This window comes from Cupressus sempervirens, chromosome 4 (assembly GCF_028749045.1).
Source record: "Cupressus sempervirens isolate cs-2001-9-10 chromosome 4, ASM2874904v1, whole genome shotgun sequence".
Taxonomy (NCBI): Eukaryota; Viridiplantae; Streptophyta; class Pinopsida; order Cupressales; family Cupressaceae; genus Cupressus; species Cupressus sempervirens.
In genome coordinates this window covers 294,508,765-294,652,943 of record NC_143121.1, presented here as the reverse complement: position 1 = coordinate 294,652,943, position 144,179 = coordinate 294,508,765, and the positions used below count along the sequence as shown (strand labels likewise).

Below are 144,179 nucleotides of genomic sequence, written 5' to 3'. Positions count from 1 at the left end.
TGAGTGGGCAATTGAGCATTTAATGCAATGGAAATAGGGTATATTATCGTGAGTTTAATCATTTATCTTCATCATGAATGAGAAACAAAGAAAAGAAAGAGAGCAGAGCAACTTCTTTGCAGAGAATCTAGTGCTCCAAGTAGATTCCAACCTCTTGCAATGCATTGTCATTGATCTTGAGGTATTTTTGTATGTGCCAAGCTATGCAGTTTCTTATTTCTTTGTAAAGGAAACCTTAGTTTGCACAAATGGCTTTGAGTTCTATGAAAACCAATAACAAAGAGTCATTGGAGGTCCAACTAGTATGAAATGAGGTTAGAAAGCTTGATTTCTATCCCATCTTTGAAGTTTCATATAAGAAGGATCCCACCAGAGCTCTTTCCACATACCCTCGAAAGTTGTTATGGTTCAGGACATAAGGAGATGCTATAAATGTAAGATAGGAGCCATAGGAGATATGGAAATAAGGGAAGCCTATGAGAAGTTGTGTGTTGATGGAGTTTTGAAGGATGAATATAAAATTGTTGAGAAGAAGGGTTTAACATGAGCTTTGAGTATTCCCACCATATTTAAGACAGAACAGATTAGACTTGTGTTAATTAGAATTCATGATGGTAGTCAGTGGTTAGAAGATGTCCCCATAAAGATCACAAATGGAATCATTCATAGGGTAACTAGATATCCTACCCTAGATTGGTACAAGACCTTGAGAAGTGAGTCCAAGGAGGTTATTGAGAAAACCATAGGTGCCAAGTGGAATAAAAGAGGAATGACAATCGACACCATTCAAGATCCTCTCATTGAATTTGTTGTTAGAGTTATTGACCATAAATTATATCAATCCAATAGACTCAACAGTGTGCCTTGTATTGCAATAGATGTAGGCTACAAATTGGTGAAAAAGGATCATACTTATGATCTTGCAAAGTTGCAACTACAACGAATTAATGAAAACTTAGCAGCTATGAGAAGGACAAAGGGTGCCCAATGCAAATTTGGTGCAAATTTGGTTTGTATATTCTTCTATGTTCAGAATGAATTTCCTTCTTTTGGCAAAGTTGCATGGAGAAATGATAGAACTATCATAGCCCAAATTAATGAATATATAGAGCAAATGGGAGACAATTTTGACACACTAATGACAAGTTATTTTGAAGATTTCAAGAAATCAATGAAGCAAAGACTCAGGATTCAAGTTTCTTTAGTGGAGAAACATGTAAATGATGTTTTATTTCTTATAGATATTAACTATACCTATGTACAAGCCATCATACCAAGAGTGAGATGGTTGAGGCCTCTTGGTTATGAGATCAACATAGATGAAGCATCTACAACAATAATTGCATTATTGGCAGAAGAGAAAGACATGAGTGCCCCACACTTTGGCACTTATGATGTGGTAAGGTCAAAGGTGGATATGGAGTTGAAGACTACCTCCACACCCAATAAAAATGATAAATTGGTTAAAAAGCTAAAGGAAAAAATTGGTGAAGGCATAGTAGAAAGGGATTAAGAAGATGAAGAAGCAGGAGGAGATGAAGAGGAGCAAGAGCAAGGACCACCTGCATTAACCCAAGGCATGGGTGAAGATTTTCAAGAAGAGGGAAGTGTAGAGAAGGATGTACCCAAGGTTGAACCCAAGAAAAGGAAAGCAAAGAAGCAACCAATTGCATGGCCTAAGGCACACAAAACTGGGACAAAACCTAGCCCAGTAAAGCCAATTACAAGGGCAACAACTAAAGCAGAGAAGGAACAAGAAAAGAAGAAGATCATAGAGAAAGGTGGGCCTACAGAGAAAAAGAAAAGAAATTTTATTGCACCACAAGATTCAGAGGAAGAAGAAACAAAATTTGATGAAGAACAATTTAGAATGGTAAGACACTCCACTTCATCCAAATTAGAAAGCATTTGTAATGATATTAGAGATAATGCAGATTTGTTTGGTCATAAGACAATAAAGTTCAATAAGTTGTCTATAGAACAACAAAACACAATTGAGGAGTCCATCTACACTATGATGGAAAAGTTCAAGACTACTCCACTTGAACTTGATGACTCAATACCCAAGGAGCTAAGCACATTAATTGAGAATAAGTGGCATTATTGCCTCAAAGTGGAAAAGGAAACAAGAGAGTCAACTTTGGCTCGTGTAATGCCAGACCTTAAAAAAGGTCAAATTAGTAAGCCAAGCAAAAAATATGAAAGCAAATTTGTCCCTAAATACTGAGCCTTCAGTATCTTGAAGAACCAAATTGGAGATGTTGTCAAAAAGTCAACACAAATATGGAAGGTAATATATGGATTGACTACAAGAAAGGAGGGAGAAGAGGACCCTTTTGAAGGGAGAAATGAAGAAGAAGATATTGATGAAAGTGAAAAAGAGGAAGATGTGGAGAAAGATTCCCAAGAAGGTGAATAGGCAATAGATAAGGAGTAGCAACAAGAACAAAGTGTCAAAAACACCCAATTGCCACCACCCAGCCCTCCACATATTGCAACTACACCTGCAAAATCTATAAAAAATAAAGGATGTTCATAACAAATCTTGTCAGAACATCAATCCACTCACTATAAAGGATCTCAAGAAGATTCTTCACCAAATGACATTGCAATCACAGTTGTGCACCAGCCTAGTTTTGGTGATTGTAGACAAATTGCAGAAGGCAGTAGCTAAAATTACCAAGGAAAAGGTGAACCCACAAGAACCACCTTCACAACTTCCTACAGCTACTAGTACTCAACCTAAAGAGTAAGAAATCAAAGATACAACTGCTAAGGTTGACACTTCAGTAAGTACACCTACAGGGGAGACAACAAAAGAGAAAACTAGACAAAGAGATACCTTTGTATCTACAGCCCAAACACAAGGTGCATTGCCTAAGGTAACTGTCATTGATCAAGGAAGAAAAGAATAGGACAAGGAAGGGGAGAGCCCTAAGGAGAAGTAGCAGCAGGAAATTCAAACATTGGCCAACTTCCCTAGAATAGGAACTCCTACTGAAACTTCACAACAGTCGAGCTCTGTAGTACCATTTTAGATATCTATACTAGGCTTGAGTTCTACCAAGGTTGCAAGGGCACTTCACTATAGAGACCTTACTCTTGATGAAGAGATAGTCATTCCCAGGTATGACTTTGACACCATGACCATTGCTCAAATGACTGAAGTGCAAGAGGCACTTGAAAGGAAGAAGAAGTAAGAGGTACTTAGGAGTGAGTACAAATAGAGGTAAGCATTAGTAGAAATTAAGGATATATTTCTAGATGCTTTCAATTTATAGGTACCTAATGAAAAAAGGCCCATAATGGAGCAACTATCCAATATATTGGACCAGGTACAAAGTGAAGACCAAGAGACTAATGTAAAACTAATGGTATGGTCTGAAAAGAAATTTCAAGGGAAAGTAAACAAGAAAATTGAAAATGAAATAGCCCTATCACAAGTTGAACTAGCCAAGAAAATTGAAAAGGTCAAACAGGTACTTGAGAATATATTCTCATTGTACAAAAAGTTGTGTGACTTCTCATATTTCACACAAGAGATCAGCAAGAGGATAATGAGCTTGGAGAGGAATCTAAATATTTCAAGCATGTAGCTACCAAAGGATCCAGCTCCAAGTGAGAAGCATTTTTCTCAAACGCTTTGTACTCAGAAGGAATTGGCTAAACTGACAACAAAAGAGAGCACCATTAAAGCCAAATTGCTATAGCTTCAATCTTCCATCACCGCACACTTGGAAATCCTCCATAAGGAAAAAGCCTATGCAGAAAATGTTCTAAAGAAAGACCCTAATTTTTCTACTTTAGATGGTCTTGTTCATCTTCTTGTAGAGACTACCATCCAGCACAAAGCTCTTGAAATTGCTTTGAGTAATTGGGATGCTTCTCTTAGGATGATTATGGAGGTAAATAGTACATTTTTGGCAAAAAATATGTTATTAACGCTTAGAACCCTTTGACATAAGTTTCAAAAAGGGGGAGATACAAAGAATGGGGGAGATGAGATAAAGGGGGAGATATAATGATATATACGATATATCAGCATTCAACATGAGACATATTTAGTACAAAATTTTGGTTACCAAGATAGAATAGATAATGGCACAATCAACTCAGGGGGAGTTACAATAATTTTGTGGTATATATTGTTTCTTTAAAAGTTTTGATCAAGTTTTTTTTTAACCTCTATATATATACTGAGCAAATTAGTGAATGTACTCATAAGGTCAGATAAAGAATGTTGAGTTAAGTTTTTTTGATACTCATGTCAAAGGGGGAGATTGTTAGTCTTAGAATGGTTTTGACATTTGAGTTCCAACACACTTAACCACTCTCTACATCAAATCCGAGCACACTATGCATGCCGAGCCACAACATGTGTCAAGTCAGGAAATCCAACAGGTGCAAACTGATCTTCAGGTGTCGAGCAACCTTCAGGTAGCAAGTGAAGATCAAGTGCCAAGTGACTTCAGGTGCCGAGTATGATACAAGAGCCGAGTGATATTTAAGTGCTAAGTTACAGACGATGCCAAGCAAAATAGAAACACTACAGGAGCCGAGTAAGATAGTTTTTTTATATGTGCCAAGCATCATCAATTAGTAAGTGCTGAGTAACACAGAATGCACATATGAGTTTGTAACTTCACTAATTCATATGTAAACTATTTTTGTGACCAACATTGAAGGATCTAGAAGGATCAAACAGATAAGATTGAATCTTTTATTTCTCCTATGCAAACCACATGCATCCAATTAGAAAAATGAAGAAGGCATGCAACCAATAACAAAAGTGCAAGGAATGAGCAAGAAATAGAGATTCAATATGGATCGTAGATCCACACCTAACCCTAAGTCTTTGAATGTCTTTATGAGAAAGACAAAATCTCATTGTATAATGAAAGGAGTATGAGGAAAACTATAGTGGATTTCATAATGAAAAGTAAAAAGACTTAGAGGAAGAGAGCAACAATTAGACATTCACTTGATCAAAACAAAGCAAGGGATATGAATAGATATCAGATTTTAGAGACTCAAGATCAGAGAGAGAGCAGATCAAGTGCTTGTATTCAGAAATCAAGGATTGTAAGCTATCAGGTTTATTATACCTAATACTCTTTCGCCATTTTATTAGAAAGGAAACCCTATGTTGATAGGTTAGCTTAACAACTATTTTGTAGAGCCTTTAAAAGGTGATTAAATCCTTTAACAGGGTAACACTTCATGTAAAGTGTTTGTAAATCCTTTAACCAGGTCACTATTGACAAAGTGCAAAGCCCTTAACAGGGTAGGATTTTAATAGGGTAGACCATCAGAAGTGGTTAAACATTATTGCTACAGTGATATTGTGGGTATCATCCCCACCACAGTTTTACCTTCTTATTCCTGGAGGGTTTCTGGGTTACCAAAATCTCAAGTGTTATGTGGTGATGCAAGTTTGTTTCTCATGATTGCTTAATGTTTATATGCATGCATGTTCATTTCAGTTATATGTTATTAAGGGATTAAAAGTGGATAAAAGGACAATACTTCTAATTCACCCCCCCCCCCCCCCCCCTTGCCCCTCTTAGAAGAACTCTTCCAATTAAGACATTTCAAAAACTATAACATTATAATTCATAGCATGCTAAATTTATAATATATTTAATCAAGAATTTAAACTACAGCTTACTAGTGTAGGCTCCTTAGGATATAGTGGTTGTATCATCAAAGATACAAAACTCTGTCATCCAACCTTGTGTGCACTAGGAGTTTCCTATGAGATACAAAATAGTAGTTGTTAATATCGCAAAAATTAGTTTTAAATTTATTTATGAAGATAGGGAAAATAAAAAATAAATGATACTTATACATATAATGGGGCTCTTAGTGTGATAGAAATGCTTGAGCATCTAAGATGAGGAATCTGCATTGGCTCATTGCTAGTAGCCACACCCTAGAAAATAAAGAAAGTAATTAAACTTCGTTACCACAAACATTTTACAAGAATGCATCGATATATAATCAAATAGAAACCACCTAATTACCTTTCCTATGTCAATTTGTCCTGGCTCATTTCCTGCACTTTGTCCCTTAGTGACAGGTGGTACCTGCAAGATAAAAGAAAGATTAGAAACCATATATGCTAAAATATCAAATATAAAAAATAATGAGAACACAATATAATGTACTGTAGATGTCTCAAAGCCAAATGAAATAGCCAAGAGAGTGGCATCATCAACTTGTCTTAGTTCCTCCTTAGTCATCAACTAAACATGAATGAAGATCACATACATGTATAAGTCAGTATGGCTAAAAAATTAAAATTACTCTATTAAAAAAATTAACTTTAAATTGCATATGTCATAACAAAAAAATGTATACACGTACCAACACAGAAGGATTCCATGCCTCTGAATGCCCCTCCTCTCTCACATCAGGGTCTGTAGCCTCTACACGTGTGTGTAGTGTTTCCTCGTGTAATACTAACTGATACTTAGGAAGATCACCTATAGGACCCAGAGAAATATTCTTGAATCTAATGCAAGTATGAGGCACACAAATGTGTGATAAGCTAGCTAATGATGAACTTTCACTAGCATCATCAACACGTGGAGGCAGGACTGACCTAGCCTAAGATATCAATAGGCTACTCAGTCTATGGATGGCTCTAATGGTCTGAGAGCTAGCCTTTGCAATAATATCAAGATGTTGCACTGGAGGAGGGGGGGAGACATTAGTAGGGGGGCCAAAAGTGCTAGCTTTCTTCTACTGAGAAGAGGGTCTACCTGATGAGCTCCTAGTCCTACACCCATGTTGGGCTTCATGCTCCAATAGTTCACTTTGAGTTTCAACACAAATTTTGAATACAATTTTCTAAGGAAATAAAATGGCACCTCTAAATTTCTATGTGGAGGGATGTCAAAAACCATCCACCAATGATCCCAAAAGTTTGCACATATGACATGATTTGCACTTCAGTTAATTTATAGTTTGGGCTTTTTGTGATTGATTGGTAAACTAGTTTTTGGGTTTGCAAAAAGGGCAACCAAATCATCTCTACTTATATTAAGGGTCACAACCTCATCATAGTCCAACCCATCATCAAAAATCTCATGCATAATATTGTTTTAAATTAGATGTTTTGGCTTATTGTTTAATTTGTTCAATATCGATCATTCAATTTTATTTAGATTAACTACTTAATGATTTTAGTGGTAAACTATGTTTAGCATCCACATTAAATTTATTTATTTATTAATATTTATGTGTAGAGTCAAGATTTAATTAAGATTAGGGTTACAATTACATATCATTTTTGAGTTAGTTAGTGTTAATGTTTGAGAAAATAATATATTTAAAGTTTACTGTTTAATTTTGATTGTGTTTACGATTGAGTTTCACTTTTTTTAAGCTTTAGATTTAGGGAATAATTATTATCAATATAATAATGTTCTCTGATATGAAGGTAATTGTGGTCTAGTTGTATAAGTTTAGTGTGTAGCTATTACACTCATATTTACCTTTCCCATTTTATGCATTTTAGTTTTGTCAATTTGAAGTCAAATGTGAACTATCGACACTACTCGAGTCAAGTTCAAGTCAAACTTGTCAAAAGGTTTTAAAAGGTAAAACTTCTTTTTTTTAAGAAAATCTAGCAGTTAGGTGACCAATTTTTTAAGTTGAATTTGAAGTTGATCTTGATATAATATTCAACTTCAACTTCAATTTTGACTTTCCATTTTTTGACAAGTTTTACCTTGTTTTCTTTATAGGGTTTTCTAAATATTTAGGCACATAGTTATAGAAAGTCATACACATGCCATAATTGGATGTTGAAGCATGATAATAGTGATATATAGAAGGCATGTGTCAAATTATCAGTCCTTATTAGAAGGAATGTGATGGCCAACTGACGTCACTCAAGTGTGAGATCTTGTCCCAATTTGGTGGGAGCAATTAACTAAAAAGACTTAAATGTCTTCTCAAATAAATCTTCACATAGGCATGTTAATGATTTTACATTTAAAAATTAGTTCATGATACTTCTTAGAACTTTCACCTTAAGTACTCATTTTGCTAGTAATTTTCTTAACTTTCTATTATGGAATCTAGAGCACCAAGCTGGTAAGGACAGAGCATGAGTAATTCAGCATTGTAAAATCTGTGAATACAAAGTAGGTTTCCTTGTTCATTTCCATTTTGTATTTCTTTTTAAAGAATATCAATCATTATTTTTAGTGGGTCATTCATCCTTCCCAAAAAAACATCACCCTATTTCAGCCTAAGATCCCAAAACCTCAAAAAGCTTGTTTATTGAGCTCCCTACCAAAAATTTGAGATACATTCCTAGTAAATGTAAACCTAACTGAGCTAGTATAAAGAACCGAAAATTCCCTAAGTGGAACCATAGCTTAGAATCTTGTCAATAGTGAGTTGTTAGAAGCTATGGCTTTTTCGTCCACTATGGAATGTCTTGAATTAATAATAGAATGTGCTAATCACTATCATCCTTAGAGTAGGTGCACAAAGAAAGTTTCAGGAGAAGTCTTGGCAATAATTGGTGGGGTAACTATCATGTCACCTTTAAAAGTTCCTCACAAAGAGACTTATGAGCCTTAGACTTTTGAAGAAGTAGAACATTTGTATAGAAAGAATAAGAATAATTACAACTCTATGGTGGTGCAAAATTGGTTGGTAAAGCCAACCTTAGGAGGATCAAGGTTGTCCAAGCCATTGACTATTGAGAATTTTATAAAGAAATTTTTGATATAGTATTCCTCTTAAATAAAGTAAAGGAAATGAGCATGCTTTCCACTGGGAGGACTAGATGTACCTCTTCATCTAGAATATTGTAGGACTACAAAAATTTATTGATTGGGATGAATTGATATGAGAGGAGTTGCATAAAGGGTTTCTGGATTTAACTACCGTCACCCCCTTCTTCATGTCATCTTTCCTTATTTACATTTTAGTTGTTTTGAAAGAGTGGGAATGCCTTCCTCATGAATCATGGATAGAGGATATAATGATATATCAATAATATAAACACTTGTAGGATACAAAGCCTTCTCAAGAATTCAGGAGGATCAATGATATATTTCTAGGAAGGTTAGTATTTTGAACTTCAGGGAAAAGAGAATTATAGACTTTCAAAGGAATTCATGCAAGAAATTGAAACCTATGGTTTCTATTATATCCATTTTCCTAGTTTTACCTATCTTAAAATTTGTTCTTTTGATGATGAGCCCCTCAAGCTACCTTGTTATTGTTTAGACAATGTTGTTCTATTGGAGATATCCAAGCAACTGATCATTGTTGAAAATTGGTAAATGAAAGCACTAGGAAAATGTCTATGATACTCTTTCCTATATAACTGGGTCATTAAAGATGCCCATACCTCAAACATGGTATGAAGGTAAAGTTAGCAATTTCTAATCTTTATCTCAAACCTTATGCCAACTGCTTTGATGAATCGGAGGTCAAAAAAGGTTGTGGTCAATAATGACATTAAGTAAAGTGAAAATCTTCAAAATCAACCTAGACATTGGTGGAGTGAAAGATGATGAATGAGAGGAGGTAGTAGACCCTTGGTATATTGAACAAATTGAATAGTTTTCAGTTACTAAATTAGATTGGAGCAAGAGAGAAGAAGATGATTTGCATTCCAAAGTAGTAAATGTGCTCAAAAGAATAAAGGAATCGTTGAAAAAGAAGAAAGACCATGGAACTATTGTCAAATCATCAAAGGAATGTTCAAGGTGTAAACAAAAGAAATCCCCTCAAATGCTAATTGTTTCCCATAACCATGGTGTAAATGATTCTATTGTAGGTACATAGGAAGTTGAAGCTAAAGTACTCTTTTCCAAAGTTCAAGTTTAGCCTAAGGTGGAAGCTATCAGAAGAAGAACTCATTTGAGAACCATAAAGAAAAAGGATTGACATATCCCTAAAGGAGGAAAATTCTTGATAGAGTTGGACTCCCTTGAAGCTGAACCGAAAATAGAGAAAATTACTAATAACTATATTTCAAGCATGGTAGAAAGTTAGAAAATGTTAGTTGGAGATGGGAGTGTCCCCATGGTTTCCCTCACCCTTACCAATACTTGCATCATGCCTAAAAAGAATCCCATAGCACCAAAATGGATGGAGATCTCAATTGTAAAGAAGTGAAGCATAGTGCCATTATCCTTTCCCATTAATGACCTAGTGATAAAATGCCTAAGGAAATCTTCTAAAGCCAAAAAGGAAAAAATTGAATCTAGGCCTGATTTTGATAAAGACATAGGGCACCGGTCAGTTGAGATGATCAAACCACCTCAAGACAAAGTTGAAGATAAGATAACTACTTTGGAGTACCAAGTATCAATGACGGACCTTGGAAAGTGTGGCAGGGCAGTTGATATGAAGATATTCAAAGTCTCCAACAAGAAAATTATTGACTGAGTCTAGAAGGATGCCAAAGACAAACATGATATGAAAGAAACAATGAAGAGTATGACCCAATACATTAATGTTATCCTACATCTAGAATTGTTGAAGCCACTCAATGAAGTGTCTGCCATCATTGATGTTATTTTTCTAGTTAAACAAAAAAAATTGGAGAAAAGGAGTTATAAAAAAAATTGAATGATGGATTCATTTTGTCCAAGATGAGACAGTAAAGATGATAAATCTCTTGAATGAAGCCCGAAAGAAACTACCAACATGATTAGAAAGATAGAATCAAATGCTGATATTCATGAAAAATAAAAGGCTATCTAGGCAAGAGAAGTTCTATAGATGAATGAAGTGTAGGAAAAAATTTCCTTGTAGAATGACTAGTGACAAGGTTAGATAACAAAACCCTCTATGTGATAAAATATTACATTGAATAGAGGAATGAAGGTATCATACAAGGGTGTGAGGCCTCACCCCGACCCATCCTAGCACCGATGATACATTGTTATTTTGATACTCATGCTGACATGTCAGAACATTATTGGATACACTGAACATTGTTATGCTATTTTGCGATGTATAATGCTTACTTCAGTTATTTGATTTTTTCATTTAATTCTTATAAATATGTATAATGATGAAGAAAAAAATGTATGCAACACTAACACATTTGGTTATGCAAGTCAGAAGGTTAGAAATATGAGTAGAATTAGATAAACAACTATTTATTGAGAAATGGATGCTTTAATTTATATAATTCCTCTAATATGTAATTCACATTATGCATGTGGTTTTGGACCTACTGATGTGTGCAATGAGTGTGTAGGAAAATTAGCCGAGAAAACTCAATGGAAGAAACGGAGCTAAATTTCTTGTTAATTTTGTGCTAATCATATATTGTAATTCTTTAAAGCTTGTAATTTGATCTTACTATTCTCCTAACCTTTAATTGTTCCAAATAAGCCTTTAAAGGCTTAGAAACATTAAATTTAAGTATCCCTATGGGTAAGGGTATGGGTAGGGGTACTTTCCAACCCTTTAGCCTCCTAGGTTGACTCTTAGGGTCTCTTAAAAACCCTATTATAGGCTGATTTCGAAAATGGGTTGCCCTTTACTTGGGTTAGTAAAACCAACCTCCATTTTGAGTTACTTGAATCCTAGTGGGGTTAAGGACCATATTTCGAGGCCTATTTGGGGGAACTTTAATTTTAGTCACCCAATCCTCTAGTTTTTGAGGAAGCCTTGAAGATTGAAGAAAGAAAAAGGGAAGCTCTTTTCAAACCACCATTGCCATAACTCTTTTATGAAGCTATGAGTCCTTCACTCCATGAATGGTTCTTTGTGTGTGTGTTCATGTTTTGAATCTTGTTGAATCATGTTGGAGACATTGTGTAGATATGCATTCCTTGCTTGTGTGTTGAGGGTGGTATTGGGAGGGATTTTATCTTGTTTTCTTTGATGTTATTATTATGCCTTCTTGGTGTGTTGATTGATTTTGAGAGATTTTCATGGGGATGTATTTGGAAACACTCACCCTTGGATAGGGAAGAAGTGTCCATGCTTGGGGAAAGGGCATTAGTTGGACCTCAATAGTGTAGAGTCTCCTCTCATGGAGAGAGAGGAGGGGAAAAAAAGGTAGGGTGTATGGGCCCCTACTTGTCATCCCATACCTTGTTGTTATTGAGAATTCTTGAATATGGTAAAGAATGAAAATCCTTGTGGATGTAGCCCTGAAAGGGCCTTGAGAAAGAATGGAAATTCTTGAAGTTTTAAGCTCCGAAAGGGCTAAGTGAAGGTATGGTGATTGACTTATCCTATTGAGAAAATCCACCTTTCCCCTATATTGGTTCATTTTTGGACCTATTGTGCAACCGGGTGGGAATGTATGTTCATTTTTCTTATCTCCTTGTGATGTTATCTCCATGTTGTTTCTTGTATTTTCCATGTTTACTCTTGATGCAATGAAGTCAGTTGATAAAAGTTCTATTGTGGAATCCTTGAAGAAATCTCCTTGAATTGTAAAATTATTTAAATTGTAATTGAATTTGATGTAGTGGCAAAGACATCGAGTTTTCTTACTGGTTCTTTCCTGATGGAGCCTTGAACCAGGATGAATAATAGAGAAAGAAATTGATCATGATCTCCCCCTTGTATTGATCTTAAGTGGTTTCAAATTTTGCATATGTTGTGATAAAATAGATTGATAGATATTGACACTAAATTATAAATCTCCAAGTTCCAATTTTGTTAATACAATGCAAATTGAGATATTGATGTTGCAATATATGGTTAAGTAATTAGATGAATTAGAAATCCTACTTTGCCATCACAAAGTTAACACCTTGATTGCTAAGTTCCATTTGAATATAATCAATTGAACTAGAAACCATGTATTTCTTGAATTTAGAAAGGAAGGAAGATTCACCTTGTGGCATAATGAACAATTAAGACATAATTTAGCAGATGTAAAACAAGTTATATTCCTTGCACTCTTGAGAATAAAATGAATTTATGGTAAAGAAAACATTATGCCATTTCTTAGGGCAAATTGGTTTCTAATAAAATGTGCACCTCCAGGCTTAAAAGACCTCTCTGGAAAATGTAATGGAAAACAATTTAATTCCCTCTTAGGCCACAGAGAATATTCCCTATTTTATTCCTTTGGTTGCAACTAAAATCTAATGTTAAACTTTTAAAAAGGATTATAAAATGCATTTATAATTAAGATATCATATGGGCATCTTGTGACACCTCTCACCAATAAAACTTTATGCATTCACTACCTCCTTATAGCTATCCTAAAACTAATCACTAGACTTGATTGCTATTAACCCTTGTGACCCTAGACTTCTATGTCTATACAAACATAAATTTGTGAGGAAAGGCTAGACGTATCTCTCAAGGAAAATGCAAATAATTCTAATTCTCCTCATAGCCAGTGAATTCTTGTCAACCTCCTTGCCTTGACCATGAGATATGGCATTTTGAATGATAAAGACATTAATGGTGTGCAGTTATTATTCCAAACTCTTTCCTTCCCCCCTCTACCATCCATAGCGTACTTCCTTGGAGAGAGTGTACTTGGGCTGCAAAATTCAGTCATGGGACAGCGTGTCACTTCCTTGGTGGACGTCCAAGTCAAGTGGGTGGGGCAGCCTTCAACCCAAGCAAAGGTTTAATGATTTATTTGCTGACACCACCTTCCTTGTTGGGATCTCCAACATTCCCTAAGGTGGACGGTTTTGGGCAGCGCTCCAACTCCCTTGGTAGCGTGCCAAGCGTGCTTGGGTAGCGTGTTTCTCACATGGGAGAATGGGGAAAGTGGATGGGATAGTCCACTTGTCCCCTTTGCCAAGTGTAAGTTAGGGGATTGTTAGTTTGGTTATTGTTTTAGTAGGATTAGATGTTAGGCTAGTTTTAGAATAAATTCATTTACATTAAAATGTTGGCTACCTTATTTTAGTTTAGTTTGTTTGTCATATAAATTTTTAGTCTTAAAAATTGGTTGAATTTTATCATGAACATTTATTCATGGATTAATATTAGTTAGTATTGTTATTAGTTTTCTTTATTTATATAAATCATCCCATTAGATTAGTAGTTAGTAATATTGTTTTGTTGTTAGCTTGGTGTTAGCCATGTTTCTTTTAGTTAGTATGTTAGCAATTGCTTATCTGTAGTTTTATTATTATAAGTTTTAATTTTAAAGTAGTTGTTGTTTTAGTTCATTTATTATTTAATTTTAGCTTAAGTTGTGTTAAATTTAAGTATTAGTTGAGCAGTATTATGTTACTTTGAAATTTAATTCAGTTTGGTCATATCTTTAGTTTAGTACTAGATTATGTTAGTTTAAATTTTAATTTAGGTCAATTTATTTTGGTAGTAATTAAATTAGTCATGGTCGTCCTAATTAATGTCTATGTTTAGCTAGTTTTAGAGGTTTGTCTAATTCAAAATTTGGATTAGCTTCGATTACTAGGTAAGTGATTAAATGTTAGAATATTGAATTAGTTTCCAGTAAAAAGGTATCTTCCTGAAATTGAATATTGTAATTTGATTTCTCATTCATTAGATCTATTCTATTCCAAGCTTTATATATCGATGTTAATATGAACTTAAATTCAAAATCATTCAAACAAAGTTTAGATTAAAATATACATTTATTGAATTCATTCTTGTCATCAATTATTATGATAAACAATAAATTAATCAAGTAGGTGGTTATGAGTAAGTTGGAGAAAAATTCAGACTAGTTTAGACTTTGGATTAAATTTTTTTTTTTAAAAAGTAATCTGAATGAAGTTGAAAGTAGTAATTCATGACATTAAGCCTAGGGAAATGGATTAAGATGTAGCGACAACCTAGTTATACATCTAGCAGTGAGAGCCTATTTAATTAGAGCATCCTTAAGGTCGTAACAATTAATCACAATTAGTTCCATTATAGTTAAACCCTAAAACTTTTGACCACATTGTCTTGCTTAATCTTGGTTAATCATGTGAACATTTGTTGACCCCATCATCTTATTGTTAAAAAAAAAAAATTGTTGTGTGTGTTTTCGCCCTTACTTTTGGGCATGACAAAGGGATTTCAAAAATCAAAGATCTGATTAATGGGCTTGATGTCATTGATGACATAATCCAAGGGTGACTTAAAATGATTCCATAAACAATGGGCTAAAGAGGGAAAAGATCTAATTTCTCCAATTGAAGAGATTTTTAGAGACATGCAAAAGAAGTTCTTGGAGTAAAAGAAAAGAAGATGCCAACAAGGCAGAATTTCACCAACATAGCTCACATGGAAACCATGCTAATAATTAACAAGAAACATCTAGAAATGCACAAAGAAAAGATTGGTGAAATTTTTAAGGGAAAGGATGTCTTGAAATAGAGGATTGCATATTTGGGTCTACCCCATCAATCAATTATCTCTACCTTCAAAACTGCATACAAGCGCTAGAAATCAGGAAAAATTTTCATTGCTAGTGTAGAGAAATCTTAGAATCCTATGACACATGGTACCACCTAGCTAGAAATGATTTCCATATTTTAATTTCTTTACCTTATCATCCTTTAATAGGCAGCATAGTTAAGTAACGAAAAACTATTAACTCCAAGTGGGGTAATTTATGGACACAATTTATGTAGCCTTAAAAAGGATATAAATATAATAACTAACTACTAGAAAAGGTTGACTCCTAATAGATACAAGACAAAACTCTTTTTTATTAGTATATATGCTTTGAATTCTATGTAAGATTTTTGAGATAAGAAATATAAAATTCTACTAGTTTTATGATTAGAGCTTTTTCAGATAGATATTGTTGTCTATTCATACCATGATTTATTTTCTTGTGGAAATGAGTTACATTTTAAAGTGCTCTTCAATTATTGTAGATGAAATCTTATTTTGAAATAAGAAGAAATTGAGGGAAGAAAGTTAAAGTCATAGTAAGATTTCAATTTAATAAATAATCATGTGGATGATTGTTGTTGTTAAATTTTAATGGTTTTTCAAACTGCACATTATCTTCATATTAATGAATGGACTATTATAACATTTTAAGTATTTTTTGGTAAATATAGTCATGGGAAGGTATTTCCTAATAAAGAGAAATTAACCAATATCTTTCATATGGTAGTTGTACATATTAATATTTTAAAGTAATATTAAGTAGAGAAGCCCATATTATTTCATGGGACCTCAAATAGTTGGTGGTAATCTAGTATTTTCTCTATGAAGTTTAACTCACTTATGTCAATGAAAAATTGTTCTCTCTCTCTCTCTCTCTCTCTCTCTCTCTCTCTCTCTCCCTCTCAGGTACTTTGGTAATATTGTACCAATTAAATAATTTTCTTTTATTGTTCACGTCTACTATTTGAAGAATGGTCATTATTGTTTGTGTTTTCCTTTTCCTTGTATTAAGCTACTTAATTTGAACCTATCATGGATGTTGTATCTAATTTTTGGTAAAAAAATTTGTTCTTTGAAATTATAACTCTTAAATGCCTAACTCAAAACAATATCTGATCACAAATAGTTGGAAATCCACTTGTGGATGAATTGGCTTCTCATTGAATTGGTAGGTACAACTCCCTAAAATGGATTTGCAATGAATTATGTTTTATTCCTAAATTACTTTAGGGGTGTGTTCTTAACCTGAGAATAGAAAAGATATAACCAAGCTAGACCTAAATAGAATCTAACTCAGGTGAATAGAAGTTTCTAAATACCAAAAAAGGTTTATGTATTCACACATCTTATGAATTCATAAAACTTATCTAAATAATATCTAATACTAAACTAAGTGAATTTGAATTTGAATTGTGATTAATAAATTGAAAATGCTAAAGGGGTTTCTCTTTGAATGAACAATAACAACACCTATTAGATTCATTCATTGCTTCAAAACAGGGGAGGTAAAACTTTTTTTTTCCCTCATTCTGACTCAAACAAAAGAGAAAACATAAATTAAATATAACAACAATTGGAACAAAAAAATGATTGACATAAAATACTATTCAATTGTCTCTGCAACAAAAAGTACTTCACACCAAAAATTTGTCGACCTTTCATTAATCTTTCAATTTCATACATATAGATTTTTGAGATGACCATTACAATGGAAGTTTAATTTGTTCATCTTCTGAAAATGGCAAATGACAAGATGCTAGTTTGTCATTTAACAAAATTACAAAAGAAAACAAAAATTGGGTATAATATGAATCATTTGGACTTCTTCCCCTTTTATGTTTTCACCCTATATGCCTTAGCAACAACTATTATTGGAATTAGCTCTTCATGCCTAGGTACGTGGACATTGGTATACCTTAAGAGCCATTTAGAATGTTCTCTAGCCAATTCCTTCATATCATTGGACTGATTTGGTAGTTCCTCTCTAGCCATATGTATACATCCACTAAGTGCCTGTAGTTTAGTGATCCTACCTTGACTATGGAAGTTTACATCTGACAAACTATCCAGGAATCTAGAAAAATTCTCCTTCATGACATTGACTCCAATAAGTGCTTTTCCTTGGTCACTAGTTTGAGAGTCTATATGTAATCCCCTCATAAGTTTAAATCCTCTGTCCTATGTCTTCTTCACCTTTTCCTCTATTTCTCTGAGCCCTTTTTTCTATAGACTAGATCATCTCAATTTTAAATTACATGCTTTGAATCCACTCGAATAGAGGCTCATCTCCCTTTCGTAAGATTTTAGCTTCCACCACTTCTTTGGCCTTCATTTTGATGATCATCTTCAACAGCAATATGTAATCTTCACATTCCACCCTTTCTCTAGCTAGAGTATTCCTATTTGATATAATGTTATCTATTTCTATTTCCAATCTTAAGATAATATTACTAATCTACTCCACAATTGTGACTCCTTCTAATTTTAGCTTCTCGATCCATTCTTTACCAATTTGGCCATAATGCCTATCCTTTTAGAGCTAGGAAATGAGGGTTTGCACTTTAGCTGTAGTAGGAGTCAAGGTCATAGACACACTAGAAATAGTTGCTACCATAATGACTAGTTTCCTGATAAATTTTTTCAATTCTTCTATCTTAGCTTTAATCCTGATCTTTGATAACTTAAGACTTTCTAATTGTCCTTCTATTACTTCATTACTTGACCTCAACAAGCCAACTTTTGTGTCATGTATGGCCTCTCCAAGATCAATTAAATGCAGAGTGAAATTGTCAAGCGTCATGTCCTCGATTCTCTCTCCTTTTTTTGGCTTGGCTATTTCCTTTGTGAAGTGCCCTATTTCCAAATCTTGCCCAAGTATCGACAAAGTATTTTGCTTCTTAACTTTTGTAAATGCAGTCCCAAAATGAACTACGAGAGATATAGTATCTTTTGTGGAAACACTTTCATCGTTTCTCTTTCTCTTCCTTTCCAAAGTATCTTCCAACTAGAAATCTATTCCTATAACTTTGGAAGCCATTCCAAGTGATTCAATATTGAACATCTTTTTCTTAACTGGAATTATTGTTATAGCAGTTGAAGAGAATGGATTTTTCAAATATTTAGAGATGAATCTGGAAGAAGTTTGGCCCTTCTCCACTTCTAAAGTTTTCTTCACGGCCTCATCCAACTTAGTAGACATGTTTTTGCTACTCTTTCCATCCCCTATGTCTACTATCTATATAGGGGAACCACTTGGCCTCAGAAGTGAAGCCCTTACTGATGGAACAAAGCTATGATGAGGAGATGCAATTGGAGTGGTATAAGAGGAAGAAACTAGGGTAGTGTGAGGAGATGGAATAGGAGTAGTATGAGGGGATGGGACTAGAGTAGAGGCACTATCCTTTGGCTCTTCTGACTTCTTTTCTTCTATACCAGCTTGGGTTACTATGACTAGGAGAGATACATTGTGATAGGTCTTAGCTATAGGGACATTCTTATTCAGAGGTTGATCACCTCCTCCTGAAGCTTGAGCTGGCCCTTGAGTGGAAGCTATGGTCAAACCTTGTGTAGCACTCAAAGATGAAGCAGGCATTGCAACTACTGGAGAAGCTTGGGTGGCTATAGTTTTACTCTAGCTCTACTTGGTTATCCACTTAACCCATTTTCCCATTCTCTTGGTGATCCTAGCCATCATGATATCAAGATTCTCTTCTACATCTACATATGGCTCTGAACTGATGGGCATCCCCCTTATCTTAGTCAAATAGCTATTTCTATACATATTTTGACCATCATCCTCTAATCTTTCAACATTGAGATCTATACCATATGTCTTTACTTCGTCCACCATGAGTCTAGAGAAAGCACAATCTTAGCTCTCCAACTCATCCTTACAATCTACCCAATAATCTTCTATAGTGGTGACATGCTTGATCACACTCGTAATTTGTAACACCTCTTCTACATATCTATTTGAATTGAACATAGGTCTGACGACCTCATATTCCTCCAACTTTTACTGAGCTTCAAATGCTTTGAGCATGTTTTTAGTGTTAGAATGAGACTCAAAATTGTAAGCTCCAAACTTCAAAGGGAATTCATGTCCTTTCTTCTTCAAGCTTGCACTCAACACATTCACCTAGATCGCTTGCCTCATGATCCCTATAAGCACAATCAAATCACTTGGGTATCTGGGCAACTTTAGAGGAAATCTATTGAAAGCTTCAAGACGCAAATAAGAAAAAGATGAGAACCAAATAAAATAGCTACCAAATTGACTGATGGCCACCTTTGCTTTTAGGCTGAACCTCCTCTTTGGGCATCCTTGGAGTTCCCTGCAAATCCTCATTGTAAATGAGTCAATAACTCTAACATATTCTGCATAGCTATTCTATAATTGGAAGCATGGATAAAATTCATAACTTTTCACATCATCAGGGAAGTTCTCTATTGTAGGAAGCCCTGGCCACAATTGTAGAGAAGCTAACATATAAATTAGGAAAGAAGACGTGTAGAAGGTATTGTAAAACTTTGTGGCACTAAGGGCTCTGGATAGATGCTCACTTACCTCATATGCCCAGTCAACATAATGTGTATCTAAATAGATGATTTTTACTAAAAAGAAATATTATTCAAAAAAATTGAGTGCTTCTACCTCACCTTTCAATCAATGTAAGAGAACAAGAATGTCTATAATCTTAAGCTTGAGATCGATGCTGAATAGAGTCTTAGGAACCTTACTTTTAGCTCTTTGTGGCTTTGGGAACTAGGACCTCATAATTTCCTTTTACCACATGATTTTTTTCAAAGAGAACTTGGACATGGCTCCTCCTATTGTCAACCTAGAAAATTCATCTTGCTCTGGAACCCAAAGGAAATTTACTATAGTTTTCTTGTTAATCAAAATTAAAACTATATGGTTAGGCAACAAAATTTTTTTTTTGTGTGGGTTGTAGTGATTTATACATTCAACAATAAGCTTGGGAGCTTGAACTACCACTGGAAATCCAACTGCTTCCACTAGCCCGCTTCCTCAAAGTTTCTTTGTTATAGGGTGAATTGGTTCCATCCTCAACATCCTTTGAAAATCTTGCATGTTGAAGAAATGGAGTGAGGTGTTTGTAACATTTTGGAATGTTGACTTAATTCCATTTAGCCCATCAAAACAAGTGAATCTAGTTGCTATTTTATCTGAGATAGAGATGAATTGAAACCTTCAAGTAGGAAGTAGCACAGAGTAGAATTTTGCACAAATATGAGCTTTGAAAATGCTATGCAATTCAACAGCATAACTATTCAATAAAGAAAGCGGTAGTTTGAAAATCTGTTATGTTTCTCTCTATATAGAAATCCTAATTCACCCGTTGATCTTCAAGATCTGCACCACACAAGTGAATTAAATGATAAAACCATTTGATTAGTAATTGTGAGGGTTTCTAATGGATTATTTCATGTCCATTCACTATTTCCATTGGCCCAATGGTAAATTTCTTGTATTACATACTTACTTTTCTATTTTTCATGAAGTTCCAGATAATTAAGAATGGAGTACTCTGTAAGGAAATATCTGCTCAGCTAGATTCTGCTGAAGATACCTATCCAAATATAATTAACTTGTTTCCATTACCATTTTCAAGTATCTTGTGATAAATTTATGAGTCTAACATGCTTGCAGAATTAATTTTTCAATAGATGCAAAAAATTGCCTTCCAAGGTTGGAAACCCATTGAGGAGAAAGCAACTTCTATTTTTCCACCCTTACCTTTATTTTAACTTTACCCTTTAAGTCAATGTGCCTCTAAGCCTCAAAAAGTCTCAAAAGGGATGTGAAAGTGAAAAAGAAATCCACTTACTTTCTTTTCTCTCTCACAAATGCCTTTATCAAAAAGCTGACTTCATGAGTTGAAAGCCCACCGTGGAGAAGTTACTTCAGAGTTTTTACTAAATGTGATTTTGATCATTATAATGAATCCTGAGTGACTCCCATGGTGGAACACTGTAATGTAGGGATGATCTATCCATAAAACAACTCATTTCCTTCTTTCTTTAGCCTGTAAACCTCATTTGTTGATTTGTGTCAAAAATTGCCTTCATAGGTCAAAAATCCGCCGAGGACAAGGCAATGTTGGATTCTCTACAAGCTTCATTTTATTTATGTGAAAACTATGATAAGTCACGGACAAGTTCATCCTTGGAAATTACTTTGTGAAAATCATTATAAGACACAAGAATCTCCATCGAATTAGGTTCTAGACTACATACAAACTCATGACAACAAGGAAAACCCACCTGGTTATGTAATGTGAGAGAAAAGAAAAGGTGAAAAACCCGATGGAGAAACTTTTCACTTGAGGGGAAAGAACTAGACTTGGACATACCTAGACCAAACTAAGAGACAAGATCATTTTCCACTATGGAAAATGGGTATAGGATGAAAGGTGGGGCAATAGCTGGCTTTGACTAGGGACTTGGGTTGACCATACCCAAGAAAGGAACTCAAAATCTCTGGTTTCGCAAAGAAGATTAAAGGTGGCAAGAAAACAAAATACAATCGAGGCAAAGAACAAGAACACAAAAGCAAAGAAAAAAGACTAACTAAGAAACACAAAAGAAGCTAAACCTAACTATAATACAATATAGGGGTTACCTATTCTCAATTTGTAGTTTGATAAAGCTTCAGATCTTAACTATTATAGGTCAGGGGTAGCACTTCGCCATCTTCATACGCCAACTTGAATGAATTAACTTCAAATTCCTAATGAATTTTGAATGGGCCTTTCCATAAACTGTCAAACTTCTTATGCATACCTTTCAAAGCGCTTCACTTATCCTAGAGTAGCACATTATCTCCTACCATAAATTTATGTGGTCTTGCTTTCTTATCAAATATTTCCTTTACTTACATCTGGTGCTGTGTGATGTGATATACAATTTCTTCTCTTTCCTCTTCAAGTTTTCTTAGGTATAGAATTCTCTTCTCTAGACCATCTTTATAAACATCATCTTCAATCACTATTATGTGTTTATTCATGGATAATTCCACAGGTAAGCAAAGATTAGCCTTAGTCCCATAAACCAATTCAAAAGGAGGTATGCCAATTTCGCTTTTAGGTGTCACTCTATCTACCCAAAACACTTCATGAATCTTTTTGTGCCAAGTCTTTTGATTCTTTGAAACCAATTTCTTAATGATATTCATTAAATTATTGTTACTAAACTCAGCTTGACCATTTCCTTGAGGGAAATAATTGGATGAATGATCGAAGGTGATCCCATACTCAAAGAAAAAATTGGTAATCTCAATTGAAGAGAAGTAAGTTGCATTTTCCATCACTAATTTAATAGGAATGTTGAACCTAACCAATATGTTCTCCTTTATGAATTCACATACCACCTCGAAAGTAGTTTTCCTAGTAGCTTTAGCTTCTACCCACTTAGTGAAGTAGTCAGTTACAATTATCACGTACTGGTGACCTACACTAGATGCTAGACTAATTAGACCAATAAAACCAAGAGCCCATTGTTGAAAAGTTCCTTCAATGATGACAGGTCTCAACGATAGAGCAACTAATTGAGGACACCCAGAGAACATCTTGCACTTCTCACAATTTTCTACCCAGGCATAGGCATCTTTAAACATTCCAGACCATTAATAGCACTACCTTAGCATTTCAAAACTTGTGGCTGAAGATGAGAAATGTCCTCTGCAAGCTTCATCATGAAATGTTCTCCACAACTTTTCTTGTTGTTGTTTTTCTATGCACCTAAGGAAACCGCCATCAATGGCTTTTTTGAGTTATTTACCATCCCAAATTACATACTTAGCTGCTTTCAGTTTAAGATCTCTTCTTTTTTTTGCAGTTAGGCCTTCTAGACATTCAACATATGTTAGTGGATAAGAAATATTCTCAAACCATGAATCATAGAGACCTAAAGCTAACACCAACTACTTCTCCCCCGATTCTTCTGATTCTTTAGTGATCTTGTTTTCTACAATTGCTTTGCATAGAGTGTTTCCCCTTATTAGCTTGGTATGCTTGATTTCTATATCATACTCCTATATTTTTGCTACCCATGCTCCTTTGATATTACAACCTAGATCCTGCTATGTCAGCACACTCTTTATTGCTACATCCAGTACAAAGACTATAGAATGTGGATGCAAGATATAGAATCAAATTTTTTTGACTGCCTTAACCACCACAAAAGTGTGCTTTTCAATCTATGAATATTTCAGTTCATGATTCTTCAAATGTATGTTCATGAAAGCTATTGGAGCTTGTACCCCTTCATCATTTTCTTGCATAAGTATTGCCGATAGAGTATGTTTAGGAGCGTAACAATAAATGAAAAATCTCATTTATATTTTGGATGACATAAAACTAGGGCATTAGAAATAACAATCTTTATATCCTGAAAGGCCCACTTTCCCACCTCATTCCATTTAAAATTTGAATTCTCTTTCATCATATCCACTATATGCTTAGTGGTTTTTGTGAAATCAGGCACAAACCTTCTGAGAAAATTCACTTGCCCAAAGAAAGATTTAACTCCTATTTTATTTGAAGGTAGTCTTAATCTTTAAATGGCTTCCACCCATTTAGGGTCAATTCTAATGCCTTCCTGGGACACTATTTGACCTAGGAGTTTTCCTTCTATCACATAGAAAACTGATTTCTTGGGATTGAGAGAGATCCCATTCTCTCAATAGCTTTGCAAAAATTTTCTCAAATCTTCCATATGATCTTTCTTCTTTTTTGAGAATACGGTGAAATCATCCAAGTATATAACTATGATTTGGTCCTTCAGATCAACATATGTCTTGCTCATACATCTTTGGAATGTAGCACCAACATTCATAATCCCAAAGGGCAATATATGATACACAAATGTACACCAAGGAGTGGTGAATGTTGTCTTATGCTGATCCTTCTCTTCTACTTTGACCTGATTGTAACCTGAGAACCTATTGAGCATAGACATCATTTTAGATCTTGCCACCATTTGTAGTAAGTAATCCATATTAGGAAGAGCAATGTTATCCTTTAGAGATGCTTAGTTCAAGCTGTGTAAATAAACACAGATTCTTATGTCTCCGTTCTTCTTTCTAATGAGTACTATGTTGGCCATGGAGGTATAATGATGAATGGGATAAATGATCCTCACCTTTAACATTTTTTCTACCTCCCAGAAAATAGCATCTATGACCTTAGGATTATAATTCCTTTTTTTTTTCCAGAAAGGGACTGCATCAGGCTTAAGTGAAATTTGATGTTTTACCTTCCCATCCCTATAGCTTTTTCTATCCTCATAACTCTAGGCAAAACATCTCTATATTCTATGGATAAATTTATTGCAGCTTCTTTCTCTTCAGCAAAACATCATTTCCCAATATTAATCATTCTAGGATTATGAATATCTCCAATGTTTACTACCTCATATTCACCCATGGTAGGCCCCTTTTCTTCCCTCTTTTGCTTTATGTAAGAATTATGTCTATTACATAGTTTTTCCAAAGCCACAAAATACAGGGGAATAATATTGCCTTTCGAATGAACTTCTCCATTTTTATTTTTTTCCTTATTGACATCAGAGTTTTCATGACTGCTTCTACCAAATTCATGTTCAAAACTAGATTTATCATTTTCTAGGAACAACTGCATACTCTTATCATCATTGAAGACTTGCCAGGATTCTATGTAGTCTAGAACAACGGATCGATACATAATTTCAATCTGATACTTTTTATCTTTGAAGTTTGGATGAGAAAGTAATAGGGAGGTAGAGACTACAAGGGAATCAGCCTTAGTGTTCATCTCCCTCAGAACTGCTTCAATAGAAAAGGCATCTATGCCTTCTATTTCATCCCAAACTCTATTTCTATAATTGCTCAACTCGTGATTTTTCAAATAATATTGTCCTTTTATTTGTTTCACAATGATCTCTACATCACCTCGAGCTTTCAGGATCTGTATCCCTCTTTCTTTTGTTGTTATTATCCCTAATAAGAAGGCCTCATAATTTGTAGAATTATTCATATTCCCAAATTCTAATTTGAAGCCCATGGGTTCAGGTTCTCCTTCTGGGGATATGAACACTACACTTGCTCCGGATCCTAAAGAGGTGCAACTTCCATCAAATTCAAGTGTCCATATACCTGATCCATCTTTATTTTCATTGGAAACTCTTCCACTTTGATTTTCATCTCTCTGTTCACCCAAAGCCTCTTCAGCAAACAACATGTAGTTGCCAAATTCGAACTCTTGATATAGGATTTGAGCCTTAGGATCATCTAATTTCAAGACTATAAACTTTTCCTTTTCTTCAATTTCTAATTTGACTTTCTTATTCTAAATAGGTATCACTGCCTGAGACCAGTCTAGCTTTATTTCTCCTCCTAAGTCTCGACAGAAACTTCTACTTAAAAGAAGTTCATTTCTCACTAGAATATCAACTACTAGAATGGTCAATAAGAGTTTCTTTTCTGGATGTGAAGCTAAGGCTACTTAAGTGTCTTTAATCTATGTGAGCAAGGGAACTTGTTTAGCATCCATAGATGAGACCCAAGGCTTTGGCTATAGAATAAGGCATAATGTTATCTAATGCACCAGAATCTATTATACAATTGCTGAGTTTACATCCATTGATATACAATGAGATATAAAAAGGATCCAGCTTTTTCCCTAGAGATGTTGCTAAAATGGTAGAATCTTCTTGATTAAATAGACTAGATGTCAATATGTCATCTTCTTTTTCAACAGTCACACTATGATTCAAATCTGATGTGTTTCCTTTACACCGGTCTACCAGTTTCTTTAGCTTAGAAGAGTGTGACTTCAAATAATCTATAGGGGAAATTTGAATTTTTGATTCTTCATAGAATTTAATGAAATCAAAGGGTGTTTTTTCCTTACCTATTTGTGAAGTATATGCTCCTTGATCAATATGTACATTACTTGTCGAAGGATTTGAGTCATTTTTGTGAGCATGACTAGATGATTGATTCTTCAACCTTTGGCCCAAGGTAAGCACTATGTATGAAGTTCCATCGATGGTTGCATAACATTCACTTTTTCGTTCAAAATTTTATTTATATTCTAAAATTAAATTATTAGAGTTGCCATTTGAATAGGAATCAGGTTTTGAACAAGGAGTTGTAGTGTTCAATTAATTAGTAGATAACAACTACATCATACGGGTAGTCTCTAGAAAACTCTCACTATCATGATCTGTTGTCAAATAAAAGATGCACATATTTCCCTTCTTCAATGTTTCTTCCATTTACAACCTAGGTTGTGAGCTTGTGAGTTGCGGGAATCTACCTTCCTTGTTCCTTCCTTGTGAGTTTTGATAATTTTGTTGATAGGAATTATTGAATCTAGGTAATTGCTTCTTTACTACTACTAGGTCATTTGACAATTTCTAAATCATCTCTTTAGATGATATGGTATTACTAGAACTTCCTTTAGTTTGAAGTTCTCATTTCCATTTTCCTATATAAATCAAATCATTCTCAGAGTCGATCACTTTCTTTTGTGCATCATCTAGATCCGTGAGATGTGCTCTCCTTAAATCATAATTGATATTTGGAGGCATCACACTAATAAATAAAGTTTTCAAATTACCAAATGTGGGTCTATCGATTGTTGGAATTCTGCTGATAATCTTATTGAACTTAGCAACAAAATCTCTCATACCCATAGTGGGTTACTTTTTAATTGAAGTCAACTGTGTTAACAAAGCATGTCCATCTTCTGTAGTTTTGAACCTTGTCTCAAAGGTTGTTCTCAATGTATCCCAATCAGTTATTGAGCAATCAACTAGATGATAAAACTAGTCTACTAAACTATTTGTGAGGGTCTCTATGAACAACCTTACAACAAAATCTTCATGTCCAACCCCTAAGATATGAGTGGTTGTGATGAAAGTTTTAATGTGTTCATCTATAGTAACTTTCCTATCACTTGATAATTTAGGGAAATTCTTCCTTGAACCAGTCAGGAGTGGATGATAATCATTTAATGCTAATGGCCATGTTGCTGTAGCCCATGGAGCAACCATGATTTTCTTGGCAATATATGGTGGGAAATTAACAAGTAGAGGAGCAATAACTCTATGTAAAGCCAATACCTAACAGGTAGAATGTGATGTGTTGGTGTCTTGATTCCTAATAGGGGAAGGCGGCCTGCTCTAGCTTTTATTTCCACTTTTCTGCTTTGAGATGTCTAAGATAGGAAAACCAAACTCAATAAGCTTATCAAAGATAGGGTGTTGCCCACCTAGTTCCTTGGTACTTCTGAGGCACCTAATTTGTTCTAGGATGCTAGATTAGGTTTATCTATAAGCTTCTTGTCTCAATTTTCTTTCTGCTCTTTAGATGTTTCTCCTTTGAATAGCTCTCTAAGGCTTAAAATCTTCTTTCTTCTTCCTCCAATACTTGGCTAGCATTCTTGTAATGTTTAGCATTACTCCTATGTGTCCAAACAAATGTGTTGAGGGATGAAATTATGTCCTCTTGGTCATCTTGAAAACCAAGATTAGATTGGACCACTCAAATAATGTTTCCATGAGGTAGTACCATTTTTCCTCATGATATAGACTCTTTAGTTAAGCAATTGTTTGTATCCCCAGCAGAGTTGCAAAAAATCTATTGGTAAATAGATTTGTTCTTTCAAATTATAACTCTTAAATTCCCAACTCGAAACAATATCTGACCACAAAGAGTTGGAAAGTCACTTGTGGATGAATTGGCAAGTACAACTCCCTAAAATGGAATTTTAATGGATTATTTTTTCTTCCTAAATTACTTTGGGGTGTGTTCTTAACTTTAGAATAGAAAAGGTATAACTAAGCTAGACCTAAATAGAATCTAACTTAGGAAAATAGAAGTTTCTGAATACCAAAATGGTTTTATGTATTCACACATCTTATGAATTCATAAAATTTATATAAATAATAGCTAATACTAAACCAAGCGAATTTGAATCTAAATTGTGATTAATAAATTGAAAAGTTGAAGGGATTTCTCTTCGAATGAACAATAACAACATGTATTACATTCATTCATTGCTTCAAAATAGGGGAGGTCAAACTCTATTTTTTCCTCGTTTTGACTCAAACAAAAGAGAAAATGTATACTAAATATAACATCAACTGGAATAGAAAATGATTGACATAAAATACCATTCAATTGTCTCTACAACAAAATGTACTTCACACCGAAAAATTGTCGATGTTTCATTAATCTTTTAATTTCATACATATAGAGTTTTGAGATGACTGTTACATTGGAATCTTAATCGATTCATCTTCTGATAATGACAAATGGCAAGATGCCTATTTGTCGTATTACAAAATTATAAAAGAAAAAAAAAAGTGGGCATAATATGAATCATTTAGACTTCTTCTCCATTTCTATTTTTTCCCTATATGCCTTAGTAGCAACTATTATTAGAATTAGCTCTTCATGCCTAGGTACATGGATAATGCTATACATTAAGAGCCATTTAGAATGCTCTCTAGCCAATTACTTCATAGCATTGGACTGATTTGGCAATTCCTCTCTTGCCATAGTTATACATCCACTGAGTGCATGTAGTTTAGTGATCTTGGCTTGACTATGGAAGTTTATATCTAACAAAATATCCAGGAATCTAAAAAATTTCTCCTTCGTGACATTGACTCCAATAAGTGCTTTTCCTTGGCCACTAGTTTGACAGTCTGTATGTAATCCCCTCATAAGTTCCAATCCTTTGTCCTGTGTCTTCTTCACCTTTTCCTTTGTTTCTCTAAGCCCTTTTTCTGTAGACTAGATCATATCAATTTTAAATTGCATGCTTTGAAACCACTCAAACACAAGTCATCTCCCTTTGCTAAGATTTTAGGTTCTACCACTTCATTGGCCTTCATTTGGATGATCATCTTCAAGAGGGAGATGCAATCTTTGCATTTCACCCTTTCTCAAGCTAGAGTATTGCTATTTGATATAATTTTATCTATTTCTATTTCCAATCTTAAGATAACATTACCAATCTACCACAATTCTGACTCCTTCCAATTTGAGTTTCTCGATCCATTCTTTACCAATCTGGCCATAATGCTATCTTCTTAGAGCTAGGAAATAAGGGCTTGGACTTCAACTACAGTCAGAATTTGGGTCATAGATACACTAGATATAGTTGCTAGTAGAGTAAGTAGTTGCTTGATGAATTTGTTCAATTCTTCTATCTTGGCTTTCATCCTGATCTTTGATAACTTAAGACTTTCTAATTGTCCTTCTATTACTTCATTACTTGTCCCCCACAAGCCAACTTTTGTGTCATTTCTGGCCTCTCCAAGATAGATTGAATGCAGAGTGAAATCATCAGGCATCATGTCCTTGATCCTCCCTCCTTTGTTTGGCTTGGCTATTTCCATTGTCAAGTGCCCTATTTCTAGATCTTGCCCAAGTATTGACAAAGTCTTTTGCTTCTTAAATTTTATTAATTCAGTCCTAGAATGAATAACAAGAGATATAATATCATTTATGGAAACACTTTTATCCTTTCTCTTTCTCTTCCTTTCCAAAGTATCTTCCAACCAGGAATCTATTCCTATCATTTTGGAAGCTATTCTAAGTGACTCAATACTAGTCATATTTTCCTTAACTGGAGTTATTGTTATGGCAGTTGAAGAGAATGATTTTTCAAATCTTTAGAGATGAATCTAGAAGAAGTCTAGCCCTTCTCCACTTCTAAAGTTTTCTTCACTACCTCATTTGACTTAGTAGACTCATTGCTACTACTCTTTCCATCCCCTAAGTCTACTATCTGTATAGGGGAACCACTTGGCCTCAAAAGCAAAGCACTTACTGATGGAATAGGGCTATGATGAGGAGATGGAATTAGAGTGGTATGAGGGGAATGAACTGGGGTAGTGTGAGGAGATGGAATTGGACTAACATGAGGGGATGGAATTGGAGTGGAGGCGCTATCCTTTGGCTCTTCCATCTCCTTTTCTTTAGTACTAGCTTAGGTTCCTATGAGCAGGTAAGAACCATCATGACAAGTCTTAGCTATAGGACATTATTGTCTAGAGGTTGATCACCTCCTCTTGAAGGTTAAGCTAGCCCTTGAGGGGAAGCTATGATCACACTTGGTGTAGCTCTCTGAGATGAAGTAGGAATTTTGGTTGCTGGAGAAGCTTGGGTGGCTCCACTTTTACTCTGGCTCTTCTTGGTTGTCCACTCAACCCATTTTCCCATTCTCTTGATGATCCTAGCCATCATGATATCAAGATTCTCTTCCACATCTACATATGGCTTGGAACTGATGGGAATTCCTGTTAACTTAGTCAAATAGGTATTGCTATACATATTTTGACCATCATCCTTTAATCCTTCAACATTGAGATTGATACCATATGTCTTTGCTTGTTCCACCATGAGTCTGTGAAAGCATGATCTCGACTCTCTAACTCATCCTTGCAATCTACCCAATAATCTTCTAGAGTGGTGGCATGCTTGATCACACTCCAAGTTTGTAACACCTCTCTTGTGTATCCATTTGGATCAAACATAGGTCTCACGACCTCATTTTCCTCCAACTTGTACTTAAGTTTGAATGCTTTGAGCATGTTTTAGCATTAGAATGAGGCTCACAACTGTAAGCTCCAACCTTCAAAGGGAATTCATATGCTTTCTTCTTCAAGCTTGCACTTAGCACATTCACTTGGATCACTTGCCTCATGATCTCTATCAGCACAATCAGATCACTTGCGTATCTGGGCAACTTGAGAGGAAATCCATTGAAAGCTGCAAGACGCAAATACAAAAAGAATGAGAACTGAATAAAATAGCTACTAAACTAACTGATGGCCACCATTGCTTCTAGGTTGAACCTCCTCTCTGGGCATCTTTGGAGTTCCCCATCTTTGGAGTTCCCAGAAAATCCTCATTTTAAATGAGTCATTAACTCTGACATATTCTGCATAGCACTTATGTAATTACAAGCATGGATAAAATTCATAACTTTTCACGTCATCAAGGAAGTTCTATATTCTACAAAGGGCTAGTCATAATTGTAGAAAAGCTAACATATAAATCTAGAAAGTAGATGTGTAGAAGGTATTGTAAAACTTTATGGCACTGAGGGCTCTGGAAAGATGCTCACTTACCTCATATGCCCAATCAACATAATGTGTATTTGAACAGATGATTTGTACAAAAAAGAAATATTGTTCAAAAAAATTAAGTGCTTCTACCTCACCTTTCAATCAATGTAAAAGAACCAGAATGTCTATGATCTCAGGCTTGAGATCAGTGCTAAATAGAGTCTTAGGAACCTTACTTTTAGCTCCCCGTGGCTTTTGAAACCAGGACCTCATAATTTCATTTCACCACACCATTTTCTTCAAAGAGAACTCGAACATGGCTCCTTCTAATGTCAACTCAAAAAATTATTTTTTCTTTGGAACCCGGAGGTAATTTACTACAGCTTGCCTATCAATCAAGATTGAAACTGTATGGTCAGGAAATAGAATTTTTCTGGTGCTCGAGTTGTAGTGATTTATACATTCGACAATCAGCTTGGGAGCTTGAACTACCACTAGAAATCTAACTACTTCCACTAGCCTACTTCCTCAGAGTTTCTCTATTATAGGGTGAATTGGCTCCGTCCTCAATGTCCTTTGAATATCTTGCATGTCAAAGAAATTAAGCGAGGTGTTTGTAACATTCAGCCCATTGAATCTAGCAAATCTAGTTGCCATTTTATCTGAGATAGAGATGAATTGAAACCTTAAAATTGGAAGTAGCACAGAGAGTAGAATTTTGCACAAATCTAAGCTTTGGAAATTCTATAAAATTCAATAACATACCAATTCAATAAAGAAAGTAGCAATTCAAAAATTTGTTATGTTTCTCTCTCTATATAGAAATCCTAATTGACCTGTTGATCTTCAAGATCCGTGTTGCATGAGTGAATTAACAGATAAATCTATTAGATTAGTAGATGTGGGGGTTTCTAATGGGTTTTTCCATGTCTTTTCACTATTTCTGTTGGCCAAATAGTAACTTCCTTTTATTACATACATTTTCATTTTTCACACAGTTTCAGAGATTTAAAATGGAGTACTCCATAAGGAAATATTTGCTTAGCTAGATTCTGCTCAAGATACCTTTCCGAATATGATTAACTTGTTTCCATTACCATTTTAAAGTATCTTGTGATAATTTTATGAGCCCAACATGCTTGCAAAATTGATTTTTCAATAGATGTGGAAAATTTCCTTCTAGGGTTGGAAACTTGCCAAGGAGAAAGCAACTTCTGTTTTTACACCCTTGCCTTTATTTTCAATTTACCCTTTAAGTCAATGAGCCTCTAAGCTTCAAAAAATCTCAAAAGGGATACAAAAGTGAAAAAGAGATCCACTTATTTGCTTTTCTCTCTCATAAATGCCTTTACCAAAAAATTGACTTCATGGGTTGAAAGCCCGCTGTGGAGAAGTTACTTAAGAGTTTTCTGCTAAATGTGATTTTGAGCACTATAATGAATCCTGAGTGACTCCCAAGGTGGAATACTATAATTTAGGGATGGTTTATCCATAAAACAACTCATTTCCTTCTTTTTTTAGCCTATAAACCTCATTTGTTGATCTCTAGGGAAAATTGCCTTCATGAGTCAAAAATCCATCAAGGAGAAGGCAATATTGTATTCTCCACAAGCCTCATTTTCTCTATGTGAAAACTATGATAAGCTATGAACAAGTTAATCCTTGGAAATAACTTTGTGAAAATCATTATAAGACACAAGAATCTCCATTGAATTAGGTTCTAGACTACCCACAAACTCACAACACCAACGAAAACCCACTTGGTTATGTAATGCGGGAGAAAAGAAAAGGTGAAAAACCCAATGGAGAAACTTTTCACTTGAGGGGAAAGAACTATACTTGGACATACCCAGACCAAACTAAGACACAAGATCATTTTCTAGTTTACAAAATGGGTACAGGATGAAAAATGGGACAACACTAATCTTGTAGAAAGTAATTTTATCATGTTTGGAGGTTATACTTCTCTTTGTTTGAGGCATGCTTGTTTCAAGGTAGCTCAAGTAACATGCTAGTTTGGCTCCAACAAGGTTTTTTTTAGCATCATGGTATTTCACACACTTGAGAACCTCATCTTCAATCAAATGTAGACCTATATATTTCCTTGAAGAATTTTATTTTTCTATTTTCAAGTTTGTTGAATTCTCCTTTGGGGCAGGATTTTTAGTTTGTAATAATTTACTTAACAGGATAACTTATGTTCTTGCTAGCTATATAATTAGAGATATATGACGAGGGAAAGTAGAATGAATCTAGATAGAAGGAAATATTAGGTTTTGGCTCTATATGGTTGAGCTCTTACTCTAACTTATTTCTATTTGAGTGTATATGATCACAACTAGTTACACATTTAGGCTTGACATGTGGAATGCATATTGTCTCATAATTCTTGCATTGATATATTTGCAATTTCTTGTTGCTTATTGACTTGGTTACTTCCGTGTGTAACTCTTAGTAAGGGTATTTGGGAGGTAAATTCTAAACTCCTTCCTTATGTTAGGCGGTATCAGAGTTAAGGTTTCTTTCTTTGAATATTTTTGGATCATGTAGAACCTAGATGAAGATTGGTTTTAGGGTGGTAGACTTGCTTTATGACTGATAATTTGTAGAGGGTTACAATCTTTGTAGGATTTTTTTTTCCAAATGGTTCTAGGTAGACAAAATGTAGACAATGCTATTATAGACATGTTAAGAGAGATTATAGTTAGAATTGAAAATTTTGAAATGGCCTAAAGAAGAGGAGTACATGTTGAATATCTTAGTAATAAAGAAGAAGAAACAAAGCCAAAACCTAAACCTAAGGAGGATCAAGATGTGGTGAGACTTCTGAAAGCTTCAAATGAAGAAAATTCAAGACATTCTTTTGAAAATTTTACTTAGAGTGGAAGATATATTATAGATGACTTGTTGGATTCGATTGCTAATATTGAGAAATATTATAATTATGAAAGTATTCCTAATGATAAGAAGGTGAGGATAATAGTTAAAAAGTTGAAAGGGCATGCATCTCTTTGGTGGGAGCATTGGAAAATGATAAATAGAGAAGAGGAAAATAAAAGTTGAGACTTGGGTAAAGATGGTTCAAAAGTTAAATGATAAATTCCTTCCTATTGATTATCAATTTATTTTGTTAAGAATAATTCAAAATTGAAGGCATAAAGAAATGACTGTAAAAGATTATACTAAATAATTCTATAAGTTGGGCATGAGATCTAGACATATCAATGATGAATTTAGGAAGGTTTCTAGATACATTAGTGGTTTAAGGACTTCTGTATGTGATGAAATCATTTTATACACATGGAAATTTTGGAAGAAGCTTATTTTTATACCTTGAAGGATAAAGAAAAATTGGCTAAGAAATAAGAGCACGTATAAAGAGGAGGACGTCAAAGATTTTAGTGAAGTAGAGGGAGATATTACAAAGAGAGTAGTGGATCTAATAGCATATCTAATGATAAAGTAAAATCTCAATGAAAATAAGATAGTGAAAGAAGAAGAAGAGGTAATTATACAAGTTACTCTTAGAATAAGTATTGGAAATAGAGAAGATGAATATTGGTTTAAAGGAATTTCTTTTAAGCATGGCGGAGAACAACATATAAATTTTGAATATACATTTTCTAGTAAGAAAGCACGAAGTAGTAGCATGAATGCTTTGATTCAAGAAGAAGCTATTGATATAGCTAATGAACCTGAGAAAGGAGAGAGCTTTAGAATGAGAAGAACTCTCTGGAATGAGCAGTTGAATAATTAACTCATTTTGAGGAAAAAGTGTCTTTAAGAATATCTTATAAATATATTATTAATAAATACATGTTTTTTCAATTTTTAAATATATTATTATAAATAATTATGTTGAAAAGTGTCATGTAGCCAATGGAGGGTTTTGTGCTTATGTATTTGAATTATTTTTGGGGGCTAATTCTTGTTTGTACATGAGGTGATGTTTCAACTCTATGTCATATTCTTGGATTCTTTAATGCATTTGATATTAAATTTTTGTAAAAGATAGAAACAAGTTATCAACTTTAGTTTAATAAGAAACATAAGCATAAATTAAAAAAAACTTGACCAAATACCTTGTTTATGGACCACCATGCTTGCAAATGCTGAAAATCTTACTATATTTTCAAAGCTTGATCATGTTTGTTCTTTAAACTTCCTCCAATCTATATTCTCTACAGTTTTTTGACATCAAGATACCCTTGGACATAGAGAAAAACAACTACATATAGTTGTCAAAACCCTAATCAAGTTTTAACAAAGTTATTGAATTACATAGCCTAGTCGGGTTATTATTATATTAATTTGGCTGGGCTTTGATACCAAGCCCAGCCACTTCTTTTAATTTGAAATAGCCTAATCAAGTTATTGAAGTTTTTTTTAAAAGGACATCCACAAAATTGTACACCATTGTTATGAACCCAAATTAACATTTTAATAATATAATATACACTTCAAATATACATGTATATATTATTTTCAAACTTTTCCAATCCCTTATATAATATATTAATAAGTCAAGGATGTATATGGTTATGAATTAATGTTACCTATATAAAATAATTATAATTGTTAAACAAATAAAAATATAAACATAAAATTAAATGAACTACATTATCTAAATTAAATAAATTGTCCAATAAATATACCAATACTATACAAACATCTAAAAAGGTTTATATTTAAACAATTAATTGAAAGGGGGTCAAAAGGTGGACCTAGCACATTTAAAACCTTGTGAAGGGACATAACCTCTCTAACCCACTCATATCAATGAGTTGGGATGATGCCATGTAAGGGGGTAGCAAACAGTTTTGATCAAATATATTATACTTTACAATCATATTTAAAGAGGGAAAAAAATTGGTTAACATAGGTATAAGCCTAGACACGACAATCAAGAAAACAATGAGGGGTTAAATTGATGAAGCACTATTCAAGTCAACTGTTGGATTAATAAGGAGGAAGAGATCATATAAAATGCCAATTAAAATAAAGGAGAATTAGAAATCCATCTAAACTCTCAATAAAGAAAGAAAGCAATAAAGCCAAAACTATAGGGGTTACATCATAAGAAGTACATGATAATCAAATAAACGTTTTAATAACTAGGGTAGTTATCCTTGTTATTTAAATGGTTTATAGTTTTCTCTCCACACAATTATATAAATACATGTAAATATATTTGTGTAGAAAAAATTAGGAAAGAAGTTTAAATATTAGAATATTAGTTTTAATTCAAAGATGTTATTTTAATTTAATGATGTGCTTTTATAATCTTGGCATTATCAAATGTAAAGGATTAATTGATGTGGGGAAAGATAATAATATTATTTTATGGATCAAAGTAATTAATCCATTGTGTCAATGTGGAGATTGTGCTAATCTCTATATGAATGGCTATGTGCTGGTGTAGAGTTTAAGGTCATCTCTCTATGAATGGTTAGATAGAATCTCATAGTGCTAGTAAAGGAAGTGAGATCCTTGTATGAATGGATATTGTGATAGTGTAAGAGATGTGTAAAAATGTATGAATGGCTACATGAATAATAAATAGAACCTCATAATGCCAGTGCAACAGGGAGATCCTTGTATGAATGACTATTGTGCCAGTGTTAGAGATGATTAACCATGTATGAATGGCTACATGAGTAATAAATGGAACCTCATAATGTCATTCCAAGACTAAGATCTTGATATGAATGAATATTGTGTCACTAGGAGAGATGAGTAACCTTATATGAAAGGCTAGAGGAAAAAATGGACAATGACTAGAATATTCTAATGATGTCAACATATGCATATGTGAATCATAACAAGTTCACTCTAGAGAAGAAAGTTGAATAACAAAGGGTTAAGAAACCTGATCCAGAGATGTCTATAAGATTAGGGTTGGATTAGAGGGTAAAATAGTGTGATCATAGGTTCTTATTATGATTTTAACTATTGTTTTGCAGGTAATACTTTTCCCAAGCTGACCTTAGTAGTGGGGACATTATAACCATCTTGGTGCACACTATTAGAGAGAAATGTTAATTTAATTTCATTAATTAAAATACCTTTTCTTCCTTCTTAAGATTTTACTTTATGCACTTGGGTATGTGCACAATCATGGTTAACCAAACTATGCTCTTAAGTGGCAATAAAAAATTAGCAAATCCGGGTTATGTCAACTTGACGTGCAATTTTCTAATTGTTATAAACTCTATATCAAAAAAGTTGAGACAAAAGAATCTCTAGTAAATTTAATTTAGTTTATAAACTACTAGGCCTTATCTCAGAAAAAATAAAAATTGATTGGTGAAATTTTTGAATTTTAATGCAAACGTAAAAAAAAATTAGCACAAAAATAAGAAATAGATGTATGTCTGACCATCTTAATCAAAATCAAATGATAATATTTTTAAATAATATTCCAAATAGAATAATTACACTCATGCTTGGATGTCACACATATTTTTGGGTATTTTTATTCTAAATAAATAATTGATTATTAACTTTCTAATTTAGTATTTTTAGAATAATATTAATTCTCATGTCTAACCACCTTAACTAATTCAAAATTCTGCAAAATTTAATTTTTCTTTTTTCCCCCTTATAGTAGAAGAATTCTAGAATGTGATCCATCTTTTGGATTTCAAAATTTTTGTACCATTTGAAAGTTATACTTGTTTTTCAAGTAATCTATCAATCAACACTATATATGTAACCTCATTAGAAAATAGATAATAATTATTGACTAAACTTATAATTTGAAAACTTTACATTTATGGAAAGCTAAGAACATTATTAAGAAACCCTTTTCATTTCATCAAATTTTAGTGAATAAAAAGTCGTCAGCTACATGTTTGAAGTTAAAAATACACAAGAATAGGCCAAAAACAAATTTTTGGGATGTTTTTAAAGTTGACCATATAGGGCTGGTATCAAAAGATATATTAGTCCTTATAAAGGTATTAATTTTTTTTGTTTAGTGTCAGGATGGGTGGGAAAAAAGTTGAAAAGGATTTTGAAATGCTTTGAGGCATTTCAAAACTACATATTTTTCAGATCAGCACTTTTTGACACACCATACTCCTGCACATACCCACTTATGCATTGTCATTTAATAATTAATTAGTAATTATTAAATAGCATTTATCTTTTATCTTACCCCTTTTGGGTTTCAGTCTCCTACTATAATGATAGATCGTTTGTAATTATCTTGTATATTTTCATTTTTGAGAATACCATTTTCATATTTTTAGAGAAAACCCTTCCATCTTCTTGTCTTTTTCTTCTCATAGCTTTTTACATGCAGGTATTCATCTGGATTTGCAGATTTGTATTGTGCACTACTCAAATCCTTCATGGTTTCAGAGTCAGATCTATTGTAGCTTGTTTAGTATTTGGAGAAAAAGGAGAAAGAGGCTTTGATAGAACAAATCTAACATTTTTTGGGCATTTTTCTTTGATTTTTTGAGGTGTGATGTCGGCAATTCAGAAAAAATAATTACATAGGTGATTTTCAAACAACGATATGATCTCACTCATACATACTCTTTTTTTGAAGCAAGTATTTTTGTTTTGGGGTAGAATTTCATGATCTACACATTACTACAGGTTTTTTGTGATCTTTGTTTTTGAATTTTTCTAAAAATTGTAAATCCCAATTTTTACAACTTCAAATGTTTTTTTCAAGCTCATATGGACACATATTTAGGTGTAATTTTTTTAAGTCCATGATTTATTGTCTACTTTCAGATCTAGTATCACCTTGAAATAATAATAATATTGTTTATGTTATTTACTTATGTAAAGTAGAACTACATTAAAAATAATTCAACAAGTTCTAAAAAAATGATTGAGACCTCTTCTTGTCTAGAACTTATGACCCATCATAATAAGCACAAATGGAAGAGCTTGATAACATGACTTCTCTAGTCAAAAGTATTGTGATATTGTTTAGATGTAGTGCAACCAATTTTACAAAGGCCTTTTGAGGTCATGTAGTACAGGAACAAGATGGATGAGGCAATATGATTGATTACTTTATAGGTCTTCGATAATCTACAATTTCATCTTGATGGGTGTAATACCCCTCTAGCTATGTGGGCCAAATTTGAAGGCTTGTTTGATATAGTGAATGATTTTAGAGCACTTTAGATTGAGGCAGAGCTTACCTCACTTATACTAGAATATTTTCCATCCATTAAGGACTTCTTGATGAAATTCAAGAAATAGATTGAGGTAGGGCTTACCTCACTTATACTAAATTATTTTCCATCCATCAAGGACTTCTTGATGAAATTCAGGACGCTAAGATCTTTATTGCAAGGTTGTGGAAAAATAAAGTTTGACACTGAGTGTATCTACCTTATTCTTTCCAAGTTTCACGAAAACTTTTAGATTTTTTCTTCTACCTTCTATTCCATCAAATATGCTTTGGGTAATAGATTTACCATGCCATCCATTGAGCTTTTTTGTGATTGGTTGACTCGAGAGAAAGCTAAGCTCTCTTAGTCAAGGATTTTCTCATAGGCTCATAGAGTCATGCATAGGTAGCACAACCATCTTTAGGGACAAAGGAAAAGACTTAGAAATCTCATTTTATAGAGTGTTAGATTGATTCTAGCACTCACAGTTCATCAAGCCTACCTCCTTCTAAAGAGGGTAAATCAAAGCTAGAAATACCAAAATGTGCTTATTGTAATAAGCCTAACCAAGATGAGTCACATTGCTATGAGAAGAAGTTAGATTGCTATGCTAAAGAGGTTTCAAATTTGGTGAGTCTCCTTCAAAAGACCAACATTGATATTCCTTTTACTTCTCACAAAGCTTTTTCATCATCATCATTTCAGTCTAACGATAAAGATATAGGAAATGGTCATGCACTATGTGTAACTACTATTCCTCATTCTTCTAGATGGTTATTGGATTTAGGAGCTTCACATCATATGCCATCTTCTTAGGATTTGTTCTCTTCTCTTGAGGCTTCTCCTACTCCACACATTTTAATGGGGAACAACACTATTATCACTATATATGGGAAAGGTTCTATTGACATTGATGATGGTACATTTCATGGTGTACTTTGTGTTCCATCTTTTTCCTCTAACCTTCTCTCTATTTATTAAATTACATATAGTAGGAAAGGGAAGACAATTGAGCTTGCATAGGATTCAATGCACATTAGAGATAGTGAGACATGGAATATTATTGCTATATTACTCTTTAGCATTGTCTACTATTGTAGCTCTAGTCATCGAGTCCCCTATTGTAGTTGTTGAGGAAATATCAAAGGAAACACATCTCCTCTCAAATGACAAATTTAGCACACCTATTATTCCACCTCCATTGGAGATTCCATTTCAGGAATCTCATGCTTTCTCGTTTGAGCATCAACTAGGACTTTCAGTTGTACCTTCTATACATGGATTTTATCATCCTTGTCCACTACCTTTGTTTCCTTCAGTTTTAAGCCACATTAGTATATTAATCAACACAAGAGTTCTTCCATTTTGAGGGGGCTATGGAGTCTCAAGCTTCTATCATGAAGCCTTTCATTGTACTTATGGTCTTGACTGATTCTCTCGAAATGTTTCATTTGTGCATTCTTTTCTATCTCTTTTTGTAGAAGAGATTTTCCCACTAAGTTTTCTCTATTTCTCTATTTCATAGAGATTTGATTGTGATTGGTTAGCCATTGTATTGTATGTTCCTTTCTTTTTTTGCATTATTTGTAGTTGTATTGTTCATCTTAAGGGGGGTGGGGTGTTAGAGAAAAAAGTTAATTTAATTTCATTAATTAAATTACCTTTTCTCCCTTCTTAAGATTTCACTTTATCCACTTATGAATTCTCATTTAATAATTAATTAGCAATTATTAAATAGCTTTTAACTTTTAGGTTACCCTTTTTAGGTTTTGATCTCGTACTATAAGGATAGATCATTTGTAATTATCTTGTATCTTTTCATTTATGAGAATACAATTTGCATATTTTCAGAGAAAACCCTTGCCCCTTCTTGTCTTTTTCTTCTCTGTGGTAGGTTTTTACATGTAGGTATTCATCAAGCTTTGCGGATTTGTATTGTGTATTTCTCAAATCCTTCACACACACACACACACACACACACACACACACATGGGGAAAACCCTTATGGGTAAAAAACTCCCTAGGCTCCAAAAAATAAACCTAATGTGTTATTAAATGAGTTAAAATACATTTTGAATCTATAAGCCTTCACATGGAAATTTACATCTTGTTTCGCTTGGAGAATATCAAACAACACAACACTATGTAATGAACTCCACTCTTTTTCACTACTATGTAATCAACAAAGTCACCAACATATATAGAGCTCAACATAATAGGTTGGTGTCCATGGTTTCCAAGACTATATTCAACACATAAGAGGTATGTTTTTTCACAATACAAGAAACTTGTTAACTCTATGATGTGGCACTCATAGAAACTTCCAAGGAAACATCACCTATCTCATCCATAATAGTCATCTTCCAAATACAATGAAATTATAACATAGAAATTATCATGACTAAGATTAGGTATTTTTCTTAATTACACCACTTGTTCAAAGTAACTCCACCATAAACACATGTTGCTAAAACATAACTTCAGTGCACAAAATAAAATGTTAATCAAGAGTCCTTAGACAATATAATTTTTTTAAAACCAATTCCCACACCAAATGGAAATATATAAAAATATATTCCCATAACTTAGCATCCTCCAAGTGGATGCTGACTTCCTAAAAAATATGTGATCTCATCCCATGTCATGTAGTACACCACCTTACCATTAGGTCCAACAAAGTGACTTACAATTTAGGAAAATGATATCTTAAATAAGTCAATAAATTATATACATAGGCAAGCTAGGTCTCTAAGGTATAAACACCTTAATCGTAACAAATATTTCTATATCACAAACCAATACCCAACCGAATGGATGAGGAAACACATCAACCTTTGTCTTTTTTCCATTCTTTTGATACATCCTCTTACGAGGTCCCTAATCTTTTCCATCAATAAATATTCCATTGTCAATGTAGTCCACACAATGATACCTCAAATCCATAGCTATTTTTACCTCTCAATGTTAAGTTAATCATAGCTTTAATTATTTTCTTCCCAAAAATACCAATTCCTTCATTGATAGCTTTCCTTACATGAGCTCCAAAGAGTTGATGGTCCTTGTATTTGATTAAAATTGTGATTACAATCCCTCTATTTTTGTATTCTTGTTATAGTCACATAAGATCCCACATGAAAATTGTAGTCTTTGATTCTTTTCCACCTACCACAAGGTAAAGGACCAACAGGTCATGTTTTCCTTGCTCATTTATCACTTTTCATGCCCCCAACTTCAATTTTTTAATAAAAAATTTATGTCCCAACCAATGCTAATGGAAAGGTACATAGATAAAAAAGAATTTTTGTAAATGAAAAGAAAACTTTTGTTAAAGATAAAAAACAAGTACCACAAAATATCAGTTCCATAAACATAGAGAAGTGTAACAAGGTTATATTGGAGATACATGTATTGAAAATAAATTAATGTATGTTAAAGGTTTAGGTGAAGAATATGTCGAGGAATAATTAACAAGTGTCATATAATAGCTTAGTACTTTCCTTTAGTTTTTATATAAATTTAGTTTCAAATTAGTAAATTTATTATAGTATGTTAAATATTTTAAGTAATAAAAATATTATAAAATTATAGTTTTCTATAATGATATTAAATATAAATTAAATTTATATTTTATTTATAATTATAATTATTGGTATACATGTTCTACTGAAAAAATTATAGTATAAAAAATATAATATTAAAATCTAAAAATCTAAACCAAGGTACATATATTCAAAAAATGAATTCATCCATTCAAATCTTAGAAAATTATTATTTTTATATCTAAAGTTAAAAGTATTCCATCTATTATATGCAACTATTAGTTTGATAAGAAATTTTAAAACTAATTAATTCTAAAACTAAAAATTTTAATTACTGCTTAAAGCATAAAATTCAAAATGTATCATAATAGTACATAGCCTACCACATAATAATAGAATGTCCAAAAGAAAGTGAAACTAAAATATAACAAATTGAATTGTTTTGGTATAGTTTTTATAATTAGTACGATATAAACTTTAAACATAGTGAATTTCCTGAATAAAGAGATTCATGGATGGACAACTATGTACTCATAACTTTATTTCAAAATAATTTATTTGTCATATATTTTGTTTCATATAATTATATAGAATTTTAAATCTTCTAATTGTATATAGTAATATGTTCAAATGTTTATAAAATTCCATATCTAGAAAATATTCATGGAACAAGTTCTTCTAATTGTTGTCACTTTTTTTTTTTTTCTCTCTATGGGTATAATAAATAAAATTTTGGGATAGATTGTATACTCCATCAAAGATAATGGATATATGTTTCTAGGAACTATTCATCTTTTTTAGTAAAAGAAAAATGATTGTATGATGAAGAAGTTTGCATGTGAAATTTCGTATATGATGAGTTCTTATTGAATATTAAATTTTACGTAGCAAGATGTAGAAATGAGTTTGTGAGTTGATTATTTCAATTGGAAGAAAGTAGCAGTCATTAGATTATTCAACAAAAAACATAAAAATAATTAAATAGAAGAAATAATTAGTTTAAGAAATATATCAAAAGTATTACCTTCTACAGTAGATCATGACCTTTCCATTCAACTATTAACATGCAGTTAACCATCCAACTTTAGTACATAAAAGTATTAATATGTCCAAAAAATAAGATAGAGAAGATGGTCTACAACAAATTAGTGTTATCAAGCATCTATGTTCAAGTGAAAGAAATAATGACTCTTCTACACGATGTCTACTAATGAAGAGATACCATAAAACATACCATAAAAGACAAACTTCTTGTTAAAGCTTCATCTTCCAACAATTATTGTTAGTTAAACCATATTAAATCATCATTTTTTATTAAAATAGTTGATCTTTGATTTGATTATCAACATATTAAAATTTGAGATGATGATGAATAAAATATTATGTTCAAATTCATTCTGACCACTGTAAATTTTTTTTAACAATACCTATTATTTTCTCAAGTGCCCCAAAAATATTTTAATGTTCACTGAAATTTTGATTTAGCTTGTTCATAGAAAGCTTTGATGCAATATTTTCATAGGAGATCTCAATATATATAGAAATTATTGGAAAACATATTTGTTTCACGTAAAGTAGATTTTTCTCATTCTTAAATAACATTGACTTTATGGTATATCATCTAAACTTATGTTTAGAGTAAAAGAAAAAATACTTAAATTAAATTGTATGGAATGATGGATTCAAGATGAACCTTACAAATACCTAAGATTCAAGAAAACCTATCAAATTTCATAGGATTATAGATTCCAATCATTGATTTATAAATAGTAAGATGGGCCTTTGTAGTGAATTGTTGAATAAGAATTCAATAAAATAACTAGCAGCATTATAAAGGAAGCCATATTTGTAACTCTTATTTTATCTACCCCAAAGATTTGGAAGCCATGCATTGTAGAATATGGTTTGGGATTTTCTGCAAGAAGGAATTCTTGCACTATTTGAGATGCTCCTACTAAAATTTTAAAAAAATTATTTTCATTCCATTTTATTATTTAAAATGATTTGTTTTTATTCAAGGATGGTGTTAGGTATCGAAGACATTCTCACTCTACATCTCATGTCTGGTTAATTCAAAATGATGGTACTATTGACAAGACGTAATCAATTTGCTGGAAATAGTAGGGAAACAAAGGGCATTGTCAAATTTGCTCCCTATTGTGGTCATCGGGATCAAAAAATTGTTACTAGGTTCATTGTTGAGAATATCAAAACATTTTTCAAGAAGAGTTGATCGAAATAGTCCCTTCATTCTAAGTACCTTAACCATTTGGATTTTTCCCAGTAAACATTTCTCTTGCAGAATCAACTCCAGTTCAAAGCTCATGCAAAAGATAAACATGTTCAAACTCAAATTATTTCAGCTTAATTTACATCTAATATTAATTAGGTTACATGTTTTTTCTCATTTTACTCAAATTATTATAGCTAACGATAAAAGATCTTGACCTTGTTTTTAAAAATTGAATAAGTAAGTCTTAAGCCAAATGTGCTCAATTTCAATTGTATTTCACCATGTCATGAGTTCGAAAGCTTTGAAGAGTGGGAAAAGTTGTTCATAACAATGTAAGTAAATATGTCCTCCATTCACTAGCTATTTATGTAAGTAATGATATTGTATGCATTTAACATAAATGAGGATTGATTGTCTGAGCAAGAATTTGTGTATTTCAAATGTAAGGGTATGAAAGATGCGCATCAATTCCTTGATAAAATGGTTGTGTGAAAGATGTGGTCTCATGGACTGTACGAGTGCGAGGATATACAAGTAATAAATAATGGAAATATATTGAGAATGCTATTAAGTTTTATTAGAAAATATCTTTTGGGAATCAAGGTTTTGGATGGAATGCAATGGTTATAGAGAATGTCTAATTTTGAAAAAGTTAGACATTTGCTTGTGTTTTTAAAGTATATTGTGTCAGGTTGGGCAAGCGCACAAAGAGTATATTGTGTAAGTTTTGACATGTAGGCCACTATGTGTTACTGATTTAGGAGATAGGGAAGGAAGTTTATATGTGTTAGGTTTATTACATTAATTAGGTTAGTTTTTGTGTTTAGATTAGATAAATAAAGTCAGTTCAATATATAGTTGTGGGAAGTTATTCCCATAAGTGGTTGTTGTAAGGGGAAATAAAACTATATAGAGATGCTTAGACATCAGTGTACTATTCAGTATCAATTCAATATTATTCATATCATTCCAGCAATTTGGTATGATTTCAATATCATTGTTAGTTTCAATTCTATGCGTATCCGAATGATCTGAATCAATAGTTTCGGCATTATATTTTTGCTCTTTTAATTTATATTTTCCAGTTTCACATTCTTTGGGCCTGTTACAGTGGTATCAGAGTGGGTTTGATCAATGGGAAGAAGAGTGCAAATGGATTTTGGATAAAAAGGACCCTAACTTCTTTGGATTTATTGAAGAGAGGTTTGAAATATATTATGCAGATATTAAAATGTTATATTTTCATGAATATGGTGTGATCGTTCTTCTTCTCAGTTTTTCAATTACATTATTTATTCTACAATATTGTTTTCTAAAAAATGGATAAATTATCTACAATTCCTAAATTTGAAGGGCTTGAGTTTCACACATGGCAAATCAAGATACAATTACTTTGATTGAAAAAGATTTATGGGATTTTGTTAATGGAACTGTTCAGAAACCCCAAGATTCAAATGAAATAACAAAGTGGACAGCCAAAGATCATAGAGCCTCTGCATTGACTGGACTTGGTCTATCAGATGCATATTTGCACCATATTGATCTTTCAAAGACTTCGAACGAAATATGGGATGGGCTTAACATCTTGTTTGGTTCACAGGCTTCTAGTGCAAAAATGTCTATAAAAAAAAAGTTGTTTAGGTTGAAGATGAATGAAGGTGATAACATTGTTCAACATATAAGTACTTTTCATTCACTTCTTAATCAACTTCCAGGTGTGAACTCTAAAATTGATGATGATGATGCCAAAGAAATCCTACTTAGTAGCATGCCTTCAAGCTTTGATCATATTGTTTTCACTTTGAACAAAATGAATCCTAGCCTAGAAACTATAATTTCTTCTTTAATTGATGAAGGGAATAGAGCTCATAAGAGTCATAATTTTACTGAGGATTGTGTTTTATTTGCTAGAAAGAAATCTAGTGTTCCTAGCAGAAGAGAAATAAAATGTTTTTATTGTCAGAAAAGTGGACATGTACAAATGAATTGTTTTCAGTGGGCCAAAGATCTTATTGATGGGAAGTTGAAGAAAAATACAGCCTTTGTTGCAGTTGGAGGTGAGACAAAGATTTCACAATACATTCAAATACTAATAATTGTGACCTGAAATTGATACAAGATTTGTGCATTAAAGAATTTCAAATAAGTAAATAGGAGGCTGGAGGAAATGGAGGTTGGAGGATTTTTATCATCTCAAGCTTTCTTCTTGCTTAGAGATGATTACTACATGAGAAGCAACTATTTGTGTCCCTATAAAGTTGGGGCTTGGCCAATTCCTCCCTAAAGATAAGAGGGGAATTGATAGATTTGTGTCCCTGGAGAAAAGAGGGGGCTTGGCTACGTGATTGTCCTTCTACTGAGTGAGGAAGGGCAGGATTTCAAGAATGGCGTTTGAGACACTTAGAGGAGATGTCGACTTTCAGAGGAAAGACGTTTAGACATATTCATGGTGATTGTTTCTACGGCACTTGAGGAGGCGTTAGACACACTTGAAGGAGATGTGGACTTTTGGAGGAAAGGCGTCTCATGTGCAACACCAAAGGAGGCATCAAGCACACTCCATGGAGATGTGAAAATGTGGAGGAACTATGTCTCATTGTGTAAAAGAGGTAGAAACAATGTTTTTATGAGGCCAACTTTAGGATTTGCAATCTGAAGTTGGGATATGAGGGCAACTTCAAGATTAGGATTTGAAATCTAAAGTTGCGAAGAAAGATTGGTGAAGGAGCTCAACTTCAGGATTAGGCTTTGCAATCTGAAGTTGCAAATTACTTTCAAAGATTTGTGAAGGAGCTTCATCACAGTTTATCATCTTGGTGAAGGCTTTTCAATTTTGTTGGATTAATGTAATAAGGGGGGGGAATTTTGGACTTATTACATTAATTAGGTTAGGAATGTTGGACTTATTACATTAATTAGGTTAGCAAGAATGATTGTTGAATTAATGTAATGAGGGGGGAATGTTAGGTTTATTACATTAATTAGGTTAGTTTTTGTGTTTAGATTAGATAAATAAAGTCAGTTCAATATATAGTTGTGGGAAGTTATTCCCGTAAGTGGTTCCTATAAGGGGAAATAAAACTATATAAAGATGCTCAGACATCAGTGTACTATTCAATATCGATTCAATATTATTCATATCAATATTCATATCATTCCAGCAATTCAGTATGATTTCAATATCATTGTTAGTTTCAATTCTATGTGTATCCGAATGATCTGAATCAATAGTTTCAGCATTATATTTTTGCTCTTTTAATTTATATTTTCCAGTTTCACATTCTGTGGGCCTGTTACAATATGGTGTAGGAGATAGTTGATGTTTAAGAACCTTCAAGTGCAGTGGTTGTTATTCAACCAATTTTTTTATATCTATGATTGCTTCTCACACAATTTTTGTAAGGCAATGAAAGCACGTGCATCATTTTAATAATACAAAGATATCAACTTGTATAATTGTGTACATGTGCTTGAATCTAATATTCCACCTTGCTTTACAATCAATAATTTTAAATTTGTAGAATAAATTAATTTACATAATATTTCTAGCTATGTAATTAATCATATAAAATGTCTTTGAAATATTCATTAGCAATTGGTAAGTAAAATAAAGAATGTAGCCAATTACTAAAAATGATTTTCTGAAGAACTAAGATGTAGATGAAGACCAATTCTCAGAACTTCTGTTGTTCGCTCCACTTGTACTCTCAAGTAAAGGTAAAATATTTATTGGCAAATGAAATGTATTTGGAGTACCAAGAAAAGAACTTGTTACTTTTTCTAGTCTTCCAACTACCTCTATCATACTTGGGCGGTGTTGTGGTAGCTCCCTTGTACAGACCAACCCAACTTGCATAAATTGTGTGAGACATGTTATTACCATGGGTTCATTTGATTCATTGACATCTTTGAGTAGTTCATTGTCTATCACTTCTTTGATTTTTTTTGGAAAATGCATGCTTGACCATTTTGATAGATTAAGACCTTCGTTGTCAATAAACATGGCATGTGTTGGTCTCCTCCTTGTCAATAATTCGAAAAGTAAAATTCCATAACTGTATACATCTCCTTTTGTTGAAAATTTTCCATTTACTCCATACTCTGTAGTAAAATATTATTAATTTTAATTCTTAATTTACATATGAAATACTAACATAAAATAAAAACAATCAAAGATAATCTAATATGAAAAATTGTGTACCTAGTGCAAAGTGACCAATACTCTAGAGTATACTATTACTATTTCTAATTTTTAATTTATAGATGAATAATAATATAAAATAAAAGCATAATCAAAGGTAATGTGATATGAAAAATTTTGTACCTGGTGCAAAGTAGCCAATAGATCCCTTTAGTGCATTTGTAGAAGTCAAGGAATTTGTTGAATTCTCAAATAAGAGTTTTGTAATACCGAAGTCTGCTACATGTGGAGTCATATCCTTGTCTAACAGCACATTACTAGGCTTTAGGTCACAATGAATGACTTTCACAAAGCAATGATGATGTAGATATTCCATTCCTTGGGCTATCTCCTTTGCTATTTTTAATCGATCAGCCAAATTCAATTTGCATTCAGCTCCTTCCTCCGGATATAACCATCTTTCCAAACTTCCATTTGACATAAATGGAAGAACCAATGCTTTAAAATCAAGGTTAGAACAAGATGAAATGATTTTGATCACATTACGATGTCGGACTCTTTTTAGCACATTACATTCCCTTTCAAAACTTTGAAGAGCATTTTCATCATTTAGATTGAGAACTTTAACAGCAATAGGTCTACTGTCATTGAGAATTCCTCTATAAACAGCTCCAAAGCTGCCAACTCCTACAATATTGGTTTGGCTAAACCTACTAGTTGCATCTTCAAGTTCTTCATATGAAATCCTTTCAGGCCCAATGTTGAGATTTGGCATATTTTGATTTGTACGCCTCTTATAGAAAATTAGAAGCAATACAAAAGACACAATGATGATTCCAATAGCAATCGCAACTGCTATTATCACCTTCTTATTGAGAAAGAGCTTCTTTTGTTTGGAATGAGAGCAAGGTTGTAATTCAATCCAACTACCACAGAGGCCAGGATTTCCAGAAATTGCTGACTGATGAGTTCTTGCAAAAACTCCTCTCTTTGGAACTTCCCCTGTCAAGTTGTTTGAAGAAAGATTGATATATTGAAGTGTTTTCATTTCTTGGAAGCCAACTGGGATTGCCCCTGATAATTTGTTGTTTGACAGATCAATAGCTTCAACATTTTTCAGAATTGTGAGTGATGTTGGTATTGGGCCATCAAAAGAATTCATTGAAAGATTCAAATGCTGCAAGTTTGTGCAACTTGATAGTGCAGCTGGAATATTTCCTGAGAAGTAGTTGAGAGACGCATCTATACCTTGGACCATTACCATTTTAGTCATTACCAAAATAGAACCTTGTAAAAAATTGCTGGAAATATTGAAATAAAATTGGAGATTTGTAAGACCTGACCATTCAAGAGGTATATTTCCCTCTAGTCTATTATGTGCCAAGTCTACCAACTCCAAAGTGATACATCTCCCCAGACTTGCAGGAAGTTTCCCAGATATTTTATTGTGATGAAGATAAAGCCGTCTCAGCTGTGGAAGATTACCAAGACTTTCTGGAATTTGGCCTGAAATCATGTTTTCACTTAATGACAATAGCCCAAGTTGTTTTGCATGACCAAAGCTTTGTAGAATTCTTCCATCTAAATTATTTTCGCCCAAATATAATATTTGAAGATTGGGAAGGTGACTGAGTGCTAATGGAATGGAGCCATTAAACTTATTATCAGATAAATCTAATGTTAGCATCTTTGTGAGGTTTCCAATGCCACTTGGTATGTTTCCCTCAATTTGATTAGAGTCCAACATAAAATAAAGCAGATGGCTCGATAACTGACTAATAGAAGAGGGCAAAATGCCAGTAAGATAATTCCGTGACAATTCTAGATCCTCTAGAGAGGAACAATTAGATAAGGCTGTTAGAAAAGTCAAGCCACTACTTCCGCTCACAAGATGATTATCCCATAAAAAAAGCAGTCGAAGATGGAGCAATTTGCCCAACTCAAAGGGAATGTGGCCAGATAATTGGTTCCTATTTAGTTGCAACTCTTGGAGAAGAGTACAGTTGGAAATGGAATCAGGAATCACTCCTGTCAAGTTGTTATTGTCCAGATAAAGCACCGTGAGCTGAGTAAGCATACCAAGTTCAACAGGAATATCACCATGAAGCTCATTTCTCCCCAAGTCCAACTCAAGTAACGATGGCAGGTTTCCTAGGGTACGCGGTATTGAGCCTGTTAGCTGATTATTTCCTAAATAGAGGAACTCCAAGTGCGGAAGAAGGCCAAGCCGGGAAGGTATGCTTCCACTGAGAAGGTTAAAGGATAGCATGAGACTTTCCAAAGAATGGCAGTTAGCCAGAGTGGAGGGAATGGAGCCTTCCAATTTATTCACAGACAATCTAAGTATTCTGAGGCGAAAAAGCTTCCCCAGTTGAGGAGGAATTTGGCCATAAAAACTATTATACCCGAGTGCAAGTACACTGAGAAAAGAGAGATTGCCAAGGAAAGGGGAGATGGGGCCAAGTAAAGACATACCAGTGAGATTCAAGGAGGCCACAAGGTGATGACGAGAAGAACAGATAACGCCAGTCCAGTTGCAGAGGGAGTGATGAGGAGACCAATCATGCAAAGCATTGTTAATGGAGTCGGGAGAGAGTGACTGCTTAAAAGAGAGAAGAGCTTGCTGATCAGAATAATAAGAAGGCAAAGAAACAGTATGGGAGGGCAGTGCAGAGAGAAAGAGGAGGAGGACGGGACAAACTGATATCATCTTCATTTTCTCACTGAGAAGAAAACAAGAGTGAAATATAAAGCATTCCAAGCCTCTGCGCTCTCTGCAGGCTCTCTGAAATGTGATTAAACAGCCATCTGGAATGACTTTGTTGGAAAGTCCACGCATCTAAATGAGTGGGTAAAAGAAACGATAATTATTAAAATATCAAGTGCGATAAATATGAAAATATTCTTTAAAAAAATCAAGTGTGGTTTAAGAGGAAAGTAAGAACAAGTGACAATGCCACTTGCGTGCATTTATCAAAGTATTTGTCGTAGCGTGTAAGGTTTGTCATGTGCAGTGGTAAAAAGCGATTTGTTTTCTAGATGATATAAAAATATCAACGACCTCCTTATCAAAGTTTGCCATGTGCAATTTGTTTTCTTCACCGACCACTCGGTTTCTTCACAAAGTCAAGAGGCTCTTGTTTTTGCCGGCCACTCGCGCAACAAAGTCTACTGCGGTCAATTATGAGTGAGGAAATAATTTATGGGACACATGTTGGCGTGCTCGGTGGGAGGAAAGAAATAATTTATAGGACTTTTGCGTGTGATAGTTAAGTTTGATAGAGAAAAAGGGGTAAAAGATAAAATGGGAAAAAATGGGAAGTTAATTTGCTTCTTATCTATCATCATGAGGTAATTTGTTTTGAATCTGTTTAATTTTAAAAATTATTATATAATATAATTGATAGAGAAAAATGGATAAAAGATAAAATGAGAAAAAATAAATTTAATTGACTTCCATCTTATGTATCATGAGTTAATTTGTTTTGAACCCAATTGAATTGTTTTGTTTAATTTTTAAAATTATTATATTATATAATTGATAAAATAAATAACAAATAACTAAATTGAATTATTTATTAAAATATTATTGAAACAAAAATAACTAAAATAGTGTTCTTGACTTAAGCTTTATATAATAGCAAGATTCAAAATTTGAAATGTTAGTAAAACTAGAGTTGCACATTTTTTTATGATTTGATGGGGATGAAAAACTAACATAATTAATAATGAGGTTTTGATCATAGGAGCAAACTTCAATATGACATAAAATATAATAGTTTAAATTTAGAAAATCAAAATAAAGAAGATTAAATTTTTGAAAATACATGAGTGAAAGTGAAATCTCAAATTAATAGTGTGGAAGAACATTAGCAAGTAAGATTAACCCAACAAATTGTTTTTTGTTTTTAATGAGGTCATCCACAAACAAGTTTTACGTATGCGATATGGGCCCACGCATGCATGAAACCTCTTCAGATAAGAACCAAGGACTAAGGAGCATCCACGCTAGCAAATTCGCCTGGGGCATGATCCCAGCCTCATCCCTCATGATGTCTTCGGACCTTGCACTCAGCAAGACTTAATGCCTGGTGGGCTCTTTGTGAACCATTCAACTTCACCAGTAGACCAAGGGCCTATTAACCAACAAACATATTTCAATCTCATGTGAAAATTATTTCAAAAAATATTTGTAGCAATTTTTTTTTAGATTGAAAATAGTATGAATATTTTAAGAAAAACTTATTATTGAAAAATAGTATATTATTGATAAGCTAAAATTTTCATATGAGAATTATCAGCTACTCTTTTTTGAAGATGATCTATATATGTATACATATGTGAATGATGTCGGGCTTGGGTTATTCTTGTAGCCTATTCATCTCCCTACACACACATGAATTTGACACATTTAAACCCAACATATCGATATAAGTATTGTACATAGTTGGATATTATTCAATTAATTATACAAGCATTCATACAATAACCTTAGAATAATCATATCCACCTAAATCAAACAATTTGTCCTCTTAGGATTATCTTTGTGGCCATGAACTCAACCATATAGATGTAGAGTTGACCACCACCATAACTATATTTAAATTTTAAAACTAATCAAGTCAACTCTATTATGTGTTTTTCCCTTAAGCTGATTAAGTACACATTTTTAAAAATGTGATGATGTGTTAGTATTTATGACATTTATTTCACTTTTATCATCCAAAGATCTTACCCTCTATATTTTATTCACATAATTTTACATTAAATCACTTTGATTGGTATTAAGATTTCAATACAATTGTAAATACTTGTATCCTTTAAATATTAAGAAAGAGGTAAGAAAGTGAATATAAGTTAGGAAAATAATAAAGAGAAACTCCATATTGAGTAGGTTCAAATATAGTTACAAAAAAAAAAATCCAAAACCTAAACTTAGACTTGAAAATTTGATATCAAATATGTTGATCTAATTTTTCACAATGCATAAATTATGGAAAAATTTAGTGAAAAATCATCTCAGTCTTTGTGTCTTGCAAATTAGGGTTTTGTTCCTTGTATTTTTCAAACCCTTAGATTTCTCTAGTTCATAGCCCGGTCTCTGTGTTGTTGAAATTTTATCAGTTTCTCAAAAAATTTCATCAGAGCAATCAATTGAAAAACCCTAGTGCCTTTTGAATTTTACCTTAGCCTTGAAAACCCTTGAAAATATTTTTTTAATTTTAAATGTGCTCTTAAGGTATATTACTTTTACCCCAAGGAAGGGCTTGCGCAAGCATGAATTCATTACAATTTTGTTTAAACCTTATGAGGCCATGCTTGGCTTGCAAATTTCTTAATCATTCTATTAAGAAATGCCTCTGATAATACAAAGTTTTTATAATTGTTGATCTTGTTCAGATCAATGCATATTGCATTCCCGCAATTTTGAGATGCAATTTTTTAAAATAATGCAGGCATGCGACTTGTTGACACGTAGCCCTTGCCTTTTTAAAATTTCAGTGAACCATAAAAGGAGTCATAAGCTGTCAGAAACTTTTGTAGGATCGTCAGTACTTTTAGTGCATGTTCTAGATTTCTTGTGATGTCATTGGTTGAGTTACTAGCAAAGATATGCCTTTTACACCGAGAAGTGTCAACCATTGATTTCATTTAAATCAAGGGCTAGCACTTTCCCACAAGAAGGAGATGCTCGTGAATTAAATAATGCGGGAAAGTGAAAATGGGACAAGTGGCACAGTCTAACAATGTGGGCCTATTATCCCCAAGGATGATAATGAGATGTCTTCCATGGCAAGTGTCAGATGAGTTGGAATGGATGGAGATACTTTATTCATCACTGCAACCAATGTGGTATTTAAAATGCCTGATTCTATAACCATTGATCTATCAAGATCAAAGGCCAGTACATGCCCACATTTTGAAGTTGCATGAGAGATAAATAATGCGAGCAAGAAATTTTTGGACATGTGGCAAGGTGGGGTCGAGAAAATTTAACTGTATGCTGCAATGTGCCACACTATAAAGTGATCGCTGACATGTACTGCCAGATGTGCCACTAAAGAAGTTTGTTTGCGAAATGGAAGTGAAGCCTCATCAGCCATAGATCTTTCAAAGATCGAGGGTTAGTGCAATCCCACATTATGAAGCTACTAGTCAAATAAGGAATGCAAGTATGCACCTTTGTGATGCATGTCATAGTGGGGCCAAATTATGAAAGAACGCTGAGTTACGCCATGTGGTCTGCCACTTGTGCTTAGTTAGAAGTACTTACATGATGGGCGCGAAAACCTCATAAATTAATGTAGTAGTCAAGGGGGTCAGAGCACAGGGGTTGAGCAGGGTCATTTCCATGGTCCAAATGGATGATTGACCATAAAGTGCAAAAATTGTTCACACCATTGATCCTATTTTGATAAAAAAAGGACGCTTTCCCACATAAACAACTTGAGTGAAGTTTAAACAAAGCGAGAAATCGCCATGCAGACATGTGTCCATGGTAATGTCACTTTTCTCATCTTGTAAGGTTTATAGATTTCCAACATTACCACCGTGGATCTTTCGAAGATCGATGACTTACGCAAGCCCGCAATTTGAAGATGCTCATCAAATAAGAAAATTAGGAATGCGTCTGCTTGACACGTGGAAAAGATGATGACAAGAACCTACCCACTCAGAAGAAGATATGGGACTCGCTGGCGTGAAATGTTGTCAGAAGGCTCAAACTCATATGAAGGCTTCCTATTGGTCAGTATAGCTGACTAGACTTTGTTCAAATATGAATTGATCTGATTGTTGATCTTGTCTTGATCAACGAGTTGCGCTCCCACACAGTTCTATGTTGCAAGAAATTTAAGAAATGCGAGCAAGCGGTATTGTGACACGTAGCCTTATTTTTAGAGCCATAAAGCTGGTTGCCTTTTAAATCAAAGCCGTCCAATCTGGTGAAAATCTATGGATGGGATTCAAATTTGGTTACAATTTGGGGGTAATAGTTACTAAGAGTTAATATGGTTAATATTTCATTCATGTGATTTCAATGTATGAAAAGAACTCACGGTCTCACCATTAATGAATCACCAAAGTGTAGAAAGAACATCAAGGCATACAAAAGTTAAGAGATAGGGCACAAAAATTTTATTTAGCAATCTAGTAAAATTGCAGAGGAAATCACACAGTATAGAAGTGCAAATTCTAGTGGGTAAGTACACTATGACTCTTTAAAAATTCAAGTATCTAATGTTGTAAAATTTCTAGGGTTTTCTTCAAAATGCCTCCTTGAAAAGAGTTCACCGAACAAACGAATTATTCGAAATGTTCTATGCACGATGATTTTCTTGAACAATTCCCCTTATTGGTACATGAAATAATTAAGGGGAGGGAACTCATTCCGAAACACGTGAGAGTAGCTGTAGCAGAGGGTTTTTATGATAGATCAAATTGGGTAAGAGATGCCCAGGTTTCCATGGGGGGTTTGGAGTTGTTTAAGAAATGGTTTTCAGAGAAAAACCTAGACACTCCTATGAGCAATGTATGGGAGTTTGAAATTGGTAAATTCAGAGTCCCTACAATTTTCTTTGATAGTGATTTGTTGATGGATTTCGCCAAAAAGTATGATCCGATTATAGGGTGGGTAAAGAACCATGTTGGAGTGAATCTTTTTAGGGTTTGCCCTGAATTAATTAGTGAGGTTTTCAACCTCAATCCTAACCATGCAGTACATGAAACTATTGACATGGATAACCTTCAAGAAAGGTATGATGCACAAAGGATTTACCTAAGAACAAGGCCACTGCAAGAGCATGCTGCAAAAATTGGCACTTTGCCTGTGATTACAACCAGTACCCTAGAGCCATTGCTAAGAAGGAATTTCAACCTTAGAGCTCAAGCATTATATTTTTCTCTTTGCAAAATTTTTGGGATGGATGAAGCTGATCAAATCCCAAGCTCTATTGTCCTTATCATGGCTCAAACTCTTCAATTTGGGATGAACACTATTATGGATTTTGCTACATTTCTTGTGAAAGAAATTCATAATGGTCTAGTAGGGATAGCATAGGGAAAAGTGGATAAACCATTATGTTGGTATTCATTGCTTATGCATGTATCCTTGTACAAGGGATTCACCTTTTTCTCCAAGGGTATGGAGCTAGAAACAACCAAGGATGGAGAGAGGAATCCAGTGTAGTTGTGGAGTGTAGATATGACTTCAGAAGCTACAGATGCCAGTTATGTGAGATTTGATAGATACTTTTCATCAAAGCTTAGGTTTCGTTTGAAAGGGGACAGCCCCAAAATTCCACAAGCATTGCTAGAATTGGTTAGTCATAATTGGGGAGATATAATCCCTTACAATGTCTCAATAGTAATAAGAGTATATGGCTTTTTGGGAAAGCCTCATTTTCTACCTTTCCATGTGCCCTTGAAGATAGGGATAGCTGAGCTCCTACGGGAGATAGGCACTATAGATGAGAGGGAATTGTCTAAGAAGGGTACCTTCTTTCCAATTGTTACTGTATTGCACGATTTTGTTTTTGTCAAGAAAGGGTGGAAGCACCTGAATTTTTTTTTAGATAGATATTACATGGTAGAATCTCATGCCATATTTATTGATCCTGAAGGATTCTATGACCTCTTAAGAGAAAGGGTGAAAGCTTCTCGCATGGTACAACAAGTTTATTATCTAGAGGATTTAATCAACAATGTTTTCACTTTGCAAGAATAGGAACTGAGGAAAGAAAAATGGATAGTATTTAGTAAGACTTTAGAATTCATTAATGCTTTTGACCCCTAGTATGACCCATTGAAAGATAAGAAATATTGGGGAGCTAAAATGCAAGCATCTATGAATAATTTTTCTATAATAATCCAAACCATGAATGAGAAGAAAGCCATATATGTTGAGACATATCCAGACAAGGCTGCAAAGGTACAAAGAAGGATAAGCAGTAGAAATGTGGTGCCTCCTGGCAAGTATACTTTGCGGAGAAGGGAAGGTTATGTAATGGTTCAAAGTGTGCAACAGGAACCCCTTCATCAGAGGCCAAGGTCAGGAAGTCCATCTGCAGCCAGCTCTCCAAAAAGGTAAAAATTAGAGTAGGGGTCTTCTTCTTCTCAAAAAGAACAATACTCCCCAATCCAGTCCCCAATCCGGATAGATGATGAAGCATCTCTAAAGGAACAGCTTAGACAAATTGGTGGAGAAGGGGATGTAATTGTTACATCCATAGATTTGGAGATTGGAGAACCATAAGAACCTCCTACACCTTCCTTAGACTTAAACATTGCTAAATACCAAGGTAAGGAAATTGATTCGATAGTTGCCCAAGCCTTTGAAAGGTTTATTAATGATAAGAGTTTTGTAAAATCTAGGGATTTTGCTCAATTTTTGTGGAGATTAAACATGGGAAATTTTGAGAAAACCTGTGAGAAGGTCAAGGCTGAGCAACCAGACAAACTTGATTTAGATATTAAGGAAGAGCTGAAATCTAAAATTTTGAATGATTTTTCTCAATTTACTCTTGAAGCTGGGAGGCAAATAGTTAGATAGTCAGGAGTCCTCCTTCTTCCGAAATGGGATATAGCAAATTCCATTATTTTTTATTCAGTAAGGAAACAAAGGGATGTTCAACTAAGGATTGCTAAAGAAATACTACAGGCTCATAGAGGAGTCAAATTTAGTGATGACCACCAAGCCCTTTTTATATGGTCCATGGAAAAAAGGGACAATACCAAAATGCATGAGATTCCCACTACAGAGCATACTGGTGCATTGACAGTGTTCAGGGCTGGTGAGATAGGTAGTAAACAAATAATTGGGATGGCATCGGAGATGCTAAAATTTGGTAGCATGGTGTCTGGCCAAGAGGAAGATACATTTTCCCAACTCAATGGTAGGTTTGAAGAAGTGTTGAAATTATATGAGGAGAGAGGTATGCAAATACAATCATTAGAAAATAAAGTAACTCAAATGGAGAAGATTCTTGGGAAAAGAAAATTAGGAGAGACTAGTAAACCCAAGATTGCATATGCCCCACGGCCACCTATTGAGCCTTTTAAAAGAATGCCAATTATTGAGATACCTGATACTCCAGAAAGGCCTCAGTTTTATACTGCAAAGGATTTTGAAGAGGAGAAAAAGAAGTTATATGCAATGCATGTAGAACTTAATAATCAATATGAAGAAAAAATTAGGCAAGGTATCATGTATTTAATAGACAAGATTGAATGGGCCACATTTTTTTATCAATTAGCAAGGATTTCAGCTATTAGGGATGAATTGAAGCAAAATGACTCTATATTATGACCCATTGTACAGAAGTGGACAGAGAGAAATTTTGATATTATTGCTATGTGTATATCTGTTATTCAGCTAACATATCATCAGATAGAAGAAATTTTTGATTTACTAAATAAGTTGCAAGGTTTTGATGATAAGAAAGATTCTTTCTATAGAAGATTAACTATTTGTTTTTCCAAGTATTTTGTGGAAAATTTTGATTTATTCCATTGTGCTCTAAAAAAAATTGATAAAATTAAGGAAAAGGAAGGATGGAAGAGGGAGCTAGATGAAGTCTTTTGTGAAAGAATAAATAAGGTTATAAATGAAATGAGCCATTTGTTATGGGAAATGACAAATGAGGCATTGGTAAAAGTACGATTATTCTATAATATCATCAAAAAAGATTTTATTGATATAGAGGCAAATACAAATTCTTTAGTAACTGTACAAATAGAAGTTCTAAATTTTGATTGGCCGCAGGACACTACCTACAATAAGTGGAAGGAAGAGTTTATGTCTATAGAATAGATAGAAGGAGATGATGAGGTGGAGGATGATGATAAAGAAGAGCATACAAAAGTAGAAGCCACCTCTACCACTGATGATAAAGACAAAGAGGATCCTCAGGCCACCTATCCTTAGGAACCAGAATGCTAAAGAAATCCGATCTTAATATTTTTGTCTTTCCAAAGGGAATAATAGAAACAGACCCACAAAGGAATGTTCGATGTACCAGTCTTTTTTTTATTCACAGTTTTGTCTTGTTGTGATAGGTGTATGTAAAACTTTTTGAAGGACACCTATCAATCACATTTGCCCTTTGCTTGTTGCAATTGGTGCCTATATAAATGAGTTTTCAAGGCAATGTGATGGTTGAAAACTTGTAGAATTTTTGTATTTCTCAAGAAAAGTACATTCAATCAGTCCAATAGTATGCAAGTGTTTTGAGTTTTCTTCCAATTGTACTCTCTGATAATATATTGAAATGACAGGAAAAAAAATCTATTATGGGCTTTCAATTGATTTCTATTGGTCATTGTATTATTCATCTAAAAGATAATACAAAGGGGTATTTACACTATATTTGTGTCATCAATTTATGTCTCCTTTTTATGGGTTTGTCTATTTTGAAGTCATTTTAAACAAGGTTTAACTTGGCTAAATGCAATCTGGATGGGTTGTATGCTGATATCACTGTTTCTTTTAATTCAAGGAATTATAGAAATGCTTCAATGAATTAGTAGGGTTTATGATTTTATAGAAAGGATACTTCATAAGAACGGAAATGGGTGATTACAATTGATTAATTCATTTACAAGTTATTTGAATTAGATCTCCTGCCAATAGTCAATTCTCTGGCCAATGGATAAGGCACTGATCTCATAAGTCAGAAGTAAGCAAGGGTGAATTCTGCTGCTACATATCAAATCATTTTAAAAAAATCAGAACTATTTTATTGCATTTTGTTTAAGGTCACAAATGTTGATTACCACTCATTTGCATATAGTTTTCTGAGTCTTAGATAGCCACTAATTCATGGAATGCTTGTAAACTATAGGAGATTTATAACCAGATCTGCTTATAGGGGATGCATATAGACTTGAGAAACTTTTAGAGGAAATTGATAAACTGTGTATGTGCCTAAGGGTAAAAGATGAGAATTAGAACGAAACTAAGATAATTTCATACCACAGTTTGCATTTGAATCATCCCTAGGTATACCTACCTTGGTTTAGCAGAGCCTAAAGAGTAGGAAACCACCGTTTGGTTTTTTTGAAGTTGGGTCAAAGCGGTTTATTCATGTAATTGCTACTAGGAATTGTCTAATCCTTAGATTGTGCGAGTCATTTCACTGTGATATTGAGCATTTTGTTGCTCAGAAGTTTCAAACACCAACAAAATAAAGTCTACATTCAGTAGGTAAAGTGTGTTAGATATGCTTTCCACAAATGACTAGTCATGAGTTTACATTTATCTATATAATTAGGGTTAGACTATGGGTTTACACAATTCTTAGTATGATGGTTAAGGATACAAAGGTTTATATTAGGGTTAGTATTTAAGGTTATAGTTTAGCAATTAGGAATATATATTACAATTAAGAGTTGGGGTTAGGGTTTAACATCTAATGTTTAGCAATATGGGTTGGAATAGGGTTTGGGTATGGGTTTACATCATTGTTAGAATTATGTTTAAGGTTAGGATTTGTATTAGGGTTAGCACTTAGGATAATGACACAGCGTTAGGATTATGATTTTTAAAATTATACTTTATCACTTGGTATTAATAATAACAATCATCTTAATTTTATCCTTAATTTGAGTACATTATAATCATAATTTAAAAATTATATTTTCTATCATACATATTTGAAAAAAGTAATATTTACTAACTAAAGTTAAGTTTTTACTTTGAAACATAGGACATCATTTTAGTTTTAATTTTTTTTTCAAATGTAAATTTCACACAAAAATTACTATTCTTATTTTTTTACATGCAATTCCAAAAGTTTCTATAAATTAAACATAATTCTATTTTAAAAAATACTTAAAATTAGTTATTACCTTTCTAAAATTAATTTAAAAACTTAATTTTTTATTTAAAAAAATATTTATAATTTTAACTAAGTTCTATATGAATTGTTGAAAAATATTTTTCTAATAAATTCAAAATTGAAATCTTGATCGCAATAGAATATTTCTATATTTTAACTATAAAATATATTTATTAATTTATTTTATTTAAAGAAGTTACCAATGAGCTTATAATAAATTTTAAAACTACAATATGTATTCAATAAAATCTATCTATATTGTTAATAGTATTTAGGAAAAATTACTTATCAAGTTTTTTTTAAAGAAACATTGTTATTCTATTATTTTATTTTTTTCAAATTCTAGAATAAGTTAAGTTGTATTCTTTTAATTTTAAAATGAAACATAAATTAGTTTTCAAATAAATATATGTTTTAATTTATAATTGAGAAATAAAAAATATTTTTTTAATTTTTCTATTAAACATAGATTAATGAAAAATAAATCCATTTTCTCTATTCAACATCGATAAACGTGTTGTCATTGCAAGTTGTATAATTTTTTTAATTAACAATATAACTTTTGTTACAAAATGTATTTTTCATTTCAAGAATTGTTTTATATTTTTCTTCATTTATTTCTTTTTTTTTAACAATATATTGGTAAAACTTTTGATAAGTAGCCCAATAAAATCATTTCTATTTTAAAAACTTGTATTGAAAGTTTTAAATTTCATATAGCTAATAATGTCAATTTGTATAGTAAAATTTTCCCATATTTTCTTTGAAGAACCTATTTAACATTGAAAATAATTATTAAATAAAATATAAATACCTATAGGATTTTAAAATACATTAACATAGAATTCAAAAAGATATCAATACCTATGATTTCTTCATTACAATATGGAAATCATTATATCTCAACTATGTCAACTCATACAAATAGGAGAAAAATTACCACATTTCAAAGATAAATATGAAGATAATGTATTAGAAAATCAAGATAAAATTGAGAATAACAAACAACAGTTACAAAATTTGAATCAATCAACTAAAGTTTGAGATTTCTACTTTGAAGAAGAGTTTGTTCTTATAAACAAAGTGTAAACAAAATCCTTCAAATGTGGAGGTAGAAAATAGAAACTATAGTTTGAGTTAGAAATTAGAGAATAATATCATTTGAATTATAAATATAGAGGATATATAGAAACATTTATAAAGTGGACAACAAAAGATAAGATTTCCTATCAAAAAATATAAAATCCAAGATGGGCTGACAATTTTTTGGTGAAAATTTATAAAATTTGGGAGCAAAGTTCCCACATATAAGCCTATCGCCTTAATTATTACAATGATATTATCATAAAATAATATTGTAGAGTTTAAATAACATATTATTATGTTTACACTCTCTAGTTTGGAGGCTTCTTTTTTATGATTGGCTCTACTTGTTTCTTTTGGTGGATTGATCTTTTGAAGTCTCTCAGGCTTGTGTTGCTCCTATTTTCCATTTTCTTTGTGTTGTCTTTTTTGCTCTTTGGTGTATTTGGTGAATGTTAGGTTTTTTTTTTTTTCAATTGCTGCTTCTAGGGTGTTTTCTTGCTTGGTAGTTATTTTGGGCATGGATGTTTTCTATGGTTAAAGGATTTTTATTCAATAACTTCTATCAACTTAGTTCCCTTTTCCTTAGATGTCTAGATGCTCTAGTTTGGAGGTTTGTTTCTAGGCATTGTATGTTGACGCATTTTATGTTGGTCCTATGTAAATATATTGTTATATATCTAAGGATTATTTTTATTTATCACTTATTTAGGTTTTCTTGTGGTTTTTAACCTTTCTCTATCCTCTCTAGAGCTATTATGTGTTTGGATTTCTCTTTGGTTGTGGAGTGTGCATATTATGGTTATCATTTGATGGTCATTTTCCTTGTTCTTTTTTTTGTCTTCTATTCCCACCTCATAATTTTGGAAAGTTTTCATATTTTGGCTTGAACTCAACTATTTCTTGTTGGCTTGCATAGTCAATTTTTGATGCTCCACTTATACTTGTTAGTTGAGTCTCTTTGGACTTTATATATTATGCTATGAGTCTCTTCATCCTTTCCTTTTCTTCATCAATATTTTTTGTGTAATATCATTCCTTCCATTCTGTTGATAAGTTTTGAGTACGATCTTTTAGTGTAGAAGAGGAGAAATAGTAGTGTTATGTGGTTGATTTTGTGTAGTCCCAAGTTCAATCATCTCTTACTAGTTCTAGATTTCTTATTTTTGTTGATATGGTCTATGTCATAGTTTTTTTTATATTTTGTTGAGTTAAACTTGGTAAAGGGTTGTTTTGATGTATTTCCTTTAGTTAAGACTAGCTAAAGTAAAAATAATTTATGTGTACATGATGTTTTAAAAAAATTTGTAGCATGGGTTGGTCTTCTCTTTGTCAAATACATCCTTCTATGAGAAAGCATTATTTTGTTTTTTATTCCAAACACTATTCTTTATAGTTTTTTTGTCACTTGGACTATGATACTCCAATTCTTTGAAGGGTAAAGGAAATGTTTTTATACTCTCACCTTGTCTATGGGGATTTCACTACTTTCCCCTACTAAATAGGGTAAAAGTACATATCTATGTCATAGTAGAAGAAATCTAAATCTTTTTTGGTCAAATTTCATTTCTCCATCAAAACTCAACTTTCTTCAAAAACTAAAACTTCCCTATTACTGATATCTAAGTCAAGATAATCATCATAGAAATCTCATAGTGTTTTTACTAGTTATAACATGTTACAATTTAAAAACATTACAAGTAGGTATTTTGACATTTGAGAAGAATAGTAAATCATATAAAAAGTTGAAATTTAATTTTATCACTAAAGTAGAGAGCCCTATTCAAGAATAGGTAATTTTATTTTTAAAAGGTGTATATTTGATAGGGAAGTTTTAACAAGACAAAAAAACTATTTATTTCTCATAAGTTTGACTTTGAGTTCTTAGACAAGAAAAGATATACATTGAAAACCAATAATTCTTTTTTCTACACTAGTTATTGTACCATCATAAAATGAATGCATTTACCTTTTAAGACCTTTTAGCTCCATTCTCATAATAGCCCTCTTTTGACCATGGATATGTCTATGCTCGATGTCCTTTTCGCTCGTCATCATTCATCTTTCTAGCTTATCTCTCTAGTACCTACCCCTGCTTTGTATGACACCTAGGACTGGACCTCGAGAACTAGGTCAAATCAAGTTGACCTAGGTCAACCTAGTTCTCCTAGCTTGACCTAGTCCCCGAGTTCTAGATGTCAGGGCTTGAAAGGTCTCAAGGGTTGAATTAGTTTTTGACCATTATCCAATTGACCTATATTTCTTTTCTACCTTTAGCCTCATATATAAGGATACTTGGAGTATTCATTTTTATAATAAAAAATTCATCTTATTCATTCATACATTCATGCTTTCAAGCTCTTTCTCTGTAGTCAAGATTTATGCCCATTTGTCCTCAAAGAGTTAAAGTATTCAAGACTTGCAAGAATTTAAGCAAGGTGATTGCTATCTAGCATTGATGAATCCTTTGTGAGAATTATTTCTACAAGATCTAGCTTATTTTTGGCCATCAAGGGAGGATGTCTACATTGAAGAATTCATCATCTCCTTCTTTAAAGAAATTTTATATCCATCGCACCATTATGGGATTATGGTAGATCCATAACAAAGAGTGGAGATACCCTAAAAATCCTAGTTCAAGATTTAGAAAACATTTATATACAAACAAACAAGGTCAATACTAACATTTATCGTGTTTTTTGGTCATTTACATTTAAATTTCTTAGTTGTGACTGATTTCTAAAGCTAGGGCTTGACCAAGGAAATGTTGGAATATTCAAATGGGAAGAGTACTTATGAGAGGAGGGGTGAATCAAAAGTAACCAGTTCTTATCCTTTTAAACCCTTATTAACACATGACTAAAATCAATGTACATGCATGTAAACATGTAAGAAAACATGAAATGAAAGAATGCATAAAAACATAACACTTGAATTAATAACCTAGGAACCTTCCATGAACAAAAAGGTAAAACTAGGGTGGGGATGACACCCACAAAAATCACTGCAGTAATCAATGTTCAACCACTTTTGATGGTCTACCCTATGAAAGGCTTGCCCTGTTAAAGGTTGTACACTGTCTCAATAGTGACCTGGTTAGAGGATATACACACACTTACATGAAGTGTCACCCTATTAAAGGATTTACAATAGGTTGTTAAACCCACCTAATACATAGGATTTTCAATCACCTTCTCCAAAGGTTCTCCTACCTAGCTATTAAGCTAACATATCAATGTAGGATTTCAACATCTAATACAATTGTGAGAAAGTATTAGAACATTCGACCTGATTAAATGGAATCTCAAATTGCTGGGTTCAGGTACTAGATCCGTTCTTCTCATTCTGATCCTTGCTTGATCTGATCTCAGTATGTGCTCCTTGTCCCTTGTACTGTTATGATCAACTTGATATGAAATTGTTGCTCTATTCCTCTAAGTCTTTTCTTCTTCACACTAAAATTTCACTATAATCTCCCCATACACTATTCTCTTCCACACATGCAATGGGTTCTCGACCTCCTTTTAAGGAATGCGAAGACTCAAGGTTAGGTATGGATCTACGATCCATATTAAATCTCCAATTCCTGCTCATACCTTGCATTTTTCTTATTGGTTGCATGCCTTCTCCATTTTTGTGGTTTTCTGCAAGTTGATTTCATAGGTAATTTCAAGGATTTGATCTTATCTTCTTATCCTTTTGTGAGTCATGCAAAAACTATTTTACATCTTAGTTTGTGATGGCACAAACTCTTATGCTGATCTTGAGTTACTCAACACTCATTACATTACTGATACTTGGCATGAACTAATTCTTGGATTACTTGGCATCTATTACTTTTCTGGTTTGCTCGGCACCTGTTAAACATTGTATTGCTTGGAACATGTATGTTTTATATTTCTTGGCATCCAAACATTTCCTAGATTAGTTAGCACATGAACATTTCCTGGATCACTTGGCAGATACTACGTTCTGACTTGCTTAGCACCAATTGTGGCTCAGCATACATTGTGTACTTGGCTTATATAGTGAAAATGGTTAAGTGTGTTGACAGTTAATTGTCAAGACTATTCTTTTGACCAACAATCTCCAAATTTGACATGAGTGTCAAAAACACTTGGCTAAGCATTTATGAACTTAACCTTATTGAGCACATTCTTTAACTGCTCAGTGTACATGCAAAAATTTAAAAATATTGTGAGTAACAATATACGTTATGACTCCCCCTGAGTTAATTATGCCTTGTCCATTCTTGAGACTAAAATTTTGTGCTAATGTGCCTGATTCTCTCTGTCTTTTGTCCTATTTCAACATTTGAAGCCCGTGTGTTGTATCTGATCTGTGTGAAGTTCAAAAGTTTTGCATCTCCCCCTTTTCCTTTATTACTAGTCTACGCCCCCACCCCCCCCCACCCCTTTTTGACTATTTACAAACTTTCCACTTCATTCTCAAAATGAATGAAAGAATGGAATAAAAAATGGCTCAAAATTTGGTATTCTCCCATAGTATCTGCATATATACACATCTCCCCTTATACATATATCTCCCCCTTTTTGACACTGATGTCAAAGGGTTCTATGGAGTAATACCATGCTTAGCCAAAAATGTGCTATTTACCTCCAAGGGTATTTGCAGAGCTGCATCCCAATTTGCTATTGCAAATGTCCAATGACTTATGCTGGATGGCATGCTCTGCTACTAGATGTACAAGTTCATCTGACGTAGAAAGATTTGAATCTTTCTTAAGGACTGTTTCTACATACATTTTCTCCTTATGGAGTACCTCCAAGTGAGGGGTTATAGAGGATTGGATTTGCATCAACTTTTCTTTTGTATTTTCCTCCTCTACTATTAATATAACTAATTCTCTGTGTATGAAGCGTTTGAGAAAAATGCTTCTCACTCTAAGCTAGATTAGTTGGGAGTTGTGGATTAGTTGGGAGTTGCATACTAGAAATCTTTAGATTTCTCTCCAAGCTCAGTATCCTCTAGCTAATCTCCTATGTGAAGTTGGAAAAATCACACAACATGTTGTACAAAGAATATATTCTCAAGTACAATCTTTATTCTATCCAATTTCTTAGCGAGCTCAACTTAAGATAGTGCTATATCACCCAATATTTTCTCATTTACCTTTCCTTAGAACTTCCTTTCTGACCATTCCATTAATTTTGCATTTGTATCTTGGTCTTCATTTGTCACCTAGTCAACTATGTTAGATAGTTGCTCTATTATTGGCCTTGACTCATCAGGTGTCTGCAAGCTGAAGGCATCCATAAAGATGTCCTTTATCTCATTCAGTGCTTGCCTATATTTATATTCTTTTCTCAATACCTCTTGTCTTCTTCTTCTATCCAGTGCACTCTGTATTTCATTAATCTTCTCCTCAGTGAGAGTGTTGGATTCATAGTAAGGTATTGTGATTTCCTCATCAAGCTTAGGAATTTCCTATTGAAGTTTCCTAGCTACTTTTGTTGAGCTCGAGCCTGGTGTTCTAACTTGTAATGCTAGCATTTTAGTGCTCAGCTTCTGCATAGTTTGAGTGGGAGTGCCTATTTTGGGTAGTTGAACCAAAGTTTGTATGGTAGTCTACTCCTCATCTCTGTCTCTTCCTTCTCTTCATCTTGTTTCTCCTTTTCACTATCAATGGCTAGGGTGTGCTTGTTGGCTATTCTATTTTTCCAATTCCTACCTATGTTGTTGCACTTAGCACTTGAAGTGCATCTGTTATCATTTTTGGTGGAGATGGAGGTGGAAGCAATAGGAGTCTAGTAGTTTGAGTATTCAAAGGTGGTTTTTGTGTTTGCACCTTGACTTCTTTAGATTTAACTACTAACTTTTGTAACTCATCAATGCTGACCAGTATTGGGCTTCAACATAATCTGGCTACTTGTGTTGATTGGTCAAGGATCTTTGTGAGATCCTCTGTAGTCAATGGATTGATGTTTTGACAAGAGGTGTCAATAACATCCTTTATTTTGATAATCTTTGCAGGTGTGATGGTGGCATGAGGAGGGCTAGGAGGTGGCAGTTGTGTATCTTGCACAGTTTTCTCTTGTTGTTCACCTATACCCTTTTCCTCTTTCTCATCTTTATTCTTCTCTTCATCTTTCTTTTCTTCTTCCACTTTCTTCTCTTCCTCAGCGTTCTTCTCCTCTTCCTTCTTATCTTCCTCCTTCTTCCCTATTTCTTTCATTTCCTTTTCGATGGCACTTGCTTCTGCCTTGTATTCCTCATCAAAAATATCATCAATTTTCTTATAAATTATTTTCCACAACTCTGTGGATTTGTTCACAACATTTTTAATTTTATTCGATAAAATACTAAATGCCCTATGCTTTGGAGTAAATCTATTATTGTGCCTCTTGACTGCATTAGTTATTTGACCCTTAGTCGAATTAGGAAACAATCTAGCTAAAGTAGATTCCCTTATTTCCTTTTCCATTTGTAGATAGAAATGCCATTTATCTTCAATGATTTTATACAACTCCTTGGGCATTGTGCCATATAGCTCTAGAGGTGTGTGATTGTACTTGGCCATCATAGCATGCACAGATTCCTCTATTTTATTTTGCTCTTCCTTAGTGATCTTATTAAAATATAAATTCTTTAAATCTTTCAAGTCATCATTTCTAATCTTTGTACACAATTTATCCATCATAGACTTGGGTGGACTACTTACCACTTTGAACTGACTATTATCATTTGTTTATGTCTTTTCTTCATCTGAGTTAGGTTGAGCTACATATTTTCTTCTCTTCCTTGGCTCCTCATCAGTCTTGTTGGTAGTTTTCATCCTCTTGTCTGCTTCTTCTCTGGCCTTTTGTGTTGTAGCTCTAGTAGTAGGCTTCTTTGGTGTAGGTTTTGTCACTTTCTTTTCTTTGGGTTAAGGAGCAGATGGAGTTTTAGCCTTTCTTTTTGTGACCTTGGTTCTAATAGGTGCTTCCTTGACTTCTTCTTGCTCTGCACCTTCTTCCGTGTCCTCAATTAGACTTTGTGTCAATTTTAGAGGCCCTTGCTTTGGCTCGTCTTCTTCATTTTCACTGTCATCTTCTTCTTCTCCTACTTCTTGTTCTTCAGTAGGACCTTTTGCTCCAACTCCAAATCTTTTCTTGATTTTCTTGGTCAATTGGTCCTTCTTTTTCACTATTGCAGTTGTCTTAAGGTCTATCACCACCCTTGATTTGACAATGTCATAAGTTCCAAAATGTTTTACAGCCTTGTCAATCTCCTCTACAAGTAGAGCTATTATTGCTGCTGAGGCTTGATGAACATCAAGTTCATATCCCAATGGCCTAAGCCATCTCACTCTAGGTATGACTGCTTGTATATAAGTGTAATCAATATCCACTAGAAAGAAAATTTCCTTTACATGCTGCTCAACCAGTGAGACTGGTATCCTTATCCTCTATCTCATGGACTTCTTAAAGTTTTCAAAATAGCTAGTCATTTGGGCGTCAGAATTCTCACCCATCTACTCAATGAATCCATTGATTTTCTGAACAATGGTCTCATTCTGATCCCATTTCACCTTGCCTACTAAAGGGAATTCTTTCATAATATAGAAAAACATACAAACCAAAACTAAACCAAAGTTGCATTGAGCTCCCTTAGACTTCCTTATAGCTCCCAGATTCTCATTGATCTAGTGTAATGTGAGCTTTGCAAGATCATATGTATCATCTTTCTTTACCAATTTATAGGCTATGTCTACTGCAATACATGGTAGACTATTTAGTTTTCTTGATTGGTACAAGTTGTAGGATATGACTCTCATAGCAAAATCTAGTAGGGGTTTTATAATTGTATCTATTGTCATTCCCCTATTATTCCATTTTGCACCTATATTCTTCTCTATGGCTTTCGTTTTGTCACTTCTCAAGGTCTTCGGTCGATCTAGGGTTGGAATACCAATAACCCTATGGATAGTTTTCTTTGTAAACTTCACTGGCCCTATCTCTAACCAAAAAGCTCCATCATGGATTCTACTCAACATTATGTGTATCGATTCCGTTTTGAAAATAGTAGGGAAAACTAGGGCTTTGGTTAGACCCTTCTTCTCAACTATGGAGAATTCATCTTAAAGTTTTCCATTATCACACTGTTTATCAAATGCATTGAAAATTTCTAAATCTCCTATAGCTCCAACTTTGTAGTTATAACACTTTTGAACATCTTGGACCATAACAACTTTATTAGGTATTATAGATAGGGCACCAGCAGGATCATTCTTATAGGTGACTTCAAGAATGGGCCTAAACTCATGCTATTTGATTTCATTATTGACAAGTTGAATTTCATGAATTTCCTGCTCCTTAGTGATTTTTGATCTAGTTGCCATTGTTTACTGAACTAGGGTTTAAAATTAAATAAACTTTCAAGTTCTACATAGCTCGACACTTGAATGAAATACTTGTGAATCAATAAAATTAAGTTGAATCACTATTGGAATTGCTGCAAATCACTGTTTGATTGCTATAGAACCACCTCTTCGCTCTGGTCAACTTTTCTTTTTGTTTGAATGATTCAAAAATGAATGATTTTTGAATTTATTAGGTTAAAAAACCTAGCATTTGTTGCATTTGTGATTACAACTGTACACTTAACTTCCAAAGATTTTATCAGCTCAGCTTCTATTGAAGTTCATCTACTAAGTAGCCACTAACATCTCTTACTCGGCATTGACTAGACTATTCAACTCGACATATACTGGAGTTTCACTTGGCAACCAAAGGTAGCTCAACATCATCTTCTAACTTTTAACTTGACATCTTGGGCTGATGAATGATACATCTTTATATGTATCAGCCCCATGTATCTATCTTGTGCTTAATTGGATGAGGTGTGATCACTTGACCTCTTAGATGAAGTGATCTCTCCATTTGATATGCTGCACTCACCTTTCTTCTTCCATGTCTTGTTCATTTGTCCTCTTATTTGTTCAACATCAATATTCTCTTTTCCTTTGTTGACTTCATCTTTTCCTTTGTTGACTTTAGTCTTTGGTGCTTTTGACTTTGTAGGACAATTTTTGTTGATATGACTAGTCTTCAAACAACTAAAAAATGTAGTTTTTTTAAGCCACCGGCTGTAACTTCACTTGAAATGTGTCCTTATGAAATTTTTAGGAATGTGTCCATAATCTTGACAATAGTGGCAGTGATATGTGGTATTGTAATTGCAATTGTAGCGATGTGCATGATTTATTCCTCTTGTAGGCTAATTAGGTGTCCACATAGGCTTTGATTTGCATTCAAATGGTCTATGTCCATATTTTTTGCAGTTGTAGCAGTGACCCTCAAATCTTGGTGTCTTCATGATCTTGATTCTATAGTCTTGTGTTGAATGTCCTTGCTTTTTGCACTTGTGACAAAAATTTGCATTTGTAGGCTTATCATACCGATGACTATTCTTGCTTCTACACACATTAGAGGTATGTCCCTTTTTACTACAGAAATGAAAAGTAGGTTTAGTGTTCCTACCTTTATTGCTTCTTTCTTCTACAATCTTGGATGATTCTCGTTGTTCAGTGCTGATGCAGCCAAATCTTGAAGTATCATTACTAGCCCTCGGCGATTTCAACAATTTCTCAAAGTACTAATGGCCTCATTAGGTTTTTTGTAACTTTATACTATTTATTTTTCTCTTTTTAAATCATTTTGCAATTTTTCATTGTACATCTTCAAGATGGAGATTTCAATGTCCTTCATGCTTACCTCATGATGAGCATTCATCATCTGGCTTAAGGTGTCCAATTGCATGTTTGAAATCTTTTCAAATTCAATTATCTTCTCTTCCAGCCTATTGGTGAGATTTCTCTTGTCATCTTCTATCATGGCCTTCTCTTCAATAGCTCTTTTCTTTTGTCCAGTCACTTCACAAAGCATTATGGCTTGTGATTCTTGTTCAAGCTTGAGCAATCTGATTTCTTTAGCTTGTGCTCTATTAATTCTGCTATTGTTGCATCAAATTCCTTAGAATCTCCATTGGAAAACACTTGTGTGGTGTCAATATCCTTGTAATGTATGCCATTTTTAGCTATGGCTATCTAATTCCTTCTTTTCAAGGATTTTATCAGTTCCTCCCTAGCTTCCTATACTTTGTGTAGAGATAATTGCACATCAATCACCTGATTATCAATGATCTTCCCAAGTTTGAAGACTTCCATCTTCTAACCTTTTTCTTCAAGCTGTTAGGCTTCTCCTTGTGAGAACCAGTGCTCTAATACCAATTGTCAGAATATTCAAATGGGAAGAGTACTTCTAAGGGGGGGGTGAAGTAGAAGTAACCAATTCTTATCCTTTTAAACCCTTATTAACACATGACTGAAAGTAATGTACATGCATGTAAACATATAAGAAAACATGAAATGAAAGCATGCATCAACACATAACACCAGAATTGATAACCCAAAAACCCTCCATGAATAAGAAGGTAAACCTAGGGTGGGGATGAAACCCACAAAAATCACTACAACAATCAATGTTCAACCACTTCTAATGGTCTACCCTGTGAAAGGCCTACCCTGTTAAAGGCTTTATACTATGTCAACAGTGACCTTGTTAGAGTATTTTCAAACACTTACATGAAGTGTCACCCTATTAAAGGATTTACAATAGGTTGTTAAACCCACCTAATACATAGGATTTTCAATCACCTTCTCCAAAGGTTCTCGTACCTAGCTATTAAGCTAACCTATCAATATAGGATTTTAGCATCTAATACAATTGTGAGAAAGTATTAGAAAATTTGACCTGATTGAATGCAATCTCAAATTGTTGGGTTCAAGTACTATATCTACTCTTCTCATTCTAATCCCATCTTGATCTGACCTCTGTATGTGCTCCTTGTCCCTTGTACTATTCTTATCAACTTGATATAAAATTGCTGCTCTATTCCTCTAAGTCTTTCCTTCTTCAAATGGAAATTTTTTTATAATCTCCCCATACACTATTCTCTTGCACACATGCAATGGGTTTTTGACTTCCTTTTAAGGAATGCAAAGACTTAGGGTTAGGTATGGATCTACGATCCATATTAAATATCAAATTCCTGCTCATATCTTACATTTTTCTTATTGGTTGCATGCATTCTCCATTTTTTTGATTTGCTACATGTTGATTTCATAGGTAATTGCAAGGGTTCTGTCTTATTTTCTGATCCTTTCGTGAGTCATGCAAAAACTATTTTACATCTTAGTTTGTGATGGCACAAACTCTTATGTTGATACTGAGTTACTCGACACTCATTACATTACTGATGCTTTGCATGAACTAATTCCTGGATTGGTCAGCATCTATTACTTTCCTTTTTTTCTCAGCACATGTTAAACACTGTATTTGTCGGCACATGTATGTTCTATATTGCTCTGCATCTGAACATTTTTGGATTAGTTGGCACATGACCATTTCCTTGATTACTCGACACATGAACATTTCTTGGATCACTCAGCACATACTACATTCTAACTTTCTTAGCACCAACTGTGGCTCGACATACACTATGTACTTGGCTTATATAGTGAAAATGGTTAAGTGTGGTTACACTCAATTGTCAAGACTATTCTCTTGACCAATAGGAAAGCCCTCATCAAACCCCAACCCCAAAACTTTCTTTTATGTGTTGATTTGTAGGTTGGTAGTGAAAAGGATCAAGGATCTGGAACCTCCTATTCACAAGAATTATAGAGCCACCAATTGAATATCATTGGCCTACGTTAATATGGTTGCAGGGTATTTTTCCAAGTTGACCTAGTCCTCTAGTCTTAGATTCTGGAGAGATTTCAAGGTTTTCTTCTCTTTTCCTTTCATTTTGAGATCCAAAGATAGGTATTCAAATATAGTTCATATGTGCACAATTTGAAGTGAAATTATGTCTTCCTCCACGAAATTTTAGGTAAGTCATTTATATTTTATTTCCATTCATATCTTTACCCTAGATTTGCATCTTAATTGGGTTGATTGGCTTTACATATCATATAGATTTTATTATCTAGACAATTGCTTCAATTTCATTATCCTATTAAGGACCTAAGAGAATGTATTCCTTTGTATTGTATTCCTCTCTATAATTTGAATTTAGTATTAGCACACTTCTTTCTTTGGGTCTTAGCTAATATAATTTGGGTTGGAAGTGAAAGCATACTTGGAAATTTCCCTCTTTTCCTCACACACATACTTGAATGACTTAGTGTCCCTATAAAGTCGAAGTCTACATCTTATTAAAGCACTTCCATTTTACCACTAAACATTTTGGTGAACCCAACTTGTGCCCCTTTATTTTTGGTGCTAGATCATTTTATCTTAGGTGTTTACCTTATTTTTGTTGAACCCAACTTGTGCCCCTTTATTTTTGGTGCTAGATTATTTTATCTTAGGTGTTTACCTTATTTTTGTTGAATCCTTCTTTTCCCTATATTCTAGACTTAGATTTGGCTATCTTATATGTGGTTAGATCTCTCTTTTATTCTTTTTATTATATTTTCATGGTTAGATCTCATTAGGGTTTCCTTTTGTTATCTCTCCTTTTAAGAGCTTAATTACATGAAGTCCAACCTATAGTGTTCCTATTAGGTGAATTCTTAGACTCATGGGATCCTTTAATAATGATTCCTCTTTTCTTCCTAGGATTCATTATGACACTCACATCTTTACTCATTATCTTAACCCTATAATGGAGCATAACTCTTCTCACTCATTCCATGATCATGATGCTATAGGAGCTCCTCCTTCCCAAGTCAACAACTTTTTTAATGAATTTGATAAGTTGGAATCTTGTCTTTGCCAAGAAAATCAAAATCTTCATAGTGTTTCTACTATTGAAGCTCTTAAGAAGTTATTAATAGTGCTGACAATAATATTTATATCTTGCATGGTATATATCACCTTATTAATACTCATGCTAAGTCTTTGATGAAATGTTCTCAAGAGCTAGGATATTCTCCTCCTTCAGAAACCATTGGACCTTCTATCCCAATTTATACCACTCTTTCTAGCATACTTACATATGCTCTATATCTTATGACTACTTTTACTCGAGTGTCCACTCCATTAAGTGTTGATCTTCCTAGTCTTTCACTTCTAGTGAGTGTTCGTCCTAATTATATTCCTTCATCATTACCTTCGTATAATGTGGTTTATTTTATGCATTCAAACCCTTTTCTCATTCATTTCCATCCTCTACCATAATCGTTACATATTCCTTCTGGTTCTTATAATTTTCTTAATCCATCTATCATACGTATGGCTACTATTCTTTCTTCTAATCTTACTATTAGTACAAATTAATTCAAACTCTCTCAGATTTACAACAAAAAATTTCTCAAGTCACTCAATCTATGTACAATATTCCTACATATGATGTTGCTAATCCACTTTCCTTGGATATCATTCATGTTGTTAACACACCATATGTTGTTAATTGATTAATTGTGTATTGTCTTTGATGTTACACAAAATGTCATATCACTCCCAATAAGTTTATGTGAGCTCACTGGGGTGATGAAGATAGTTTCCTATGTCTATCGAGCATTCCAAAGTTTGCCAAGTTTAGAAGATTGTGTCTACCAAGTTCACTTGATCATCAAAGGAAAGTTTGCAGATATTAAGAGTTAACCGAGCTCACCTGGCTAATAAAGAAAATGTTGGATGGAACCAGTGTTAACTGAGATCACTTGATTACCAAAGGAACTTTGCTAATATGTAGTGTTAACCATTCTCACTTGGTAAAACTAGGAAATGTTGGAATAATGATACATTTGTCATTAGTTACAACACTTATTTGATTCTGAATACTTATCGAGTTCATCACTTAGTTTACAGTTCATACCGAGCATTCGTTGGTTACCAAGTATGTTCAGCAGTGTTTACCAAGTCAGGAAGGTAAACGAAGGTTTTAGTGTTTATCGAGTTGGGAAGGTAAATGAAGGTTTTAGTGTTTACCGAGTCAGAAAGGTAAATGAAGGATTTAGTGTTTACCGAGTCAGGAAGGTAAATGAAGGTTTTAGTAATAACCAAGACAGAAAGGTAAAAGAAGTATTCAGTGCTTACCAAGTGAATTGAAAGAGTTAGTTTCTACCGAGAGACACAATGTTTACCGAGTCACCAGTGGTTACCAAGTTCCAAGCCACTCAAAGTGATTAGTATGGACCGAGCCCCTACCTCTACCGAGTGCATGATGATGCAATGTAATGTAGTGGATGCCGAGTGTTAGAAGGTCACCGAGTGAGTTTGAGGAACTTGAGTTTTCTACTATCTGGCCGACTCAGTAATGTTTTGTTCACTTGTGTTTGGTAGACCTTGTTGTTGTAAATATTGGAATGGTATATATGTAATGTATTGTGCCATTTGCAATATAGATATATTGAAGAAGATTAAAAATCAAGCAAGAGAAAAGTAAGAATGTAATTGAGCGAATTGAAAGAGAATCAGCAACAGAGTATTCAACAAGGTTATCAAGGAGCAGCAAAGATATATCCATCACATCAAGTGATCAGTACATAAGATCTAATCAGCAAACCGGTTGCAAGCAGATCCACTGCTTCATCCTAACAGGTGAATCAGTTTGTTAAATCCTTTAACAGGGTAGACTTAACCCTCTTTTGTAAATCTCCTAACAGAGTGCATACTTCATTGTATGTTTGTAAATCCTCTAACAAGGTGGATCTAGCAGTTCTACTTTCTCTTAACAGGGCAGATCACCAGAAGTGATCATTGTAAGCCTTAACCGGCCAACTTTATACTACAGTATTGAAGTTTTGTGGGAATCATCCCCACCCCAGTTTTACTTTCTAATTGGAAGGTTTCTGGGTCACCAAATCTATGTGTTCATTGTTATGAATGTTTATCTTTTCATGCATACAATAAAATAGATGAATGAATGGTGAATTTTTTACTATGCTGAATTGGTTTAAAAGTTTTAAAGGTTACTGATTCACCCCTCCCCTCTCAGTAACATTGTTAGTCCTGAATATTTTCAACAATTGGTTTCAAAGCTTTGTAGTTCTTAGGACAGAGCTTGACAGCTTGAGCAAAGATCAAGGACAATGGAGATATTCAGACTTGACAAAACTATTGAGAATGAGAAGCTAGATTTGGAGATGGCCATGGTTCAACTCAAAGAAGCAAAGGAACATCTTTCTCAATCCCTAAAAAGAAGAAAGGAACTTGCAAGACAAATAAATGACCTTTTTTATGTTGAAGAAAGGATTGAAGATTTTTTACCATCAAGTAATTCAGAAGAAGCTGACAAAGCAATCAAAGAACTTTTAGAGAAGAATGGATCTCTGCAAGAAGAGGTAAGAAATCTTAAAAGAGAGCAAGAAATACAGCCAATTAGGCTATGTGAAATTTTGGAACAAAGAAACAAAGCACAAGAAGAATTGGAAGATAGAAGTCATGAAACTCAAAATCAATCCCTTGAACATGAAGATCTAGTAGATCAACTGTCCAATGCAAATGAAGATATCAGGATTCTTAGAGCATAAAATGAAAGTCCACAAAATGACTTAAGAACTGAGAGACAAACCAATGAAAGCTTGGAAAATGATCTAAAAACTGAAAAACAAGTCAATGAAACGATGATGAAATCTCAAGCAGACATGAATCAATTAAATCAGCAAAATGAGCAGAATCTTTATAAGCAAAAAGGTAAAGCTGGTCTTGGATACAAGGAAGAAGGTGAATCTTCTAAACAAGGTACTCAAAGGAATCAAAGACCCACTTGTAATCATTGTGGCAAGATAGGTCATACATCTAACAAATGTTGGAGTAATGGTAAAGGTAAATTCAATGGCAAATGTTTCAATTGCAATCAGCATGGTCACAAAGCCAATGAATGCAAGAAGAAACCAAAGTTTGAAGGCAAGTGTTACAAATGCAAGAAACAAGGACATAAGGCATCTGAATGTAGATCAAAATCACTCAATCCAACGTAACAAATTGTCAAAGCAATATTTGGTTGGGATTACAATACTTGGTGTAGATGTCACTATTGTGGAGAATATGGACACATAGGAACAAACTGTAGAAGGCATCACCTAAGGAAGAAAGATACAACCATAAGATGTTATACTTGTACTGAACTTGGTCATATAGCCAAGAATTGCATGAATATAGGAAAGGTTGAAGATGAAAAGAAAACTAGAGCTGATAATATTCGAAAGCAAATGAAACAACAGTGGATTCCTAAGTCTACCGAGCAAGAAAATTCAAATGATGGAAATGTCACTCTAGAAATGGGTGACTCCACCATTTCTAATTAGACTTATCAAGAAGGATAAGGGATTGCATCTTCAAGCCATATCCTAGGTAGTTCCAGAAAGAAGAAGTGGAAATGATAAATTAGTATTGCAGATACAAGTCATAATTCACAGTATTCTTTCTACCAAGTAAGGTTGGTTTTCAGACTTTACCGAGCTTGGTCGTGAAAATAAGAAAGGTTTTGTGTGTTCACTGAGCTGCAAGGTTTATCGAGTAAGTCAGTGACTATTTATAAAACCCTAATTCTCATCTACCTTCTTACTTGAGCATTAATGACAAGATTTTGATCAAAAAGGTAGAATTAGATCTCATTTTTCACCGCAAATTCAGAGTTCACAAAGAAAATATATTTTCAAGTGCATCCAAGCGAGTTCAAGTGATTTGAAGCAATTGTCCAACAAAGAAATTGTTTTATGAAATTGTTCTCTCACCAAGTAGCAATGGCATCCGCAAGCACCAGTGGCAGCAAGGTGAAGAGAGGTTCTGAAATGCTTATGAAGGGAGTCGAATGGAAGGCACCCAATTTCAAAATTGTTCCTACCATCACTGAATCACTCGACCCACATGGAGCTCAATCGCAGATCCCTCCAAAGGTACTTCTTATCAATGATATTCGTACTCATTTCAAGTGTACTGTGCAAGAAATAGGGACACTAGATATGGATAGTACCCTAGCCAAGTTATGCGTGGATGGAACCCTAAAACCTGAGTTTAAACATTTGGAAACCAAAGGCTTAACCCATATCCCACATCTACCAAGGAGTTTCCAAGTAAAATGGGTAAGGTATATCTTAAGCCATGTGCATAATGGACAATTGTGGTTAGAGCAACCCATCCTCATAAAAAAGAAGATGATGCACAAGATCACGGGCTTACCAATGTTGACCAAAGCTAAAACCACCAAAACTCTTGGTCGAGATGACCTCAAGAAATTAACCCAAGCTGAATGGGATGGCAGAGGTTTAAAGCTCAACAATGTTTCAGATATAAAACTGAAATTTGGTATTTGTGTTATTGCATACAAACTGTATAGTTCCAATAGGCTGAATAGTGTACCCTGTGAGGCTGTAGATTTGGCATATAAGATTGTAAAGAAAAATATGGAGTTTGACCTAGCTGATGTTCTATTAAAACAATTCAATAAAAACATGGATAGCATAAGGACTGCAAAGACAAACCCTTGTAAATTTGGTTCTTTGCTAGTTTGTTTATTTTTCTATGTACAAAAATTCTTTCCATCTAAGGGTGCAGTTGTATGGAGGAAAGATACTCCAATTTTGTATCAAATAAATGAATTCATAGCAGAAATGGGTATGGATTTTTACAAAGTAATGGATAATTATTTTGAAGATTTCAAGGAAAGGATGAAAAACAGGTTCAGAATACTTCCAAATCTTGTTGAAGATTACAAAGATGATGTATGCTTCATGGTTGACTGTGACAATGTATATATTCAAGCAGTCAGACCCCGAGTTGCATGGGTAAAACCTCTTCCTTATGAGGTAAATATTGATGATGCCAAAGATATCATTGAGGCACTGGTAAATGAACCAGTGGATCCCAAGTTGCCTGCATTTAGAACCTATGAAGAGGCTAAGGTTAGAATAGAGCTTGAAATCAAGCTTCCTCAAGAAATCTCTAAAGGCAAGAGAAAGATAGAAAAGCTAAAAGTTAATACTGGACCTCTCATGATAACTGAAGAGAGAGGAGAAAATAAAAAAGAGGAGGAAGCCGAGTCTGAAAAAGAAGAAGAGCCTCAACGAAAGAAAGGTAAGGTGACTATCACCAAACCTACAAAGCAAACCACTGTAGTATTCTCCAGGAGAACAAGACAGGGAAAGAAGGAACCTGTACTTGTTAAGCCTCCACTTACCTTTGAAGCAAGGTTAAAGCAATTAGATGAAGGAGGTAGCTTCACAAACTTCAAAGCATTAAGATTTGAAACCAGAACAGAATAGGAGAAAATGCAGATTGAGGAACTGGTACTGAACAAAATGGGTAAATGGAAATACTCCCCGGACCAGATAGCCTCTCAGATCTCCAAAGAGCTATTGGAAAGATTGCAACCAAGATGGGAAGCTGCAACCAAGACTGTCAAAGACATTTATGAGCAGACCCTAAGGAATCTCCTGCCAAATCTCTCTAATGCTGAAGTGAAGAAATCACTGAAAGACCACGAAGGTAACATGATGACTAGATTCCACACATGTTTGATACTTGTCAAAGACATTGAGCATGTAGTAAATGATGCAACAAACATGTGGAAAAATATCTATCATCTACACAAACCCAGTGATGATACTATTGAAATCACGGACAATGACAGTAGTGATGATAATAATGATGATGATGATGGTGATGATATTGAAGATATTCCAGAAGACCTGCAATCGATAATGTTAGAAATTGAGGAAGAAGCTGAAAGAGAAATGAAGGAAGAAGAAGCTGAAAGAGAAATGGAGGAAGAAGTAGATTCTACTAGTGAGATTGCGAGATCAATGGCCTCATCAATTGATCAATCTCCACCTGTCTTCTCTCAGCTCTAGGTTTCTGCAATGCAAGTGCCAAGCACTGCATCTACCAAGCTGACGGTCACTTCTTCAGTTACTGAGCTTCCAAGCACATCATCAGCCACCGAGTCATCCACTACAGTAGCTACTTCACTGAGTATATCTCTTCCACCTGCAGCTTGTACAGTAAGTCTTTTTAGTTTCTTACCAATTTTGTCTTCCTCAGCCACATTGGCCCCAATTTTTTCTCCAGTCAGTTCTCCAACTGTAAATATACCAGTATGTACATCATTTTTGAGTAGTACATCATTTTTGGGAAGTATATCGAGTTTTGATATAGCCAACACTTCTCTTAGTTTACCTTTAGTTGGTCCCATTCTAGTTTTGACAGCCAGTCCAACATCATCAACTATTGTTTCAATTTCAAAGGGCAAAGGTGCAGTCACTGCAGAAAAAACCAAAGAGATACATGTTTTCCAGTAAGGCAGTAGATGAAGAAATAGAGCTGGATAAGGACATTGTCATTCCTAAGATAGATCTAGATACTGTAATAGTTGATGAAATGAGAATGATCAGTCAGCTATTAGATCAGAAAGCTAGACAAATGCAGCTAAGGAATGAAAGAGACAGAGAATTCAATATAATTGAGAGTGCTAAAAACATAATAAATGAGGCTATAGGTGTTGATGTGGATTCATCTCAACACATTTTGTTACAACTAGAAGAAGTGGTGAATAAATTCAATGAGGATATCTCAGGACAAGAAAAGTTAATAGAAAAAGTAGAAAGGAAATTTGACAATAAGGTGCTTGAGCACATTGCTCAGCACTTAGCCATAAAACAGGTTGAATTAACCTCAATTTTGTCTGGCATTGAAAATTCTTTTAATAATGTAACCTCACTTTTTGTGAAACTTTGTGATGTTACCGAGTATACAAAGGGAATAAAAGAAAAGTTAAATAAAATTGATGTGGATATGAAGGTCAGTGCCCAAATGCTACAATCTGACCACAATGCAAGTTCTTCCCATCATCTGAGAATCAAATTTTTGTCAGAGAAACAGGCAGAATTGCTGAGAGAGGAAGCAAGGATCAGGTCTACTCTAATTGACATCCAGAATATGATCTTTCCTGTCATGAACACAATGCAGAAGCACATTTCATATTCAAAAACATTGATCCATGACAATAATTTCTCTGTTGTAGACCATGTGATTGAACTTTCTGCAGAAGTTCAAGTAGCTCTCTCCACATGTAAAATCCTACAAGAAAATTGGGATAAAACTCTACAACTAATTCTTCAGGTACATTCTGAGTTTATCACACATTTTGGTGTCTCCATGTAAATACATTCTTTATTCTTTGGCATTATTGTTAAAAAGGGGGAGAAAGCAATATATAGAGGAAAATAAAAAAATCAGACAAAAAAGGGGAGAAGATAATAAAGTAATAAAGAATAAAGTCATATAACTCATGTAAAAACCTTTTTATATTGCATGGGGGAGTTATATGTAAGGTAGCCCATGCATATTCAGCACACAACATAGCAGAATCAAATCAGATCTTGTATATAAATTTTGGCTCATAAGTGTTTTTGTCACTAATGCCAAAGGGGGAGATTGTTGAAATAATGATACATTTGTCATTAGTTACAACACTTATTTGATTCTGAATACTTACCAAGTTCATCACTCAGTTTACAGTTCATACCGAGCATTTGTTGGTTACCAAGTATGTTCAGCAGTGTTTACCGAGTCAGGAACGTAAAAGAAGGTTTTAGTGTTTACCGAGTCAGTAAGGTAAATGAAGGTTTTAGTGTTTACTGAGTTAGAAAGGTAAATGAAGGATTTAGTGTTTACTGAGTCAGGAAGGTAAATGAAGGTTTTAGTAATTACCAAGAGAGAAAGGTAAAAGAAGTATTCAGTGCTTACCAAGTGAATTGAAAGAGTTAGTTTCTACCGAGAGACACAATGTTTACTGAGTCACCAGTGGTTACCAAGTTCCAAGCCACTCAGAGTGATTAGTATGGACATAGACCCTACCTCTACTGAGTGCATGAAAATGCCGTGTAATGTAGTGGATGCCGAGTGTCAGAAGGTCACTGAGTGAGTTTGAGGAACCTAAGTTTTCTACTATCTGGCTGACTCAGTAATGTTTTGTTCACTTGTGTTTGGCCGACCTTGTTGTTGTAAATATTGGAATGGTATATATGTAATGTATTGTGCCATTTGCAATATAGATATATTGAAGAAGAGTAACAATCAAGCAAGAGAAAAGTAAGAATGTAATTGAGCGAATTGAAAGAGAATCAGCAGCAGAGTATTCAGCAAGGTTATCAAGGAGCAACAAAGATATATCCATCACATCAAGTGATCAGTACATAAGATCTAATCAGAAAACCAGTTGCAAGCAGATCCACTACTTCATCCTAACAGGTGAATCAGTTTGTTAAATCCTTTAACAGGGTAGACTTACTCGTCCTTTGTAAATCTCCTAACAGAGTGCATGCTTCATTGTATGTTTGTAAATCCTCTAACAAGGTGGATCCAGCAGTCCTACTTGCTCCTAATAGGGCAGATCAGCAGAAGTGATCATTGGAAGCCTTAACCAGCCAACTTTATACTACAGTATTGAAGTTTTGTGGGCATCATCCCCACCCCAATTTTACTTTCTAATTGGAAGGTTTCTGGGTCAACAAATCTGTGTGTTCAATGTTATGAATGTTTATCTTTTCATGCATACAGTAAAATAGATGAATGAATGGTGAATTTGTTATTATGTTGAATTGGTTTAAAAGTTTTAAAGGTTACTGATTCACCCCTCCCCTCTCAGTAACATTTTTAGTCCTGAATATTTTCAATAGGAAAATCATTTCTTAGTTAGGGTCTATGGAGCAGGGTTGGCTAACAAAGGATTTTCTCATTTTGGCATATTGAGTTCAATTGATTTAATTGTTGGTTCTAGCTGACTGTGGAGATAAATATTAAGTATTCTAAGTTGTATTCAAGCTGACTTGAGAATGTGTAAGGTATAAATATAAGTTCAAGTTGAGAATTGAATGTGTGGAATACAATATAAGATTTGATGATGCTTAGAGGAAGTGATTTAAAAGGATAAGAAAAATATATTTGTTGAGCTATTGGGATACATTCAATCAAGAAGGATCAAGTATACAAGCCATAATTGAGATTTTTAATCAGCAATTTAGTCACATAAAAAATCAGGTCATCTCATTATTAGTTTCTAATCATTGTGACAGTGATCTAAATCTCTTAACCTAGTTGGCTTAACAACTATTTATAAATCCTCTAACAAGGTGGCATTTCTAGATTGAAGTGTCTAAAGACCTCAAACAAGGACACTCCTAGCAAGGTTATTAAATCCTCTAATAGGATCAAACCTAGAAATGTTTTTTTTAACCTTTAAATGGGTTGGGTCCTAATAGGGCTCACTTCAGAAGAGTGAAAATTAGTAACTAGTTGTAAATGGTTTTTTTCCCAAATTAGGTTTCGAGGTTAAATATTCATGCCACTTGTGTTCACCCTATATATTTTATATGTATGAAACTAAGTTAAACTTAAAGTTAATCACATTAAGATTAGTATAGTCAATTATTTTTGAATTACAACATTTGCTAGTGTAAACCAACTGCATGTGTGTTTGTCGAGTTACAATAGAATATAGTTTAATTAGAGTTTTGATTTGTATTGAAATCTAAGGGATCTAGGATTTATTCTTGTAGTAATTGATTCACCTGTCACTATAAGTTTCTCCACTTATATTTCCAACAAATGGTATAAGAGCATTTGGTGCTTGCAGAAAAGGTTTCAAGGACCTAAGAAAAATATTAGGATATCTTGTAGAAGGGAGATCCCAATGCTAAATAAAGATAACTTCAAGGCATGCCAAGAACTCATGAGGCTACACTTGCCAACAATTGGATATTTAGAGCTAAAGTATCTAGACACCAAATACAAGGTTGCTACTAGAACTATGACCTTTGAAGAAATTGTAGAGAAGAAGATTCATAATATCATGATGATCGATATTTCTTCATCTCTCAACTATGCTGAATTTGATGAGGTCAAAGATTGTGGAACTGTTTATGAAATGTGGATAAAGCTAAAAGACATCTATGAAGGAGATGAAAATGTAAGGAGAGCCAAAGCTGAAAGTCTTAGAGGATAGTTTGATCATATGAAAATAAGAGAGGATGAAAATGTTGTAAAATACGTTGAAAGAATCAAAGCCAATATGAGTGCTATCAAAGCCTCCGGAGGAACAATTGAAGATGTAATAGTGGTAAGCAAGGTAGTCAGGACCCTTCTTCCTATCTATTCAATAATAGTGCCTTATATTCAAGAGATAATATGTGATCCAAATAACAATATAACTTTGGATGGTCTAGTTGGAAGATTGACAACATTTGAACTAGATAACTTTGACAATTATACTCCTAGCTCTAGAAATATTGAGTCTGCATTTGAAGCAAATGTATCACTCAAGAAGAAAGCTACAATATCTAAAAGCAATCAATTATAAAGTGAAGAGGAAGACATTTCTGATTGTGATCTTGAAGCCATTGAATTATTTCTTGCAAGAAGGTATCCCAAAGGCAAAGGGAAGTATAAAAGTAAGATTCCTTTAATCTATTTCTCTAGTGAAGAAGTTGGACACATTGCTACAAGGTGCCTAAACAAAGAAGACAAAGATGAAAAGAAGCACAACAAGTACAAAGGCAAGAAGGATTTCAAGAATTTCAAAAAGTACAAGGAAAAAGGTAAGAAATCTTGTTTCATAGCTTAAGATTTAGATGGTAGTGTGTTGGAATACTTTAGAATAACTTGGGGGGGGGGGGGGGGGGGCATGAATCAGTAATCCAAGGTCCACATGTATAAATAAAACTTTTCTCAGCTTACTGAACCCATAGAACATTTATATACATGTATGTACCACTTAAAACTTGTAGGTTAGTGTCTAATCAACTTGCAAAAATGTAAAGAATGAAACATAATAGATTCATCAACACACTTGACACAATGGTTTTTGCAAAAACCCAATTTAGGAAAAACCACTAGTAACATGCTACTCTTTTCACTCTTTTGAAGTGATGCCCTGTGAAAGGCCAACCCTATTAAAGGTTACAATACACACTATTAAATGTGACCCTATTTAATGTTTTCAATCACGCTATTAGGAGTGAGCCTTGTTAGAGGAATTTAGACCATTCACTTGGAATGTCACCTAGTTAAAGGATTTAAAAATGACTATTAGGTCGACCATAATTGAAAGGATTTACCCTAAACTAATACAATTGTTAGAGAGTAATAGTAAGGCTTGATCTGATATAACTGACAACTTCATTTATAGATTATAGATCATTATTGAGTCCTCAATTCTTCATGGGCTTCGTACATTACAATTATGATAGCTTGCTCATCCTTCAAGAATTCATACCCTTGAGCCTTCCTACTTAGCATGTCAATACAGTCTCCTCTTAGGTCACTTGATGAAGTAGAGTCCTTGACATCTTGTCTTCCTTGGTTCTCGCACATGACTCTCTTGCTTCATGACTAGCCATTCCTATAAATGGGAAATTAAGATATTTTGCTACTCATTTTCCATCATCCAATTTAGCATTAGGATAGATTAGGTAGGATACAATGTATCTACCCCACATTCCATCTCTCTTCTAGAAACTTCTCCTAGAATCCACTTTGAATTCACCTAAAAATGGTTTACCTTGAATTCAATGCCACCAACTCATCATCCTTATCTACCACCTCATTCACAAATTTCAATAAAGAAAACTTGTTAGCTCAGATTCATCAAATCTAGGATCTTTCAAATAATACAACATCTAGGCATTATCAACCTTTTGATGCTTGACACTTACTATGTTTCTTGGCATCTATTGTGAAATTACTCGGCATCAACTAAAGTTTACTAGTGCTTAGCATCAACTAAACTTTACTAGGCATACACTAGAAAGAACTTTTACTCGACTCCAACTAATTTTCTACTTGGCTTGCATTGATTTCTCTTGGCACCTACAATCCACTCAGTCAAGCTTAGTAGAAAAACTTTGTGTAACTTCTTCTTCTAAACTTTATTAGTGTAACTAATCTTTGTAACCTTAAGTAGATTATTAATGCATCATGTCATCACTATCTTAATTGATCCTTGTACTTCATTACATAATCATAACTCAACGTTTCCTCTAGGTGCTATTGTTACATATTTTGATCAAATCCTCTTCATCATTCAAATAAGTAATAGTACTTTAATCTTATAAGTGGTTGTCTTACTAGTAAATAATAGGTTTGACATCAGTGACAAAATAATGATTGAAGCATCCTTGTATGTTCTCAACAATCTTCCTTTACAATCTTCCTCTTTGATTATTTCTTCAATCTATTTTCAATAATCTCCCTCTTTGACATTGATGGCAACCCAAACTAATCAACCAAATCAACCAAATGGTAAACACCTTGTTCAACCAAACTAACTAGGTTTAAATAGTAAGAGAATACCAATACCAAAAAAAGAAAATAATTTCTTGTATTTAAATCTCTCCCTCTATTAGCAGCTTCCATCTTTTGAATAAGTTACAAAAATTCTTTCTTATAACTCCCTCTGATTATGATGTATCTCCCTCTTACTAGGTAGATGTCAGGATTTCTCCCTCTTTCTTGAATTTCTCTAATTCCTTCATTTCTCTTGTGTTCTCCTCTGATCTATAATATCAATAATTATCTCCTTCTAAGATTAGTAACACTCTCCATCTTTTTGACATAAATCTCTTGATATCTCCCTCTCATGAAAATTGGTTTAATTATTTCTTCCTATGATGATGATTAGTTAATAACTCTTTCTCCCTCTTTGATAACAATGCTGAAGAAATATGCCGAAAAATTGTCATCTTAAATATGCAGACATAGGCTTTTTTATTTTCATCAATTTTTCCATCTGTCACTTTGCTTCTGATTGTTTTGAAATTTTAGTTCTTTGATTGCTTTAGGTAGTTCCTAAAGTAAGATCCTCTACATCAATTTGTAACATATGGCAATTAGCTTGTTTGATCTAGGGCACTCCTTCTGTTACTTAGTTAGCCTTTGATAGGGGTATCACCCCTAGTTTACCCCTTAGATACTCATAAACATCCTTAGGTAATGCTTTTGTTAACATGTCAACAATTTTTTCTTTTGTGTTAACATATTCCATCTTCATCTCTTTATCTTGAACTAATTCTCTCAAGTAAATTGATTGCAATGTGCTTAGTCTTTGTGTGCATCATTGGATTCTTTGATATATTAATAGCACTTGTATTATCACAATAAGTATCACTAGTTCTGTGATTTCTTCCTTCATTCCTTTGAGTAGTTGCTTGATCCATACAATGTTTGTGTAGTTTTCAACAACAAAAAGATATTTAGCTTTAGTAGTAGATTGTGAGGTGCAATTTTTTTTCTTGCTAGTCCATGCAAGTAGTCTTTTTCCTTCAAAAAATGCTCCACTACTAGTGCTCTTTCTATCATCAATGTTTCTAGCCCAATCAACATCAGTGTAGGCTCTCAATTCAAATTTCTCATTCTTGTAGTGTAGACCAAACTCTTCTATTTTTTTTTACATATCTCATTATTCTCTTTATATCCATTAAATGATTCACAGAGAATCTTACAACTAGCCCTACAGATAATGCAATATCAAGCCCACTATGTACTACATATTGCAACTTGCCAATCATAGACCTGTACAATGTTTGGTTCACCTCAGCCAAATCATCATTCTTTGACAACTTTTTTCCTATCACCATAGTTGTACTTATAGGTTTGGAATCCTCCAATTCAAAAGTTTTCAATATTTCCTTGCCATACTTTGACTAAGTGATGTATATACCATATTTCATCTGATATACTTGCAAACCCACAAAGAACTTGATCTCTCGAAACATAGACATTTCAAATTCTAACTTCATATAATTTGCAAAATCTTTACATAAAGCATCTTGACCTCTAAATATGATATCATCAACAAAAATTTTAGATAACAAAATACCTTTTCCTTTCTCTATCTTTATGTATAAATTGTTGTTATCATTAGTCTACTCAAGTCCAATCTTCACAAGATACTTATGAAGTCTCTCTCATACCATGCTCTTGGTGCTTGTTTCAAACCATATCGAGCCTTATGTAGTCTACATACCATGTTCTTACTATTAATATCAACAAATCCTTATGGCTATTCTATCTAAACTTCTTGCTCTAATATGCCATTTAGAAATGCAGATTTAACATCCATTTGATAGACTTTTAATCCTCTATATGTAGGATAAGCAAGTAGAGTTCTTACTCCTTCCAATATAGAAACAGGGGAAAATTTCTATCCATAGTCAATTCCTTCTTCTTGTGAATATCCCTTGTAGACTAATCTTGCTTTGTTCCTTGTTACTTTACCTTTTTCATCTAGCTTGTTTTTGAATACTAGCTTGGTTTGTCTTTCAGCATTAGAATCATTGTGTGCATCTCTGTTAGGTAGTTTAGCATCTCTTTTGTGTATACTAATCTTAGAATTAGAATGTTCATTGACTTCATTCTGTAACTTGGGGTTCATGGAGTGTGACTTGACAGTCACCAAAACTTTTTGTTGGTTTGTAGTTTGATTTGCAACATCTTCTTTAGCAGGCATACCTTTATAAAATTATACAAATAATTTGTATTCTTCTAGTTATTTCATAGGTTCACCCTCATTTTTTTTTGTATATTCATCAAAATTTACATTTGTGCTTTCCACAACTTTTTTAGTGTTAGTATTCAACACTTAGAAGCTTTACTTCTTGTGAAGTAGCCTAGGAATATAGCTTCTTCACTTTTTGCATCTAGCTTGCTATTCCTAAAATCTTTAAGAATGTAAAATTTGCTTCCCAATATCTTAAAATATTTCACATTGGATGGGTATCAATACCATAATTCAAAAGGTGTTGAATGAGTACCTTTCTTGACTTGTACATGGTTCAAAGTATAGATAGTTGTACTTATAGCTTCTCTCCAGTATTTCAAAGCAACATTTTTCTCCATAATGAGTGTTCTAGCACAGTCCATTATAGACCTATTACTTCTTTCAACAATTCCATTTTGTGGAGGTTTTCTGGGTACAAATGTCTATCTTTCAAATTCATTTGATGCGAATTCTCCTCCTGTATCAGATCTTAAACACTTCAGACTTTTACCTATTTCATTTTCAACTCTTGCCAAGTACAACTTAAATATTTTAAAAGCATTAAATTTCTTTTTTAAAAACATAGTAGTCATCATTCTAGAATAAACATCAAAAAATAACATAATGTACTTATCTCCTTTGTAGTTTTGCACATCAATTGATCCACACAAGTTAGTATGAACAATTTCTAGTATTTCTTTAGAGGTGTAAGTTTTTCTATTAAAACTTGACTTTGTCATTTTTCCTAACTGACATTGTTTACATATTATATTGTCAAGTTTTCTCAACTTAGGAAAACCTCTAACTTACATCATGTTACTAGTACTAACCAAGTTATCAAAGTTAAAATGACATAATCTCTTCTGCCATAGCCATACATCATCAAATTTTACAACAAGACAAGTAGCATCCTCTATGTCAAGATAGAATAGATTACTCCTAGTTTGATCACCCTTTCCAATCAATTTCCCATTAGTGTCATATATCTTAGAAAACTTATTTTCAAACTCAACCTTACATCCCAAGCTATTCAGTTGTGACATAGTCAACAAGTTATAGTTAAGTCCTTCAACATAGTAACCATTGTCACATAAAATCTTATCTGTGACTTTGATAAAGCCTTTTTCTTTTATCAAGCATGGTCCATCATTACCACATTTTAAACTATTTCCTTCATAATAATTTAAGGTAATGAACTTACTTTTGTCTCTAGTCATATGGTGTGAGCGTCCACTATAAATGATCCATCTATCATTCTTTTTTACACAAGTCACAAGTGCAGTTGCCTCATCATTATCATATTTTTCCTTCATTGCAACATACACCGCTTCATCATCATGTTCATCAAAATCATTCTTTGTTTCCTCTTTATCAATGTAATAGGACTTCTTGCCTTTTTCATTGTAATCCTTGCTATCTTCATCTCTTCTATTTTTGTATTTGTCACCACCTTTGTAGTTCTTCTTCTCTAGACATCTAGCAATAATATGACCAACATCATTACAATTGGAAAAAATGATAGATAACTTACCTTTGAACTTGCCTTTACCTTTGTGGAATTTTCTTGTCAATAGTGCTTCAAGTTGTTCAACATCCTCCTCATCTATATCACTATCATTGGACACATGCTTCTTTTTTCTTTTTCTTCTTCTCATTAGGTTCCTTCAATGACACTTTAGCTTGAAAAGTAGATTCAATATTTTTAGGTTTGTAATTATCAAAATTAGACAACTCAAAAGTAGTGAGTCTACCTACCAGACCTTCAAGTGATAGATCATTCACTTGAATACATCTAAATTCTTGAATTGTAGAAACTCTAATAGCATATATAGGTAATACTATCCATAAAAATTTACTAAATATAGTATCATCATCTATTTTACCAGTAGCTCCTCTTATTGCATTAACAAATTTGTTTATTCTTGCAACATATTGAGCAATATTTTCACCTTCTTCCATTCTCATATCATCAAACTTACCTCTGAGACTTTTAGCTTTAGCTCTTTGAACATTTATATCACCTCCATAGATAGTAGTTAGGGCATCCCACATTTTCTTTGAATTCTCAAGATCTTTGATATCATCAAATTCAACATAACTTAGGGCAGAGGCAATCTCCAAAATTGCCTGGTTGTGTTCTTTCTTCTTTTTCATATCTTCAACAGTTGGAACTATAGTAGGATCAACATGCTCAATGGTAATGGTCTTTTTCGTGTGATCTCCAAGTCTTCCAAGGTGTAGCTTTGTCAAACTTTGTCATGTAGGAAAGTTGTCTCTGTTAAGCTTAGGTACTTCTCTTTTTAAAATCCTAATCTTTGTGCTTCTAGTACCTTCAAACTAGTCCTTTGAAGCATATGGCTTTGATACCAATTATTGGAATACTTTAGAATAACTTGTGGGGGGGGGGGGGTTGGGATTGAATTAGTTATCCAAGGTCTAGATGTATAAATAAAACTTTTCTCAACTTAGTGAACAAATAAAAAAATAATGTACTCATGCATGCATCTATAAGATTATGCAATCACTTAAAACATGTAGGTTACTATCTAATCAAATTGTAGAAATTTAAAGCATGAAACATAACAGATTCATCAACAAAGTTTACAAAATAATTTATGTCAAAACCCAATTTGGGAAAAGCCACCAATAACATGCTACTCTTTTCACTCTTTTGAAGTGATGCCCTGTGAAAGGCCAACCCTATTAAAGGTTATAATACACACTATTAAATGTGACCCTATTAAAGGATTTTAATCACCCTATTAGGAGTGAGCCTTGTTAGAAGACTTTAGACCATTTACTTGGGACATGACCTAGTTAAAGGATTTACAAATGATTGTTAGGTTAACCTTAATCTAAAGGATTTACCCTAGACTAATACAATTGTTAGAGACTAATGTCATGGCTTGATCTGATACAAATTCCAACTTCATTTGTAGACTAAAAATCACTATTTAGTCCCCAATTTTATTTGGCCTTCATACATTGTAGTTCTGGCAGTTTGTTCACCCTTCAAGCATTCATATCCTTAAGCCTTCTTTCTTAGCATGCCAATGCAGTCTCCTCTTAGCTGATGAAGCAGAGACCTTGACTTCTTGTCTTCCTTAGGTTTTTGCACATGACTCTCTTGCTTCATGACCATCCATTTCTATAAATAGGAAATTAAGATATTTTACCCCTCATTTTCCATTGTCCAATTTTGGGTTAGGATAGATTAGGTAGGATACAATGTATCTACCCCATATTCCATCTCCTTTTTAGAAACTTCTCCTAGAATCCTCTTTGAATTCACCTAAAATTAGTTTACCTTGAATTTTGTGCCACCAACTCATCATCCTTATCTTCCACCTAGTTCACAAATTTCAAGAAAATAAACTTTTTGACTCAGTTTCATCAAATCCATGATCTTTCAAATAATGAGGTAGCTTGGCATTATGAACCTTATGATGCTTAGCACATACTATGTTGCTCGACATCCACTCTAAAATTACTCAGCATGAACTGAACTTTACTTGGCATCCACTTCTCTACTCCACATGCACTAGAATGAAATTTTACTTGGCTCCAACTAATTTTTTGCTCGACTTGCACTAATTTTTCTCGGCATCTACTATCCACTCGATCAAGCTTGGTAGGAAAACTTTTTGTAACTTGTTCTTATAAACTTTCTTAGTGTAACCAACCTTTGTAACCTTAAATAGATTACTAATGTATCATGTCATGATTGTCTTAACTGATTCTTGTAGTTAATTGCATAATCATAACTCGACCTTTCCTCTAGGTGTTGTTGTTACATCTTTTTATCAAATCCTCTTCATCAATCAAATAAGTGATAGTACTTAAATCTTATAAGCAGTTGTCTTACCAACAAATAGCAAGTTTGACATTAGTGACAAAACAATGATTGAAGCATCCTTATATGTTCTCAACAATTTTTGTTTACAATTTACCTCTTTGATTGACTTCTTCAATCTATTTTCAAGATAGTGAAGATGATGAAATGGTTTATATTGCTATAAAAGATAAATCTGATGATGAAAGAGATAAAATGGCACTTATCTCTTATATTAGAAAAAATGATGCATGGATTATTGGTAGTGGTTGCTCACATCATATGATTAGTGATAAAATAAAATTTGAATACATGGAACATTATGATGGTGGTAGTATGAGATTTGAAAATAATGAACCTTGTTACATAAAGGGAAAATGCTGTATGTCACTAACCAATGAACTTAGATGTAACAATGCTTATTGGGTTGAAGGACTAAATCATAATCTACTGAATGTGACATAGTCAAATATTATTGGATTCAAGGTTGAATTCATGAATGGGAAGGCCAAGTTGCTGGATGGAAAAGGTAATTTGGTTGGGTCTAGAAAAAAAACAAAATGTAACCTATTCTACCTAGATCTCATTAAGTGTTCATGTTTTGTTAATCAAGTGGAACAAAGATTCATGGTATAAAGGTTGTTCCATGTGAACTTTGATAATCTCAACAAGATAAGAAAAAATAGAAGAGTAAGAGGTATTCCTAGTCTACGGAAACTTGGTAAGGGTTTATGAAAAAATTGTCAAATTGGTAAGATGCGAAAGACAAGTTTCAAAAGAAAAGACTATCTTTTAGAAGAAGGCTTGGAGCAAGTACATATGGACTTATGTAGACCTATTGGAATGCAGAGCTATAATAGAGATTAGTATTTTATTCTATTTGTTGATTATTATTCTAGAATGATGACTGTAATGTATCTAAAACTAAAATTTGAAGCTTTTCAAAAGTTTAAGTGGTATTTGACAAGAGTAGTGAAATAAACTAGAAAGAAGCTGAAATGTTTAAGATCAGATATAGGAGGTGAGTTCATTTCCAATGAGTTCAATGAATTCTACATTGAAAAAGGAATTAAGAGACAATTAGTAGCCCCTAATAAACCTCAGTAGAATGATTTAGATAAAAGAAGGAATAGATCCATCATGGATTGTGCAAGAACCTTAATGATAGAAAAGAGTGTTGCAATCAAATACTAGAGGGAAGAAATTAGTACTGCAGTGCATACTTTGAACAAAGTATAGCTGAAGAAAGAATCAAATCAAACTCCTAATGAAATTTGGTGTGGCTACAAACCTAATGTAAATTACTTGAAAGTATTTGGTAGCAAATGTTATATCTTGAAGGAATCTAGGAAAGGTGAATTTGATGTCAAAGGTGATGAAGTCATATTCCTAAGATACTCCCACAAAAATAAAGCATACAAGTGTTTGAATCTGACTACTTATAAGATCATACAAAGTGCACATGTGAGAATTTATGAATATGCAGAAAAGAGTGAAGAGAAAAGCAACAAAGAACTTGAGGATTACAGAAGGTTTGTTTCCTATGAACTTAATACATAGCCAAATCTATTTGGAAGTAAGGATTCCTCACCTCTTGAGTCCCCAAAATATTTGAAAGCTACCAAGTTGCAACCAGTGTAACCTGAGTCATATTCTAAAGGACCCCAATCATAGTCAGGTGCTACCGAGCTAGTACTAGAACAAACCAAGTCAAATAAACCCAAGTCACACATAATGAGACCTAAGATAGATATATAAGATCATGAAGAGGTTATTGGAACATGTTATAAATCCAAATTACCTATGTTAGCAAGATATGTTAGAAGACACCATGCACTTAATTAGATCATTGGAAACAAGTCAAATGGAAAAATGACAAGAAACAAATTGAAAGATACATGTTTTCTTGCTGAATTTGAACTTAGAAATGTTAAAGATGCTTTGGATAATGAAAGTTGGATTGAAGCAATGAATGAAGAAATAGAATAGATAGAGAAAAATAAGACTTGGACTTATTCCTAGACCCAAGGATAAAAATGTAATTAGCACAAAGTGGATATTCAGAAATAAGCTTAATGAAGATGGAAAAGTTTCAAGAAAAACAAGGTTAGTTTGTAAAGGTTAATATAAAGAAGAAGGTATTGATTATGGTGAAACTCTTTCTCCTATTTAAATATTAGAAGGTTTTATAACTTTACTAGCATATGCAACACACAAAGGATTTAAAGTTTATAAAATGGATGTAAAATCTGCATTCTTGAATGAAATTACCTAGAAAAGGAGAGATGTTCTACAAATTATAGAAAGCATTGTATGGTCTCAAGCAAGCTCCCAGAGATTGGTATGAAAGACTTCATAACTACTTGATAAAAATTGGTTTCAAAGAACAAATGATAAAATTAGTTTGTATATCAAGGAAGGACCAGACAAAAAGATTGTGTTGGCAGAAATATTTGTGGATGACACTTTGTTTACATGAAATGATGACTTATGCAAAGCATTTTTCGAAGAGATGAGTAAAGAATTCGAGATGTCCATGTTTGGAGGGATAAAGAAATTTTTTGGATTATAGATCTTGTAGAAGAAATATGGCATCTATATTACTCAATCTAAATATATCAAGTAGATACTAAAGAAGTTTGGAATGGAAGATTGAAAACCTGTCAGATTGAGATACTAGACATAAGATTTCCAAAATTGATGATTCCAAAGAGGTAGATCAAACCACATATAGATCAATGACTAGAAAATTATAGTATGTAGTGGACACAAGGTCTGATATTACAGTAGTAGTTAGTATGGTGAGAAGATTCTCAACAAATCCCAAAGAAAATCACATGATGGAAATCAAGAGAATAATGATATATCTAAAAAGTACTAAAAACTATATATTATGGTACAAAAAAGGAGGCAAATTGGATTTGAAAGCATTCATAAATGCTAATTGGGCAGGAAGTGTTGATGATAGAAAGAGCACAAGTGGTGGAGCATTCTTTCTTGGTAAAAGACTAGTATCTTGGACATCAAGAAGTAGAATTCTATTTCTCAATCTGTAGCAGAAGGAGAATATGTGGTAGCAACAATTAATTGTTCCAATGTTGTTTGGTTCAACCGACTGTCACCAGGTATTAAGATAGAGATCAAGGATCTAGTGGGTATCTTTTGTGCTAACACCAATGCTAATAATATATCCAAGAATCCTATGATACATACCAAAACCAAGCACATTGCTATAAACTATTATTTTTTAAGAGAATTGGTGTAAGATAAAGAGGTAAGATTGGAATATGGTAATACTAAAGAGCATATTGTAGATATATTCACTAAGCCATTACCTAAGGATGCATTTTTTTATCAAAGAGGTAAGTTAGGGGTCATCCCCCTATCTAAAGGTCACTAAATGTAGTTTAGTGATGCATCAACTAAAGAATGTTAATGTTAGTGTAGTTTTTTTAGTTTCTAGTGCGTTATTTATTTTTCTCCATATTGCTAGGGTTTTTGTAAACTTTTAATAATCTTTCTTAGGTTAATAAAGCATGTCTTATTTAGTAAGTGGTTACGAGGTGTCACCTTCCTACATGTGAGCATCCTTTAGATATCTTAAGAAGATACTTTACTATCTTTAGTCTGATAGATGGTTTATCCTCATTAGTTAGTGTTGCCACCTCCTCCCTCTTCCTATTCTATATAAGCATGCTACCTAGCTTGTATTTGTAATCGATTGTTTTTGCATCCTCTTAATGCTATTTTGCTTCTAGCATTTGCATTACTCTCTTGGAGACTAACTCTATGTTGCTATTTTGATTTTGTATCATTTTCATTCATAGTTTAGATATCTATTCTTTGCTCTAGTTTTTTAGGTTATTAATCTTTTCAGATTCTAACATTGTATTAGAACTTTTCTATGTGCAAGAGTAGATTTTAGTTTCCTTATTTGAGAGATTGGTTTGGGTTGGGGGGGGGGGGCGGGGGTAAATAAATTTTATTGTAATTATTTGAAAAATGAAGTAATCTCTTCTCTTGCATCTTCGGATCATCTTGAGAATTAGAAAAGTTTGACAGAAATGTTTTGAACCTCTAGGGTTTCAATCTCAAATCTAACAACCAACTTGCATATTTTTAGTTTTCAATCAATATTACAAGTTCTAGCATGCCATTGATTGACTTAGGTAGTTGATTCAACCTTTGCATGTCATCTTTTCGTAGCTGGGGTAATGTCTTGATTGTTGGGACCATTTTTTGTTGTTAAAGGTGTCTGATTTACACTATAGCTACATCTTTTGTACATCACCAACAAAAATGGTTTCTGGGTTTTATTCCCAACACCTAAAATCCATCTGGGTATCTTTTATTTTTTGCATGCAAACTGTATATTTTGCAGAGTTGAACACTGAAAGCTATAGTTGTGCCCCTCTTTGTTGGCAATTATAGATTTGAATGCAGTTTTCAAATGCCTTGTTCTTGCTGATACATAGTCTAGTTTTGATGATTTTTATTATGATTGTAGCAATTTTTTTGGTGTTCTATCCACTAGTGCAGTAGTTTTTTAATTTTCATTCACAATTTTTTTAGAAATTGTAGATTCTCTATAGTGACTTTATATAGTTCTTGTTTTGAAAACTTTGGAGGATCATACATTTCTCATACAACCTCATATCAAAGATATTCTTTTTTTGAAAGTGCATGATTTTTTGAGTAGATCACAGTGGTGCTATTTTTTTCCTTGAGTATTGTGCTCAAGTTTCACTTTTAGCATATGCTCTTTGTGAGGGTTTGTAATGCATTGAAATCAAGACCACTAATTATTCCTTGCTAGTGGTAGTTATAAACACACTAAAATAAAGTGCCATATCATATTTCTTTGTTGAGGGTTCTTTGACTAAGAGGGGGGTTGGGGGGGGGGTGCGGGGGCATTGTCATGGCTGGATTCTCTTCTTTTCAGCATTTCTTCATCATGGATCAAACAAATGTGCCCATCCTAACTCCATACAGTTACTTTGAGTGGAAATCATAGATGACAATTCACTTAAGGAAAGCTAGATTAAATAGGATAACTATGGGACTTGAAACTAAACCTGATAAAGATGAAGATAAGCCCAAGTGGTTTAACAAATGTAATTAGGCATGTGGAACATTGTGTTGTTCTATTTCTCCTGACTTTCTTTTTCACATTGAGTCTTTGGATACACTAAGTGAAATATGGAAAAAGCTAGAAACACTATTTGCCGCACAAGATTCAATGAGGGGTCGTACGTAAAAAAATGAACTAATTAGTTTAAGTCTAGGCAATTTCAACACAACCCAAGATTTCTTCACTAAATTGAAATCACTAAACTTGCAGTTAAAACAATGTGAAATTGAAAAGAATGATGAACAACTAATTCTTATTATTCTTTCTAAGCTAAGTTCAATTTTTTTTTGTGTTTTTCTCTACCTTCTATGCTACTAAGGATGCACTTGGTACGCAATTCACCATGTCATCTTTAGATGATTTTGCTATCAATCTCACTCGAGAACAAGACAAGCTAATCCAAATGGCCACTCTAAAGTCCTCTAAGTCACATGCCTTGGCTACCAACCAAGGCACAAAGGAACAAAAAGGAAAAAGTAGTAATGTAACAATACTAAGCATAAGAAACAATAGAATAGCAAGGAGAAGAAGGATCAAATACTAGTTGCTTCAAAAGCAAATATTCATACCCCATCTTTCAAGGGCGATAAGCCTAAGAAAGAAAAGGTGCAATGTGCCTATTTTAAAAGACCCGGACATGATGAACATAAATTCTTGAAGAAACAAATTAATCACTTGACACACATTCTTGAGAAGAATAATATTAGTGTTCCTAAGTCTATCAAACAAAGTTCAAATGAAGGATCTAACAAGGAAAAAGAAAATAAGGGGAAATGAAAATGCAAGGCCCTTTTTGTTGTTGCTTCCTCACCATCCACTTGGGTTCTTGATTTGGGTGCTTCCCACCACATGTCTTCATCTAAGGAAGAACTTGCATCCTTGGGGCCATGTACTATGCCTTCTATTTTGATGGTTTATGATACTCCTATTGAGGTGTGTAGGAGAGCGTCTATTGATGTGGGGGATGGCACTATTCATGATGTTCTTTGTGTACCCTCATTATCAACTAATCTCCTATCCGTATACTAGATCACTCACATAGGTTTAGGCAAGCGGGTTGAGTTCATTCCTGATTCAATGAAGATACATGAGTTGCAAAGTGATTCTATAGTTGTACTTGGGAGAGTAGATCATCAATCACAACTCTATGTATTCTCTCACATTGTTCCTGATCCTCCTTTCACTATTTTACTCACTCACTCTAATGATGTGAGTAAATTATGGCATGAGTAGTTTGGCCATCTTAACTTCTGCTACTCACGTCAGCTTAACCAATAGAGCATGGTCACAGGGTTGCGTTTAGTTTAGTTCTCAAGTAGTGTTTTCCAAGGTTGCATTCTTGGTAAGAATCCCAAGGAAAAGTTTGACAAAAGTAACACATGGAGAGCTTCACAGATACTAGAGTTAGTTCATAGTAATTTGGCTAGTCCATTTCAACATCCTTCTTTCAATAGGGTTCGATATGTCCTCACATTCATCGATGACTTTTCTCGATATAGTTGGGTATACTTTCTCAAATAGATGTTAGAGGTATTTGATCATTTTCAAGACTTCAAAACTTTTGTAGAGAACAAATCTAGGAAAGACATCAAAGTTTTGTGCATAGAAAATGGTGATGAATATGTCAACCATCAGTTTGAAATATTTTGCACTTCAAAGGGGATTCATTTGTAGCATTCACTTCCATACAATCCTTAGCAGAATGATGTTACAGAATGGAAGAATAAATCCTTGAAGGAAATGGCAAATTGTATGATTCACTCTAGATCTCTTGCACCATAGTATTGGGCAAAGGCCATTAGTTGTGCTTGTTATATCCAAAAAAATGTTCCTCACAGAGCCTTGAAGGGAGTTACTCCTTTTGAAGCTTGGAGCAGTCAAAAGCCATTAGTTAAGAACTTTCAAGTTTCTAGCTCTCTGGCATGGGCCCACATTCCTACAGAGAAAAATAAGGCCTTTGATCTATATAGTAGACCTTGCATATTTGTAGGTTATCTTGATGGTGTGAAGGTTTATCAGTTGCTCCACCCAACTACACATGAGTTGTTCATTGAGAGGAGTGTTTAGTTTGAGGAGGGATCTTCATGCTCCCTTTCTATCACTTCTCCAACTCCTTCTACTTTGACATTGGAGTCACTTGGAATACATGACAGATCTTCTGATGAGCTAGATTCACCTAAGTAGTCTTCTAACACCACTTCCTATGTAGAGAGTGATTCAGAGGACTCACCTCCTTCCTCTCATAGTCATCATTCATAGGTTGATAATTCTCCTCCAGATTCTCCATCTTATGGTCCACTTTGGGCAAGACAAACCTTGTAGTCTATAGGTGATTGGGTTGGGGATCCATTAGACACTAGGCAGACTTGTTCACAACTCCAAGATGCTCCACATGTCTTCATTGCTACCGCCTTAGATCCATAGTCCTTTCATGCGGCTTTTGGTATTCTTGAGTGGGATACAACTATATAGGAAAAGTATAGTTCCTTGATGAGGAACCACACTTGGGATCTCTTCCCTCTTCCTAAGGGAAGAAAACTTGTTTGATGTTAGTGGATCTATCAAAAAAAAATTGTAGGAGATGGGTCAATTAACAAACACAAGGATCACTTGGTCGCCAAAGGATTCTCCTAGGTTCTTGGGATTGACTAGTCTAACTCTTTTGTACTAGTTTCCCAAATGAATTCCATTTGACTTGTTCTTACCATTACTCTAGCTAATCGAGTAGGAAGTACATCAGAAGGCTATGAAGTGTGCTTTTCATCATGGTGACCTTCATGAGGAGATCTACATGGAGCAACCATAGCCCGACTCCTTCAAGATTATTCACTTGTGTACCATCTTTGAAAGTCTCTCTATGGCTTGAAATAGGCTTCTTGGGCCTAATATGCCAAGGTGGATTCCTTCCTTCTATCAATTGGGTTCACTCAGTGCTATTCTGATCCTAATGTCTACATTTTGCAACAAGGTGATTCGCTCCTATTTTTGGTTTTGTATGTTGATGACTTGCTGATTATAGGTAGTTCGTCACCCACCATTAAAGCTGTCAAAGTTTCCCTTCAGGATAGTTTCTTGATGACTAATTTGGGTTTGTTACATTACTTTCTCCGAATTGAGATCTTTCAGTCTCCTTCTGGGATCACCATTACATAGTCCAAGTATGCTCTAGATTAACTCTTAAGGTTTCACATGGCTGATTGTAAGCCTGCTCCAACTCCCTTCCTTTCTGAAATCAAAATTGAGGCTTAGTGTTCTTCTCCACTTGTTCACGGTACCTTGTATTACCAACTTGTTGGGAGTCTCATTTATCTAAATCATACAAGACCTAACATATCATATGTTGTGGCATGGTCTCTTGATTCATGTAGGAGCCTCATGAGTTGCATTGGAAAGTAGTGAAGTTGATCCTTCATTACATTCAGGGTTCTCACAATTATGGGATTCACTATGTAATAGGTATTGAGCTTGATTTAGTGGGCTACACAAATTTAGATTGGGCAGCTGATTCTCAAGATCACAAGTCTACTTTAGGTTATAGCTTCTTATTTGGTTTAGGTCCTATTTGTTGGTCAAGCAAGAAGTAATCTACTATTGCTCTATCTTCTAGTGAGGCTCAATATCGGGGGGCTATGAATGCTACCACTGAGACCATTTGGGTACAACATCTTCTCACTGAGTTTTGTATCTAGATCAAAAGACTATCAGTCATATTTTATGACGACTAGAGTGTCGTTCAAATCTCACAGAATCCAATCCATCATCAATAGACCAAACACATAGAGATCCACATGCACTACATCTAGGAGCTCATCCATGGTCATGTCATCGACCTTCACTATTGTTCAACTTCTCAAAAAGTTGCTCATATCTTCACCAAAGCCTTCATCGAGAGCAAGTTCCTGCATTTGCGAGCTTTGCTAGGGGTGCGAGATGCTTCATCCTTTGGGGGGGCCTCTTTCTCTCACTCAGAGTCTTGAATTTTATGTACATGGGTACCTCATCAGGCTTGACTTGCTGGGACACATTTCTACATCCACCTAAGCTTCACTTATGGGGGTGTGTTAGTGTAGTTTTTAAATTTCCTTGTGGGTCATTTATTTTTCCCCATATTACTAGGTTTTTCTTACACTTTTAATAATCTTTCTTAGGTTCATAAAGAATGTCTTATTTAGTAAGTGGTTGCAAGGTGTCACCTTCCTACATGTGAGCATCCATTAGCTATCTTAGGAAGATACTTTGTTATCTTAAGTCTGATAGATGGCTGGTTCTCATTGATCGGTGTTGCCACCTTCTCCCTCTTCCTATTCTATACAAGCATGCTACCTATATTCTGTTTGTAATCTATTGTTTTTGCATCCTTTTAATGCTATTTTTCTTCAAGCATTTGCATTACTCTCTTGGAGACTAACTCTATGTTTCTATTTTGATTTTGTATAATTTTCATTCATAGTTTAGATATCTATTATTTACATTAGTTTTTTGGGTTATTAATCTTTTCAGATTCTAATAGTTGAAGATCAAACAGTTGATTCAATATTGACAAGGCACATTACAAATGGATTAGTACATAAGGTACATTGATATTCATTAAATATTATCTTTGGCATGAGATGTCAAAGAGGGAGAAGTTTTTTGTCATATTCTAATAGAAATTTTATTACTTTAGAGATGTCAAAGAAGGAAAGTTTGCTATCAGAAGAAGATATTCAAGTCATAGTTTTGTTGACAAAGGGAGAAATTGAAGGCAGAAGGAGTTCACACTGATAGAGTGAGTTCTCATGGAAGACAATCAAAATGGAACTAAGGATATATTCCATACTTTATTCTTTCTCTAAAATTTCATTGTATTATGACATGTGTTGTCACCAATGCCAAAGAGGGAGATTGTTGAAAACAATTGATTAATTGTGTATTGTCTTTGATGTTGCACAAAATGTCATATCATTACCAGTCAGTGTATGCCAAGCTCACTTAGGTGATGAAGAAAATTTCCTATGCTTGGTAAGCATTCCAAAGTTTTCCAAGGTTAGAAGATAGTGCCTATCAAGTTCACTTAGTCATCAAAGGAAAGTTTGCAAAATTTGAGTGTTAACCAAGCTCACTTAGCTAATGAAGGAAATTTTGGATGAAACCAATGTTAACCAAGATCACTTCATTATCAAAGGAACTTTGTAAATATTCAGTGTTAACCAAGTCCACTTGGTTAAAATAGGAAAAACATTTCCAAGTTAGTGTCTACTAAGCAGGGTTGGCTAATGAAAAATTTCCATATTTTGGCATATTAAGTTTGATTGTTTTAATTGTTGGTTCTAGCTAGATATGGAGATGAATATTAAGTATTCTAAGTTGTATTCAAGCTGACTTGACAATGTGTAAGGTATAAATGTAAGTTCAGGTTGAGAATTGAATGTGTGGAAGACAATAGAAGATTTGATGATGCTTAGAGGAAGTGAATTAGAAGGATATGCAGAATATCCTTGTTGAGATGCAAAGATACATTCAATCAAGAAGGATCAAGTAGACAACCCAAAATTGAGATCTATAATAAAAAATTCTATAGCATCAAAAATTAGGTCATCTCATTCTTACTTTCTAATCATTATAACAGTGATCTAAATCTCTTAACCAAGTTGGCTTAACAACTATTTGTAAATCCTCTAATAAGGTGGCATTTATAAATTGAAGTCTCTAAATACCTCTAACAAGGCCACTCCTAATAGGGTGATTAAATCTTCTAATAGGATTGTAACTAATAGTGTATTTTGTAACCTTTAATAGTGTTATCTCCTAACGAGGCTCATTTTAAAAGAGGGAAAATATTAACTAGTTGCAATTGGTGGCTTTTCCCAAATTGAGTTTCCACGTTAAATTTTTGTGTCACTTGTGTTCATGCTATTTATTTTATGTTTATGCAACCAATTTAAGCTTAAATTTAATCACAATAAGATTAGTATATTCAATTATTTCCAAGTTACAACAATTGGTAGTCTAAACTAAGTGCATTTGTCTTTGCCAAGTTACAACATAATATAGTTTAATAAGAGTTTTGATTTGTATTGACATCTTAGGGATCTAGTGTTGGAATTCTTTAGAATAAATGAGGGGGGGGCAAGGGGGGTTGGGATGAATCAGTTATTCAAGGTCCAGATTTATAAATAAAACTTTTCTCCCATCTTGTTGAACACATAAAACATTCATGCTCATGCATGCATCCATAGGATAATGCAGTCACTAAAAACTTGTAGCTTATTGTCAAATCAACTTTCAAAAATGTAAAGCATGAAACATAACAGGTTCATTAACAAACTTGACACAATGATTTACATGGAAACCCAATTTGGAAAAAACCACCAGTAACATGTTACTCTTTTCACTCTACTAAAGTGATGCCCTATGAAAGGCCAACCCTATTATAGGTTACAATACACACTATTAGGTGTGACTTGGTTAAAGGATTTCAATCACCCTCCTAGGAGTGAGCCTTATTAGAGGACATTAGGCTATTCGCTTGGAATGCCACTCGATTAAAGGATTTACAAATGAATATTAGGTCAACTATAATCAAAAGGATTTACCCTTGATTGATAGAATTGTTAGAGAGTGATAGTAGAGCTTTGATCTATTACAACTTACAACTTCTCTTATAGATTACGGATCTATGTTCAGTCCTCAATTCTGCTTGGCCTTCATACATTGTAGTTCTGATAGCTTGTTCACTCTTCAAGCATACATCTTCTTAAGCCTTCTTGCTTATCATGCCAATGTAATCACCTTTTAGGTCACCTAATGAAGCAGAGTCCTTGACTTCCTATCTTCCTTAGATTTTTGCATCCAAATTTTTCCTATTTCTTTGCTTCATGACTAGCTATTCCTATAAATAGGGAATTAAGATACTTTTCCACTCATTTTCCATTATCCATTTTAGGGTTTGAATGGATTAGTTACCTAGATACAATGTATCTACTCCATATTCCATTTTTCTTCTAGAAACTTATCCTAGAATCCTGTTTGAATTCACCTTAAAACAATTTACCTCAAATTTTATGCCACTAGCTAATCAACCTTGTCTTCCACCTGGTTCACAAATTCTAAGAAAACAGACTTGTCAGCTTAGTTGCATTGAATTAATGATCATTCAAATAATGTAGTAGGTTAGCATTATCAATCTTCTAATGCTGAGCATATACTGCATTGCCTGACATTCACTATAATATTATCAATAACTTGTTCTTCTATAAAATTTCTATGTAACTAGCCTTTGTAAGCTTAAGTATATTATCAATAGATCATGTCATCACTATCTTAATTGATCCTTGTACTTCATTACATAATCATAACAAAACCTTTCCTCTAGGTGTTATTGTTACATCTTATTGATCAAATCCTCTTCATCAGTCAAGTAAGTGACAATACTTGAATCTTATAAGCAATTGTCTTACCAGCAAATAGTAGGTTTGACATCAATGACAAAACAATGATTGGACACATAGTATTCTTCAATAATCTCCCTCTTTCAATAATCTCTTTTAGCAATGATCTTTTCAATCAAACCTCAAAAATATCCCTCTTTCACATTGATGGCAAATTGAAGTGATCAACCAAGTGACCTAAATGGTAAAACACTTTATTCAGCCAAACTGATTAGGTTAAAATAGTAAGACAATACCAAAAAGAAAACTCGTATCAAAATTTCTCCCTCTATGAGAAACTTCCATCTTCTAATTAGGTTTCAAAAATTCTTTCTTATAACTACCTTTGAGATCCTTCTTGTATCTCCCTTTTACTAGGTAGATTAGGATTTCTCCCTCTTTATTACATTGCTCTCTCCTGATCAACACCATTAGTAATTAACTCCCTCTTAGATAATTATTTCTTGAGATATCTTTCTGATGATGACCATATTAATGCTTTCTCCCATAATTCTTTCTTCCTATGATATTTATCCCCCTTTGACAACAATGCCAAAGACATATCATCTTTTCATTTTAAGTATAAAGATATAGGCTTTTGTAGCTTCTCCAGAATCTCCCTCTATCACCTTGCTTGTGAATTTTTTGAAGTTTTAACTCTTTGATTACTTTAGGTAGCTCCTAAAGTGAGATCATCTACATCAACTTGTAACATTTGACAGCCAACTTTTTTGATGTAGGGCACTCTTTATGTTACTTAGTTAACATTTGATAGGGTTATCACCCCTAGTTTACCACTTAGATATTCATGAGCATCCTTAGGTAATGGTTTTGTGAAGATATTAGCATTTTTATTCTTTTAGTTAACATATTCCATCTTCACTTATTTATCTTGAACTAACTCTCTTAAGTAATGATACTTGATTGCAATGTGTTCTATCTTTGTGTGCATCACTAGATTCTTTGATATATTGATAGCACTTGTATTATCACAATAAAATATCACTGGTTCTGTGATTTCTTCTTTCATTCCTTTGACTAGCTATTTGATCCATATTATGTTTGTGCAATTTATAGTAATAACAACATATTCAGCTTTAGGAATAGATTGTGAGGTGTAGTTTTATTTCTTGCTAGTCCATGTAACTAGTCTTCTTCCTAAGAAAAATGCTCCTCTACTGGTTGTCTTTGTATCATCTATGTTTCTAGCCTAGTTAGCATTAGTGTAGGCTCTCAATTTAAGTTTTTTTTTTCTTCTTTTAGTAAAGTGGTAAAAAAACAAAGTCGTGTCACCCTTTTGTAAAGGAAAAAGGCTAACAAGAGTATAACTATTCACCTTCAATGGCATAAAATTGATATTATTATTTTGAATTTGAAAATGAAGTAAAGTAATGAAACGTGTAGAAATGGATGAAGTTTAGAATTATAATTTCTAATAATTATTTGGATTAAGAATTGATATATTTTCCTAATTTTCATAGATAATTTTTTAGTTGCTAAAAAATGCTAAAAATGATGGGTTAGTTACCACCACAAAACTAGACAAAAATAAAGTTATTTCCCTTTGATTGTAGACTATGCTATACAGAACATATATAGCTAGAACAATCAAATATAAAAATCAACTTTAGACCTATATTTTCTCTTTTATTATGATTCAAATTTTAACTCACCTAAAATTGATCATTTTCATCTCCCACCACATTTTTCAAAACAAATCTATTCTAACTAGGAGAAGAATTATAAATTCTAAAAGAGGTCTCTCTCCTCTAGAATGTTATATAATTTTTAAATTTTCTAATATGATTTAATATTTTAATTTCTTTCTCAAAATTAACATCTTTTCGAGTTTTAAATTACATATTTGTAGAATTTTTTAATTACAATATACTATATCTAGTTAAAACACTATAAACTCTATATGAGAATATTCTTGACTTAGAGCTCTATAAAATGATGTTTATATGTTATTTAAAGAATATCATAAAAAATAGTAAGAGTTATTGAAACACCAATTTTTTGAAATAATTTTAAGTCTTTAGTAATTAGATATAAACTAGTATAAAACATGCATGTAATAGACACTTCCTATTGGAAAAGGGTGAGAGCATATATAACTTAGCTACAATGAAATTATTCTAGATGATATGTTAGGACACAATTGATTTTTAGATAGAAATACTCAAATTCATTCATTCTGATAAGTTAGCCTGAAAGGTGATAGAGCTTTGTACTTTTACCCATAAACCAAACTCTTCTGTTCCTTTTAGATATCTCATTATTCTCTTTACAACCATTGAATGATTCTCCCTGGGATTTGTAGAGAATCTTGCAACTATCTCTAAAGATAATGTAATATCAGATTTTCTATGTACTACATATTGTAACTTTACAATCATAGACTTGTATAATGCTTGATTCACCTCAGTTGAATCATCACTCTTTAACAATTTGTGTCCTAATACCATAGTTGTACTTACCAGTTTTGATTCCTCCAATCCAAAATCTTTCAATATTTCCTTGATATACTTTGAATGAGTGATGTATATACCATATTCCATCTAATGTTCTTGCAAGCCCACAAAGAACTTGATCTCTCCAAACATAGACATTTCAAATTATAGCTCCATCTGATTTGCAAAATCTTTACATAAAGAATTTTAACCTCCAAATATGATATCATCAACAAAAATTTCAAATAACACAATACCTTTGTCTTTCTCTATCTTTCTATATAGATTGTTGTTATCATCGGTTCTTTCAAATCCAATCTTCACAAGATATTTACCAAGTATCTCATACCACACTCTTGATGCTTATTTCAATCCATATAGAGTCTTATGTAGTCTACATACCATATTATTATTGTTAACATCAACAAATCCTTTTGATTGTTCTATGTAAACTTCTTCCTCTAATATACCATTCAGAATTGCAAATTTAACATCCATCTGATAGAGTTTGAATCCTTTGTATACAACATAAGCAAGTAGAGTTTTGACTCCTTCCAATCTGGCAACAGGGGAAAATGTCTCTCCATATTAAATTCCTTCTTCTTGTGCATATCAATTGAAAACTAATCTTGATCTATTACTTGTGTCTTTACCATTTTCATCTAGCTTGTTTCTAAATACCCACTTGGTGTCAATAATATTTTTGTCTTCTGGTTGAAGAACTAAACTCCATATTTTTTTCTTCTCAATTTGTTCAATCTCTTTTTCCATGGCTTTTTAATAGTTGGCATATCCTAATGCATCTTTTACTATTTTGAGTTCCTTCATGCTTAGCAAACATGATTCACTTCTCAATCTATTTCTTGTAATTTTTCTAGCATCTTTATCTCTAATGATTTGAGTAGTAAGATGACGTCTTTCGACATATTTGAACAATCTTGGCTTAGGTCTTGTTTCTTCATTTTTTCTTTCAATTTCAAAATCACTATGTACATCTCTATCATGTATTTTATTATCTCTTTCATGTATACTAACTTCAAAATCAAAATATGCAACTACTTCATTTTGTAACTCAATATCTGAATGCAGCTCAATTCCTAAGTGCAACTTGGTATTCATAGGATGTGACTTGGCAGTTATTGAAACTTGATGCTGATTTGTAACTTGATTTGCAACATCTCCTTCAACAGGAATTCCTTCATAAAAGTATAAAAATGAATTTTTTTCTTCTGGATTTTTCATGGTTTCATCCTCATGTACTTCTAAATATTCATTAAAGTTCACATTTACACTTTCCACAATTTTTTTAGTGTTAGTATACAAACACTTATAAGCTTTACTTCTTGTGGAGTAGCCAAGGAATATACCTTCTTCACTTTTATCATCAAGCTTTCTGTTCCTAACATCTTTAAGAATGTAACATTTTCTTCCAAATACCTTAAAATATTTTACATTGTGTGAGTATCCATACCATTGTTCAAAAGGTGTAAAATGAGTACCTTTCTTGACTTACAGACCGTTCATGGTACAGATAGCTATGCTTACAACTTATCTCTAGTATTTCAAAATAACATTCTTCTCCATCATGAGTGTTCTAGAACAGTCTATTATAGACCTATTTCCTATTTCAGAAATCACATTTTGTGGAGGGGTTCTAGGTGTAGATGTTTGTCTTTTCATTCCTCTAGCATTAGAGAAGATCTCAAATTCATTTGATGTGAATTCTCCTCCTCTATTAGATCTCAAACATTTCAGATTTTTGCATGTTTCCTTCTCAACTCTTGCTAAGTACCACTTAAACATTTGAAAAGCATTAGATTTCTATTTTAGAAACATGACTATCATCATTCTAGAATAATCATCAAAAAATAACATTATGTACTTATCTCCCTTGTAGGTTTCCACTTCAATTGATCCACACAAGTCAATATGAAAAATCTATAGTATTTCTTTAGAGGTGTATGTTTTACTCTTAAAACTTGACTTTATCATTTTTCCTAGCTAACATTGTTTTTACATTACATTATCAGGCTTCTTCAACTTAGGAAAACTTGTAACTTTCATCATGTTAGTGATACTAACCAAGTTATCAAAATTAACATGACATATCCTTTTGTTCCATAGCCATACATCATCAAACTTTACAACAAGACAAGTAGCATCCTATATCAAGATAGAATATATTACTTCTAGTTTGATCACTTTTTCCAATTTGGTTCCCATTTGTGTCATATATCTTATCAATGTTTTTTTTAAATTCAACCTTGCATCACAAATTTTTTAGTTTTGACATACTCAACAAAATGTAGTTTAGTCCTTCAACATTGTAAGCATTGTCACATGAAATTTTATCTATGAGTTTGATAGAACCTTTTCCTTTTATCAAACATGGTGCATCATTACCAATTATTACACTATTTTCATCATAACAATTTAAGGTAATGAACTTAATTTTGTCTCTCGTCGTATGATGCAAGCATCAACTGTCAATGATCCATCTATCATTTGTGTTCACACAAGTCACAAGTGCATCAAACTCATCCTTTATTGCAACATACACCACTTCATCATCATGTTCATCAAAATCATCCTCTTTAGCAATGTAACATGATTTCTTTTTTTTTCTTTGTAATCCTTGTTTTCTTCATTTCATCTACCTTTGTATTTATCACTACCTCTATTGTTCTTCTTCTATGGACATCTAGCAGCAATATGACCAATCTCATTCCAATTCAAATAAATGATAGGTAACTTACCTTTGAACTTGCCTTTACCTCTATGGAATCTTCTTGCTAGTAGTTCTTCTAGTTATTCAACATCTTCATCATTTCTATCATTGTCACTAGACACATGTTTTATCTTTCTCTTCTTCTTCCACTTCTTCTCATCAGAATCCTTTAATAACAACTTAGCCTTGAAATCAAATTCAAGACTCTCTATATTGTAATTTTCATAGTTAGATAGCTCAAAAGTGGTGAGTCTACCTACCAAACCTTCAAGGGTTAGATCATTTCCTAGAATACATCTCAATTCTTGAATTGCAAAAAATCTAATAACATAAATAGGTAGTAGTGTTCTCAAGACTTTACTTAGCATAGTATCATCATCTATCTGACCAATATCTCCTTTTATTGCATTAAAAACTTATTTTATCCTAGCAACATATTGAGAAATATTCTCAACTTCTTCCATTCTCATATCATCAAACTTACCTCTGAGACTCTCAAATTTGTCTCTTTGAAGATTTTGTCTCCTCCGTAGATAGTGTGTAGTGCATCACACATTTTATTTGCAGTGTCACAGCCTTTGATATAATCAAATTTGACATAGCTTAGGGAAAAGGCAATCTCCAAAATTGCCTGGTTGAGTCTTTCTTCTTCTTCATGTCTTCAATAGTTGGGACACCAATAGGGTCAACATGCTCAGTGGTGATGGTAGATTGTGCATGATCTCTAAGTCCTCTAAGGTGTAGCTTCATCAAAATTTTCCATGTAGGAAAGTTATCTCTATTAAGAATGGGTACATCTCTTATTGACATCTATATCTTTGTGCTTCTAGTACCTTCAAACTAGTTCTCTTAAGTCGATGGCTCTAATACCAATTGTTGGAATTCTTTAGAATAAGTTTGAGGGGGGGGGGGGGGGGAGGGGGGGGTTTGAATTAGTTAATCAAGGTCTAGATGTACAAATAAAACTTTTCTCTTAGCTTAGTGAACCCATAAAACATTTGTACTCTTGTATGCATCGATAGGATAATGTATTCACTAAAACTTGTAGCTTACTATCAAATTGACTTGCAGATATGTAAAGCATGAAACATAACAGATTCATCAACACACTTGACATAGTGATTTATGTGGAAACCCAATTTGGGAAAATCTACCACTAACATGCTACCCTTTTAACTCTTCTAAAGTGATGCCCTATGAAAGGCCAACCTTGTTAAAGGTTACAATACACACTGTTAGGTGTGACCGAGTTAAAGGATTTCAATCACCCCTATTAGGAGTGAGCCTTGTTAGAATAATTTAGGCCATTCACCTAGAATGCCACCTGGTTTAAGGATTTACAAATGATTGTTAGGTCAACCTTAATCCAAAGGATTTACCCTAGACTAATACAATTGTTAGAGAGTAACAATAGAGCTTTGATTTGATACAACTTACAACTTCTCTTATAGATTATAGATCACTATTAAGTCCTCAATTCTACTTTGCCTTCATACATCATAGTTCTAATAGCCTGTTCACCCTTCAAGCATATATCTTCTTAAGCCTTCTTGTTTAGCATGCCAATCCAGTCACCTTTTAGGTCACCTAATGAAGTAGAGTCCTTGACTTCCTATCTTCCTTAGATTTTTGCATCCAACTTTCTCCTCTCTTTGCTTCATGACTAGCTATTCCTATAAATAGGAAATTAAGAAACTTTGCCACTCATTTTCCATCATCCATTTTATGGTTCAGTCGGATTAGGTAGGATACAATGTATCTACCCCATATTCCATGTTTCTTCTAAAAACTTGTCCTAGAATCCTTTTTGAATTTACATAAAAATAGTTTAACTTGAATTTTGTGCCATTGGCTCATCAACCTTATCTTCCACCTGGTTCACAAATTTGAAGAAAATAACCTTGTCAGCTCGGTTGCATCAAATTCATGATCTTTCAAATAATGGAGTAGTTTGACATTATTAGTCTTCTGATGCTCGATGCATACTATGTTTCTCAACATCCACTATAATATTGCTTGGCATTAACTAAAGTGTACTGGTACTCGACATCCATTAAACATTACTCAGCATCCATTTTTATTCTTCTCATATAGTAGAATTTTCTTTTCCTCGGCTCCAACTGACTTTCTGGTCGGCTTGTACTAACTTTGCTCAACACCTACTATCCATTCGATCAAGCTTGGTAGAAAAAATTTGTGTAAATTTTTCTTTCAAAATTTCTAAGTGTAACCAACATTTGTAACCTTAAGTAGATTATCAATACATCATGTCATCACTATTTTAACTGATCCTTGTACTTCATTACATAATCATAACTCAACCTTTCCTCTAGATTCTTTTGTTACATCTTATTGATCAAATCCTCTTCATTAATAAAATAAGTGATAGTACTTGAATCTTATAAGAAATTGTCTTACCAGCAAATAGTAGGTTTTATATCAGTGACAAAACAATGATTGAAATAGACAATCTTCTTCAAAAATCTCTCTTTTTCATAATCTCTTCCAGTAAGGATCTTTTAAATCAGATCTCAACATTTGGGATTTTTTTTGTAGTAATTGATTCACCCCTCCCCTCTTAGTTACTCCTCTTATATTTTCAACACATGTTAAGGTATTGTGTCTTGAAACTGATAATGTTAAGGAAGATCCTATAATTCATGTTGAAATTTTTTCTACTATATATAGTGATTTTTCTCATGACTACAAGCTTATGGCTAAGTTATTACCAACACTTTTAAGGATAGAGCCTTGTAATGGTATTGTTCTCTACCTCCTTATTCTATTGATTTTTTTCAAAATATTTTTATTACTTTCATTCAAAAGTTCTAGAATAATATTGGTCCACGAGTTTCTTTATCTAATTTATTGTATTGTAAGAATAATGTTTAAAATAAAATTACTAATTTTATTGGTAGATTTAAATATTTGTATGCTCAAATTTCTTATCATGTGCCTGAATATGTTATTCAATGTATCTTTATTTCTAATTTACCAAAGGAAATTAGGGACAAGATTCTCCTTACCAAGTACACTTCCTTTTTGAACATCTATAAGTGAGTCAACTTGAGAGCTTTACTTTGATGGATCCTATTTCTAGTGATAAGATGATGCTGCCAAAAATTCAAACAACCTCTCTAAACCTAATGATTTCATACAAATCAAGTATAAAAATATTTGATGATCAAGTGGCTACTACATCTAGAGGTATAGCTACTTTTTCCTCTATATTTCAACCTAATCATCAATATACTCAAATGTTTGAGCCTTTGTTTCAACTGATGACTAACTTGATTCATTATCATGTTCTTAATATTCATCCCATCGACCCTAATAAACCATTTCCTACATCTTTCTATTTGAATGCTTTGTATCAATATTATTGTCTACTAGGTCATGACACTCAAAAGTGTTATGGTTTGAAGAATGTTATTCTAGACCTTATTGATTCTAAGGATATATCTATTGATGCTCAAGTTAATAACATGAATAGATCTATTGTACCACCTAATCAAAAATTTTAGATTTATACTAATCCTTTCCCTTCTTGCTTAATGAATGTTATTAATCAACCTTCTTCCAATCATCATACTGATCCTAATATGAAGATACAAGAAGTGAATCATGTGGTTAATTGTGTTGAGTCAGCACCTCAACCTTCAATTTCTTCTCCACCTAAACTTGAATAAGTGCATATTATTAGCTTTAGTTAGTTTGATATGTTTAAGGAACCTAATGGTCCTCTTTACATCACTTCTAGAGTTTCTCATATTATTTCTCATGGTACTTTGGTTGATCCTTCCGCTACTATGAATGTTGTCAGCAAAGAAAACCTTCTAAAAAAGGGCTACATAGAGATAATTCTGACACTACTCATTATATTTGAAACCTATAATGGTTTTGTCTATCATTCTTAAGGTTATATTACTTTTTGTATGTATTTATTAGGAATTTTTTTAATAATAATTTCGTTGCCATTCCTACTTCCAATAAATTTTAAGTTAAGCTTGGTATTCCATGACTTTTTCACATTAAAGCTATATCTTCTCCCACTCATAAATGCTTTAAATTTCCTCAAGATGGATACATTGTTACTATTAACAATTCTATTTATAAAAAATCACATCCTAGAGATTGTCCTAAGATTGATTTTTATTGGCCATCTCATCCTAGAAAACTACCTACTTGTCCTAATCATCTCTATTAAAACTATCAAAGATATAAAGTTGCTAATATCATGCAAATGAATCCTCTTATGAGTTTTTATCCTACACCTATTTTTCCTCATCCACATATTTCATCTAATTTTTAATATATTTTTGCATCTAAATACCATCCTTTAGTTGCTATATTGACACCCATTAATGAAAAATTAATTGAATTGGATACTTATTTTCTTAACATGCTTTCTATGTAGCATATAAATATTCCTAGTAATGAGCATAGTGACTCCGCAAGTACTTTCTTGGAGCTCATTGTGATTCCTACTATAATAGATATCATTCCTCTCATGAAATGTCATCTTTATCCTAGAAATTCTAACTGGAGTGTGGGGGATATGTTGGACCATTGATGTGAATTTTGTTCATTATAGTAATTTTTTTGTTTTCCCTCATGTTGCATTTATTTATTTATTTTGATTTGATTCTTTTAGATGATCATCTTTTCTTTGTCTCCATCAATAGGATAAAGTAGTCTCTCAAATGTATACATTCTTATATTTGTATCTCTTTTGTTCTATATATGTTTTTATATGTTATGTTGAATGTAATAGTGGTCTTGTATAGTCTTGTTAGTTGCTTATGATATGCTAGCACTTATTCTTTTGGGTCTCCATTTTATTATTCCAAAAAACTCTTTTTTTGTTTTTTCCTCCATCGTGTCACAATTATACTTCTTATTGGTAATGATGATATTTTCATACTTGATATAACATTACACATTATCATAAGATCTTACTGACCCCAAAGTTAGTAGATCCCTTTATGTTCTTTCTTTTTGGTATGTGCTCATTTCTCTTGATATGTTTCTCTTCTTGGGGGTATGGCACAGTGTTAAATTTTTTTCAGTTGATGCATGTATGCATCAGTTAAAGTCAATAATCCTGTTAAAGTGTTTGTAAGCACTTTAATGCAAGGGAATACACACCTCTCTTCATTTGTCCATGGAAAAAAAAATTGAATTCTTTGTATAACTTGGATTACTTCATCCTTTAGTTCTTGGTATGATTTCTAAGGTATGCCCAAATCAAAGCATTATTATTTCATGTTTGCCTCCTTTCATTTTCCTTCTAGTTTCCAAGAGCCATTCTTGGGGGCTCGGTCTCTACTATTTTCAGAGCCTTCCTTTGACTACTAATAGTTTGGGAAGCTCAACCTTGTTCCAATTCCTTGAGGACACATACATTCTTATGCCTAGGTCACTTTTTTATTCTATTTTTTTGGGACATGGAGTTCCCTTGATAGACTTACTAGCATTCCACACACACACTTTCTATACCATTTGTTTCATCTTTTGATGGGTTGACTATCATGCCACACACACTTTCTAGACCATTCCACACCATCCCCTTTTATAGAGACCTTTCATTCTTTTTCTTTTTCTTTTGTGGTTCATAATAAGCCACACAAAATTTTGTAGCTCTTATCTCTCATATTATGATTTTAGATGTGACAAAGATTCAAGTCTGTTTGAGGCTTGATAATTTCTTTTCCACCCAAATCACAATAAGATTTTCTCTTTTTCTTTTGATCTACTTTACTATGAGTTTGAGGAAATTTGTAATCTTGCTAAATTGGAGGCTAAATGTACCATCTTAAAGTCAACACACTTTCCTCTTAAGATCTTTTAGCTCCCTCTTTATAATAAACCTCTTCAAACTCTAGTCAAACTAGTTCTCCTTGGTCAACCTAGTCCCCAACAATTATGCATCTCTAGTTCCAAAAATGCTTGGGGGTTTAATTATTTTTTCAGTTTTATCTTGTCGACGGGTATTTTTTCCTGCACAAAAATGCATATATAAGGAGACTTGGAGGCTTCACATTTATTTAAAAAATCAATCATCCCATTCATTCAAGCATTCATGCTCTTGGATTTTTTCTCTTTGGTGAATATTTTTATTATTTTACATTCAAGGAGTTCAAGTATTCATGACTTTCAAAAATGAGATTCCTATCTAGCATTGAAGGATCCTCTACGAGTATTTTCTCTACAAGAACTAGCTTATTGTTGGCCATCAAGTGAGGAGATACTATATGAATTCCTAGGGTCCTACAAGTACTACACACATACAATATCATATAATGGGTTGAAATGGGTCATAGAGTAACGTATCACACCTTCAGACTAATTAGAAAATATATAGTATGTCCTTATGGGTCCTATATCCCTTAGAGACATATGTTATCATGGAATGGGTCAAAAGGGGTCATAGGATACCCTATGACCCTTTTAATTCATTTCATGATATTATATCAAATCCTAGGGGTCCTACGATTGCTACAATCATATATTACTGTATAATGGTTTGAAATGGGTCATAAGATATGAACTATGACCCCATTCAACTAATCAATATATATAGATTATGTTCTTAGGGGTCCTACAACTACTAGGGACATATGTTATCATAAAATGGGTCGAAAGGGGTCAAAGGATACCTTGTGAACCATTTGAACCTATTTCATGACATCATATGAACTTTTAGGGGTCCTATAGCTACCATGAACATATATTATCATATAATGGATTCAAATGGGTCATAGGGTATCATATGATCCCTTTCAAATGATTGGAACATATATAGAATATCGTGTAAGAATTTGGTATAGCTCTAATACCATGAAGAATTTGGTATAGCTTTGATACCATGTAAGAATATGCCTAAGGAAAGACTAAAATGCCAAGATCTAGAAGCTCAAGAGATAACACAAGAGAGATGATCTATGATCAAAGAGAATGGATTAATTAAAACATTGGATTAATCAAATAGTTAGATGAATATATCATAGAAGTGCCTTGCATATAAAGGAAACTGATATGTCTAGGAGTCATACACGAGATAATCATAAGAACTAAGAATATGTTCACCAAGGGTGGATAATACTCCATTATGCATGAATGTGTGTGCAACATTGAGAGGATAAGAATGTAAAGGTGTATCTCATAAAGAGATGTAGTAGACTATATGTGCTCAATTGGAGTGGAAACTAATATGTTTTCAACATGACAAATCATATGAATATTCAAACTCCTAGGTTTCTATATGACAACTAATATGTGTTGGAATTACAAAATGGGAAACATGTACTTCTGAGGGGGGGGAGGGGAGGGGGGGAATCAGAATCTCAAACTTCAGCAATTAAAACTTTCACCATCATTAGATGCATTCAATATATGAATTGAAGTAAAATGTAAAGAAAATGCATCTAAAGCATATAATTAAACAAACACGCTTGACATCAAATATGATCACCCAAAAACCCTCCAATTGAGAAGGTAAAACTGGGGTGGGGATGAAACCCACAAATCTTTACTCTGGTAGCAATAAAGTGTAGCCAATAAAGATTACAATAGGTTGACCATGAAACATGATCTTCCTTATGAAAGGCCTATCTTGTTAAAGGCTTACAAAGAATATTAAGTCCCACCTTGTTAGAGGATTTAAACACCCTTTTAGAAGTGTGCCTGGCTAAAGGACTTTAGAACATCCACTTGGAATGTCACCCTATTAAAGGATTTCACTCAACATGTTAGGACTACTCTACCTAGGAGATTTTACTGAAAACACCTATTAAAATGTCACAACATAGATCTTATGAATGTCATTAGATTGCCTAATCAGAGATCAAATCCATACAGTGTCCTTCTTGATCCTCTCTGATCTGATATAATAATGTCATATCTTTCTCTGTTCTTTGTTCTTCTCTAACTAGTTCTACAATTCACTCTCACTACTACGTCACCTTGAATGCTCTCTGAACAATTTAATAATTCACCCCCTACTATCTTCCTACTATTACTGCTCTCACAATACAAAATTTTTGGGACTTCATCTTCCTTAAAAAGACTTTGGTGGCTTTAGGTATGAATGTACGGTTGAGATTCATCCATTTTTCCACTTAAATCTTCTTATTTTATAATTGGTTGCATGTAATTGATAGGGAATACAAATATATTTATCCTTATCTCCAAAAGATCAAGATCTATTTTAAAGTTGACATAAAAATGGTCTACATAGTTGTTTGTGCCATTAGAAACAAATATTTCCAATTTGTGTTACTTAGCACTTGAAGTTATTGATGCTTAGGTCATATTATAATTTTTCTTCTGGCTTAGTGGTTGAATTGCTTAGCATCAACTATTTACTCAACACTTGAATCACTCGGCATGGTCTATCTACTTGGCATTTGAGTGACTTGACACTCATTACAACTTGGCATGGTCTATATTCACATGTTGTACTCATCATGTATTATTGGTTCAACATGAATTGAGTAAATTATTTAAGTGTGTTGACACTCAATTGTCAAAACTAATCTGAGATCAACAATCTTCCCTTTGACATGAGTGTCAAAAACACTTGAATGTACATAATTAATCTAATCTTTGAGTATAACATATCTAAGACTCCATTTATATACAAAACTTCAAAATTTTCAAAATTTTGTAATAACCTTTATATCTAAAAATTTATAACTCCACCTAAGTTAATATATCTATTCTGTATCAAAAATCTGTTCCTTATTCTAAGTAAATTTTTCTCTTGTTGATACTCTTTGACTTTAGTGCACTTATATTCTTTCATATTATATTCCTTATTTCTATTATTTTTTCTATTCTGAGCTAGCTTCTCCTTTGTTTATTATATTTGCTCCCCCTTTCATTATTCTCTCCTTGCTTTATCTGCTCCTTTAATTATCTCACCCTTTCTTGCTATCTTACTCTCCCACTTTGGTTTTTCTTTTATCTCCCCCTTTCTTTTTCCCTTTATCTCTCCCTTTCTATTCTTTCTCTCCCCCTTTTTTGACACTTATGTCAAATGGGTTAGACTGTGTATCTATGAAAAAAGGTTTTCTCAACTTCCATTATTATTCTTAGAGGTGCATCACAGTTGTCACATGCAACATCGAATAACTTGAGTTAGATTGCTAGCTTGGCTTCTAGGTGAACTAGTCCATCTAATGTTGAAAGATTGGGGTCTTTCTTGAACATTTTTTTTGCATATCCTAGCTCTTTATGGAGTATTTCCATATGTGGGGTAAGGGAGGCTAGAATGTTTATCAAATTGTCTCTTATATGCTCTTCTACTATTAGCACACCTTGCTGACTCTATGACTGAAGTAATGTGTGAAAATGTTTCTCACTCTGAGCTAGGTTATGAGGTAGTTGCATAGCTGATATATTGAAATTCCTCTCCAAAATTAGAATTCTATGTCTTGTGTCTTGTGTGAAGAGTATGGGGTCACACAATTTAGTGTACAATGAGAATATGTTCTCAAGTACCTTCTTCACTTCCTCAACCTTAGTTGCCAGTGCAACTTGTGTAAGTGCTATCTCACTAGATATCTTTTCATTGACTTTTCCTTGAAACTTTCTTTCAGATTGATCTAAAAATTTGGCATTTGTATTCAGGTCTTCACTATTTACCTTTTCCACAATATTTGTCAATTTTTCCAATAGTGGCTTTGTCTCTTATAGTATTGGCAAGCTGAAAACATCTAAGAAGATGTCTTTAAATTCTTGCAATACATGCCTTTGTCTATACTCCTGACTGAGTATTTCCTGATTTCTCTTTTTCTTTAAGGCTTGTTGCATAATGCCTATCTATTCTAATGTTATGTTTGTTTAATCATACTTAGGTATCACCATTTCTTCATCTAAAGTGGCATCTCCATAGTGAATTACCATTTCAATCTTAGAAGAGCTTGAGACTGGTGCTAAGATTTTTGGGGGTACATCTTTAGTGCTCAACTTCTGAAGGATCTTTGTAGGAGTGCCTAATATTGGTAATTATACCAATGTCTGAATGGCTTCTTGATCCTTTTCCTTTGGTATATCCTTTCTCTCTTTAGATCTACTCTTATCAATCACAATGATTTGAGTTGCACCTTTCTCTTTTGTTGTTGTCTGTCTCTCTTCAACTATGTCAACTTTGACAGTTGTGTCAACCTTAGTAGATGTGTCTACTAATGTCTGAATTAAAAATTGATCACTAGTAGCTAAATAGATGGAAAATTGTGGTTCTTGTGTATTCACCTTATCCTTTGTGATGTTAGCTACTACCTTTTTAAGTTCATCTGCACTAACCAATATTAGATTTTCACACAATCTGGCTTGAAGTGTAGATTGATCAAGTATCTTCTTCAGATCTTCTGTAGTCAAAGGATTGATATTCTCAATTGAACTATTAGGAACATCCTTAACATTTATGGTGTCTGTAGGCATACTATTGTCATGCGGAGGGCTCATGCTTGATGTTTCTGTGTCTTGTACACTCTGTTCTTTCTACTATTCTTTAGTTGTAGCCATGTCATCTATTTTCTTTTGTGTCTCCTCAACAACAATATTATCCTTTTCTTTATCATCCTCATTGTCATCATCTTCATCTCCATTATTTCTATCCTCAAAGGGATCTTCCTCTTCTTTCTTAAGCATTGTCAATCCATAAATCAATTTCCACATTAGGGTAGATTTATTCACAACATCTTCAATGTTATTTTGAAGAATGTTGAATGCCCTATATTGTGGTGCAAATCTTCCACCATATTTCTTGTTGGCCTTGGTAATCTAACCTTTTCTTAAATCTGGCATAACCTGGGCTAATGTAGATTCTCTGATTTGTTTCTCCAGGTTTAAATAATAATTCCATTTCTATTCAATGATGTCATATAAACTCTTTGGCATTGTATTATTTAATTCAAGTGGGGTGTTCTCTAATTTAGACATCATTACATGTATTAATTCTTCAACTAAATTCTTTTTATCTCTACCAAGTTTTTATAAATCAATATCTTTTAGACGAGACAGATCTGCATTGCTCCTAACATTTTCACAAATGTTGTCAAGATAAGATTGTGGTGTGTGACTTACCACTCTAAATTGGCTTGTATCCTCTGATTTTATCCTCTCATCATCATTATCTAGTTGTGCAATGTATTTCATTCTTTGTTTCTTCTGCACTTGGCCTCTTTGTTCTATAGCCTTGGTTTTCTCTTTGGCTTGTTCCTTGGCCTTTTGTGTGGTGGCCTGTGTGCTTGCCCTAGTGGTTGGTGTTGTATGTTTTTCTGGACTTGGCTTGACAACCATTTTTCCCTTGTCTTTGCCACAGGCTATGCCTTGGCCTTTCTCTTCTTTGGCTCTGCTTGTACTAATGCTTCCTCATCTTCTTCTTCCTTAGCATGTTCTACCTCTTCTTCATCCTTATCTTCTCCCAATCTTTGTGTTAATGCAAGAGGTTCTTGGGCTTGTTCCTATTCTTCCTCTTCATCCTCTTCATCATCTTCTCCTTCTTCACCTATATCTTCTCCAAATTTGGCTTGAAGCTTCTTTATTAGTTTTTCCTTCTTCTTTTGTGTGGAAGTAGTCTTTAATTCCATCTCAACTTTGGACTTCATAAAATCATAATTTCCAAATATCGTTTCATTCTTATCAACTTCTTCTACTAGAAGTGTTGTTATTACTTCAGATGCTTCATCAACATTGATTTCATAACAGAAGGGTCTTAGCCATCTTACCCTAGGTGTAGTAGCCTATATATGTGTAATCAATATCTATAAGAAAGCATATGTCATTGTAATATTTTTCAACCAAAGAAACTGGTATCCTCAACCTCTATTTCACAGACTTCTTGAAGTCTTCAGAATAGCCAGTCATGATAGTTTCAAAGTTCACTCCCATTTTCTCAATGTATTCATCGATCTGTATAGCCACTGATTTGTTTGTCTTCCAACAAACTATACCAAAGGATGAGAATGTGGTCTAAACATAGAAAAATATGCAAGCAAGTATTGTGCACTCTTGGTTTTTCTGACTCCTCCAAGATTTTCCATCAACTATTGTAGTTGAAGCTCAACAAGATCATAGGTATGATCCTTCTTTACAATTTTATAGCCCACATCAATTGCAATGCAAGGTGGGTAAAAGTACAAAGCTATGTCACCATTTAGGCTAACTTATCAGAATGACTAAATTTGAGTATTTCTATCTAAAATTCAATTTTGTTAGAATATATGATCTAGATAAATTTATTCTAGCTATGTTATATAAGGTCTCACACTTTTCCAATTAGAAATCGCTAATAAATGCATGTTTTTATACTAGTTTGTATCCAATTACTAAAGAAATAAAATTATTTCAGAAAAGTTTTGTTTCAACAACTCTTACTATTTTTAATGATATTTTTTAATAACATATAAGCACCATTTTATAGAGCTCAAAGTGAAGATTATTATCATATAGACTTTATATTGTTTTAATTAGATATAGTATATATTGTAATTAAAAAATTATACATTCACATATTTTAATACTCAAAAAGATGTGAGTTTTGAGAATAAAAAAATATTAAATCATATTAAAAAAATCTAAAAATTATATGATGTTCTAGAGGAGAGAGTCCTCTTCTAGAATATATAATTTTTCTCTTGGTTAGAATAGATTTTTTGGTAAAATGTGGTGCGAGATTAAAACTATTGATTTTAGTGAGTTGAAATTTGAATCATTATAAAAGAGAAAATATAGGTCTAAAGCTGATTTTTTTATTTTATTGTTCTAGCTATATATATTATCTATAACATAGTTTGAGATCAAAAGGAAATTTATTTATTTCCCTATAGATTTTTTGTGGGAACTAGACCCCCAATTTTCAGCATTTTTTAGCAGCTAAAAAATTGTCTTTAAAAATGAGGAAAATATATCAATTCTTATTCCAAATAATTACAAAAAATTATAATCCTAAAATTCACCCATTTCTACATATTTCATTAGTTTACTTCATTTTTAAATTAAAAATAATAATGCCAATTTTATGTAATTAAAGGTGTTAGTTATACTTTTGTTAGCCTTTTCCTTTACAAAAGGGTGACACAGATTTGTGTGTTCCCCCAGGTACACTATTTAACATGGTGGATTGATAAAATTTATGAGAAATTACCCTAATAGAAAAGTCAAGTAGTGGGTCTATCATGATATTTTTAGTCATTCCTCTTTTGTTCCATTTGGCTCCTGCACTTTTCTCTATAACATCTTTTGAATCACTTCACAGAGTCTTCGACCAATCTAGGCTTGGGTATCTAGTTACCCTATAGACTATTATCTTTGAGATCTTGATCAATCCTCCTTCTAACCAAAAGGATCCATTGTGAATTCTACTCAACACTATCCTTATCTATTCCATTTTGAACACTATGGAAAAATCTAGGGGGGTAAAAGCAGAAACTTGTGTCACCCTTTTACAAAGGAAAAGGCTAACAAAAGTGTAGTTGTTCACATTTGATGACATAAAACTAGAATTATTATTTAGAATTTTAAAATGAAGTAAACTAATGAAATGTGTGAAATGGATGGATTTTAGGAATATAATTTTTAATAATTATTTGGAATAAGAAATTATATATTTTCTTATTTTTAAAACATAAATTTTAGTTGCTGAAAAACACTAGAAATTAGGGGTGTAGTTCCCACCACAAAACTATATGGAAATAAAGTTATTTCCCTTTGATCTTAGATTATGTTATTGATAATATATGTAGCTAGAGCAATCAAAAATAAAAATGGTCTTTAGACCTATATTTTCTCTTTTATTATAGTTCAAATTTTAACATATTCAAATCGATAGTATTCATCTCCTGCCACATTTTTCAAAATAAATATACTCCAACCAAAAGAGAAATTATAGATTCTAGAAAAGGACAGTCTCCTCTAGAACATCATATAATTTTTTATTTTTTTAGATATGATTTAATAGTTTTTTCTTTCTCAAAATTGACATCTTCTCGAGTGTTAAAATACATACTTGTAGAATTTTTTAATTACAATATACTATATCTAACTAAAACACTATGAAATTTAGCTGAGAATATTCCTAACTTTGAGCTCTATAAAATAGTGTTTATATGTCATTAAAAAAGTATCATAATAGATAGTAAGAGTTATTGAAACTTTAATTTTCTGGAATAATTATTTTTTTTGGTAATTGGATACTAATGAGTATAAAACATGCATTTAATAGACATTTCCAATTGCAAAAGTATGGGACCATATATAACTTAGCTAGATTAATTTTATCAAGATCATATGTTTTTAAAAAAAAAAAAATTTAGATAGATATACTCAAATTCAGTCATTCTAATAAGTCAGCCTAAAAGGTGACACAACTTTGTACTTTTAAAAAAGGGCACAAGTCAAACCCTTCCAGTCAAAAATCTTAAATTCTTCTTTCAGAACACCATTGTCACATAGTTTATCATCGGCTTTCCTTATTTCCATATCACCTATTCCTCCTATCTTGCATTTGTAGCATTTTTTGACATCTTATGACTTTAAGGGTAATCATGGAAAGTGTGCCTGACGGGTCTTGTTTTTAAGCTATGTCTAGGATAGCTTTGAAATTTGGTCGCTTTACCTCATTACTAAATAGTTGGACATCTAAAACCTCTTTCTTGCTTACATTTTTCAAACTGGAATCCATTCCATAAAACTAGGGTTTACATAAATTTCAAACTATATAGCTCAGCTTGATTTTTGGTTTACTTGGCATCCATTGATATTACCCTTATGCGATAGCTACTATGAACTCGACAACAACTAACTTTGTCTAGAAGCTCAAGATTAACTAGCATTTTACTCAACATCTATAGAAGACATTGCATATTTGGAAACAACATGAAAAATTGAAGATTTAACATTGAACATTTCACATCTGGCTTCATTATTTATGCTAATTGATCATTTTCAGTGCTATTTTATTTTGGAACTGATGTATGATAAAGAATTTGAATATTAGTCCCGCATACCTCTTATTTTCTTAGTTTGATAAGGTATGACCACTTGATCTATTAGGTGAAGTGATCCCTCCATTTGATGTACTGCATCCATCTTTCTTCTTCTATGTCTTGTTGATCTCTCCTCTCATGTGTTCAACATCTTCTTTGCCTTTTCCTTTGTCAAACTTGCAATTGGGTGCCTTTGACCTAGTTGGGTAATGCTTGCTGATATGACTAGTCTTCAAACAACTAAAGCATGTAGTTTTAGTTAACCATCTATTGTAGTTATCTTTGAAGTTGTGTTAATGCAATTTTTAGGGATATGTCCATATTCTTAACAATAATGATAGCTTTTTCTTGTGTTGTAATCCCAACTATGAAAGTGTCCATGACTTCTTTCTTTTCCTAACTTGTTTGGTGACCATGTGGATTTGGACCTACATTCAAAGGCTCTATGTCCATACTTCTAACAATTATAGCAATAACCCTCAAATTTTGGTGCATTCATAGTTCTAGTTCTGCATTCATGTGAATGATGGCCTTGCTTATTGCACTTAAGACAATGAGTCATGTTCCTAGGTTTGACATGCTGATTTGCATTCTTGCTCCTACACACATTAGTAGTATGTCTTTTCTTACCACAATAATGACAAGTGGGTTTTGTGTTCTTACCTTTGATTTTATTTTCTACAACAACCTTAGTTGATTCTCCTTCTTTAGTTCTTATGTGGCCTAATCCTGATGTATCATTGTTAGATCTAGGAGATTTCACTAATTGATCAAAGTACTTGATGGATTAATTTGGCTTGTAGAAACTTTCAACAATCTCTCTTTCTCTTCTTAGGTCATTTTGTAGTTGTTCATTCGACAACTTCAATGTAGTTATCTCAATGTCTTTAACATTCAACTCATGATGAGCATTCATCATTTGGATTAAGGTATCAAATTGCATGTTGGAGATTCTAGTTAGCTCTATTGACATCTCTTCTAGTCTATTTGCTTGAGTTCTCCTTTCTTCTTCAATCATGGCCTTGTCTCCTATGGCTCTTTTCCTTTGTTCAGTTACTTCACATAGTATCATGGCTTGAGAGTCTTGTTCTAGCTTGAGATTTTTGATCTTTTCAGCTTGTACTCTATTCTTTTCCATTAGATTTTCAATTGTTGCATCAAATTCATTAGAGTCTACATTTGCAAATATCTCGGTGGTGTCAATCTCTTTGTATTATGTGTCATTCTCTACAATGGCTATCTCTTTCATTCTCTTCAAGAATTTACTTAACTCTTCTTTGGCCTCATTCAATGAATGTAGAATGAGCTATATCTCAATAATTTTTCCCAGTTTGTAGACTTCCATGTCAAGAACTATTCTCTAAGTTGCAAAGCTTCTCCTTCTGAGAACTCAGCTCTGATACCAATTGTTGTAATTACAAATTGGAAACATGTGCTTTTGAGAGAGCGGGGGGGGAGGGTAAATCAAAAGCTCAATCATTAGAAATTAAAACTTTCATCATTCATTAGATGCATTTAATATATGAAATAAAATAAAATGTAAAGAAAATGCATCTAAAGCATATAATTAAACACACACACTTGACACCAAATATGATCAACCAGAAACCCTCCAAGTGAGAAGATAAAACTTGGGTGGGGATGATATCCATATATCTTTACTTCTATAGCAATAAACTATATCCAATTAAGGTTACAATAGGTTGACCATGAAATGTGATCTGCCCTATGAAAGGCCTACCCTGTTAAAGGCTTACAAAGGTTGTTAAGTCCCACCTTGTTAAATGATTTTAACACCTTGCTAGAAGTGTGTGTGGTTCAAGGACTTTAGAACATCCACTTGGAATGTCACCCTATTAAAGGATTTGGCTCAACCTATTAGGACTATGTTAAAATGTCTAAGAATCAATCTTATGAATGGCACTAGATTTCCTAATCATAGATCAAATCTATATAGTGTCCTTCTTGATCGTCTCTAATCTGATATAAAAATGTTGTATCCTTCTCTATTCTTTGTTCTCCTCTAACTGATTCTACAATTCACTCTTACTACTAACTCACCTTGATGCTCTTTGAACAATTTGATCACTCACTCTTGATATCTTCTTTCTATTACTACTCTCGTAATACAAAATGTTTGGGGCTTCATCTTCCTTAAAATTAATTTGGTGGCTTATGGTTAGGTATGAATCTATGACTAAGATTCATCCATTTTTCCACTTAACTCTTCCTATTTTCTTATTGGCTACATGCAATTGCATAGAGAATACAAATACATTCGTCCTTATCTCCAAAATATCAAGATCTATCTTAAATTCAGCATAAAAATCATTTACATAGTTGGTTGTGCCATTAAAAACAAATATGTCCAATCTGTGTTACTTAGCACTTGAAGTTACAGATGCTTGAATCATACTATAATTCTGCTTCTGGCTCGACATCAACTTTTTACTCGACACTTGAATCACTCGACATGATCTATCTACTTGGCATTTGAGTGACTCAACACTTGTTGCAACTTAGCATGGTCTGTATTCACATGTTGTACTCAACATGTATTAATGGTTCAACATGAACTGAGTAAATAATTTAAGTGTGTTGACACTCAATTGTCAGAACCAATCTAAGATAAACAATATGAATATGCATTACTCTAAGTAAACTGAAGTAAATTGTAAATAGTAAATACTTATTTACACCAATGCTCCCCCTTAACTAAAACTTAGGGAAATGTACTTAGCTTTACAAAAGCTAGATAACAATGCGAGATGGGTCCCAGTTACTAGGCCATGTTAGGTGCCCATGTACAATATGCAAGTGTAAAAGATAGATGCAATTCAATCTCTCATAAAGTGGAGAAAGCGGAAGAAATACATGGGAAAACCCCCCTCAAAAAAGAGAGATAAGTATAATAAAATAAAATGAGAGAGAAGACCCCATGTGAGAAAAAGATCCCTCCCGTAAGAGAGAAGAAGTGGAAGAGAGACCAAGTAGCCTACACTCAATGTACAATGTACACCCATGTTAGATTCTCTAAGATTTATGTAGAAACCATGCCATGAGTGTAGAACAACATTCCTCTCCTTAGGAAGAAACAAAACCAAAGGTGTATCAATGAAGCTTCTCCCATAAATAGGAAAAAGCCTCTAAATGTATGGAATCTCTAAAACCTACTCAAGTGTCCCCATGTCAATACTAAAAAGTGCCTCCTCCAAATCATGTGTAGCATGCCACTCTACTAGAAAAGACAAATTAGGATGGACTAAGGATGAATGTAGAACATGTATCAAAGACTCAAATATCCCTCTAAAAATAAAGTGACCTCCTCCAACTACTCTATCAAAGGACCTACCATCATCTCAACCTTGAAAGACTGATCAAGTAGAGAATGAAGGTGAGGGTCAACGTGCTCCCTCACAACAACTAAAGAAGGATCATATTCACCAAATAGAAGATAAATTTCATCAATAGTATCTCCCAAATCTATAATGTAGGACTCCAAAAACAAACTAGAAATGTATGCAAGTAGTCATCCAAATGAACTAAGTTTGGAAGACAATGAATATACTTTTGCACAAAATAACTTTAATCCATGGCTATGTGAATACAAATATCATTAGGAACAATAGTAGATGGAATACCAGTACAAGGAGAAGTAATGGATGGCTCAAGAACTTGATCACATGTGAGAATATGCAAGTTTGAGTAACCAAATTTCTCCTCAAAATATGAATCATCACTAGAAATACAATCAAAATCTATTGAAAAATCATTATCATCATCATGAATAAAGTCTAAGAAGTAGTATAGCCTAGATCCATGATCAACTACCCTTGTGGAAATGATCTCTATAGTCTCCAAGTCTCTAATAAAAACTAAATTTGGTGTGAATTCCATAGTCCTTCCTCTATCTCCATGAGTGAGCTGATAGATGGAAAGAAGATTATGGCTTAGGTGAGGTACAAACAACACATCTTTGAAGTATCCCTCCCCCTATAAATAGTGCCTTTCCTAACAACATTCATGTAAGTATGATTTCCCATCAAAATAGGTGGAGTATGAAAAGGATCAAATGATGAAAACATAGACTGTGAAGATGCCATATAATGAGAAGCCCCTGAATCTAGAAGCCATCTCCCTAAATCTTGACTTGAAGTAGCTACTAAGGCTTGACCTATGCCCATGTGATCCTTTACTTTATAAAAATTTTCATGTGAAGAAGATGGTGAAGTAGTTATTCTTGATGGTAAACCAATTTGATTCTTCTTAAGAATATTCTTGAGTTCATCTATCTCCTTCTTATAACAATGATGTTCTTCATGTCCATTCTTGTTATAATATGAACAAGTAAGAAACTCCTTCTTGGATGGTTTTACTTTATTGTTGGCATTGGCTCGTGCTGAGGAGGTAAAGTGTTCTTTCTCTTGTTGTGAATTTTGTTGCCATGATTTCTAGTTCTTGTTAGACCCTTTTCTTTGATTCCCTTGACTAGCCACCAATGCTTTGGACTTTAAAGACTTGAGAATCCCTGTGCTCACCAAATTTGATTGTTCTACCATCAACATCTCTATGAAGGAATTAGATGAAGGCATGGCGTAGGAAGAACATAAGGTCAACTTATAAGTGTTGAAGCTTGAAACAAATGATGCATACTTTGGAGGAAGTTTTCTCATCAAATTATAGATCAATTTTTCATCCTCTATGGTAATTCCACAATCCTTAACCATTGACCTTAGCTCATGTGCCTTGGTGATATAGTCTTGAATTGTGTCAAACTCCTTTGGATCTAACGACATGATATTTTCATCAAGTTCAAAACCCTTAGCTTTGTCTACTTCTACATACAAGCTAGCAAACTTATCCAATGTTTCCTTTACTATTTTAAAATTACAAATATGGAAGATAAGAACTTCATGTAGATAATTCGTCAAAGTACCAATAGCAACCTTCTTGTTATGATTCCATTCATTTATTTTATTAGGATCAAATGGCGCAACCATGGTTCCATCAACATAATCAATTAAAAATTTTTCCATCATTTGAATCCATGTTAGCATAATTATGTTGAGTTAAAAGTGGAACCTAGGAGAACCCATGGTGCAAAACAAAAAGCCACAAGGGAAAGATAAGTGCAAACACTCAGGACACACCCCCCAAATCACTCAATCAAAGAACCCCAACAAAATGGATGATTTTGGAACTTTATACTTAGTGCATGTACAATTTGTACTTGTTAAAATAAACCAAAGTAGACTTCTAATTTTTATTGTTACAACAATAAATATGAATCTATATCAGCCTCAATAATATAACACACAAGATCTCTAAAGGACCTAATTACAAGTGCCAAAATAGGCCAAAAAATGAACAAATACTGAAAGTAATATTTCTACTTAGAATTAATCCAAACTGATACCAAATCTAGAAAGTAGACAAAAAATTATGCACTTTCAAAAAAAAGAGCACCTGAATATGTCTCCATATGAGCTCGAACAAAGCCTTTGAAGTTGCAAAAATTAGGATTTGTGATTTTTTTAAAACTTCAAGAATACGAATGTAAAAAACTTGTAGTAATGTATAGATCATGAAATTGTACCCTAAAATAGAACAAAAATTGCTCAAAAAAAGGAGTTCATATGAGGGGGATATTGATGTTTGAAACTCACCTCTCTAATTATTTTTCTTGAATCACCATTGTCACACCTACAAAAATTAAATGACTCTAGATTTGACCTTAGATGTCTGATTTTGATGAAACAAAAGTTGATCTAGACATTTTTTGACCTTCTAAATGTGATGCCAACATTTGATTTACACAAGAAATCTCCAATCTTGACCTGCTAAAATAAATCTCTCCAATGGCTATGCAATTAAATTCCTATTGCTTTGATACCATGTAAGAACTTGTTATAGATATGATAGCATGTAATAATTTGGTATAGCTTTGATACCATGTAAGAATATGTCTAAGGAAAGAATGAAATGCCAAGTTCTAGAAGCTCAAGAGATTGCACAAAGGAGACAAGCTATGATTAAAGGATAATGGATTAATCAGAAAATTTGATTAATCTAATAATTGGATGAATACATCATAGTAGTTCGTTGTATATAAAGGTGACTGATATGTCTAGGAGTCATACAAGAGATAAGTATAACAACTAAGTATATGTGCACCAAGAGTAGATTATCCTCCATTGTGCATGAATGTACATGCAACAATGAGAGGATAAGAATGTTAAGGTGTATCTCAAAATGAGATGTAGTAGACAACATGTGCTCAATTGGAATGAAAACTATTGTGTTTTCAACACGTTAACTCATATGAATATCCAAGCTCCTAGATGTCTATATGACAACTAATACAAATATGTATTACCCTAAGTAAACTGTAAATAGTAAATACTTATTTACACCAACATATCCTAATGGGTTCTTCAATTACAAGGTACATATGTTATCATACAATGGGTTGAAATGGGTCATAGGATACCCTAAGACCCCTTTTGAACCATTTCATGACAATATATGAAATCATAGGGGTCCTACGATCCTTATAGACATATGTTATCATAGAATGGGTTGAAAGGGGACCCATTTGATGACAATATATATGAACTCCAAGGGGTCCTACAACTAGTAGAGACATATGTTATCATATAATAGGTACAAATGAGCCATAGGGTATCCTATGACCCCTTTCAACTTATTAGAATATATATCATATGTCCTTAGGGGTTGTAGGTCTTCTATGGATATATATTATCATAGAATTAGTCACAATGTGCCATAGGGTACCCTATCACCCATTTCGACCCATTCTATAACAACATATGAACTTTTAGGGGTCCTACAACCCCTAGGGAGACATATTATCATAAAATAGGTCAAAATGGGTCATATGGTACCCTGTGATACCTTTTGGTCCTTTCATGAAAAAATTTGAACTCCTAGGGATCCTACAACCCTCAAGAAGATATGTTGTCATGAAATAAGTTGAAAGTGGTGATAGAGCACTCTATGATCCCTTTGGATTGATTAGAATATATAGAATATGTCTTTAGGCATCCTAGGACCTCTAGGGACATATGTTATCATAGAATGAAAGAAAAATGGTCATAACTAGTACGACGATCCATTATGATCTATTAAGACCCGTTAATATGCATTAGGACCGATGATAACTATTGTCACTTAGGTTTGCACCCTTGTCCAAGGCAATGCATGAGGACAACCTAGTGAAACATGGAAACAACCTCCAAGTTGTGGGACTTGAACTACGAGGTTGAGTCTCCAGAGAAGGCCAGCTTCCTCTTACTATCAGGGTGCACCTAACTACTTCTTGGAGAGGAAAAGGGAGAAAGAGGGCATAAAAGTAGATCTACCTAGTCTAATCTAAGGAGGTGATGCACCAAAATAGAGTGTTCAGACTCATTTCTGTCCATATATGCACTACAAAACCAAGATAACATCGAAAAGTCATACATGTTCAGACTTATATCAATCAACAACCACATACAGATCAAGAAACCAAATTGAATAACACCAGGAAAAGAGATTTCACTTGCATATTATTCAATAGGCCAAAGATAGATACAGTATGAAGACCATTGATCTCAACAATACACCAATGGGAGGCAAAAATGATGCACATGCACATTGATGGCTGAAAGAGATGATACAGGATGTTACATGGATCAGAGACAAAGGGGATTTTTACACTGCAAGCCTGCAAGCAGTAGCAGAGAAATCAGAAAGAGTCGACCCTAAGAATAGATCACAAAATTTCCTTTATAGTTCAAGCATAATTGAGGATTTCTTCATTACATTCACTTTTCACCTATTGGCATTAACTTCCCAACCTAAGAATCCGATCGAAGATCTGATTGAGCATGGCCTGCATACCAAGAAATTTGATATTTCTCTAAGAAAGAGCCTGGAGAAGATAGAACGATGCCACAACATTCCTTGACATGGTAGATGGATCGACTGGATGGATGGAGTGTCTTTCTGCACTTGGTATTCATTCCGAGTTGGTGGGAATTAATCACACCATCAGATCTACGAAAAGACTTCGATTTCTCATCATTTCTAGTTCACTCATCCATTGAGATCAAAAAGTTAAACAAGTTCAACAAGCCAGCTGGGCCACGTGGACCAATCACACCTTCCATCTCACCACCCTGGCAGTCCCTTTATGTTTGACTGGGTGCTTACCACCCTTTACGTGTGACTGGGCGCTATGTCGCTATCAAAAAAGTCCTTGAAGATCTTGATAGTGCCATAGTGCCTAAGAGTTTCAACCTGACTGTGCCACCCCTGTGAGTATTAATGTTGCTGCGACGGTTACACTAACTGCTAGCCTTGACAGGGCCGACAAGACACATGTTGTTAGGGCGCGATGTCATCATTATAAAGATCGCCCATCTTTTTCATAGCACGATGGTGCCCGCCGTCGATCTACCTTGATCCAATGACCACAAAAATTTGTCATCTTGCAGCCTCACACTAACTGCCATCCGCTAACCGTTAAACTTACTGTGCTTCCAAATCTGGGCCAACGAGGACACGTGGCGCACGGGCGCTAACTCGCTATCATAACATTTGTACAGTTTCTTCATGGCAAGATAGCACCAGCCACTGATCTCTATAGATCTGATGGTGGAGAATCCACCCCTACAATACGCTGGTCACATCAAGAAGCTGGTCCCATGACACATCTATGTTCTGGCTCGGCACACGTGGCTATTTCTGATTTGCCGTGGACCTTCTATCCTGCAATTGGGCCCATCCGATTTGATGCCACCTCAGTGATGCATCTGGCAAGACTTGACCCTACCGATACACAGTGAAAGGATGCCATGTCGCTATATTAAAAATCCTACAGCTTCACTATGGTGAGATGGCACCCGCTATTGATCCTTTCTAATCTAACGGTCATAGACTCACCTTCCTGCAATCCTCCTTTCTCGCAAATTGTCAGGCCTGCGGTATACATGGCATTTTCTTATTGGTCTATTAGTCACTTAAATCCAGCCACATCGGTGGCATGAAATGTGGCCCCGCCAGGACACGTGGCGCATGGGCGCTATGTCGCCGATGTTAACTTCTGAGCAGTTCCCTTTAGTGCGATGGTGCCCACTCTTGATCAATCTCAATCCGACGGTCAGGGCTACATCAAACTTCACTCGTCATCCTTTCTGAAACTACTGGGCCCATGGTATGCTATGCACTGACTCATACACATGGCACTTCCCTATTTGGTTCGATGAAACACCAACCAGCAGACCCAAGACCTGATCCACAGAGCGACCACATGTCAGCTAGGTGCCATGTTGCTATGCAAAAATCGAGACCAAATTCCCATAGTGCCATAGTGCTCACTGACAGTGTGCCCTTGGATTTACATGTTTCCCCATCCGATTCGCCACCCTAGCGCTGGGCTGACAAACTGAGCTTGCAAGGTACCCACTGAGACCCACTTGTCTGATCATTCCTCACCATAGTGGACTCTCTGTTTGGGCACTATGTCGCCATCGAAAAATGCATGGGTTTTTCGTTGGCACCATGGCACCTTGTCGCTTTTCTCAACTTTTCGGCTAGTGAAACCTATTGCCCGCCACCGTGAATATTTCCGCCGGGCGCTATGTCGCCATCGAGAATTTTTGGCTAAAATGCAATAGTGACATAGCGGTCGGGGCACCGTGGAACTTTTCTGACCCGCCAAACACTGGACCCACCTTGCAATGTGTCGTCAGGGTGGGATGTTGCTGATATATCTCTCGCGCAACTTTTCCATAGCGAGATGGCGCCCTTCATAGATCTCAATCGATCTGACGGCCAGAAAAACCTGCGGGCCGTGGCATTAAAATACAAATCTGAGACTAACCGTTGCATGAGCCACGCATTCGAATTTAAATCCTTGGTGGGTAAATGAGAAGTAAAAATAACTTGTTAATACACCTTAGACCACATCAATGGACTTATGATGTAGACTATGGGTTTATAATGTGTCTTAATGAGTCCTAATGTTATCTAAGTGATTCTATGACACTGTACGCCCCATTAGGATTCCTTATGACCCATTCAAGCATATAAGAATCAATTTTGTAATCCCTTAGAAAATAGAAACCATCAAAAGGCACATTATTTTACAAGTGTGATCACTCTATAGTGTGTATGTGATGCACAATCTATTACATTTAAGTAGTGAAATCTTTCTATAGTGCATTTTTACTACAAAATCAACTACATATTAGTAGTGTGATCACTCTATAGTGTGATTAAACTATTGGGTGATCACACTTTTAAAATGCATTGGAGTTCACCAAACCTAAGGCTGGGATCTACCTTGGAGATCCAACATAGAGGTTTGGTGGTCTCATATACATGCCTAGGACATGCTAAGTTTCAAGCATGCCAAAAATGCTTTATGTTTCTTTTATGCTCCCCATTAGGTTTCATTGTGGTTGAATATTGATAAAATTGGGTAATGTGATATAGTATATCTCTTTCTTATATATTTAACCATATGATTTATTTGGAATTTTGAAAAATTTAAGCCATTAAACTATAATTTCTTCTAAATGTATATCCATTTTCTCTATAAAATCAACTCATAGTATTTTGGGGCTAGATTTTATGTCATTGATTACATTTTGTAACAAGTTAGTTTTTAGAAAACTAGACTCCATTCTACACACTTCAAAAAAACTTAGATTTTTCAATTTGTTCTAATTGATTTCTAAGGGATGCACAGAGAGATTTCACAACTTTGAGATGTGCCCACTTACAAAATGCATTAGAAAATCACATTAAAATATTATGTGAAAAATATGGGATAAACTACATGGTATTAGATAACTTCACAATAGAGAGATTAAAGAACTTCAAAAAAAGAGTTTGAATTTTAGGGGGAACACATTTGTCACTTTGTTATATTTTTACTAAAAGTCAGTACCACTATTTATGGACCCCTTTTTTGAGGGGATTAAATTCCGCTAGTTTTATGTAAAAAATTAGTAGCTAAAACTAGATTTAGTGGACTGTAGCTTTTTTTTTGTATCTTAAAATTTTGAGCGTCATTATTGTCAAATGTTCATTGAAGTGCACAAATTACTTATTTTTCAAAAAGAAAGGTGGCATCTTACACCCCCTTTTGGTACCACAACTTGTTTGATATAGCCACTAACTTTTAGGGTTCTAAGACTCTTCTTACCAATGAGACCAAGTCATTGGTGCCATAACATTGTCTTCTTAGTAAGGAGTTTCATATCCAAAGTATTCACACCCTTAGGTACTATTGTTGTCTCACAACACACATCCCATTTTGATTCCCAAGATAGGGAGCCCCATTTTTATTAAAGATCCCTTTTAAAACTATTTTGGTGCCTCAATCAACCAAGAGCTTCCTCTAAGTCTAGGATAATCTATTGTACTTGTTCAAGAAATCGTGAGAAAAATGAGAGGATTAGGTAGACTCATTTTGACTCAAAGTGGAAAAAGTGTGTAGTTTTGCACTAGTGCACCATGCACACCTGTGCATGTGTGCTAAGTGCACATTAAGGGCACTAAATTTTAGTTGAGAATACACACATGTGCATGTGGGCACCCTTGGAGGTTCACAACATAATGAGGTAGGCCTATAAATACCAACCACCCTGCATCTTCATTTTCACTTGATTACTTAGCTTCTCAACAAATGCCACACCTTTGCACCTCTTAGGTCTCTGCTTCTCTACACTTGTGCAGCTATAGATATCCACCCTTAAAGGTAAAAAAACCATTAAGGATGTGCACACACTATTAGGTGTGAATGGTGTGGTTAACAACAATAGCCTCTTAAAAAAATGGTTTTTAACTATACAAGTCAACTATGCAATTGCGTACATGTGCAGCTATGCAAAAGTGTGCAACTATGAAATTTAAATTTAAATGGAGTTTATGCTTGATAAGGCACACATATCTACACATGTGCAAAAGTGGATTTTCACATTTTGGGCATAATTATGGATTGTAATCAATTTATTGTATTTGTGTTAGTGTTCTTTTATAATGAGTCACATCTTAGGGTTGTCCTTGTTTTCCACCATCAATGATACTGACATTTTTATTTTATGCAAATATAGTGGCATCGTCTTCATCCTCCATTTACATGAGTATGAAACCAAAACTAGTTGCATTCTAATATCAAGGACAATTGAAGAAATATTGATTTTGAGATAAGCATTATGAGATCTGAGATACGAAGCTAGGACATATTGACTAGAACACTTTTATTTTATTTTGTAACAAGCCTAGAGAGAGGTTAGCCATGGTGTCATCATTAATCTAAAGAAAGATGGTAAATGTTGCTTCTCATCCTGTGTTATTTCAATCATCAGAATTGATCATTACTTTAGCACAAAATTACATTCTAGAAGAGAAAGTGGTCAAGGCTATGATTGGAAAAATAGTCCTTGATATTAGATCTTGGAACATTGAGATGGTCTTCCATCTACCATGGGTAGATAAGTACCTACAGATTATCTATGATGGCACAAATAGATGCTAGAGAGAGAGTGTGATAGAAAAAAAAGAGTTGGTACAAGGTAAGCACCTAATTACAAGATCACCTTTGGGAAGGAGAAGTGGAAAGGTTGACATGACTTAAGGCTACTTGATAGATTAAATTTGCTACTCTATAGTTCTTTTAAGTAGAGTCATAGGCCTTCTCACAACTAGTCATCTAGAAACATGGATGGTGCACTTCATAGAAACCATTAGAATGAGAAATATTCCTATTGATGGTGCTACTATATTTGATGATAATTTGGATGAGCAATTAATTTCATTAAAGAATGACCTTCACTTTTATATGAAATCCTAGAAGTTATATCTTCTATTAGTGAGACCCACAAGTACTTGAGGTTGTACTAGAAAGGAAGCTTGCATGATGCAAATGCCTAGCCATATGTAGTTTATCCCTAATTACTGAAGAAGAAACTCTTCTTTCAAGGTCCCAAATATAGGGTGGTCAATGATGGATTCATATTTTCCATCATTCAGCTCATCAAAGGAGATTATGCTAAAAGAATATTATAAGAGGAAGAAACAAAAATAACACATATTGGAGCTTATTACATCCAATTCAAGACATTTACCTATATCTCGTCTAGCTAGTACTCTCTTGTTCCTAAAGAATCTCCTATGATGCCTATCAAATAGACTAGTGTTATTGTAGATAACAAGGCAATTGGCCTCTTCTTATGATAGGTTGAGGAAGCAACATAAGAAGAATTGGATTTTGACCATCACTATTAGAGTTTCTAAATTTGAATAGAAGAAGGACATCACTACCTTTGATTCAAATTGGGATCAATATCCTCTTGAGTATCATTAGTAATCTCACCCATATTTTGACAATATTGGGATCATGCAACATTTTGGAAAGAAGAGATTTGTACCTAAGTTGGCACTAGAGGATCATTGGATGAATGTGGTAGATTACTATGATGTCTAAATTAGACACTATTGTAGAATGAGTCTACAAATTTCTGAAAAATTTCATAGCATGGAGATACCTCTTAAGGCATGGAACAATGATGCCCCTAAAGTGGTTGATCCCTTATACAATAGGGAAAAGGTATACGAGAGGCTGATTATGAATTTAGAAATTGGGTGAGAGGAAAATGATGATATTAATCATTAGGCTCAACATATTGTTGAATTGACAAGGGAATGGATTAGAATCATTTTCCTATCGAGCTAGTTCCTCAAGCCTCAAGTCTTCAAGCCACAACTCTACCCAAGAAGGGAAAGAGAACCAAATTTACTATACCTATCTACATTGAGAAGTTTCCAATAAGGCTGGAAATGTACCTACATCAGCACAAGTGGGAGGTAGAGTATTTTGAGATAGAAAGAGAAAAGAGGAAGAAGAGAAATACTATCACTCAGGTAAGGGATCAAGAGGAAGAGGCCAAGGCCAAGCCAACTACCCAATGAGAGAAAGCTCAACCTAAATAGAAAGACTCTTAGCTAATAGAAGAGGAAGCACCCATACCTAAACACCATATAAATGACACCTCCTCACTAGTATCATAAAGAGCCAACACTAAGATGACTATGGTAGGAGAAAAGAGTAGGATGTTGAAGAAGAAGAACACTTCATCCCCTCAGGTAAGAAAAACTATCCACTAGGTGGAAGATGAGGAAGAAGGGCAGAAAATAGAATATGTCCCCTTGAACAAAAGAACCCACTCGACCAAAGCGATACAAGAAGAATGAAGAAGTTGACTCAAACACCACCTTCTATTCCTCAAGAGCCTATCTACATTGACACCTTGGAAGAGGAATAACGAAAATGGATTGAAGAAATGGAAGGAAAAGGGACTGTTCTTTTTGACATCTTAGACTTTTATTTCATGCTTGTGGGATCCAAAATGGTAGGAGAGAAGTTACAAGATACTCCTTAGAATGAACCATTGGAAAAATATTGGAATCAATTGCCTCCTTTACCTCAAGGGCCTCTTGTTATTCCTCCTCCACCATTACAGGATTTTCTATTAGTGCCTCTTTAACTGGTCAAAGAATCTATTTCCCTACCTCCTCCAATAGTCAAGTCTTAGAGTTAAACCTTAGAAGAAGGATAATATGTTCAATTACATGTTTATGAAAATCAAAAGAAGTAAAAATTGTGGAAGATATTAAGAAAGCTCCTCCTATGACAGAGGCTTTCTTACCATCCCACATTGATATAGAAGTCCAATCCAAAGTCCTTCCTTGACATGAGAAAACTCCAGACAAAAGCATAAAGGGAAAGGACTAGCATCAAAAGTAACTTCTTTAACAAAATATATGTCACACATGGGAACTAATCTATTATGGTTGAAAAATGAGGTCTTATTCAGATGAAGAAGACAAGTGGAGCTTATTGAAGAGGAGGGTATGACAGAGCTAATAAAAGAAGTTAACAAACCTAATCCACGTAAGCATCATGAAAAGACACTCACTTTTATAATGAAAAATCAAGATCAATCCTTTTTCGTGAATATTTCTATTCCACCTCCTTATGAAAATAGAAAAAGGTTGAGTCCTAAATACTACCAAATAAAGGAGGTAGTATTAGGAAATCCCATAGTAGATATGGAAAAACTTTTGATCACTACGAGGCTTAAACAAGTGTTCTCACACCTAGATAGGGGTTAACTAGAGCTTTTGGTTTTGAGAAAGTAGAATGAGCTACTAAGAGGAGAGTTAAAATAGATAGTGGTTCCAATAGACCCTGATCATCTAGAAATTTCTTTAGGGGCAACATTAGAGAGAAAAGATGTGGTCCAAGCCTTAGGAGAAATAGATTCATTTTTGGATGCTTGCAAAAGGTGGTGTCACACTTTTGAAAACAAAGGAGTGTAAATAATAGAAGTTAATTTAAACCTTTTGCATAGTATCCTAAATAATATTGACAAATTGGTTGCAATTAAAAAATAAGATTTTGGGATGATGGATGAAGTACGTACCTAGGCCAATGATTTACAAGAATTGATATACATCAAAGGGAAAATTTACTAAATGTTGATAGAGATATATACTGTGAAGGAATTAGATAAACTAGATGATTGGATTGACAAAGCATTGGTAGGGAATAAATTCATGGAAGAATTGTATGAATATATACAACAAATAAGAAATCAAGCTAAAAGGCAATTTTTGGAAAAGCACAAATATTATAATGTATCTAGCCTAGAGGTTTTTGAGGATGATTCCAAAACTCAATTTTATTTAGCAGAAGAAGTAGATAAGCATGTAAAATCATTTTTTGATGTTTTCTCAACCAAAGATGATGTTAGACAAGTTTTCAAAACAAACGAAATAGTGTCAGAGTTAGATTCCAAGCTAGAAGACTTTGTAGATATAAGGATAGAAATAAGAAACTATCGCTAGGTGGTATAAAATGAGTATGAGTTAGGAGACTTACCAGAAGCTAAGGAGATTATGGAGATAATTGAAAAGTTCAAAATAAAACATCCAAACATCACTTTTTTTTAAAGGGGAATAAAACCAAGATGATAGAAATTTAGTTTTGATACTTAGCTAAGTTATGATATTTTTTATCCTATCATCAAGGTAGGATTTTAAAAGCTTTGTTTTAAAATTTTCTCTTTTTAGAGATGTTCCAAATCAATAGGTGCATCAACAGTTAACTACCAGTTGATTTTTTTAGCACTTGATGCATTAGAAACACATTTTGGTAACTAGTCATCTCCTAGAAAGACCTATGTAAGGCCAAGCTTTTATTTTTAAAAGCCTGGTAGCTCTCAGGTAATCTTGGGGCTTCTCTCTTCTCATCATGTTCTTCTTCTTTTATTGGTTTAACTCATGTAAAGGCTTGTACACCCATTAATTGATACAAACAAAGGTGGAGACCTACATAGCACAATTTAGAGAGTCAGATTGTATGTAATTAGTTTTATTTTATTAGTTATAACACAATTTTTGCATTAGAAGATATCTCAATACTAACATGAAAATAGGAGATGATGCGTTTTAAATACATAGATGTAATATATACTCTATGTTGATATTTTGATTCAATAATAAATGTTATTGGTCCTTTTATTTTGAGTGTACTAGATCTTGTTGGAGTCTGTTACATTTTCTAAATTCATTTTCATGAATGATAATGGATCTAATGGTTTTATTGCATTGTTATAATTGTGTGGTCTTTTAATTCTTGTGTTTTCCTTGTGTTAACAAATTCTATTACTATGATGAATT

The 144,179-nt window shown here is 33.7% G+C and overlaps 1 protein-coding gene across 1 annotated transcript; it reads right to left on the bottom strand.

The window, feature by feature from the left end:
• Nucleotides 1-48,889: 48,889 nt before the first annotated feature.
• On the bottom strand, nucleotides 48,890-52,350 carry LOC149561170 (uncharacterized). The gene is made up of 2 exons (XM_089824998.1): nucleotides 49,657-52,350; nucleotides 48,890-49,433 (listed from the first exon to the last, which is right to left on the bottom strand). The coding sequence occupies exons 1-2, from the start codon at nucleotides 52,310-52,312 to the stop codon at nucleotides 48,982-48,984; spliced, it is 3,108 nt and encodes a 1,035-aa protein (XP_089681124.1). The 5' UTR covers nucleotides 52,313-52,350; the 3' UTR covers nucleotides 48,890-48,981.
• Nucleotides 52,351-144,179: the final 91,829 nt, after the last annotated feature.

Bases quoted from the DNA above. Each gene is read 5' to 3' on its own strand.
- LOC149561170 (XM_089824998.1), bottom strand. From the start codon at position 52,312: ATGCGTGGACTTTCCAACAAAGTCATTCCAGATGGCTGTTTAATCACA. The intron at 49,434-49,656 runs GTACAAAATTTT...ATTTTACTACAG, and splicing joins TATTGGCTACTTTGCACCAG to AGTATGGAGTAAATGGAAAA.